Below are 144179 nucleotides of genomic sequence, written 5' to 3'. Positions count from 1 at the left end.
GTGGTATTCTCTGTCACTCCCTATTTTTTCTTTTCAGTTTAATTTAGCCCACAGCTTCATACTGCTCTAAATTCAGAGTGGGTTTTTCCCCAGTCTCTCTGTTTTGCTGAATTGCATCTTCGGGTCTGTTCAGAAAGAGAGAATGAGACATGAGAATGCAGTGATCAAGATTCTTCTCATCTCTGTTGCCTGTAGCATAGTTTTTTTTTTTTTTTTTTTTAAACCTGAACACAGTAACGGTTGTATGACTAGTAAGGTCTCAAAGAGAAAATCAATATTCAGGAGAAAAAATGTAAAGGTCCCCTAAATGAAGAGAGTTGTAGACCTTAAATAGCCAATTGGCCCCTCTCTGAGTCTCCAGATCTTTACCTGTTGAAGGAGGAGGTTGGCTATGGGGCCCTCCCATTGGGTCCTGAGGACATTATATGTGTTTTATCTCTGCGCACTGTCTTTACCCCTTCCTACCACTTTCATATAATTGGGGCTTTTGAATATTTAAAGTATTAATGGGGAAGAAAAAAAAACACTAAATAATAAAAAAAATCAACAGTGAAACATAATTTGAATTTGGAAGACACCGTATACGTATTCTTTTACTACAGATGCCTTCATTGCACTGAATTTAAAGACACAATGAAAATTGCTTTATGTTTTCTGCATGCTGAATGGCCAGCAATGGGAAATTATCCAAGACACTAATGGAACAAAATTCTTAACCTTTTTCTGGGAAATTCCATCCTCTTCCTGGGGATGAGTACTGTTGAAAATCTTAATTTCAAACGTAAATAAAAGTTTATGTACTATAATTAAATACTACTAAAAATAGTATGATTTATTTAAAATAGAAAATTAAAAAGCAAACAAAAACCTTATTAACAAAGGATATAGTTCACACATGGTTTCTGATAAAATCAGTTCAAATCGAATGATACACGTCTCTCATTTTACAGTTTGCAAAAGAACTGCAAACTGATGCTCTGAGAACGGATAACAGAGCACTTAGGGATTTGGAAAAACAATGGTAATAAGCTGTGTGTATTACACATCATAGGTATTTTGGAATAGAGCTGGAATAAAATTCTCGGATCAGAGTTTTTAAACTTGGATTGTAAAGTCAAGTAAAGATTGTTGTAAAGCTTAGAAAGGGGTGAAGGAAATCTAAAGTAATTGATCCAGGTACCATTTTTTGTGCTATTGATTGACCGCTGTAGTCAGCAGTGTTTGGAGGAACAAGTGGTACCATGACACCCATGAAAGGAAGGTGAAGGGAAAGACAGAAACCTCAGTGAAGCTTGCAGTTGGGAATGTGATATAGTACAATTTAGAGATGTGAGATATTTTTTGGCCAAGAATTACAGAGAGTGCTATTTGATGAGTTACCTTAAGCATTGGGATTACCTGAGGAAATGTCCACGTGAGCTTCTCCCTGAGCCAGGCTCAGGGTAAATGAGTTAAAACAAAACTTCTCTGAGATGACGGGGTCCCCACCCATGAGGGATCCACCGTTAGACACTATTCTCCATGATATGAATTTGCAATCAACCATACCTGAGAAATTTTCACCTTAAACTTTCCTTGCCTTTACAGAAAGCTTGAGTAGTACTTTGAAAACAAATGTGCTCTATAAAGGTAAAAGTCAACACTAGCATTGCCTTCTAAATGGAATACCTCACATTTATGGATAACTTTCCTTCAAAAACCTTAGGAGTTTGTTGCTTGGCAAATGGTACATATTGGATTAGGAATCTACACAGAGGGGAAAAAATAAGGAAAACCCTTGAAAGGATGTCAGAAATAGCTCTTCCTGTAATTTATTTCAGAGTTCATTGCTTTTATGGAAAATTTTTAACATTTTAGTTAAACTTCAAAAGAAGAAAATGTTGCCGGTCTATTTGTATTAACATGACGTTTCTTTCTGTACATCAAATTTTCTCCAAACTTTTATGCCCTGACCAAATAGTTATTGACACTTCAACAGAAGAAAAAAAGGAGAAAGGAACTAATATGTCTGGAATATGTATTATTTAAAAGGCACTGTGATAAATATTTTACATCCATTATTTGATTAAACTACCCATTATAAGCAAATGTGTGACCCTCTAAGAGCTCATACATGACTCAGGGTCATATAGCTTGAAAAAGATAGAGATGTGGTTTGAGCAGTTTCTGCAAATGTTTCAGGATTTCCCCCGGACCTGACCTCTTACTCTACCAAGTAATGACCCTAAATGCTCAGTATGAAAGGGATAGAGTTTCTGAGAATTCAGTGGTTCCTGGCAAAATAACTTGAGTAAAGGTTCTGAGCTGAGGAGAAGCTTACAACATAGCAGGAACCAAAAGAAGGTCAGCAAAGCCAGAGGGGACAGAAGAAGTTCAGACCACACAGGACACTATGGACCATGGTAAGGGTTTTAGTCTTTATACTCAGAGGAATGGCAGCCATGAATGTGTTTTTTCTAAGATTATAAGATTAGTATATCAGTGATTTAAGAAGATAGCTCTGAATGCCAAGTGGAAAATGGGTATAAAGAGGGAAAGCCATTCAGTTAAATGGCTATGACAGAAATCTAAATAAAAAATGGTGGTGATTTGGACTTCACTATTGGCTGTGGAGAAAGTAGGAAGCAGATAGATTCAAGATATAAGAAAAATCAACCTGGTTTGGTGATTGGATGAGGTAAAAGAGAGGATTATATCAATCATGACATCAGAATTTTGACATAAATGTCTGGATAAATGGAAGAATTTATGACGTTCTTCTGATTTAAATTCTATTTTTAAGTTTCTAGGTCAATTAAAGGAAGATATCACACTAAAATATTTTCTAATCCAGAAATTTTCAATAGTCAACCTAGACTGAAGAATTTCTTAAAATATCAATGACATTTGCCGAGTTTCTGCAGTTGGCATGCATGCTTATTACTTTTAATGCACCATCTACCTTGGAAATCTTAGAATTTTAAGAAAATGGTTCTTCTTTAAAACATAAATTTATTTGCTTATTTATTTATTTATTTATTTATTTATTTTTGGCTGGGTCTTCACTGTTGCACGTGGGCTTTCTCTGGTTGCAGCTAGTGGGGGCTACTCTCCGTTGCAGGGCGCGGGTTTCTCATTGTGGTGGCTTCTCTCATTGTGGAACACAGGCTCTAGGCACGTGGGCTTCAGCTGCAGCACATGGGCTCAGTAGTTGTCGCACATGGGCATAGTTGCTCTGCGGCATGTGGGATCTTCCTGGACCAGGGCTTGAATCCGTGTCCCCTGCATTGGCAGGTAGATTCTTAATCACTGTACCACCAGGGAAATCCCTTAAAACATGGTTCTCTTTTAACAACTTAGAAAGACTTATAGCTACACATAGCTGAATAAACGCATGTCATTATCTGCTCTTTTTTGAAACAAAGGTATGAAACCTAAAGGCATAGAAAATGGAAGAGAAGAGAACTACAGAAAACAAAAGAACTGTCAATGAATTTGAGATAGATTGAAAATGGATGGAGAAAATAACAAAGCAGAGAAATTGAAGAGCAAGTACCTATAAAGGGAAAAGCCATTGTGGTGTACCAAGGTAAATTGTGGTACAGAATGCAGAGCATCTCAAAAATTAGCAGTACCATGTGCCAGTAAATGTGAGAGTAAATAAGAGGCCCAAATATGGTTCACTGACAGACTGAACCAGGGCTATTAGATACCAATATAACAGTATCCTTACTTTCAACTTCAGGAAAAATTCCTACCCAAGTCTGGTAGGAGACTAATTCTATTGAGAAATTGAGCCAGAGAGGTCTCAGACTCAGGGATACCAGGCTCAGTAGAGGAAATCAGGAAGATCAAGTACATAAAGAAGACTGAATGAAGAAACTTTCAGCACCCCTTCTTTGCTAGATTTCAGGAACATCGGTGGAATTAGGTGTCACAACAGCCCCCCATTCTCCACACTCTCAGCCATGTCTTTCTCAAATGGGAGATTAGTAGAATGCTCTCCGGAGAAGCTAAATAGCCCCTGAAAATAGACTTGCAACTATAGCTATTTCGGTAGACATCAATGAAATAATTTGGACCCCAATATGCCATCTCATTCAAAAGCTCACCAGTTGACAAATCCAACTCATGCACACAGAGTTTCTCATAAGCTTTACAGCACTTATTCTCAAATATCAATGGACAACCAAGGATTACCATTAAACTAAGAAAGTGTCCAACTTGGAATACAAAGACTAAATGAAATAGGAAATAAAGAAGCTTGGAGGGAAAAGAGACAATACAGATAATAGAAAAAAAATATTTTAAAAACACATTTGTATTTACCTAAAACATCTTGCATTCTTTTTTTTAACTTTTTTTTTTTTTTGTGGTACACGGGCCTCTCACTGTTGTGGCCTCTCCCATTACGGAGCACAGGCTCTGGACTCGCAGGCTCAGCGGCCGTGGCTCACAGGCCCAGCCGCTCCGTGGCATGTGAGATCCTCCCAGACCGGGGCACGAACCCGTGTCCCCTGCACTGGCAGGCGGACTCTCAACCACTGCGCCACCAGGGAAACCCTTGCATTCTTAATAAAATAAAATCATGGTGTAAGGCTATAATTTAAAATACAAATATAAAAAGTAATTTATGAAAAATATTGGGGAAGATAGTTGGAAACTCCTTTTCTAACTGAAATGAACTTAGCTCTAACCAACTGTGACTAGATTTCAAACATAATGAAACATTTCCTCCATGTATTTTCAATTTTAGAATGACTTTTGTATTTATTCTTGCACTTAACTCATCAAATACAGAATGAACTGAGATTATAGGTAAACACCCACAGGAGCTAATTTTTTTGAAATAATCCCTAATTAAGTTGTTTTTCTCATGAAGTGATAAAAGCCACAGTGATTTTGTCTCAAATCAACCATTATCTAGATTTTCTTTGAGCAGTCTTTCTCTCATAAGCAAATGAAGAGCAAAGTCACCATGATAACAAAATGCTATACTTAACACTGGATCTGATGATAGTCATAGTATTATAAATGAGACGTTAAAAGTATGTGCTTAAGAAGTACTCCTTTATTAATCAAGCAAATATTTGTTTAGAAACTTGTTTGTCATAAAATGGGAGCTTGAGGTGGATGAAGATACTCATAATGATTACAGTGATGGTCAATAATTCTAATTATCTCAGAAAACTCTTCATCCTACACACAGACAATCCTACTTAAAAATAAAATAACAACAACAAAGATAGTGATTGGATACATACTAACCTTTCAGAAATAAAGTTGATAGCCAAAGTGGATAAAGTGGTCTTTAGAGGCTGAAAAGCACTGAGAATTAATAACTTCAGATTAACTAATATTTATCGAACACTCACTATGTAACAGAAATTATATTTTATAATTTGCAATCATTATCGCACTACATACCCAACTTACTGAGAAGAAATTTAACCACAGAAGTTGGATAACTTGCCCACAATCACAAAAATAAAATTTATAGAACCAGAATTCAAACCCAGCACAATATAAATCCAAAACTATTTTCTTTCTACTGTGTCAGAAAAAATTATTTTGCTGAAGGCTTCTGCAGAATATTTTGGAGAATAAACATAAGATGTTGTGACTACATCTTAAAGAAATGAATGCACATGAACAGAGGCTTGTACAAAAATTATTTTGGTTGTGGCTTCACAAGCAACAATTATTTTGTACATATTGAGGCAAAGAAGAAGAAAGAGCTGGAAGACCACCAGGGTCTCTGCTTAGATATTTGATTAGCTTGTTACAAAATGAGTATTAAAATAAAATTAAAGATCTATACAGAGAACAAATATAAAATGCACAATAAAAAATAACCACAACAGGGGAAACAGAACAGGAAAGAAGAAGGCAAGAAGAGAAGGGAAAAGGGAGGAGAAAAGAATGGAAGGAAAGTGAAGGAAAGAGAAGGAAATTAAGCAAGCAAGAAAAAACATTGATATCCTTCATTGTAATAAAAATAGATAGTGTGAAACCACTTCTGGGAAGATGGGGTATAGGTACTTCTTTCCTATTCCTCCTCCTAAGTACAACAACAACAACAAAAACCCTGCATATTATATACAAAACAAACATAAGACTAATTGGAAAGATGAAGAGAAGACAGAAGAGCTAGGGACCTAAATTATCTTTGATGGTGGAAGCAAAAATTGTAGTACTGTTGATGTGGTTCTAAATGTATGTAGAGGAAATATTAAGACAATTATAAACAGGGGAAGATAAGGGTTATAAAAGGAGGTAAGATTCTTCTCTTCACTTTAACTGGTAACACCAGGAATTTTGTTAAGTAATGTTATGTGTATGTGTTAAGTTATGTAATAACTAGAGCAACCACTCAAAGTAGCTATCCAAAGACATACACTCAAACCACTATAAATAAATCATAATGAAATTCTAAAATATGCTAAAGCAACCCACAGAAAGGCAAGAAAAAGAAAACAGATAAATGAAAAAGAACAAAAAGAAAAGAAAAAATTAAATGAAAGACTTGAGCTCTAACAAATCAATAACTACATTAAATGTAAATGGTCAGAATGTACTAATTAAAAGATAGAGATGATAAGGTGATTAAAAACATGATCTAACTGTATACTGCCTATATGATCCAACTGTATACTGTCTATAATAAAGCTGTTCCCAACATAATACTTTTGGGAGGTTGAAAGTAAATAAATGAAAATAGACATATCATGCAAAATTTAATTAAAGGAAAACAGGAGTGACTAAATTAATATTAGATAAAGTATAATCAGAACAAAGAAAATTATCAGAGATAGAGACATTACATCATGATAAAAGGGTTATTCCACCAAGAAGATTTAGTATTCCTAAATGTGCATGAATCAAAAAACAGAGTGCAAAATATATGAAGCAAAAACTGGTAGATCTCAAAAGAGAAATAGACAAATCCACAGTTATATTTGGGAACTTGAACACCCTCACCTTCAACAATTGATAAAACAACTGGGCCAATAATCAACAAGATTATAGATGAACTCAAAGCACCACCAACCACCAGGATTTGGTTTACATTTAGAGAACATTCCACCCAACAAGTGTAAAATATACATTATTTTCAAATGTCCATGGAAAATACACCTTGATAGATCATATTCTGGGACATTAAAAAAATAAAATAAAACAGAAATCTCAACAAACTTAACAAACTGAAAATAATTGTTCTCAGACCACAGTGGGATGAAACCAAAAATCCATAACAGAGTGATAATAGAAAAGTCTCCAGATACTTGTAAACTAAACTACATACTTTAAAATAATCCATGAATCAAATAGGAAGTCTCTGGGGAAATTTTTAAAATACATTGACTTTAATGAAATAAAAATACTACTGTGTTAGGGTTCCCAACACCACCCTCATGCTTGATGATCACTGGATTCACAGAACCCAGAAAAGCTGTTGTACTCACCCTTACAGTGTATTACAGCAAAAGGATGTAGATGAAAATCAGCAAAGAAAAAATGCCCTTGGACAAATTCCAGGGAAATTCAGACACAAGTTTGCAAGTATCTCCTGCTAGAGACATTGCAGGGGGATGTACTTAATTCTCCCAGTAATGATCAACATGTGTGAAGTATTTTCAAGCAAGAAAATTCACCTGAGTCTTGGTGTCCCAAAATTATAGAAATGGGAAACAGATTAGTGGTTGCCACAAGTTAAGGATGGAGTGAAAGTTGGAAGGAAGTAGGTGTGGCTATAAAAAAGAAGGATGAAGAATCCTTGTGATGATGGAAATGTTTTCTATTTGACCGTATCAATGTCAATATCTTATTTTTGGTATTGTTCTATAGCTTTGCAAGTGATTACAATTGAGGTAACTAGGTAACTTTTAATGAGATCCCTTTGATTTCTTTTTATTTTTATTGAAATAGAGTTGATATATTAGTGTCAGATTTACAGCACAGTGATTCAGTATTTTTAGAGATTCTACTCAATTAAAAGTTATTACAAGATAATGGCTATAATTCCTTGTGTTATACAACGCATCATTGTTGCTTATCTGTTTTATACATAGTAGTTTGTATTTCTTAATCCCATACCCCTGATTTGCCCCTCGTCCACTTTGGTAACCAATCTCTCTCCCCTTTGGTAACAGTTTGTTTTCTATATTTGTGAGTCTGTTTCTTCCAACTTCATATAAGTCTACAATTATCTCAAAATTAAAGCTTAATTTAAAAAATTTAATTGCATACTCACAATATGAGTATCCTATTGGTAAAAGTACTTAGTTTCTACTTCGTTTGTAAAAGCCTGTGTTTCCCTATTCTGTGTAACAAGACTACTTACAAATATTAAATGTTTTGACTCTACACTTGATGGAATTATAAGTTAAACATAGATTTTAAATAAGCAAGTTTCAGGAAATTGGAAATATTTCCACTATAGTCACAACCTAACTTTGCTAGGTCCAGCCCAGCATGACTATTTGAATAGAACATTTTAAGCACTTGGATCCTGTACTCAGTTATATGTATATTTTTTAAAGTTCTTCACAGATTTAGTGACCCTTGTGAATTCTGTTGTCTGAGAATAGGTGATGCTATGGTTATTCTATTTTCTAATTAATTCTGTCTTAGTGAAAGGTTCTTCTTAAGGACACTACTACAGCAGGATGCATCTTTTGTCACTCTCCCTTACAGCCCATTAGACAGAGCTAGTCTCCTGGTCCCAACCTAACTGCTGGAAATCTTTCTCAAGTTTCCAGGAATTATGAGAAAATTTACACACTCAGCTCTAGTTATCTCTACCTCATCACATTTTATAAATTAGAGCTCTTTTTTTGAATGACAAGAGAGTTAGAGCCAGACCTGGCTCTGATTCTTCAGAATGCTCCGCTTAACTCCATGCTCAATCATCTTTTGACAGATTGTTCCTCCCTGCTTATTGTCAGCACAGGTAGAAATCACTGTATCCTTGGGAAAGGTGAGATTCACTTATATAATGGCAGAGGGCAGTGGAAAGAACACGGGCCTTGGGTCAGAGAACTTGATGCAGATGCTATCTCCTTTAATTAAACATTTTATGAGCCTGAGCAATTCATCTGAATTGTCTTAGCTTCAGTTTCAACATCTGCTTACTGGGATAGTTTGGAGAGTACATTTTTAAAAATACCTTTATAAAATGTTTTATAAACAGTAAAATCCCCAGAGTTCAAGGAAAATATCTCTTTCATTTATTGCTCTATCCCCTGTAGAGTTCCTGACATACAAACAGATCATCAGAATTTTTGCTTATTTGAATAAGTGAATGGCCTATTGCCATTTTAATCTGAAGGCACAGGGAGAAAAGTTCTAGACCCAGGAAGGCAGAATTATAAACAATCATAGTATGAAGTATTGCTGAAGAAAAAAGCATGGGTTGTTACTCCTTTGGCCAAGGGAAGTGTTCTGCAGCCCACTTCTCCATAAAGAGAACACAGACTCCTTTTGACTCTTATGGTTTACGTCACTTTCCCAGGAAATCCTCAGCTAGAGTATTCATCACTTTTCCCAGGCTTCACCCTTTGGTCACCTTGCATCTGACCAAACCTCCATCTGGGACTTGAATGAGCTACAGGGAATCTCTCTGTATCTGTCTCAGATTCATCATTTGAATTGTTGGTGATGATTCTGCAGCACTCAAATGGTAGATAAAGTGGATTTAGCTTAATTTATATTGATTCTCAAGTGAAATTTGTGTGCATGTGTCTATATAGATCTGTGTCTATATATCTGTTAAATCTATATCTCTGTGTCTATTTCTATTGACTTTTTAAAGTTCTGGCCTCTTTTTCGTGTAAGTGAAACAAAGAAAAGAACTATGTATAGTGGAGGGGTCCAGTTAGTGGGGTTTAAAATCCAAGTCAAATGATTCAACCAACAGCATGCAGTCATATTTATTAAATACTTTCTGTGGCTTAGGCACTATACTCTAAATAATGGAAATGCAACTGTGAGTAAGACAGATAATTTCCTGGTCTTCTGGGATGCCAGCCAGGCTAAGCTTACAACAATGTATCCTGAACGTTATTATAGGGGAGATAAAAGGTGCCATGGATGTGTGTAATACAATAGACTAACCTTCTTGTGGGCTTCAGAGGGTGGGAAAATGGTAGAGAAAAATGGACAAAATGTTGATGGTAAGAGTGAAAGAACATGGCTCTTTGGAGGGCCTGAAATAAGAGCCCTGAAGATACAGCACGGAGGCAAGAACCATAAGTTATGTCAATCAGTCAAGATCACATCCTAAGGAAACTTTTTCAACCCTGTAGGGTTTTAGTCAATGGATTTTGAATAATATTATTATTACTAAAATAAAGAGATTGTAGGGACATGAGATGGGAAGCTTGGTGACCTAATTAAGATACTGTCTCTCTTGTCCAGGTAAGGAAAAAATGTTACAATCTTGGAAATGATGGTAGTGGTCTTACACACCAAAAGAAGTGGGTGAATTCTTGAGGTTTTTAAGGGGTATAAATGACATAATTAATTATGTATTTGAAGATTAGTAAAGGAGAAGTGTATTCATTTGTTAGGGCTACCATAACAAAATACCACAGACTGGGTGGCTTAAGGAACATAAATGTATTTCCTTACAGTTCTGGAGGCTGGAAGTTGGCGATCAAGGTGAGGTAACTAGCAGCTCTTGCTGGTATAATGTATTTTGATATATCAGTACTGTGGAAATACTCTTGCTAACAATTTCCCTTACTCCTAACACCATCTTTCCTGGAACGAGCTCAAGATTGCATAAGATACAAGCATAATCCAAAAGAATTTGGAAATATTGTCCATTATTCCAACCGAGGTTTAATGGAGACCTCAAAGGTAATGCACATTATGAATATTATTTAAAGTCCTTGGACTTCCCTGGTGGTCCAGTGGTTAAAACTCTGTGCTTCCACTGCAGGGGGCACAGGTTCGATCCCTGGTGGGGGAACTAAGATCCCACATGCTGTGCGGTACAGCAAAAAAAAAAAAAAAAAAATCCTTTTGTTTCTCAGGAAAATAAATATTGTTGCTTCTAATCCTGGGCATGTCATGTGAAGATCTCTTAACGTTCTCTCTGGTGAGAACGAGTGCCAGTGCATAAGAAGGGTACCATTACGGCAAATTGCCAAAGGATGCTGGAAGGTCATCTTCAAAGGTTTTGGCTCTGCAGATCCTCAAAATAGAGCTGGTGTTCTGTAGCACCATCTAGCTTTCTGTAGTAAATATTTCTTCAAAAGGATCAGGAAGTTAAACAGAAAAGGTGGGTTATTAATAACTTTCTGAGGACATTGCCACCCCTTTGCGGGTCATTCCGTGAATGCTATACCAGCAGAATGCTTTTTATTAAGAAGAAACACTCAGCCTGCTCTCTGGTCAGAACATTTTGGTCTCACTGCATTGCTAGCTCACTCTTTCATCAGCGGCTGTTTCCTTTTGGCTCAGTTCCAGCGCCAAAAGAACCATTGATCCCCCATGAGAGGAGGCCTTTGATAGGTGGCCAAGGCCAAGCAGAGGTTTGCCATGGATGATTTGGTTTTGAAGTACAGTTTATGAATGAAGTAAAAAAGAAATGCTTCCACCTGATCTGGAAGCATCTCGGTCTGTGAGTGGGAAGTTAAGCAAGAAGGAAAAGAGCAATTATAAATTTAATGAAAAATACATATTTAGAAAGAATGTAATGTTTCTAACAGAATTGCTTATTGTATATACTGGCTCCTCCCTTTCACTCTCTAGCCTTATTTATACTTAGCTCAATTTGGAAACTTCATATCCAACAATATAAAATTATTTGCAGTTTCCTGGGTAAGCTGTGCCATTTAATACCTCCATGCCTTTACACAAACTTTTTTTTCCTGAATGAATTACCTTTCCTTCTCTTCACGCAAGTCTGATCTCAGTGATGAAGATTTCCTTATTATCCTTTGCAAAATGGATAACTTCTTTGTGTGCTTTATAATCCTTCACTACTGGAATAATCCTTGCTGCTTCAGCGGGGGCCTATGTACTCCTATAGGTATGTGAAGGTCCCAGGAATCCATGTAGGACACCTGGCACACTTTTTTGTTTACCAATTATACATAAAGATTTTAAGAGGAAAACAAATTACTATAAATTAGAACAAACAGATATACTGTTGTGTAGAATTTTAAATTTAAAAAAATATACACCAAAAGAGAGTCCTTAGAAAATATTTACTCTTATGACTGCCTATTGTGTATTCTGGCTTCAGACTCTTTGATGTGGGCAATCCACCTCTTCAATTTTGGTGGAAAAGCTTGAAAAGCAGTGGTGGAAATTTCTGAGATTGTACACCTCACCCTATATTTTATTCATTTGTTTCCACATCTGTGTTACTGTAAATGCTGGGGAACACATTAGTAAAGGCACCAGTGTTATTCATCAGTGTGTCCTTAGGAGTCTGCATAGTGAACAGAACCTAGTGTCTCTCAAATTAAACCAAAATGAATCAGATAGGATTTCATCATGCATAGTAGCAAATACTGACATTAGGTAACTTAGTTAACAAACCTGTTCTGTGAAGTGCTAAATGTGGATGCAGCCTAAGAAAAAGAACAGAAAAAACTAGTTTATACAACAGTCCATCACACTGAAATCTCTATTAATCAATACTTCATTGACACTGATCTTCATAATGTAGACCTCAGAATAATTTGTGAAGCATTAAATAGAGGTCAGATTTGATTAAATCTTATTCATAAACTTTCAGCACTAAATGTGGACTTAGAAATTGTCTAGTTCAGGGAGTGTAAATGTGCATATGTGTGTGACCACTCTCATTTTCTAAGATCCTGGCAGACATCATTAATCAATCATGAGACTACTGTTCACTGAACCTGGCTACAGATGCAAAACTCCCCTTAACCTATTATACCAGGCAGGTACGACCAGTCAATATGACCTTGCAAAAAAGATGAAGTCTGTCTTTGATTAAACCCAATCCAAAGAATGAGTGAGTGGTACAGGGGTATGGGAAGAGGGCGGGATCAATCCTACTGGTAGGCAACACACTGTTTTCCTTGTTTCCAGAGGCTAAAACAGACTTCTTTCTCTGGCCTTTTTACTAGGCTGTATTATCTCCCATGAGGTATCTCAGTCTTTCCTATAAGATGTCTCACAACAGTTCTGCTCCCTCAATGAGTCAGACATGATGAGATGTGAAATAGTAAATGTTTGCAGATGGACTCTTTGACCAGCGAGAAGATACCAACTCTATTTGGGGAAGAGGAACGGGAGAAATAGAAAAGATGGCAATGAAAAAGTGATACTTCTGTTAGATCTTGAAGGATAAGTAAAATCTCATGAAGACAGTGAGAAATGAAAGCCATTCCAGCCAGAGGAATTCAAAGAGGCACAGAAGTGAGAACCACCATCATGCTAGGAAGCGATCAGTATTGTCATGAGAAAACATACCAGGGGAGATGTGACAGGAAAGCGTTTTTAATACTCATGACTGAAAGGAAAATAAAAGGAGGATAGGAAGGGAAGAGAGAGAAAGAGTGGAGTGTGAGAGGAAGGGAAAAAAGTCATCAGAAGCAGTATTACAAAGTACATCTGTAAGTATGGCAATCATGTGTCTCTGGACCCAGATTTAGAGAGAAAAATGTTTGCCCAAGGTCGAACAGTTGGAAAGTGGTGGAGTTGAGGTTCCACATAGGTCCTTTGATTTCAAAGTCCATGCTTATTCTCTGTTGCCACTCAACACCACTGGGATAAGTGGGCATATTTCCAAGAAAACTATTTTGGTGAGGACTTGGCTCCTATTAATATTGGTAACTTCTGATCTGTTTGCTTAAAAGTCAACCCTGGTTTTTTGTGCTGAAATGTCAACAGTTTGAATGAGATAGTCACCTTCACTTTGAATTTCTTTCTCCTGTTCCTAAAGTACTTGAAAGGGCTTATGCAAGAAGAGGCAACTCGACGGATATTTACTGAAGCTCAGCTCTGTTTCTAATTAGACCTATGATCTTGGCAAGGCACATACAGTTTGTTCTTCATTTATCAAAATATATTTAAGGACAGTCAGTGTTGAATATTTAAGTAAGGAGTATGTGCTGTGATATTAGAAAGATCTGGGTTTGAAACCTCACTCTGCTACTTTCCACTTGCATAATCTGTACTATAGTAATTAACTACCCCACACTCAAGTTTCTCATTTATAAAATGAGGACAAGCATATATTCACACGACTTTGTTATTAAAATTAAGTACGATCACATGTGGATTGTTCCAACCTCGGTGTCTACCATGGGATCTTTATAGGTAGAAGGCAACTTGACTTTTCTTCTTCATTGAACTGCCTATGAAGGAAAAATGGTTCCCACGTTTACAGACCTCATTCATGAAGCAGATAGAAAGTGACTGGGCATCTTTGGAGAATTTCCCAGGATTGCTGGGGTAGAAGTGGGAAACCCCCTCTACTGCATATTTAACTGCAAGATATTAATTCAGAGAAGTTCTGCAGGGCTTTTGACTAATACATTATTTATATTGTTTCCCCTGCACTCATCTTAAATTGCTCTACCCAGCCTACCAACTATGTCAGAGGCCTCTGCCAGTCCACACTTGGGTTTTTGGAGGGAAAGGAAGCAGAATCTTTTATCAAATAACACATCTTTGCTCCACCTTCACAGCCAGGCTGAGCTAGGCTAATTCACAAAGGGTATTCCCAGGTTGAAGACCAGTCAAGATCAGGGGTGAGAGTCCAGTGACACAGCATGGGCACTGATTAATCAGAATTGGTGCCAGCTGAAAATGACAGATATGGTCCTGCCACTTTGAACACGTTACTTATCAGTCATGGCTAGACTAGAGATGTAGATTTGGGAACTTTGCCTTTGCTTTGGTTTAATATGGAGCTGGCAAACAAGCAGTGGAAAGGATATACAGGAAATGAAGACACCAGAAGGTAGACACACAGCTTTCAATGCCACCCTGGTTCCTGAGATGTGCTCTGAGTTCATGATTGAGCAGTCCACACTGGGTGACGGATCAATCTTCAGTAAACCTCAAAACCTTCCACTCTCCACCTTTTGGTGGAAGTAGGATCAAATCTCAAAGATCCAAGTTGTTGACACAATAAAGAAATTTGAACATGGACGCAACCTAAATGTCCATTGACAGATGTGGTATATATATACAATAGAATATTACTGTGCCATAAAAATGAATGAAATAATGCCATTTGCAGCAACATGGATGGAACTAGAGATTCTCATACTAAATGAAGTAAGTCAGAGAGAGAAAGACAAATATCATATGATATCACTCATATGTGGCATCTAATTTTTTTAAAAATGATACAAATGAATGTATTCACAGAAAAGAAACAGACTTCCAGATACTGAAAACAAACTTACTGTTACCAAAGGAAACGCAGAGGGGAGGAGTAAATCAAGAGCTTGGGATGAACATACACACACTACTATATATAAAATAGATAACCAAAAATGACCTACTGTATAGCACAGGGAACTCTACTCAATATTCTGTGATTACTTATATGAGAAAAGAATCTAAAAAAGAATGAATATATGTATATGTATAACTGAATCACTATGATGTACACCTGAAACTAACACAACATTGTAAATCAACTAAACTCCAATTTAAAAAAGTAAAATTAAACTTAAGGAAAAGAAATTTGACGTGCTTTATGGTTATATACTTTTGAATATATTTCTTGCATCTCTAGGAATACTCAACTTCCTGGTAGGTCAGGCCTGACCAAGACCTTCCATAAGTACCAGCATGGCTGACTTGGTTCGTCCCAACTGCACTTTGTTTTATCAGGTGGCTTCCATAGTCAGACTGCTTGAGTTTGAGATCCTAATTCAACTACTTGCAGCTGAAATTAGGCAAGTAATTTAATTTATAGAGGTGACCTCTATAGAAAAAAAAGAATGTTCTTCCTAGAATTAACCTTGTCTCTCCCCTTCAGAAGTCCTCAAGAGTTTCCCACTGTTTTAGGGGATGGGAGAACAAACAATCTTAACTTGACACAATCTAGGCCTTCCTGACCCCTCTAGCCTGATTTCTGCTTATGTTCTGTTCTCCTGCCAAACAGGCCACCTCTTGGTATCTTAAATACTCCTTTGCATACACATGTCACCTCTATGCAGAATGCTCTTCTTCCTTCCTTCTTTCCTTATTAACTCCAATTCATTTTCAGACATTAAGGTTAGAGTTCTCCTAGGAAGCTTTCCTTGTACCCCTCAGTTTAGACTATGCTTTTATATGTTTTCTTTTGCTTTTACTTTCAATGTCTGTTGTATCACTGAAAAAATAATAGACATTATACTGTACTTCTGTTTCACAAGAAGTCATCAAGGGAAAATGTGGCTTCTACTGTATCATTAACATAATTTTCTCCAAGAATAGGACAAGATTTAAAGATAAGAAGTCAATGAGTTAGTGTGGATTTTCCTTTTAAATATCATCTCTTTACATGTCCTGATTTATCAAAGGAAAAAAGGTCTAGAGAAATTACCTGAAGACCTGATTGTCAAGTCTAGTACTTTTTCTCTCTTTTGGTTGTCTGAAGTATTTACAGTCTATATGAGTCATCTGGCATTGGTAAATTGGTCAGGTATTTTTTCCTGTATATATTTCTTTTTTTGACAACTTTACTGAGATGTAATTTACATACTATAAGATTCACTCATTTAAAGTGTACAATTTAATGGTTTTTAGCATATTTACAGAGTTGTGTAACCATCACCATAATCTAATATGTAATGTTTTCAGCCCTCCAAAAAGAACCCTTGTGGGCTATATATTTTTTTTAATATATTTTCTTGCATAATCATGTATGTTTCTTACAGAGCACTGATCTCATTTGTAAATATTTATTAATGTTATTGTTCAATTAGTATCTGTTTCTTACATTAGAGCATAAGCAGTAGAACAGAGATTATTTCTGGGTCAACTTTGTGTCACTAATACCTAGCAGAGTATTTAGCACATACTAGAAACTTGATAGCAAATTTCAAAAAATTAGATTCATGGACTTCAGCATTATCATCTGTAAGGAGGGATTTTAAAAAAGCATATCATGAAAGGAGGCTTTGAGGATAAAATAATATAATGCATGAGAGAGCTCCTAGTAAACTGAAATTTCATGTAAATCTTAGCTATTACTTAGTATCTATTTTTAATTCAGAGAAAAATCCAGGTTAAAGATACATAGATTTGGGAGCATGAAGGAAAGCAATAAGATGTTATCTGATCTCTCTTCCTTTTCCCAAGAATAGAGGATAATTACGTTTACTAGAATTCTTTTTGGTCCTGTGACTACTTCCGGCCAAAGGGATATGACAGAAGTAATATGCACAGCTTCCAAAACTAGTTCTTAAAATGTTCTCAAGGTATTCAACTCATGCATTCTACCTGTACACATGGCAAAAGCCAAAGGACCCAGAGGTGGCAGTCACATGAAAGAATCTTGGATCCTTCTCTTTGAGGAAAAGCTAGGAAAGCCATCCAATCTGTAATAAGCCCTGGCATGAGCAAGAATTCAACCCTTTGGGGAGCAAAATCACTGAGATTTCAGGATCATTCGTTATGTGACTTCATACAGAACTCTGTAGTTTCAAGCAGGGTGCTGCCTCAATAAAAAGTTTTAAAATAATTGGCATTGGCTAAGCACTAAGACATAGGCATCAAGGAAGCTAACACAGAAGGCTGGAGGAATAGCACTCCAGATTATGCAGTTGCAAAGAATTTGGTTTAATTCTTGCCTGTAGTTATTTGAGGGACAGATCACATGCCTAGTCAACCAGCAGCTCTAAGAGAAAAGCTTGGAAAGCAGAACATTTGTAGTGTATATTGGCTACCTTCAGCTGTCTTTGGCAAGATAGTATAAGCTACAAGCTCACAGGAGAATTAAATACTTTGCAGGCAGAAATGAGATAGAATAGAGAAAGTCCAGAAATTCGAATTCTTTTCAGAGTTGAAAAAGTTTAGAGATTCTAGACCCCCAAAATTAATGTAGGAAACTTTCAAATACTTTGAAATGCAAAGTCTCAGAAAAACCCTTCGGTTGGATGAAGTGACTCGGGGCAATGATTAGTCCTGATTCAATCAACCCAATTCAAACCTGATAGTTTTAAGTTACCTCTTAAGAGAAAGAAGTGAGAAGGTTAAAAAAACAAAGCAATAAAACAGATCTGAGAACTATGTCTAGGAAAAGATTTAGGTTGTAGTTACCGGACATGGAAATGACTAGGAAGCATAGAAATGAGAAGCTATGAAACTGTTGAAAGAATTGTGTTGCCAAAGAAATCACAAACTCATTCCAAAAGTCTTCTGACTTTAAGACTTGAGGCAACCTTTGGGACCCTAACCAATCACAGGCAGGAGACGAGTCTCAAAGCCCCTAGGAATGGTGTGTGTTCTCCAACACCCACTTCAGAGGTCCCCGGAGAGACTGCTGCACAAACATCCAACATAACATCTCCAAGGGTGAAGCCACAAACAATGGTCTACAAAGGACAAAGGAGTTCCTTCACCAAAGAGTAAAATCAGAGCCTAAAATGGAACTTTCTTCACCTACGTAGGCTAAGAAGACTTCACAATATCTGTCCTGAAAATCTCCCATAATGTATAATGTTGGAAGTGAAAGAGCCTCAAGTTGGTGCAGCCATATGATAGAAGGAGCTTGAATCCCTAAATTACTCTTCTGACGAGAGGAACCCAGCCCACACTGGATTGTGATGCGGTGAAGAAATAAACTTCTGTTGTGTTAAATCACTGAGGTTGGGGACTGTGTGTTAGCTGTAAGTGCGAATAATTGACCTGAGTTACGCAGGAAACATGGCTTTATATGTGATCCTGAAGTTAGGAGAGTGATAAGAATACCCCGAAGAGACACACAAAGCAGACATTTTTCCATTTTAGTGGAAGTATTCGGCTGAAAATTAGGAAGGCAATATAGCATCTGAAAACGATTCTTGTATATAAGTGTGTGTTAAGGTAAGAAACATGAGTTTTAGCATCTTCATAGGCATTAAATGCCAGGATAAGAGTTAAGGTTTTTAAACTATAAGTCTCTTTCCCAAACAGGATTTCTTGGACGACCAGTGAAACATAGTTCCATGTGAATGCAGCTGAGTGTAGGCTTCTCAGGGTCTTTAATACGCTAACGTACATCATTAACCCCCACCCCATCTCCAACACCCAACTACCCACCACTACCCTATACCCTCACAGGCTTCTAGGTTCACAGAAAGTCATATAAGGCTTTTGTTCTCGTTTTTTGAAATAAAAGTCTAGTTGATTTACCATGTTGTGCTCATCTCTGCTGCACAGCAGTTACTCAGGTATACATATGTAGACATTCTTTTCTCTGTACTCTTTTCCATTATGGTTTATCACAGGATATTGAGTATAGTTCCCTGTGCTCTACAGTAGGACCTTGTTGTTTACTCATTCTAAATGTAATAGTTTACATCTACCAACCCCAAACTCCCAGTCCATCCCTCTCCCTCCCCCCTCCCCCTTGGCAACCACAAGTCAGTTAGTTCTCTATGTCTGTGAGTCTGTCTCTGTTTTGTAGATAGGTTCATTTTTGCCATATTTTAGATTCCACACATAAGTGATACCATATGGTATTTGTCTTTCTCTTTTGGACTTACTTCACTTAGTACGATGGAATACTACGCAGCCATAAAAAAAGAACGAAATAATGCCATTTGCAGTGACATGGATGCAACTAGAGATTATCATAACTAAGTGAAGTTAGGCTCTTTTTGGACAAGGAAAATATCCTTTTCCAAGTATATATACATTCCCAAAATCTCATATATACCAGCATTCCTTGAAAAACAGCATGGGAAGCATCTTTATAGGCCATAAAGTTGTTTTGATTGCCCCCATTACCAGAGAAGGAAGATAACGCTGAATGGGTATGAGGAGTGTTATGAAGATAAAAAGCCTGACATTCATTCTGCCTTCTTCTTCTCTCAGTACCACACCTTATTATCAGTGGGGGCTTTGAGGCATGCTCTAAGGGGAAAACACTGCCTCTTCCCTGAACTGCAGCAATTCCAGTTATGGATGATGATCAAAAACAATACATAAAAGCTTCCCAGCCTCCATCTAAGTGGCGATACCCCCAAGACACAAGTGGAATAAGGACGGCACAGCTAGGTGTCATGCGTCACCATACATATTCTCAAATGTTACAGCCTTTAAAACCAACACAGGTGCTTGAAATATCACTTTTGCTCAAAGTCCTAGAAACGGGAGACTGGCTTTCAAGAATCAATTGCTCAGAGGGGGAAAAATAGCAGATTAAAATTTTATGCTATAATTTTACAATTGATTGTTAGTGCCGCAGAGGGTACAGCACAAAGCTATTTTCCAACCACTGGAAAAAAGATGTGTCTTGAAAGAGGGTATTGTTAGCAGCATAATAAGTGATCGTACAGTTATATATAGATTTTGTTTCACTCTCTTCCAGCTGTGAATATGATTGTGTTCATGCGCTTGGGACATTTGCATATAATGTGTGCTATTTGTATCTTAGCCATATCACTGGAATTCAAGTTCAAATGGCTCACTGAAATGGGACTGAAGCCCACTAAGATAAATGTACTCCTCTTCCATTTCTTAAGGCCCCAATCTGGGTGAACGTCCTCCCTTCTTCCTGAACTTGCCCAACTGGCAAATTTGCCAAGAATTATCAAATTCTCACTGCTAGGAAAGCCAGCAATTGGATGAAGCATCAAAAATCGGGGTCTGAGGTCCAGGAGCAAAGAGAAGATGGTGCCATCAACTTTTTTCTACTTTCTAATATATTCCAGGTTGAATTCAGTTTTAAAAAAGGACACCTCATTTGTGAACATTTGTAAAATGTCAGCACTAGAGTCTTATCTCCATTTTATTTATTTATTTATTTTTTTGCGGTACACGGGCCTCTCACTGCTGCTGTCCCCCTGCCCCTTTGCGGAGCACAGGCTCCGGACGCTCAGGCTCAGCGGCCATGGCTCACGGGCCCAGTTGCTCCGCGGCATGTGGGATCTTCCCGGACCGGGGCACGAACCCGCGTCCCCTGCATCGGCAGGCGGATTCTCAACCACTGCGCCACCAGGGAAGCCGTCTCCTTTTTTAATGTAAATATAATTCACATACTGTAACATTCACACTTTTAATGTATGCAATCCAGTTCTTTTTAGTATATTCAGAACATTTTTATCGCCCTAAAAAGCGAGTCCGTACTCATTATAGTCACTTCTCATTCTCTCCTCCCCCCAGACCGTTGCAAGAATCTATTTTCTGTCCATATGAATTGGCCTTTCTGGATATTTCATAGAAATGGTGTCACACATTATGTGTCTTTTTGTGTCTGACTTCCTTCAGTAGCCTCACTTTTGGGAGGAGGTAGCTTGGGTCTGTGCTGGGGAAACAAATTGCCCAAATCACATGGATTTTTCTGGATATATCTGGAATTAGAATGTTATGAGGCCTCTGTTTAGCAGAATAATAGTTAAGCACTTGCTGGGAGCTCCAATATCAAGGGAGCTTTCAACCTCATTGGAAATGTCACCAAATATAATTGTATTTATTATAACTATTTTCTGAGAATACTATACAAGGTTGGGGAAACATACCAAATAAACAAAAACTTGGGTAGACTTCATGGGGTATAAGAGGAGTTGTGAACTCACTTTATAAGCTGTTCAAATCACAGAAGTTGGTGTCTAAACTGCCCTATAAGTATGGATTTGGTGAAGCACAAGACACTTGTGTTGTTTAGTGGCCATATAAGACTGAGGTTGAGTCCCTCAAATTAAACTTTGAACAAATATGTAACAAATGTATTTTTGAAGGAGTGCCAGAGTATTAGCCTGCCCATGTTCTCTGAATTTCCACCCACCCCTCAAAGTCACCCCCTGGCTCCTACACCAAGGCCTCCTCAGTTGATATTTGTACAATATTGATGTGTCCTTTGGTGGAAACACACTTCACCTGGAATATTCGCCTGTGACCTCAGAGCATGTAGTGATCTCACCCTCTTGTCTCATGAAATCATTCCACCTCCTTTACAGACTGACAAGCTTTCTTACTTCCCTCAGTTCTCTTCCTCCATCACAGTGAACCCACGATATTCATTCTATTGTAGCTCGCATTGGGTTTCAAGTCTACCCACTCAAACAGCCTATCTTCCTAAAGTCACAGAGCACCAACCTCATCCCAGTTCATTATCCACCCAGGGCCCAGTTTATACCTTTAGAACTTTGCAGGGCTACTCTGGAATGGATTCCACTTTCTAACTATGATGACCTTCCATCTATATAATCCCTTCAGGAACTTCAGGAGTCCAATCTGCCTCCTTGCATCCAAATTCTAGAGACCTTGAGATCTCAACGCCCTTTAAGAAGCCAAGGTGCTTCCTTAGAGCACATCACTAGTCAGGGATTATTTCCTAAATTTGAAAGTTCTGTTCTCAATAGCCATAAGAACAAGAAAATGACAGTATAGTGCAGTGCTTCGGAGGTGAGTGTCCAGGAGTTGTAGCCCAGGCCGGACTATTTAGGAACTGTATGACCTTAGCTAAGAGTCTTAACTTCTCTGGGCTTCAGTTTGTTCATCTTTAAAACAGGCATAATAGGGCTTCCCTGGTGGCGCAGTGGTTGAGAGTCCGCCTGCCGATGCAGGGGACGCGGGTTTGTGCCCCGGTCCGGGAAGATCCCACATGACGCAGAGCAGCTGGGCTCTTGAGCCACAACTACTGAGCCTGCGCATCTGGAGCCTGTGCTCCGCAACGGGAGAGGAGACAACAGTGAGAGGCCCGCGTACCACAAAACAAACAAAAAAAAAAAAAAAAAAGAAAAAAAACCAGGCATAATAATAGTTCATATCTTATAAAGCTGTTCAGAAGATTAAATGACTTTATGTATATTAAGTACTTGTAACATAAAAATTGTATAAAAATAATAACTACTGTTTTATTTCCTCTGTATACAAGTAGCCCACATGCAACATTTATACCAGAAATGCAGTTTTTTTATTTGTTTGTTTTCTAGGACATCTTAAATTATCAACTAGGAGAAAAAAATACTAGATTGGGAAATAGGAGGTCTAGAGTCTAGTTCTTACTCTGCCACTACATTGTTATTGAATACAGTGAATTTTCTTATGGAGGTTAAACATTTTCTTAGATCCATGGCTACTATATAGTTTTGAATGCCATCTTTACAGAGAGTGACGATATAAAAGACTAAGTGATCTCAGAGGCCAGATTAGTGGTTTTCTAATGAATGAGATGCCCATGAATGATTCTGCTCCTTGAGGCTGATTAATTCATTCGCTCAGCTGCACACATTCATTTTTCTGAGTTATTTTCACTCTTGAAAAAATCCATACAGCGTGTCACTAAATGGTGACAACGATCAGGATATTAGAAAAGCTGGCTAGAGGAGGGCTGTGTTAACCCACCCTCTGATTTTGCTACTTAAGTCTTTCTTAGTGTCTCTGACTGGACTTTTCTCCATTAAGCTCCCTCTAAAGAGGTTATTTCACTCCAACCTGCCTTCCAAGGAATGTGACCCGGTGGTGTAGGGAAGACATGAACGGTCTTGCAGTCTCTCTAGAAAATGCAGTGCATCCTCCAACTTCGCTTCCTTTATTTTCCCATAGACCCTGTGGCCTAAATTTAATTATTAACTTAATCTGTCCCTCCTCTTCTGTGCCCAGACTGGGTGTTCCGACAGAAAGAACCGGGTTTGGAGATCTTTAAATTGTCAGTACTCAGTATTTAACTAGTGCATTAAAAAGTGTTTGCCTTTTTTCAGTACATATGGTGAGTCAAATCACATGCCTCTTCACTCAAGCTATGATTTGGTCCTTTTTTACATATTGCTGCCTCTGCCTGGAGTGACTCCCCCTTCCCGTGCACTTAAGGAGTCAGGCTTTACAATCCAGCTCAGACTTTGCTTCCTCTGAAGTGCTGTCCTTGACCCCCTCATACTTTCCTTTCTCTGCACCACAGAAGTATACTTTCTTACAGAAGTCAAAAATCTAGGGCCTTGTCTATATTCTTTGATAGGATCATACTGAATTTTTTACTTTTAAATAACGTATTTACAACTCTTGCTTGCTCATGAGATGAGAGCTGCTCGAAAAAATGAAAGTGCCTCTTTAATCAGCCTTCTCACAACCTAGCACAGAGCCTGGCACATAACAGGCAATATTTGTGGATTGCAACTGCACTGAACTGATTCGAATTGCATTGAGTTCAGATTCATAAAGGAAATTCATCTCACTTTGAAAGGTTTATAGTATAATTTATATAACCAATTGAAATGGGGGAATTACAAAAGGTATACAGTTAACTTTTACTTTAGGAAGTTTTAAAAATGATTTTTACCATTTTAAGAGAATTTTTTATTATTGGAAGTTTTCTCTTCCTGGTGTTTCCTTCCTCTCAGCACAAGAGAGGAAGGAAACAATCTTTCGTTGTCCCCAGAAAGATTAGAGTAATAGAAGGGAGAAAGAAAAGTAGTCAACAGTCAACTTTAAAGCCCAAAAGACTACAAAAGCCTTGCAAACAGTTTTTCTCGTATGAGAAAAAGATTTCCAAATTCAAGTATCTCCCTTTATATAGCAAAATAAATCTAGGAGGTTTGTACATGAAGTATTACCATAAACTATGGGTAGAAATAACTCAGCATATGGCCAAGAAGAGACCTCTTGAGAAAAGAGAAAAATAATCTTAACAGCAGATTTGAGCTTTGAATCTACAGAGTATTTGTACAAATAAGAGTAAAGCAACAGAACAGGAAAGACTGTTTTAAATGAGAAAGGAATGGTAAATTTCCTTCTGTCATCCACAGAAATGGGGACCCAGAATAAGACAGAATGTGTTTTAGAGAATAAAGTGGATTTTAAATTTATTTTTACGTTTTGTGTAAGGTTGAATGTTGGCTGCACTGCACACAACACTTTTTGAGAAGAAATGATTGCCCAGACCAGATGAGAGGTCTCTACAGCCCTGCTCTCTAAACTTTGTGTGCAAATCACAGTTGAACAGTCAAAAAATCTTCATGAAGGACCCAGGAATACATTAGCAGCACAGACAATAAAAAGTCTAGAGTATGGACTGTTGAGATATCAATAAAATCTGACAAAACCCTACTGTAATACAATAAGACCTATAGGGAACTGACATTAAAATTTGGGTGAGGAATTGATTACCCATGATGCTATATAAACATTTAAGACCACCTTGACAATCAGTTGCTGTTGGAAATCAACAGAGATATTCAATAAATGTTAGGGTCCTGACTATTTATGGCCTCTCTTTCTATCTTTGCTTCCCAAATAGCTTGAGGAAATCAAGGCAAGTAAACAAGGATTTTCTCAAGAATCTGCAAAATGGGAATGTTTGGTTAATTGAGTGTTCCCGTGAACATATATCACCTGTAAGGCTTATTGCTTAACCAAGTATTAAAGATACTCTGTATTAGTCAGGGTTCTCCAGAAAAACAGAACCAATAAAGGGATTTATGATAAGGAACTGGCTCACACAGTGATGGAGTCTCAGAAGTCCCACAATCTGCCATCCGCAAACTGGAGACCCAGGAAAGCCAGTGGTATAGTTCCAGTCTACGTCTGAAGGCCTGAGAATTAGGAGAACTGATGCCGTAAGTTGCAGTCTGAATCCAAAAGCCTGAGAACCAGTACAATCTATAGCATAAATTCCAGTTGAAGGGAAAGAGAAGACCAGTGTTGCAGCTCAGCAGTCAAAGAGAGAACTCTCCCTTACTCGTGTTCCTTTTGGCTCTATTTAGGCTCTCAGCAGATTGAATGACGTCCTACCACGTTGGGGAGGGCCATCTGATTTATCCAGTCTACCAATTCAAATGCTAATCTCTTCTGGGAACACCATCACAGACACACCTAGAAATAATGTTTAGTCATATATAGGCACCCTTTGGCCCAGTTATGTTGACACATAAAATTAACCATCACATACTATATGCTAATTCTTTGAAAATGATTAACCCTATGGACCTAAGTATGGGAAAGGATGGCATGTGGCTGTCTGCAAGTCTCTCTAGGTCTAATTCTTTACGGTCGCTGCAAGTAGACCAGCCTCCAGAAGGGAGTGTTTTTCTCCAGCATCACCTGATAGATTAATTCAGGGACAGCTCTCAGCTCCTTCTTGCCAGTGACAGTCTCAGAGTATGCAGGACTTCCTGGCTGTCAGATTGGCATATGCCTTGAGTCTTCTGTAGATGAAACATCAGCTCTCTATGCCAGCTCAGCACTCATTTCCAAATCATTTGTTTGCTGCCTTGCCACGTGAGAGCAAAGGTTTCATGAACCCAGCACGATTCCCAAGAATGGTGCTTTTTCTCTCCGATAAATGTGTGACTTTGAACCAGAAAAGCAGTCAAGCCTCAGAGTCATGGGCCCAAATCACAGTTTTGTCTCTGCCATTTACTTTGGAACATAATCCGCCCCACCATTTTTCTCATCTGAATTAGTCGAAGGTAGCCAACATCATCTCTAAAGTTTCCTATATGCTCTGAAAACCAGTTAAATACGTGCCTTAATTGTGGTGGTTGCTGTTTTAGGGGGAAAAAAATTAGCACACCTATCATGGTGCTAGGTGAAGAGTAGGAAAAGTAAATAAGATGCAAGGGCTTTACCACTGAGTGTCTTGGAACCTGGTAAGGAAGGTGGATATTTAAACCATTGACCACAGAATCTGTGGTGAGTGCTAATTAAGAGATATATTTGATCTAATCCTTCCACCCCACCTTATTCAAACCCAGATGACGGCAAAATAAGGCCTCAAATTTAGCGATGCTTTTAAGGACACTGATAACTGGTTCCCTTCCAGATGAGATCCACGACCTCTGCTCTAGGGCATTATTACAAGGTTCTAACTCACTGCACTAAACAAATATTCTCTCCAAGAGGCATGAGAAAGAGAAAAAGAAAGAAAAGCTCAACTTACAAAGAAGGAAAGAGGGCATCTGTGCCAAAGTGGCTGAATTACCTTTTTTGTATCCCTGTTGTCTAACACAGAGCCTGGCACATTACCAGTGCTCACGTACATGTTCATTCATTTATTCACTTGTTGAAGCGGTACGTGTGCCACATATGCTGGGTTCTGGGACACAATTGTGAATAAAACATGTAAGGTCAATGAGCTTATATTAAAATGAGAAAGGGTAGACGATAAACTAGTAAATAAGCAGAGAATCAAATATTTTGATACACCTTATGAAAGAAATAAATGGTGATGTGATAAAGAGTATGGGAAAGTATGTGCATGAGATAGGGTGGTCTAGGGCAGTCTCTGTGTGAGATCCGAAGAGGGAACAATGTAAAGGCCCCGGTGAAAAATTTCTTGTTGCACAAGAAGGAGCAAAGAGAGCAAACTGTCAGGGTCATCTCTGTTGAAGGGGCAGGATGGTACAAAGTGTGCTTGTAGAGGTAGATAGATGACGCATGTGTTGTCAGGCCGAGTCAGTGTGATTTTCTAATAACGTGGCTGTAAAGGAAGAGGAAAAGGGAGGTAGCAAGACTTATGCTTAAATTTAGTTAAAATGAACTGAAAGGAAGGAAGGAAGAAAGGAGAAAGAAGGAAGAGAAATGATTGATTCATTTGAGTGCTGACCTACATTTCTGCACTAGACACAGGAAAGGTGCATGTTTTTCTGGAGTCTGCAACCTAAAATGTTATGCTGAATTTGATGACGGGTCAAAGTAGAGCAGAAGAGAGAAGTACTCCATTAGAATACAGGCTCTAAAAGAAGTGACAGAGCATTTTGATATCGATAGACGTCTGGATAATTCAGGCAGTTAGTCATTTCTCCTCTTTGATTCCACAGGGATGGAAGGGAAGATTTATCTTGGAAGATGAGTAAGATCCACCAGATGACAAAGTAGAGAAGCACATTTCAGGCAGGGAGAACAGCAGGTACTAATAAATGGAGACGTGAATAGCCTGGTACATGTGTGCCAAAGTCTCCGAGCAGTTCAGCAAAACTAGAGAACAGAGTAGAAGAGCAACGTTGAAATGGGGGATTGGAAACTCAGGTAGTATCAGATCAAGTAGTGTTTACCAGTAGCAAATGCTTCTGAACCCCCAACGCTGCTGATCTTCTGTCTGTTCCTCAAACATGAAAAAAATTCTCCTTGCCCCGGGGCTTTTGCAATAATTTATATCTCTAGTACCCTCTTTCCTGGATATTCACACAGCTGACTCCTTCCCACCAACCATCGATTAAATCTCAGCTCAAATATCACCTGCTCAGAACCAACACCTCTCCGGGCTCAATCTGAAATTGATTTACCTCTACTTTCTGATCACTTTGTTTTATTTTTTCCCTTAGTACTTTCTACTACATGGAATCGTCTTGGCTATGCACATGTTTATTTATCTTCTGCCTTCCTCCACTGAGATAAAAGCTCAACAAGAGATGGAATTTCTTTTCTTTTATTTACTGCTGTATTTCCAGCACCTGTACCAGAATAGTAGGTGCCCATATAATATTTGTGAAATGAATAAGTGAGGAATCATTGATTAGGGAGAGGTATGGTCCAACTTGCCCTTTAGAATATCATTTTGTGTGTAGTATGGTAGGACTGCATCTTTCTGAAAGATAAAGTTCTAATGTGAGTATGTGAGATTAAAAAAACGTACAATCAAAATTACCTTGACAATGGATTAGAAAGGTTCAAGGCCTTTTTGAAGACTGATATTCATCATTCAAGGATAATGGATCCAGTATCTCTAGGGGATTTTTTTTTTTTTTTTTTTTTTTTTTTCAGAAAGGACATGTCTCTCTTTCTGTCCTTGGCAATCTAGAGGATTATTCCAGTACACTGCTACATTTAGAGGAGTGGTAGGAGAAATAACCTGAACTCCTTATTTATTTTTTCTCTTGTGAAAAATGAATATTGCTGCATTTATACAAGCTTAATGCTCATATAAAACACCACTTCATGGAAGGTGGACGTGCAAGGTCTAAGTTTGGAAGCTGAGAGCCCATTTTAAAATGGCATTTTGTTCCCCCTTGAAATGAAAAAAAAAACCTCTTCTTTCTCTTTCAGTCCTATGATACCTAACTTTATGCACTTGAGATGCTTCTGCAGCAAACGGAAACCTATATTCATTGGGTTTGAATCCACTTTCTTTATCCCAGGCACAGCTTAAATATCATTGTAGAAGGTGCCTTGAAATTCAAAGACCAACATGATTCCCAGTGGACTTACTACTTATAATGATCTGGGTGTTTAGAGCTTTCACTTCATAACTCCTCTTGTCTCGTCCCTTCCAACCCCAATAAACAAGACAATTTCTAGAGGCAACATGAACAAGGGTTAGTGAGGATTCAACAATTTGTCTTATTAAAGTTGAGAAAAAATTAAGTAATCCATTGAAATACTAGTGTCAAATACCGGTCTCTTCATCTCTCTCATAAACATATAGTCAACTTTGGTCTTTTCTTTTTAAGCAACTAGGAAAGGGACCATTTTAGATCTCCATTCCAAAGAATTTTCCAAACGTTGCTGAATAGCCTGGGGTGTGAGATACATTGCTATGCTAAATGAGGGTTAATGTCTAAAAGACTTTATTTTTTTAAAACATCTTTATTGGAGTATAACTGCTTTACAATGGTGTGTTAGTTTCTGCTTTATAACAAAGTGAATCAGCTATACATATACATATATCCCCATATCTCCTCCTTCTTGCATTTGCCTCCCACCCTCCCTATCCCACCCCTCTAGGTGGACACAAAGCACTGAGCTGATCTCCCTGTGCTAGGCAGCTGCTTCCCACTAGCTATCTATTTTACATTTGGTCCTGTCTATATGTCCATGCCACTCTCTTACTTCGTCCCAGCTTACCCTTCCCCCTCCCCATGTCCTCAAGTCCATTCTTTGCATCTGTGTTTTTATTCCCATCCTGCCCCTAGGTCATCAGAACCATTTTTTCTTTTTAGATTCCATATATATATGTTAGCATACGGTATTTGTTTTCCTCTTTCTGACTTACTTCACTCTGTATGACAGACTCTAGGTCCATCCACCTCACTACAAATAACTCAATTTCGTTACTTTTTATGGCTGAGTAATATTCCATTATATATATGTGCCACATCTTCTTTACTCATGCATCTGTCGAAGGACACTCTGATTGCTTCCGTGTCCTGGCTGTTGTAAATAGTAAAAGACTGTTGAAGACTTCTGTAAATGGCCTCTAGGGAGTGAAACGTTTTCTACTCTCACTGGCTTTTTTCTGCCACTTCCCTTCTCACCGTGCAACACCCATGGCTATATCGGTCATTCGTGTGCAGTTATACTGGGGATAAATTGAAGATTATGAGAGCTGTAATTTGGTTTAACACCATAGGCTAATAGGTGAAAAAGAGCCTGAATAAACTTTTGGAAGATCCAAGCACTGGCTCGTCTTAGCTTAGAAAGGATTTATCATTACAACTTCCCAGTGATAAATAGGCAGATGTGTCAGATGTTGCAGTTTGCTGTCTTGCACAAAGGGCTGATGGATATATTTGGTCTGTGAAAATGTGAGTATTGATCCAAATACCATTATTTGAATAATGCTTTGAAAATCGCAAAGCATTTCTACTTTTCAGGTGCATAACACTGGGAAGCATCAACCTATTCTGTGCCAGGTTGAGTGAAGACAAAGATGAAAAGAACATTGTAAGCTAAGGTTCAACTTTCCAGCCTGAAATCAGGTAGATCTGTAGCAAATTCTAACCTTCCTGCCTTTCAGCTTTGTAACTCTAGGGAAGTTAGCCTTTCACAGCCTCATTTATTTCATATGAAGATCAAGGATAATAATAGACAATACTTCACAGAGTCTTGGGGAGGATTTAGGGAGATAGTTTTAACAGAGTGCTTAACATAGTAAGAGGTAACAGTCTAATATATTAGCTATTTAATTATTTTGAAGGGACATCATAACCAAGAAGGGATGATGATGATGATGGTGATGATGGTTCTCATTGTGCATGTCCAGAAACAGTGTCAGGAGTGCTAAGCAAGTTGGCTAAAGTCACATAAGTCTTGAAACCTTGGGTTCAGGTTCCAAGCTCCAAACTCTATCTTGTTTCCTGGCTCCTACGGCTTAATGAAGGAATTGGGGCAGGATGATATTTTGCAAAGGAACATTTCTGTGCCCATAAGAATTTCTACTGCAAAACCTTTGAAAAATGAATCCAAAGAGAAAGAGTATCCAACTCTTTTATTTCCATTTTGGTCCTGGTGAAAAAACAAGTGTGTATTACAAGCTTAACTTACAAGGATCTCACAGGAGGAGCCCCTTGTACTATTTGAGTTACTAATGGGATAGCAAACAGTGCCTGTAATTTACTTTGTACTTTGATAATGTCTTGGCTCACAGGGTCACACAGCCCTTTCCAAACATTAACTTATTTCTCCCTCCTAATGCTTCTAAGGGGTCAGAGAAGGTTAGCACTCCCTTTGTTTCATAGATGAAAAAACTTAGATCTAAGAAGGTTATGCATCCTACCAAGGTCACCCGGCAAGCCAATAAGCTATCTAATCCCCCCTGCTCCCTGCTGAAGATACTCCTGGAACCCACACAGGGAAATGTGTGCAGGATGTTTTTCCTCCTGCCCTGGAACTGCCACCAAATGCCATTTGTGTTACTTTTCTATACCTTTCAAGCTGTGCCTCAAACAAATAAAACAAGAATGTGTTGCATCCTGGCTTCTTCAGGACCATGGAGCTAAGAGGTGAACAAAAAGGAGTAAGCCAAAGTGTAAAATATATTTGTTGCAAGCAAATAATTCTTATCACATTAAAAGTGGGTGGGAGAGGTTGACCTATTTGTTTTAAAAGTTAGGTGGAGTAGTGTAGGAAAAATGTACACACATGTGAGCAAGATTTCAGAACCTCATCTGAATATAGGGAACAGTTAGATTCATCCACTTAGGAACTGACATTTACTGAGCTCTAGGCATGAGTTTAGGAATTCCCTGGGGGTCCCGTGGTTAAGATTCTGCGATCTCCCTGTAGGGGGCACAGGTTTGATCCCTGTTTAAGGAACTAAGATCCTGCATGTCGCGCAGTGCGGCCAAAAAACCCCAAAAAACCCATTAAGCTCATTTTTGAGATGGAGGAGTCAGAAAAGCTGAATAGAACACTTCTTTTACATCCTTATTTAAAAGTCCTCTTCCCGCTGAGTCCTTCTCTTCCAGGCCACCTTATCCAAAACCATGGCCTCCTTTCCAGTCTTGTCCCTTTCCCTGCTTACCAATTAATTAATTACCAGTTAATTATCTTGTTTATTATTTCTCTCCTTCCTTTAGAATGTCATCTCCATGATGGCAGGAAGCTTTGCCTAATTTGCTCATCGCTGCATCCCTAGTGCATAGAAGAGAGCCAATACATAATAGGAGTCAACCAAAAATTATTTCATGAATGTATTCATGTTCCCCTGACAGCTCAGAGTTCTCTTAGTAGCAGGCAATTACAGTTGCAATGTTATATTTACTTTTAATCCCAACTCTTCCTCTCCATCTCAACTTTCACTCACTGAGTTTAGACATTACGGGTTCCAACTTGGGTTACTTCCTCTTCACAGATCTTTCTGGCTCCACATTTATTTTCCTTAACACAGGACTGAAAATAGGACTCAACCAATAATTGTTAAATGAATGAATGAATGCATTCACATTCTCATGACAGCTCAGAGCTCTCTTAGTAACATGCGATGACAGCTGAAATTTTACATTTATTTAGGTGGTGATTTGATTAAGCTCTATATCACTTTCTAGATCTATGAAAAAAGAACATTTCAGTGTGATCTTGAAGTACATCCCAGTGCTTAGAATGATGCCTGGCAGAAGGTAGTTCTCAACAAGTATTTTCTAATGGAATAAAGAGATACAGCTGTGTGATAGAATTCAAAGAGTGGAAATGTGACATAGCAAAGACGTGGAACCCTTTTTGTGTATTCAGTAACTACTTATTAAGCAATAGACATTATTTTTGCCTTCAGTGGGGCTTACTACCAAGTGGGCTCTTATACCAAATCTCAAACTAGGTCTTTGTTGCAAATCCAACATTTAAATAAAAAGCAGTTTCATTTATGTTTTAATATTTAACTCATAAATAAGAAACTTAAATATCTGGCAACTTCATCTGTCTGGAATGCAGGTAAAGGGCAGAAAGTAAGCCCAGAAAGCCTCTTTCCACTTAAAAGAGGTTACAGAGTTTGACAACATAAAAGTTTCTTAAATCATGCTGCACATTCCATCTACTTTTAAATATCACAGAACCACCTGTCATCTCAGGAGTGTCCCTCTTTAAAGTACTTGTCCCAGTTTATCTATCACTAATCTCTACCGATTCTATAGTCAAATATCTTTCAATTCCAACTGTTCCTCTCCATCCCCGATTCCACTGACCTAGTTTAGACATTATGGCTTCCACTTCGGTTACTCATTCTTAACTGGTCTCACTATCTCCACTTTCCTTTTCTTTAACACAGGACTGAAAATCAAAATAAATAGAAAAGAAAAAGTAGATGCCCAAAGCAAGGCTTAGAGTAAGAGAAAGATATTAAATCCAGCCTGGTAGTGGAGCCTTCTATGACCATCTGTGGACAAACAGAATGGATACGTCCATCACCACATGGTTCACTTCCTATAGAGCCTACCTCTTGCAAATTTAGCTACTAACTCAATTATGACATCATTCTACTAGCACTCATACTAAAGCCATCTATTGATTCCAAAACTTTTTTTAAAGAATGACAAACTCATTTAGTGGCCCTAGTTAGGTCTGTCATTCATCCCCTGACACACATATTGTACTTGCTTGTTAGCATGACTGTCTTCTTACTGGCTATGTATTTCTTTAAATATGGGGTGTGCATTATTAGAGGATAACGGTTGCTTTTACGTTGTAGTTTACAATACACTATATAACAGTGAAGGATAAGTGGAGACAGTTCTTCTTTTCATTCTCTTCAGTCCTTCTAATGGTTTTAAGAAGAAACTAAGTTTTGTGCTAGCGTGCTCTTAACAACTTTTATACTTGATAATCTCCTTTATTTATCAAAGAGACAAGCAAATCCAAGCTTGGAGACCTCAGCACACAAAGTTACTGGTTTGAAAATTCAATCATAGGACTGTTTTCATTGCATTTGGTTTAACAATTACCTTCTATTTAGGACAAATGAAACGGATTTTCCATTAAGTTGAGACACAAACTTTTTTTTAATAAAATTTTTTAAGGTCTAGAAGTATATATAATTAAAGAAAACATTAAATAATGTGGGGAGCACAAAGATATGACAAAAACACAATGAGCCATTTGATTGACTGAAATTTGGGAAATTTCACTATACTATAAGTTCCTTCTCTTAGAGCAAGAGCCATGTCTTTTCATCTCCCTATTCCCCCAAATTCAGCACAAAGCATCACCTGTGAAAGAAAAGAGGAAAGCTCAGATTCCAAGGTATATCATTGAGATCATACTGTCATGTATATCTCAAATCCTTTACACCTCTCTTCTTGTACTCACCTGGCAAAACCCGAAAACTTCACTAAATCAGACTGTCAATTCTATATTTGTACCCTGGGCTGCTGAAATGGCATGTGAAAAATACACACTATATTAGAGCATCTCACTTCAAAAGGGATTCTATGGGGCCAAATCTAGCTAATAACTTTGTATTTAGATTTTCAAGTGCTAAGGATATGTTTTATTATCAGGACGTACTTAGAAATACATATGCCCTTCATATTGTGGATCCTCACTGAGACTCTCCCTGACCGCACATCTTTAAGAATAATGTCTTCCATATGATATCACTTATATGTGGAATCTAAAAATATGGTACAAATTAACTTATTTACAAAACAGAAATAGAGTCACAGATGTAGAAAACAAATTTTTGGTTACCAAAGGGGAAGCGGGGGAGGGATGGATAAAATGGAATTTGGGATTGACATATACACATTACTATATATAAAATAGGTGACAATAAGAACCTACTGTAGAGCACAGGGAACTCTACTCAATACTCTGTAATGAACTGTATGGGAAAAGAATCTAAAAAAGAGTGGATATATGTATATATATAACAGATTCACTTTGTTGTACAGCAGAAACTAACACAACATTGTAATCAACTATATTCCATTAATTAAGAAAAACAAAAAATGATTTAAAAAAGAATAATATCTCCCACAGCTGTCCTAGCACAATCTACCCTTTCTCTACTTTTAGCCACAGCAATGATTATATATCTATGTATACATATTTAAATATAATAATAAAGGGTAATGTGTATACCCTTCCAAAGCATATGTATATGAATATACATCTGTATGTGTAAGCATCTGTATATGTATACATATATACATATATATAAATAAACACATTTATGTATGTATAGAATGCTTACATTCTAGTTGGGATGATGCAGACAATAAAGTATATACATAAATATAGATTGAACAATTATATACTCATTGTATAAGTATATACTCATAATAAAGATACTTTTTTTGTTTATTGTCCACATCTTCCCAACTACATTTTAAGTGTCATGAGAACAGGAATTTTGCCTCCTTGTTTCATTGCTGTATTCCCTGCACCTAGATCAGTGTCTGGCACAAAATAGACTCTCAATACTTATTTCAATAAGTATTGAAATAAGTATTCAAATAATACTTTGAATAAGTATTCAAATTATTCTCAATACTTAGAGAAAAGGGAGGAAGGAAGCAAGGTCAAACATATGATACCTTTTTACACCTGTATTACATGTGAAATGCTATTATCTTTCTCTGAGATTTTTCAAATGTAGTCAATACTTACGTATTGAGTGTCTCAAGTCCTCATCCTGGAGGAAGGAGACAAGAGACAGACATATAAATGAATAAGATATATTGTACGTCAGATGGCGTTAAGTCTATAGAATGCGATTCCCCCCTTCTCCACCTCTTGTTCCCCATTTGGTGTGACAAAAATGGATTCGAAATAAGTACCAGCTTAAATGGCCATAGATTCTCCCATTGGACTGTTCCCTCTAGTTTTTCAGCAGCCAATGTGCCTAATTCATCTTATCTAGTCAGTTTCTGTCAGCAGTTTAGGGTCCCTGTCAGAGTACTTTGCTTTTCTTGCCATATGGATAATTTTACAAATGCCTGTCCTCTTCACTAACCTATGAACTATTTGGGTTTAGCATGTCTGTAGCCCCAACTCTTAGCACAGACTTGGCCTGGAGTAGATATTTCCTTCTTTTTTCGAAAGAAAATAAATTAAGATTTGATGATCTTATTGTTGCTGCTGTTGTTTGTTGTTTTGGTTTGTTTGTTTTTTGCTATTGCAGATGGGATTCAGTAGAATGCTCTTTTCCAGGCAGATGCATTGTCCAAAACAATGTGTAACTGCAAAGACAAATGGGACAGTAATCCATAAAAAACAAGCATAAGAATTCCTAACATACAGCAGTCTGAGGCCAGTCAGTGTAGGGCAAATTAACTACCTATGTTGATGCTGAAGTCAGTCTATGGTGTAATTGATGGTGTCAACAAGCATGTTCATATGTGAAGACAAGAATCAATTTACTTGATGGAGTTCTACATCATAGCTTCATAAGGCCAGGAACTATGCAAGATATATTAGGGGGGAAAGTACATCTAATAATAAAATAAAACTTTAGCACTTGAAAAAGTGAATCAAAACTATTAGCTAGTTTTCACCCCATAGAATCACTCATTTCCAGGAAACTGGGGGTTTTACTGTCAATTTGGATATTTGAAAACTTGCCAACTATTCAAATTTCTAACTGCCTACTATAATTCTTTAAAAACTAAGAACCTTTGTTTCTCAACTTTAATACTTATGAGAATTCATTGAGTGTTTGGAATTTTAAAATATATATATCCTTTGCTGAAAGGGTATAGTGGATATCAGGGGAAAATGAAAGTTTTTAGCGGATAGCAAATACTTAGAAAATAGTCTTGCAATACCAGGTATTTACACGACAACGATCCATCTCAGTCTGTTTCTCCTCCCCCACTTCCTCCTTATTTCCCTTTTATCCTCCATTACTTGGTCTTCTGCCCCCTAACTGTGTTTACATTTGCATGTCAAGATTTAAGCAAGTTTATACTCCACTAAATCTTGTCTTGCAAGTTGAAACATTCGTAGAATTCTACACTGTGAGTCTGTTGTCATACTGTTACACTGGAACACTGAGACAGGAACCACTCTGGTATCACAGATTAGCTCTGAGACAGGAAATGACAGAATCATATTCAGAGCACTGTCCCATCCAATCCGTGATTGGATGATTCCGAAGGTTTGATACAGCTCACTGATACTGTCTATCCTGAAATCCAGTTAATTATGAGAACCAGCTTTTAAGATAGCTCAGGGACTATGTTCTAGTTCTCATTGTGGCTATTGCCAGGAGAATTGTCAGACAAGGCTCAGGCCTTTGAGATGTGAATCTGTTTGAAATGCAAAGCTGGAGGTTGGAATGAATTCCAGAGGTAATTTGTATAAGCCTGTACTTTCACTCACTTGTTTCACTTCATGATAGTACCTTCAAGAATGTGTGAAAATCTGAGGTGAGCTTGAGGTTGGATGAGAGTGTGCATGTGTGACAAGAGATGAAATTACAAGGAGACAGAGGAACAGTGGTAGGGGTAGTAGTAATACTGCTACTACTACTAGTAATGTTTATTTATTGGATTCTGAGAATCTGACAGACATAATGCCAAGAGCTCTATATGCATTATCTTATTTAATCCTTTCAACAGCCCTATGAGGCAAGTGCTATTGTCATTTCCATTTTTTTTTTTTTTTTTTTTTTCTGTGGTACGTGGGCCTCTCACTGTTGTGGCCTCTCCCATTGCGGAGCACAGGCTCCGGACACGCAGGCTCAGTGGCCATGGCTCACAGGCCCAGCCACTCCGCGGCATGTGGGATCTTCCCGGACCGGGGCACGAACCCATGCCCCCTGCATCGGCAGGCGGATTCTCAACCACTGCGCCACCAGGGAAGCCCTGTCATTTCCATTTTATAGATGATAAAACTGAGGCTTAGATAAGTTATGTAGCTTGCTTATATTTACACAACTGTTAACTCACAGAGCCTGAAAAATAAACTCATACTTTTCTAGCTCCTGATTCTGTGTTCTTAACTGCAAAAAACCAGCTCAGTGTCTTTTACCAAACCACCAGTGGGACACCAGAAAGTCAGCTGCCCAAAATAGCATCAACGACCTCCTCTAAGCACCACGCCCACCAAAATCTATGGTCCTCTGGGCTATTGCTTTGAGAATAAGGCAAATATGAGGAACTGAGTATCTGTAGTCTTCTTCAGTCAACTTAGAGACCTACCAAATATTAGCGTTGTTTCCACTTGCTCCTTGATAGAATGAGTAGAGAGCTCATGATAGTCAGAGTGGCATTCAGGCATAAGAAAACTGGGAGGCTGGATGAGTCACTTGCTTTGGAGGTCTTTGAAAACAAACCAAAAGGCAAATATTTTTTAAAAATTACGGAGTACCTATTTTGTTGGTCACAGCTTGACATAGACGGACGATAGGTGATAGAGAGATACAGATAGATAGATAGAGGATGGATAGATGTAGATATACAAACACAGCTGTGTGTATGCATGTTTTATGGCAAATTACATAGAGACCAGTAACGAAGGCATTGATTCCTCTTCAGATGAGCATGCTGGATCTCAGAGCTTAGGAAGATTGCTTAAGGTTATGGACTTAGTGAATGACGAATCTCATGACTTTGGGCATGGCATAGAACTTTTCTGAGCTTTAGCTAACCCCTCTGGAAAAGTGAGAATAATAACATTTGTCACCAGGAGTTGGTGAAATACTGTACATCAGACTACCATTGGGCCTGGCACAAAGCTTCAGCTCATTACACGGATGCTGAAATAAATCTTATCCCCCTGGTCACGCAGTGCCATCTTCCTGTGAGGGGCACTGGAGGAGTGAGAGAGCCGTGCTCTGCCATCCCCTGTGTAACTCTGGAGCCTCCATAAAAGTGGCCGTATGCACTATTGGAATGGATTCTCTTTGACACAAGCAGAAGTCAGAACATAGCATGCCACCTTAATTATGCTTTAATTGAAGTACCCTATACATCACCACTTGACATAGGCCTTTTGAAGTCCAGGCCTCACCACCCTGCCTCATGGGAACGTGTGCCGTTACCACCAGCATAATTGTTGGAGCAACTGACGCATTCCCAGCAGCAGATATTTCAGCAGGTAGTGAAGATAATTAGGAGAAGATTTTGATCTTGCTGACTTACAGTGAAAAGCAGGGTATCAAGGGATATGAATACAGAGACAATCAAGTCATATTAAAGTCTATGATGAAAGCTCCCTTTAATATGAGGGACGAAAAGGCAGTAAAAACAAAGCTATTTTCAATTTGAAGAGGAAAAAATGCTATCCTTTGATCGCTGACACAATATGACATGGAAACAAAGCATTCAGACAAATCATCTTGTATGGTAATTTTCTTTCTCATTTGAAATTTTGGGTGTGACGACCAAATTGCCACTGCTTTAAAAAGTTCGTTCGCTTTGTTCATTTTACAAATGTTTACTAAATGCCTAACATATGCCAAGCACTATGTTAGATTCATGGACCTTTGCACTCGACTGGTGACCGCGTACTGGGGGAGATGGAAACATTTTTTTCAGATAATTACAGTGGGTTGGTCGTCAAGAAAAGTAAGCAAGAGTACCTTTGAAGCAAGAAAGGGAAGCATTATAATAGACTTGTTGGGGGAAGGGTAGATGCAAGATGAGGTCAGAGGTGGCTTCCTGGAGGAGGAGGCGTTTGATCAGAGGATTAAATAGGATTCAGATGTGTTAATAGGGAAAAGCTGTTTTCTCCAGGGCAAAGATCTATGGAAAGGGCACAGAAGCATAAGAAAGCTCAGGGTACAGTATGAAGATCAATTCACCACCATCTTGGGGTAGGTGGTATGGGGTTGTGAGAAATGAGGATAAATGGGGCCAGAACAGTGATGTGTGTTCTGCAAAGGGGTTTGCTTTTGAGCCTAAGAGAAATGCAAAAGAGTTGAGTGGATTTTTATTTTTTTTGTGGTACGCGGGCCTCTCACTGTCGTGGCCTCTCCCATTGCGGAGCACAGGCTGCGGACGCGCAGGCTCAGCGGCCATGGTTCACGGGCCCAGACGCTCCGCGGCACGTGGGATCTTCCCGGACCGGGGCACGAACCTGTGTCTCCTGCATCGGCAGGCGGATTCTCAACCACTGCGCCACCAGGGAAGCCCTTGAGTGGATTTTTAGAATCAACTTTATATCTTTAAAGATCACCAGATTGGCTGATGAATTGAATTGAAAAAGGATGACTCTGAAAGTAGAGAGATCAGCTAGGAAGCTGTTGTAACCACCAGGAGGGAATTCCTAAGGGTTTGGACTAAGATAATGGCAGGCACAGTGGAAATGCTAGAGGGAGCTGGAGAAAAATCTTCCTTAGAGGCTGAATTCAGAGTAGGATTAATTAAGATCTAAGACTAAAGTTGAAGACCAAATAGAGGCTCATATTTAGTGGATATGGTAAAAAAAAAAAGACCACCTTGGCTTAATACATGGGATGTATGTGTTCTTGAAAACAATACTCTATGTAAATTAGATTTTCATAAAGTAAATCACATTTGAATATGTCAGAAGAGCTTGTTATTTAAAATACTCCTATTCTGACTGATTATAGATAATAACCCTCTAACATATGTGCTTACTTAACTTGAATTTCCACATTTGGGGTTAGCTCAAAGCATGTTTTGTACACTTTTGCCACCCACCAATTCAATTTTATTTGGTCAAATGATATACTTTAGTATATAATAATGTACAGATATTTCTCACCCACAATAATAGTATTTATCCTCACTGCATCAGTTTCAGCAATGTTTTGGTTAATTTTAGTTGTTTACCTATAACCTCAAGTTAATATGAAGATTATTTACTATAAAAATGTCATTTTGTGAATGGCTTGACAAAAGTCTTGTTTAATTTTATTGAAGTAGAGTTGATTTACAATGTGTTAATTACTGCTGTACAGCAAAGTGACTCAGTTATACAAATATATATATTCTTTTTCATATTCTTTCATGAAAAGTGTTTTGACAGGCTTATGGATGGATGCACACATAAATAAGAAAATAGTGATGAGTAGATAGATAGGGAGACGAAGAATTTATACAGAGGCTCAGAAAGGCTAAATAACCGAGCCACAGAAAATGTTCATAAATGAATCAGAATTCCAGTCACCTAATAGACAATTTAATGGCACTTACCCATGTAATACTGATAATAGATTTTAGATAGATAAATACTGAAATAATTTTATACTTCTATAGCAAAGCAAGATAAAGGTGAAAGAAAAGTTAAGTGAAAAGAATGACAGTTCCATCAATATTCCACAAAAAAAGCTACTTTCCAAATATAAAGAGAAAAGGGCTTTGCATCAAAAACATAGAAGAAGCAATCGCCAGGTACTGAGCATACCTTGTCCCATTTAATCGTCACAATTAACCTACCTGTAGGTATTATGATGTCCCCTTTGCAAATGAGAAAATTGAAAGTTAAAGAAGTTAAATGACATCCTCAGCATCACGCATTTCTAAAAGTTGAAGGAGGAGGTCAAACCTAAGTCCTCATAGCTCCTGTGGCCATTTCTAAACGCCGCCCATTGAAGCTGAGCGTCTGAAAACTGGCTGTTGGATCTCTGATATTGAAGACTCTCCGTGAATGCTTTCTGTTTGCCTTGATGGAATTGTTTTTTGAGCTGCTCTCCAGGAGGTAATCAAGTGTGTTACTGGACTAGTTCTTGTTTAATATTTTGTAGATAATAAATAATTTTCTCCTGATAATTCCAAAGGCAATGTTTTGAAGAACTCAGAGCTATGTGTGGACGTTTGCTGAAATCTCTCAGTTACTTAATCATGTTCCCATGAATGAATACAAAGCATCGTGGGTCAGGTCGGTGGTCCATTCCACCAGTATACGGCACTTAGGCTGACAGGAGAGGGTCATTTGTCGTTTGTGTTCCATAATGTCAACTTCAAAGGACTCAGCAAGTACCCAGGCAGGTCAAGTTTGTCCCAATTACAGATTGTAACTCAACCATTCACCATTTTAGCACAATCCTTTTAGAATGAATTGGTATAGATTTATGCAGATTTTATTCATTTATGCATCTGTTAACTCAAAAACACTTATTGAGTGCCTTTTGTGTGCCAGTTTCCAAGATCTAGAAATGACTAAGACCCATTGCCCCTCAAAAGCTCAGGTAAACAGGCAACTGTTATATAATTATCGATTGTGATGGAGAATAGCGGATAACAATATACAATAACAGTACGGGGGTTGTATTTCACTTTTGGGGGTGGGTTTCTTCAGGAAGCATGGCCCCTTTATCCCAGGCTCCAGAACAAATACACTGAAAGCAGATGTGAACTGAATTCACCTCTTGGAGCCAAGCCCAGTAGATCCAATAGCCTAAAGCAGACCCACTCGACCAAGCCCAGCCTCCATCAGTCAAATGGTAGCCAAATCCCATGACTGACTGTGAAAACAAATGCTTGTTGTTCAGAAGCCTTTTGTTGGGTTGGTTTTCTTTTGTGTAATATCATTGCAACAATAGTCAACAAATATGTAGTCCTAGCACATGAAAGATGCTCAATAAATGTAGATTGAACTGTTCTTACTTGTCTCCTAACATCAAGAATCCATTAAAAATGGAATGTACATTTAAGTGAGTCTGTGTCTATACCATATTAAACAAAATATTCCATTACCAGAGGGTGTCTTCCTCCACATTACAGGAGAGGAAACCTAGGCAAAGAGATTCACCATGGGGCCTAAAATCCACTTAAATATACAAGACATACAGGGTCAAATGCCATCTGTCAAAACTTGCCTAACATACAATGGTAGCTCAATAAACACTGCAGTTTTACCTCAAAGGAGAATCAGAAGTGAGAAGATTGGAAAGGGATGGCTGGGCTCCTGCTTAGACCCAAGCAATCTTTCCTTTGAGGCAGGTCTAAATGCCAGGCTTGAGAGTGTAGGTAAAAAGAGAACCAAATAATTCTTAGGAAAACCTTCATAACTACTACTGAGGCAGGTAACTAACTTAGTTTCTTTGTTAATGGAAGCTGTTCTGTGCCCAGAAAAGGGAGGAAAACAATTCTCTCTAAGAGATAAAAGTAGCCTAGTGTAAATCGTTGGGCTTTTCTTTACTTTTAATAAAGGGAGGAACTCAAAGTTATTGGAAGCAAACTTTACCAAAGTTGAACTTTGAAATTTCATTTACAGAGTCCACATGAGATGGGCTGGTATTTCAGCATCTTGGCCTTTACCTGTTTTATCACTCTACAGACTAAAAAAAGGACATGTGGGGACATTTGCACTTTTCATTCATGCTACAGGTATGTGCCTATCACTAATTTTGTGGCAGCAAAACACTTAAAACATGGCCCAGGTTGTAAGGAAAAAAGGAAAAGAAATTAACATTCACTGACAGCCAACTATGACGTTTCTTTCCTATTCTTTAGGTTAGGATTTTAGGTTGGCTTTCATGGAGACAGACTCAGCAGCAGAGATTTGCAAGCAAGAGGTTTATTGGGAAGTACATATGAGAACCACACCTATAAGGAAGAGATTGGATAGAGTGGGACTCGACAGAAGAAACTGATGCAGTCACAATAGAGGCCTCAATGGATTCTACAAGGAGCTCTGAAATTGTCCCAGATTGAGGCAAGACGCTGGGATATATCCAAATAACTACACAGAAAGAATTCTTTTGTTTATTCCTCATTATCCATAATCAGGTAGGAAGAATGAATTCACTGATCTACTTTATCTGCTCATTCATGCATTGATTGATTCATTCACAAACTCTATTATACCTGAAATGACTCTAGGTTGTGTGTGTATAAACTCTGAATATTGGTTAAATGTACTTTGTGCCCTTTGAGAACTTTACATTCCAACCTTGTGAATGGCTAGGTAAATTATATAGAGAGACTTAAATTAAAACAAGGAAATACCTAATCTGTACAGAATGTTTCCCTCAAGGCTACAGGAAGTCCCTCAGAGACAAGAAGACACAAGTATGGAGGACCCAAGTATTCCCTTCCCTGTTGAAAACCACTTTGTGGGTAAGAGCTAATTAAAGGGTGTACTAGTCTGTCTCCTCTCCTCTGTTTGATGGATTTGGCTCTGCGCAGAGGCCAAAGTCTGGCTTAGATTGCTTCTGACTTTGCCTTGCATCAACTGTAATCTCTACACTCTTCTCTCTGCCACAGGAAAAAAAAATGTTCTTACTATCAGTAATAACCCCTTAAATGAAGAGATTCTAAAACGAGTAGATTGGAAAATAAAGACTGAGCTAAATAAAAATGTCATAATAGGTAAGAAGTACTGCTAGTATTTTAACACTGGGACCCTTAGCCCACAATCCATCATTATTTGGGGCTTAAAGTAGACAATGTAATTAGCATGACACCATTTGCTGAGACCTCTATGCACATGAAAAAGAACAGTTCTGGCTTCAGAGCATCCTGGTCAGGAGAGCAATATGAACCAAGTGTCAACAACTAGTATCTTAATAAAGACAAGGTGTGAAGAAAAAAAAAAAAAAACTTTAGGGCTTCCCTGGTGGCGCAGTGGTTGAGAGTCCGCCTGCCGATGCAGGGGACGCGGGTTCGTGCCCTGGTCCGGGAAGATCCCACATGCCGCGGAGCGGCTGGGCCCGTGAGCCATGGTCGCTGAGCCTATGCGTCCGGAGCCTGTGCTCCGCAATGGGAGAGGCCACAACAGTGAGAGGCCCGCAAACTGCCAAAAAAAAAAAAGACAAGGTGTGAGGTTTCTCTGAGGTTCCTTTTTAAAGTCAATCAAGTTGAAGCAGATATAAAGAACAAACAGCATGTTGATCTCTGAATCTATCGTGTTTCAAGAGGAAATTTGTGTGAGTCTACTGCTACTTACACTGTACTTCTCTGTAGGATGAGAGAAAAAAGAGTAAGAATGACTCAGTGATATAAAGATGGAGATGACATTTAAAGAGTATCAAATTGAGGTTGAATTATACTAATCTAATTTCTTAGAAGCACCCACATCAACAAGCTTCATTAGTAAAAGAGAGTAAAAAGAAAAAAACACTCCGAAAACTAAGAAGAATAGTTCACTCATAAGCTCCATCATTCATTTGTCCATTCAACGATATGTATTGAGCACCTACTAGGTGCCAGACGGAGGATAAGGTGGTACATACAAGAAAAAATTTTCTTTTTAACTCATATTCAAGTGGAGACAAAAGATAATTATCAAGTATAAGAATAAATAAATAATACAAATATAACACTGAAGACTGATAAGGGTTATGAAAAATATTAAAGCACAGTCATGGTATAGAGAATACTGACAAGGTCAAGGATTTCAGATGGAGTAGGAGATAGTGCCTCTCATAAGAGGTGTCATTTGAGGAACAATTTGAAGGAAAAGAGGGAGCCTTCTAGGGGAATCTACAGGGAGAAGGGTCATCCAAGAAGAGGAAACAGCCCGTCCAAAGGCCCTGAGGATGAAACCAATTTGGTCTAAATGAGGAAATTCTGGCCAACCAGCTCATGGTCTAGTCACAAAGCTAGGTGCCCCGATGCATGGGCTCCCAGAGGAAGGCTTACCTGTTCCCAAGCTACCCAAAGACACCAGATGCAGCCGTAGGAGGGCCTTGAGTTTAATGAGCAAGAGGGAGAATGGCAGGAGATGTAGCTGGCATAGCCAAACCATGATGTTGTCAGAAAAGTAATGCACCTAAAGTCAGGTGTCCTGGTTTCTGAGAAAGGTGCTGCCACTCATGATGGCGTGATTCGGGACCAGTGCCTGCTCTACACAGAGCCTCAACATCTTCTCTGCAAGACAAGGAAGCTGAACTTGATGCTCCATAAAGTCCTTTCCCCCACACTCTTCATGACTCTGTGACCCTACTGTTTAAACTGAGTGCCTTAGAACTTAAGGCCTTGCCAGTGGCAAGCCCCATCATGCGATGCTTGGACTTGTTTGTTTAGGCTAAAGTAATTAAATAATTATCTTTTACATAATAGCCACCAAGAGATTTTTGAGTGAGATGAGTAAGGGAATTTGGAGACCAAACATGATGGAGAAAGGAGATCAAGAGAGGGTGTGGATCTTTTGCCATGGGTGAGGAACATCAGGCCTCATTTGCACCAGGCGGTGGCTACATTTGCACCAGGCGGTGGCTATGTGAGTTTTCTACATTTTAAATATTGAGCTTATTGTTCTTAGGAACCAATTAATAGATTGTCAGGAATTTTTAAATAAGGCAGATAATCGAATAAGATGCAGTCAGTCCACTGAATGAGGAACGTATCTACATTTTCAGAGCACTACAGAAATACATTTGCATTTAATGTAACCAGGATTAGATCGAAGATAACCACTTTATTCTACAAGTGAGCAATGGGAAGCCCCAGGTAGCTAGGGAAATTGTTTAAGGTTGTTGATTTCCAGCCAAGCCAGGGCTAGAATCTAGGTTTCCTAATTGTAAATCCCTTCTTTTGAGATGTACATAATTGAATGATACTACAAATATATTTAATTTAATATTCAAGACTGATTCCACAGAGTCCTGATTTCTCTTGTACTGTTCAGGCTTCTGTTAACACAAATAGTCTTTTTGTGCTAATTGGCAAAAATAAATAATAAAGCAGACCCATGCCAGGGTACATGGCTCTGTCAGTAGACCTCAGGTTATATTGCAACCCCTCTCCACCCGATCCTGACAGCCCTAGTTTTGCAGTGTACAGACTGAACAACTGTATGTGGCAGCCCTTATACCGACCCACCAACTACTTTTTGGCTGTTTGAGGACATGGTTCAGTTTATCTTTTTTGACAAAATAGCAAGCGGAGAAAATACAATAAGCATTACTTACACTTTCTTTATGCTTTCCAATGTACTGAGCTATTTTATAATATTTCAGTTGATCTAAGGGGTAATCTTGTGAGACAGTGAAGACAAAGAGAGGATTTGATTCGTTCGGAAGTGAAGATTCAGAGAGATAATGTGACCTCTCCATGTTTACGCAGTCAGTAACTAGGAAAAATGAATTCTGAGCCTAGAATTTCTGATGCCAATTACAACTATTTCCCCATATTATTTCAGTAGAGAAACTTAAGGCTGATCTTTTTTTTTCTTTTTTTTTTCTGAATCCCTAAAGCCCCCGGACAAGAGTTAAAAGTATGAGGTCTTGGAAAAGGAGCTAAAATGTGAGCTGCAAAGGAGTTCTGCTATAATCTATGGCTTTCATTTTTCTGAGAATCTTTGTGTTCTATTAGGTTGAGCCAGTGAGTTGTTTCCACACGGTGACTAACGCTACATGCAGGGGAAGTGGATTAGAATTAGCTGCACACTCATTCATGTCTGCTTGGGGCTTGGATCTATGCAGAGAAAACGGCCATGTTACTTAGAAACACATACATGTAACTGAAAAACAAAAATAATTATGTTAATTAAAAGAATTGCTCCGATTTTGGAATGCAATAAAAGAGATTTACAATTATAATAATTTCACCAAAATAAACTGTTATATTTAAGAAAAAAAACTCCCTCACAATCTCTAGTACATTCATAATGCCACATAATGATTGGCTAAGTCACCCTGTTCACTATTGAGCTCTTTGTGTTGGTGTTCTGCAGAGGACCAGAAACATGAAGTTGAGCTTCTGAAGGAAGGGCCATGCATCTTAACACTGAAAATGTGGAGAGGGCACTGGTTAAATGGAGCATCGCTGTGTGAAGATTCAACTTGTGACAGAGGTTGCTGACGTCAGCAAAAAATCGTGTCTAATTTCTGTGCAGTTATGTTTGGAAGGGTTCACATTCGAGTTCATCTAAACAAGCTTGTGGCCTAACTGCAAGTCTTATTAAATATGTTGGCCTAATTGGAACGGCTTTAATTTTGCCACTTACCATTGCTCAGGGCATCTGATCAGGCTCTGAGACCCAAGTCTCACCTAGTCCTTGCCGTAGATCCCTCAATGTGCATTTACTTCTTTCTTCAAGATTGTCCTTATGGAACAGACATTTAGAACCGCCCCCTGCAACCCCGAGTTTCCTGGGCCCACCTTCCCTCCAAACCCAGATATCAGGTTCTCCTTAGCTCTGCACCTCATAAACAGAGGCCAGCCCTGCCCTGGCGTGCTTAGCCCTGCCTTCTGAGTGCCCGACCCAGGCCAAGACAGTGGGATGTTCGCTGGCCGAAGGGAAATTTGGACGAAAGCACTGTGGTCATTTGGGGAAAGTCTGAGAATCTTTGAAAAAAGAAAATGAGTTAGAAGAGCTACAGGCTTCTTCTGGAGGCAAACCCAGATATTAAAAGATGAAACACTTTAAATTAAACTGTAAGAAACATCTAACAGAACTTCTATTAACTAGAGTCATTTGGGAAAGAATATTTCCTCTCTGTTCAACTAAAGCATTGAAAAATCACTCCACAGATGACTAAGACATAGGTTTTACTCTCAGTGTGATGACACAAATCAGCGTGACTTGAGCAACTGTATGTCCTCTTTGTCCCTTGGTGCAGGATTAGTGACAATGTCTCTTGAAGAAGGAGTAGGCCTCCCTTGATCTTATACAAACTCTAGGGACAAAGTCTACACGATGTCTCCAAGTGAATTGAGTCGACGTATTTCAGTAAGATTATAGTAACACTTTAACTGTTTTTGACAATATTTAAGAGAGATGATAAATCTAAATGTATAATGAGAGATTGTTTTCTTTTAAATTGAATTTGAAGCTTATACACTTCATGTCATGTTGATAAAGTTTTCTGTTGTATAGAAAGTCCTAAAAAAGGCACACTCCTCACCCTTACTATAGGTAAGCACACCTGTGGTTAGGGTCTGGTATATCAGAATGTGTGTCCAAGCCACCCACTGCAGTCCACTGGCTTCTTACTTTTATGGCAAGCAACTCAAACATTTTTGATAATTGATCTGCCAATATAAATACATCAATTGCAGGACACTAGCTTTGACTGGTAGGTTTATCATTTTAATGACAGTCCGTCAACCAAAATGAGATACTCAGCTGCAAAGCAACCACATTCCCAGGATCAAACCTCATCATTTGGGAAGTAGATAGCCATAGCATGTGTGTGGACACAGAATGGGTTTCTGTATTGGTTCCATTGATGGTACGATTGTATTTCTGAAGAGAATAACCAGGTCATCACAGTTTTGTAAAGCAAATGCACAGTGTACACATGTATATTTAACCTAGCGTAATAGCTGAAGGAACAAGTCTAGAATCAGACTACCTGGGCGCAAAACTGGCCTTGCCACTTCTGAAATGAGTGATGCTGGGCATAGTGTGCTGAAAGATTTTGTTTTCCCACCTGTAAAATGAGAGCCAGAACTTGTCATAGGCTTTTTACAGTGATTAAAGAAGATTCTACATGTAAAGTTCCTGGCTTGGTTTCTGTCATTCAAGAATATTAGCTAGTTTAATTTAGAGGAAGGAAGATCTACATGCTAAAGTGACTTGAGAAAATTGGCAAGAATGCTATCCTACTGAATAACACCCAAACTGCTGATGTATAAGACACGTGCTGGAGAGAATTGAGAGGAGAAGGAAAAAGCCCTAGTTTTATAATCAGAAGACCTGAACTGGAATTTTTCCTGTGTGATCTTGGGCAAGTTGTCTATTCTCTCTCTGCCTCTCTAAAACAGCAATGAGATTGCCCACCTCAGACTGCTGTAATAGAGGCTAATGAAAACACGTACGCACATTAACTCACACGGTGCCTCTAAGGAACAAAGAAGGTGCTAAGTAAATATCAATTTTCTCCCCACCTTCTTTTCCCTTCCTCAGACTTTGATGTCATACTTCATAATTTCTCTAAATTGGAGACTTGAGCAATGACATTTTTCAGTGATGTTTTAGGTGAAGACCGTTTGTCCCTAAAATCAATTCATGAGCCCCTATGTTACATGCTTAGACTTTTGCATAGATTGGACAGATTTTCGATACAAAGTAGCTTCACCCCCACATCAGTGGAGGAAACTGTCTTTCAAACTTGGTTCAGCTTCATGGTCAGGTGCATCTCATATATCTAACATGGCTCCTTGTTGATTGGAATGACACCGAATCTCACATTTCACATTCATGGCCTGAAAATGAAGCATCTGAGATAGTTTGTGAATCTGAGTCATCTCCTCCGGACTCCTGACCTGTCTGGAAAAATATCGCCCCCTTGTTCTTGGAAGTGCCTGAAGGTGTGAGTTGTTAAGTTTCTCACCCGTTGGATCCAGCTTCTCCTGATTCAGACTGTTCTCAGGAAGCTAACTGACAATTTCTAGTCAAATTAAGCATACCAAGCAGCGATTTTATTTTACCCACTCTTTTGCTAGATTTTAATGTGTTATGGTAGTGACTAATGTGTTCCAGTTTCAGGCTAGGACAAGATAAACCTTCCCAGAAAGCTGGTTCACTTTTTTGCAAAGACAGAATTGTACTGTGCAGTTGAAAGATCAGTTAGGGATTTCCATTCTGGTCGGAAGTCTGGTAAACGTATGCTAATTCTCAAATACAGAGTTGACTTGGACTTCCCTAGTATAAGGAGATTCTGTATAGAAAGAAGTCAATGGATGCAACCAATTCCTTGCTGGCTGAAAAAATAGCGCATTCACTTATTTTAAAAAGTGAAAGAGAGCCGGAAGTCAAACTTCCTTTTAAACTTGAACTTGTGAGGCCACAAGAGCTTCCTTAACAAAATGTTTTTTCTTTTTTCAATTGCACAGCATAAAATAAGTGCTCAGCATCCTGACCAGACCCAGCATTAATGTTGTAATGGAGTGTCATAATGTTCCTATTCAGTATTCAGAAAGTAATTTGCATCTCCCAGGAAAGTATTTGAATAGCTTTTCGAACACTCCAGTTCCGGGATGATTTTCCTCAAGGAAGTTCGGTGCAAAAGTCTGGCTTTCAGTCTACCTTACTAATCTAGCTTTACAATAAGGCTGAAAGCATCCAAGGACATGTACTGAGTTACTTAAGCATTTCTCCTGCATACACCTGCTGCAAAGAATTAGACAGTAAAGAGTGGTATGCGATCTCATTGTGTGTGCTATTGCATGCATTGCAAAGCCCGCCACAGGTGTCTTCATTGTGATGGGAAGTGCCTTTTGTTTGTTTCTTTTTTATTTTGATTCCCTCTGTGCAGTGATTCAGATTCAGATTTAGCTAATGTTTGTAGGCTTTTACTGCATGCAAAACACTGTGATTGGTACTTTACCTGTTACCTCATTTAATCCTTGTAATGATTGTTGAGGCAAGTGGTACTATTCCCATGAGTTTCAGAAGTGAAAAGGACTTGTCCAAGCTCACTCCACTCTAAGTGGCTAGAGCAGTAACCTAGAAAATGACAGAGCCAGGATTTGAACCCAAGTCTTCCCAAACTTGGCATTAGTTATACTTTGACAAATCTCTGTTCAATAAAGCACACTCCTATTGTAGAAAGAAACCAAAAACAACCCCAAAGTTCTATAATTAAGGAAATTTGAAGAGCATAGGATAAAGTAAAGTTAACTGGTTTCTTAGATATAGAATTTTCTTATTACCAAAAATGAGATTTTTGTATTAGCCAAGAGCCTATGGTTGAACTATGACCTAAACATTTTACCAGTCTAACCCTTTCTAGAAAGAGCCACTCATAGGACTCAACACTCGTTGGAAGATGTTGTATGACAGTTTTATGAGCCTAGCATTGTGTGCTAATTTCTGCGCTTTTAATAGTATCTCCAAGAATGGCAAACTCTTTTTGGTTCATCACTTGAACTGCTGTTCAAGTCATTGAAGGTATAGCTGGGAAAACGTGACCCATAACATGAAGCTATTAAGAGCCCCCAGAGTATAGATCCTGCTGAGTTTACTTCAAGCCTTGCTGTTTATCCAAAAGCATTATTAGAATCCTTTACCTAAAAGCATGAATTTGGAAATACCTAATGTAGTGAGCTACAGACTGTATCTTCTAAGACCATTGGTTCCAAGAGCCACAAAGGGACTTTTTATGTTCCATTTTGTGAATCTTTGCTAGAATTTTATAGGAATCAAAATTCTGGGAAATAATAAGCTCCTGTCCTCGAGAGGACAAAAGATCAAGAGGATCTTCTCTTTTAAAATGTGTGTCTGAAGAAGAAGAAATTCTTTATGAGCTCATTTGCTCCCAGATCAGCTAAGAAGGAATCAAAAGAAGGGAGACTGCGGAAGATGCAGTTTCCAAAGTGGAAACCAGGATAAAATCCATTGAACTCCCCGAATCCTAGATGTCCTGCACATACTACATCCCACATCCCACGTTTTGGGCTGATTAATGTGTATTTGCAGGGATGATGGGAACTGGAAGTGATGGGGGAGGGGTAATCCTCTCATCCGTTAACCGTTGTTAACAGCAAATGACAATGTGAGACAAAGCAGGGGAAGAGTGACTCATTCCCTCCCTCTCTGAAGCTGTCACTGCAGCTGCGCTTGCTGTGTGTGAATGTGCCTAGGATTCTTGGTATCTCACACTCTCAGCCTCTTTCCTTCTATCGATCCCCTCAACACCCAGCGTGCTCTGTTTAGGATCACGTCCCCCCTTTACACTAGGGAACGTGGCCACCACTTCTATGAGCTGACTGCCAAACCCGAGGTTTTTGTCTTTGATCGTATTTCAAGTTTGGGGAAATATAGATACACATACAAACACAGAGAGCCACATGCAGATACATTCCAAGATGTATGTCTTAACATGTGTTCACATGACACATGTTCATCTGTGTTGATACCTAGTTGTATGATGCCATTTATCCATCATCCTGAGTGAACTGGGAGGTTGGTATAGAACAATAGAATTGTCCTGAGCCTATTTTACAGCTAGACCTTTGAGCTTTGGCAAGACACTTAAACCTCTCCAGGAGGCCAATTCTTCATTTGGACAGTGGGGCTGATAAAAACTAACTTACTATGTGACTGTAATCGTTTTAATTATGCGTTAAAAATAGTATGCAAATAGCGGCAAACAATATAATTTTACTATCCTATTCATTCACTGATTTTACAAAAATATATTATGAATCTACTATGAGAGAACACTAGGCAAGGTCTAGGGGCCCAAAATAAATAAAGTCACGTCCATCTACAAGGATTTCCGATCTATGGTAGAAGTGCTTAATGCAACAATATTTCTTTGACCTTTTAGTAACATTTAATCACACCCTCCTTATTGCAACTCATTTCTCTTATGTTCCAAGAAACTACGGTACAGGAATTCCTTCTCTTTTCCCCCTCTTCCTTCTCAATTGCTTTGGCCAACTAAGTCCTCTTACACAATTTCTAAATGTTAGAGTTTTTAAGGAATTGATCTCAAGCCAGTGCTTGATCTATAATCTCTCCTACACAACTTTATCTATTGGCTTTCAACTTCATCTCTATGTCAAGGCCTCTAAGATTTATATCTCTAGCCAGAAGTGTGATTTCTTATATTCACAATTGTTACAACAAATCAACAGGCTTTCAGACTAAACATGTCCATGTTGGAAATCTTGACCTGCCCTTGTAAATCTGTTACTACTCTTGTTCTTCTTATGTTGGTAAATGTTAACCTCCATTCATCCAGCTGAACTGGCCAAAGACCTGGCCGTCATTAGTTATACTTTCCTCCACACATCATTCCAAAGCCTACCATGAATCTCCCCATCTGGACTGCCACCAGCCTAGCGCAAGCCGCCAACATCCCTCACCTGAAATTTAGCACTGACTCTCTAACTAATTTCCCAGAATCATCTTTCTCAAACAAAAATGTGCTTTCTTGCTGAAAATCTTTCAGTAGCTTCCCGTTGTACTTGGCAAACACACACACGCGGGCATACACACACGCACACTCAAATCTTTAACATAGTGCACCAGGCTCGGATGACTTGGTTTCTTCCTCGCTCACTAGTCCCATCAGAGGTCATCTCTGTGCTGCCATCCAATCACGTCAACCTTCTCTTGGGTCCTCGGGATCTTTTATTCGCCCCGATCTGTCTTGAAGCGTCGCCCCATCCACTTCATCTTCACTTAGCTGAGGCTGGCTTACACTTCCAAATTCAGCTTGAGGCCATTTCTTCAGAAAAGACTGCTCTGACTCAACATTTAACATAGATCCCTCTGTTATCCTTTCTCATGGGAACCTGTATTTTACCTTCATGGAATATAATGATTTTATATTTCTATTTATTTGCTTCATGTTTCTTTCCCTCACTTGAGACTCAAACCCACGAGGGAAGAAACTGGACCGTTTACATTCCTGAACACCCAGCCCCTAGTTCAGTGCCTGGTAAATAGCAGACTTTTAGAACGTATTTATAGAATTCATTTAAAAAAGAATGATAAATATTTTACGACCACCCAGGGTATTGAAACCTGACCCGGTAAACCACAGTTTTTAATTGAAATATTTTTGATAATAATTTTTATTAATCATTTACCTGGCTTCTTTCATTGAAGTAATGAAACATAATCTCATTGCTCTCTTGATTACTTAGGTAACCAATGAACAAAGGATTTTAAAAATTAATGTAGATGAGACATATTTAAGGTCAAAAATCAACTGCCCAAGTTATAGAAACTTGGCTTTGTAAGAGTTAATGAGAACATCACACAGAGGCTTTAGTTTGACTAAAAATTCAAAACCAGCCAACAGTGGAATATGGCTGACAAAATATTAATACAGACACTACATTTGTAGAACTGCAGATGTTAAATAAGACCAGTGAAAGTTCAGCTCTGTTCTAGACCTAAAATTTCTATCTATTTCAGGACACCAGCATTAAAGAGGCACCTACAAAAGCTGCAGGGTATCAGAGGAAAGGGCTAACCTCTGAGAGGCCATTTTATTGTCCTGGTGGGTATTCTCAACCTTCTGATGCTGGCATTCTTTGGGAGTCTTGCCCCTTGTCATTGGATAATCATAGCCTCATATGCAAAATTCTCCACTCTCATTGTCCCAATGACTTACACGCGACCACTGGTTTCCCAAGCCTAAATTGCTCTCCCAGACCTCTCCCTGAGCTTCAGGTGTTCCGATGTCAGCTGGATATCTCACTCTGGTTATATTGTAGGTATCCAAACTTAAACCAGAAGCTCTCCCTCATCGAATGCAATGTTCCATTCATAGCAGCACCCTGCAGCCACCCCCAAACCAGAAACCTGAGAGGTATCTTAGCCTCTTCTTCCTCAGTTTCCAAACATGCTGAAGTGATGTTACCCATCACGGACACACATCAAGCTGTGAATGTTCCACTGTTCTCCAGGAATAGTCCAGAAACCGTTCATACACTGGATGGGGGATTAAGGGTCTTAGTCAGCTGCGGCTGCTATAACAAAATATCACTAAATGAGTTGCTCAAACAACAGCCATCACTTTCTCATGGTTCTGGCAGTTGGGAAGTCCAAGATCAGGATTGGCGAGAGCCCTCTTCCTGGTTTGCAGATGGCTGCTTTCCTGCTGACTCTTCACAGGACGATTCACCTCTCTTTCGCTTCCTGAAGGACATTCATCCCATCGTGGCGAGCCTTACCTTCCTGATCTAATCTCTGCCTAAACATTCAGTCCCTAACACTGGGCTAGAGCATACTGTGATGATATGGTTAGCTGAAACCGTGGTTCTGTCGAACTTTGTGAGTCTGTCCATGTACTGTCAATACATGGCTACAGTCTGCTATTATTTAAAATGTTTATGTCTGACTTTATAATTGTTGCCTTCTTTCCACTGCTTTTGAGAGTACCTGCCTCTAACATCACTTTCTCTTCCTCACCTACCATTTGCTGAGACATAGGAAAGCAGATAATTCAGTTGCCTGAATTTTCTAGACAAGAACAAGTAATTAGAATGTGAGTGAGGCTTTCTGGGTTCTCCTATGGATGTATAGTACAGCTTTAAACAATTAATTTAATAGTATTCATGTTAACCTGCCTAATGATGGTTTCTGGCATATACCAAGCTACGTCTCATCATGCCTTTGCTTATGCTGTTTGCTCCACCTGTAATCTCCTCACTGCCGTCACTAATTCTCTTTCCCACGCATCCTTTAAACCTCATCCAAGGCCATTTTCTCCAAGGATGTCTTCTCGAACTGCTCAGGCTGGGCTGAGCCCCCCCTCATTTGTATCTGTCCAGGTCCCTGGGTCTGCACAACATGGATGACTCCATTAACATAGAACTAAAATGCCATGAATAACTCTTCCAATTTCTAGAGAAATTCCAGGCCTTCCCAATATTTTCAACTATACTGAGAAGGTCAGGGGAGGCTATTACATCTACTTGTCTCAGCTCACCCTGAACATCTATTCCTTTGGATTCTCAGTTCCCAAACATCATACACCCTTACACATTTGCTGTCCTTACCAAACTGCTTTCCTTCACAGGGATGCTTCATATATTAAAGTCTCAGTATTCTCATCTGTAAAAGGAGCAAAATGGGACTTTCTCTTGGTGTCATGAAATCTAAATGAGTTACTACATATAACGATCTTAGCACAGTGCCTGGTACTTAGCAAAACTCAGTAAATGTAGGTTGTCGTTTGTGTTTTTGTTATTATTGACATAATGAACAGGCAGAAGTTTTAAAATCAGTTTATTCAGTTCAACTCAGGTCAAAATGTTAGTCTAGAATCACGACTTTTCATATAAGCAGAAAATGTGTTTTCTCCTAATGCAAAGCAAACGCCAGAGGCTCTTTTCCTCCTCTTTCTTTTCCTCAACCACCCTCCCCATCTTTTTATCCCTTTTCTCCCTCCCCCTTATTTTTTCCCATCCCCCTGCTCTTCTTTTATTTCTCCTCCCCCTACTTCTTTTCTCTTTTTAAAAATTTATTTATTTATTTATGGCTGTGTTGGGTCTTCGTTTCTGTGCGAGGGCTTTCTCTAGTTGTGGCAAGCGGGGGTCACTCTTCATCGCAATGCACGGGCCTCTCACTGTCGCAGCTTCTCTTGCTGCGGAGCACAGGCTCCAGACGCGCAGGCTCAGTAGTTGTGGCGCACGGGCCCAGTTGCTCCGCGGCATGTGGGATCATCCCAGTCCAGGGCTCGAACCCGTGTCCCCTGCATTGGCAGGCGGATTCTCAACCACTGCGCCACCAGGGAAGCCCATCCTCCTCCTCCTTCTTATTGCAGAGTGTCATGGCTTGTCTTTTCTGCTAGAAGTTAAACTCCTTGAGGGTACGAGTTATGATTTATTCAGTAGTAAGATCATAGACTGTCACACAGTAGGTCTTCATTAAATCATCAATTACTGAAACAAGAAGCTTTTTCTAGGCTGACTTCCATTTTCCTACATGTGTCCTGGATAGTACAGTGACTTGGAAAGTAGACTCCAGATACATATTCCTTTGCCCTTACCTATGTGTGTGTGTGTATGTGCGCGCATGCATGTGTGTGCTCATGTGATATAAATAGCAACAATAGCTAGCATTATTAGGGAAACTTTATGTACTTATTTCATTTAAATATTACAGAACTCAATAAGATACGAATTATCATAATCTGCATTTTACAGATGAGAAAACTGAGGCTCAGAGGACTTAAGTAAATTGGTTAATTTTAAAATAATCATTAAGTACTGCAGTGAGGAATTAAACCAAGGCAGTGCAACTCTGAAGCCTGTGATTTAACTATTACGCTGTACGAACAAGTATATGTACTAGTTTTATCACAGGGAATGGCTACTAAAGAAAGCTGGAAATGTCTATTAATGTTACTAAGAAAACTACTGGAAAGATCTTTTAGCCCATATCTCTTACAGAACAAGTTATTTTAGAAGCTATAATTAAAATTTAACATCTTCTCTAGGAAATTAATCATTGCTCTTAATCATTCTCTAAAAAATAAGCAGTGAATTAAACTCCATTAGCAAGCTCCAAGAAAAGAAGAAAATTTCTCCAAAATATCATTGTCGTCTTTTTGCTTAGACACATGAAACTGCTCTGACATTGATTAGCAAAAGAGACAGGCAAATCTACCTACACCCGTTCATTTACCAGAGCAGCAGCTGTATTCTAGCCTTTTGCTGATTGGGTGGGACCAGCTAATGAATCAGCTTCTAACATCTGAATGGTAGTAAGCAAATGATACGGTGGTAGGCAATTTCTGGTAATGCACTTTGGAAATTAATTAAAGTAAGAGGTTAAAGACAAGAGAATATGAATAGAAGCATAAAAACGCAAAAAATAGGTCAGGTTCTTGACTTTGATAATGTACACACCCTGTGGACTTTAATAGGTCCATTGAGGAAAAAAAAAGTCTTGAAATTTCCTTGGTAAAATGTCAGCATAATGAAAGACGCGTGACAGAGATTTAGTGAATTACAGAAATAAAGAAAAGAACTGATGCAATTTCTGCCGCCAGACCTATCTCTGAGGAGTACGTATCTTTTAAAAATACTGAAATGCACCTTAAAGACCATCTACTCCAACAACCCCACATTCTTTTTTAATCCAAGATTCAAGATGCACTAAAGGGTCTCACACTGGAATCTCAGCTCTACCATGGGCTGCCGTGGAGCTTGTATGAATAATTGCCCTGAGCCTCCTGGTCATGTAAGGATTATGTGGGATATAAAAGATATACATAAAACATCTTGGTTGTGTTAATTCCTTGATCACAATGGGTGAATAAACTAAGACCCCTATAGAAACACCCTCTCGTCTCTTTACCATCTAAAATTTACATTTTCTTCTAGTCACAGATCACATCTAAAGAAAGTCTTTCCACAAAAGGCCACTGCTATTCTCTTCCTAACCTTACCTTTTCTCTCCAGCTAACAACTATCCCCCTGATTAAGTGCTCAACCAATATCTTTCAGCCCCTCCACTCTACTGAAATAACTCTCTTCAACTTCAAAAAACAAGGCTGCCATTTCAAGCCTAAAACACTTTAAGGGTTTCCCACTGAATTTATAAGAAAGTCATAGCTTACACTTCCAGCATTATCTGTCTCTTCTTTTAGCCCTTCAGTCACAGTGGGCTTTCCCATACTGAAATATACCAGATTCCCTCCAACCTCAGGGCCTTTGCACATGCTCTTTCTGTTGCTGTTCTGTTGCTTGTTCTGTTGCACATGCTGTTCTGTTGCCTACACTCTTTCCATCCTCACCTAGTCAATTCCTATAATCTCTCAGTTCCCAAATCTCTTTCTTCTATGTTCTCACAGGCAACACATACCTCTGCTTTGCAATACTTCTCATGATCATCACTCAATACTTAAGTACAGTGCTTTGCTTAATGGCTCTCCCCTTAGACAATGTAATCTATGAAGGTGGCAATTCTCTGCATCTGCTCATCATGGTAGGTATTAAAGCTACTCACTGATATTAGGACTCTCCACTTTCCAGGCACAAGATAGGGTTGCACTTCCTGCCCTCTATAAGTTAGACGAGGCTATTGACTTGCTTTAGTTAATGACAGGAAAATGGAACTGACAGGCTCCACTTCATGTCACACGGACAATGCACATCTTACTGTTTCCTTTCCTTTTGCCAATTATTGGCAGTGCTCCCAATGGCGGCTTCATTAGCCTGGGTCCAGGTGGGCACATAACATAGATCAGGGTCCCAGCTAAGCCCCAGTGCATCTATACAGTACGCAATAAATAAGTCCCATCATTTTAATCCACTTTGTTTCTAGGTTACATGTGTTATAACCTAGCCTTCCATTACCGCCATGGCATGTGAGCTTAGCGCTTGACACACACACAGCATATAATTTTTGGATCAAAGAAATGAATGAATGAAATCTCTAATGGTGTCGGGATACAAGTGTGAAGGTAACATGAGGCCATTCTTTCTAAAACCATTATTCAAAGGTATCTTTCAGAACACTGAAAAATGACTGATTTCATTCAATTTGATACAAAATTATTGAGCACTAAGGTGCAAAGATGAATGAGGTTCCGCCCTGGCAGCTTCAAAGGGGGCTCATAGGGCTTCCCTGGTGGCGCAGTGGTTGAGAATCCGCCTGCCGATGCAGGGGACACGGGTTCGTGCCCCGGTCCGGGAAGATCCCACATGCCGCGGAGCGGCTGGGCCCGTGAGCCGTGGCCGCTGAGCCTGCGCTTCCGGAGCCTGCGCTCCGCAACGGGAGAGGCCACAGCAGTGAGAGGCCCGCGTACCGAAAAGAAAAGGGGGGGGGGGGCTCATAACTAGTTGACATATATTAGCATCTGTTATAATCACGTCAGTGTAAATCAGGTGGAGAGGTAGCCCCAAGCGAAGTATTCGTACCTGTTATGGAGAGGAGGGCACAGATTCTGGGATGGTGGTCAAGGAAATAAAACATCACTGATCTGGGTTGTGCAGAATTATGATAGTTTGCCAGGTAAATGCCTGGGGTTGAAAGGGCAGCACCTTATGATAATTTCCGACTTAGTTACCTGAGAAACAATCAAAAGTAAAAAACTAATGAGTTTGTTTTGTTTTCGGCCGCACCTCGAGACTTGCAGGATCTTAGTTCCCCACCAGGGGTTGATCTCGGGCCCACAGCAGTGAAAAGACCGAGTCCTAACCACTGGACTGCCAGGGAAGTCCCGAAAACTAATGAGTTTGGAACTTGTGGGCAATGAGTGTCTGCACCTGCCGGGCAGCATGGTAGCCACGTGCCACCTGTGACCATGGAGCACTTGCAATGCAGTTAGTGTACGTGGTAAACGAAAATTTGTTTATTTTTAACTCATTTAAATTTAAAAACTAAGGCAGGGTAAAATATTTTTGCCACTATACAGAACTTGATTGTTTTGGTAGAAGTGTATTTCACTTCAAAATTGAGCATCTGAATTGAGCTGTGCTGTAAGCATTAAATGCATGCCAGATTTCCAAGATTGAATACAAGATGTAAAATAGTCATTAGTAATTGTTTGTATTAATTATATTTGAAATGATAATGTTTTGGATATATGGATTAAAGTATACTATTAAAATTAATTTCAGGGGCTTCCCTGGTGGCGCAGTGGTTGAGAGCCCGCCTGCCGATGCAGGGGACACGGGTTCGTGCCCCGGTCCGGGAGGATCCCACGTGCCGCGGAGCGGCTGGGCCCGTGAGCCATGGCCGCTGGGCCTGCGCGTCCGGAGCCTGTGCTCCGCAACGGGAGAGGCCGCAGCAGTGAGAGGCCCGCGTACCACAAAAAAAAAAAAAAAAATTAATTTCACCTGTTCTAATTTTTTTTAATATAGCTATTAAAAATTCACATATGTCTCACATTATATTTCTATTGACGATGCTGGTCTGAACTGTCAGAATCACCTTGAAGGTTTATTAAAGAAACAAAAATAGGATCACACAGAGGTATCTGCATTCCCAAGCTCATTGCAGCATTATTCACAATAGCCAAGATATGAAAATAACCTAATGACAATGGATAAATGGATAAAGCAAATGTGATTATATATATATATATATATATATATATATATATATATAAAACTCTATTATAGGGCGATAGGGAGAGGTTGGCAACACGGTACAAGCTTTCAGCTGTAAAATGATTAAGGTTTTCTAACTTCCTTCTAACACTCCCTCTTTTCTCTTTCATTTTTTACCTTCATCCTCCTATAGAAGGCAGATATTTCTCCTTAATATGTTCCATTAGATGAAATGTATTATATAAGTGATATAAGTGTTTTTGGTCTAAAAGAGAGGTAACACATTTGCAACACTGCATTTTATGGGTTGTCAAAAGCCTGCCAGGGGAATCTTTGAAATGGAATTTAAAATCTTAGGCTATGTGTTTGCCTATATTCAACAACCATGGTGACATCCAGAAATGTTTAATCCAAAGAATTCAGAACCAAGCAACAGTCATGAACGTCCTTCGGAGAAAGGGAAACTACTAACGTTGTGTGGTTTCTTGTTCAGCTGCTTAGAATTCTAGACCGGGAAAAGTCAAAGACTCCCAGGAGTGCTTGATCCCACCCATTCGGCTGTTAAACTTCATCCTGGAATTTTTGTTTTTCTTTGCTAAATATCAGAGCAAGGGGGCAGATTTACAAAGAAAGAAATCCGAGGAACTTCACCATACCTTAATCCATCCCAATGAATCAATCGGAAATTTTCATTGTTCACTAACCCCCTCTTTTGTTTCTTTTGTTGTTTTTACCAAATATCTGAATTCATTGAATATCCAAATGTACCTACTTGTCTTTTGGTGGGGGGGGAGGGGTGGAATTAATGGACTTTTTTGGAATTGAGCATTGCTGAACTTCTCTATATCCTTTCACTTCTGAGCAAATTATAAACTCACCGAGGGCAGGAACAACATCTATATTCTACATTTTCATAGCTACAGCACATGGCTTCACTGATGGTTTATATTGGGCTCCCAATCAATACTAATTGAACGGGTAGATGTAAGGAAGGATGATGGAATGGATGGATGGATGGATGGATGGATGGATGATGAGATATATACACTTTGGGGCCACTTGTGAAAATATCTCAATTATTATGGAATAAGGACATTTCTGTCTGCTTTTCCTCCTGTCCCACTTTTCTTATGCTTGTACTCACCTCAGATCTGATCCTGCCGGATTCTGGGGTCTCATGCCTACCTGATCACATTTACCATACTTGTCTACACCTAATTGTATATAATTTTATATCAATAGATCCTGGATAAAAGCATCTCTACATATCCTTCAAGCACTGATTTTTCTGACTTCACTGTTTACAAATAACTTGCCTCGGAAGGAGGAACCTATTGTTTATGCCCTAATCTGATTCCAAAACCTGATCCCTGGCAGCCCCATCAGAGCACTACTGAAGAACTCACTTTAGCCCAACTGTGGCACATTTATGGTCCAGTTGACAAAGGAGAAGGTAGACTAAACCAAAGCAAATTCAGTTAATGGGAAGCAATCTCTGAGCTGTAGGTTCAGAGATGAATAAGAGGGGACCCTTCCCTTAATGAGGCTCAGAGTTGATTTTTAGAAGATTGTTCTGAAATGACCAAGAAGAGGCAAGAGGTGGAGTGAGTAGGGACATGGAAAGAGAATGGCATGAAATTAAAAAAAAAAAAAAAAAGGATGCAAAAGGATTAGTCTGATTAGCACCATCTCTCAAGGTAGATTCCATTCAATCATGAAGCGTCACCCTTTCTACAGAGGACCACTTTTCCAAGATGCCATGTTGGCCATGATAAGCTCGTGATAAGATGCAAGAAGAAAAATGACAGCAAAGAAAATGTCCCTCTGTTTCTTTGGGGATACGAACAGCAAACCTATGAGAAAAGGAAGGCCGTTGAGGAGATAAGACATCAGGCTGAAGAGTCTTCATGATCATACATCAGCTCCCAGAAGGAATAATGGTCAAGTCATCATATCAGACTTCATATGTATGTGGGGAGTGCAGGAGGAAAAGCAAAACAGGAAAAATGCTTACAGATGAAAAGTTTAATAGATTGCTAATGAAGATTTTTTTAAGCTCTTGAGCTTTTTTTAAGCTTGAAAATGAAAAAAAATTTAAAACTCTTTATTTTATATTGGAGTATAGCCAATTCACAATGTTGTGATAGTTTCAGGGGCACAGCAAAGTGACTCAGCCATCCCTATACATGTATCCATTCTCCCCCCAGACTCCCCTCCCAGCCAGGCTGCCACATAGCATTGGGCAGAGTTCCCTGTGCTGTACGGTAGGTCCTTGTGGGTTATCCTTTTTAAATATAGCGGTGGGTACATGTCGATCCCAAACTCCCTAACTATCCCTTCCCCCAACCCGTCCCCCCAGTAACCATAAGTTGGTTCTCTAAGTCTGTGAGTCTGCAGGGAATAATATAAAAGAGCCAATAAAACCTAAAAATTCTATAGGGGCTGTGTGGCCCAAGATGGAAATTATGCTCCAAGTTTGCCAACAGTGTAAGTCCATTACCATAACCAGGTAAATGGACCTTAGAGGGAAAAAATGGGTACATTCTTAAGTATGGGTCTTTCATAACACAAGAATGTTGCATACATTATTCATCTCATCTCTCCAAAATCTCCACATGCCTGAGGGTTTGCATGACCTAGGTACCCCTACCTCATGTATGTCACCTAGTGCTAGGTCAAGCGAACAACTGATATCGACAATAAAAAACAGGTTGTTGTGAACTGTAAAGGCGATTCAGAGGTATCACAACTCTACTTCCTTCTCTTTTTTCTCCTTTTCCACTACCTCTTCCCTTTCCTTTCCTTATCTTTTTGGTGGCATGATAAGGAGCCAAGAAGGTGGCTGGACCTGGAAGCAGAGGAACTGAGGAGGTGATGGCAGGAAACGAAATACAACCTTAATGGTAATCCTGGAGAACAGGGAAATCAATCTAACTGAGCTAACATCAGTCACAGTTTCAGGACTATTCACTGTTGTAAACTCTTCAAACAGAAAGTCATCATAAGAAACTACTGGGGACAGAGGTTAATTAAATACATAAATAGAACCTGACTTCTCGGAAAGTCCTAGAGGGAGCCTAAAAATAAAAATTGTCATGTGCATTTTTTTGGTTGTTTGTTTTGTTTTGAGTATTTCAATACCCCAAACGTTATCTTTTAAAAGCCAACACGAAGACTGTAATTTTTAAAAATATTATTCTTTACTCTTTAATAAGTGCTGGAGACTGTTCAAATTCTTTCCCAAGTTTTATACAATTTCTGTCAGTTACTCTTCATGCCTGAGGCTCTCCATTCAATTAAACTTGGTAGGTGTGTATTGACCACCCACTATGTACCAAGCTATGTGCTAGGTAACGAGCATATAAAAATGAGTGTGACATCGTCCCTGTCCTTACAGAGCTCACGGCCCAGCAGGAAAAACAGGGACATATAGAAAGAGCAATAGCAAAATGGGAGACGTGTCAGAATTGACTTAGGTATCTTGTACCACAAGAGTACAGAAGAGGAAGCAGAAAAGAGGAAGCATTCTACCACCTAGAGTGGCCTACACAAAAGGCTGTTGCCTGAGCTTGACCCTGAAGAAATAGCGGATCGCCAAGAAAAACAGGGGAAGAAAGTGGAGTCCAGACCCAGATAACAGGATGCACAGAGCAACCTGCAAAAGGCTATGGAAACTTCAAGGGCCATCATGAGGCTTGGGCGCGCAGGAATGAGCTGGGGTGAGGCTGAGTTTAAGAGCATGAGATGAAATCTGGGAGCGCTGAGACTCTCCCTTGTATTATAAAGGCCACAGCGAAGGTAAAGAGGCTCAACTGGTCCAACAAAGGCCACTGGAGCAGCAACGTGAAAAGTGAGCCAAAGCAGAGAGACACAGGAGCAGAGACACAAGAGGGGACTGCAAAGGTTTGAGAGGAAAGGATGGCCGCCTGCGAAGAGCTGAGGCAGGAAGTCGCTTCTCTACAAAAGCCTCAGGATTCCACCACTCTCCCCAAATGCCCGGAGCACCTCAGTTGAATTTCATACATGATATGCATAAATCCTTCCCTCCACACCTACTCCCCAGCAAATATGAAGAGACGTAGACACGGCAGACAGAGCTGAAGCAGGATGGCTTTGGATTCTGAACTGAGAGGATTTGGACGATGAAGATCTGAGGGTAACAACGACTCCTGGGTTTGCAGAGCTGTGCATCCTGGGGTTGACTGCTGGCGAGGGAATTGACTTCCTGTGGCTGTTTCTAACTCAGTGGGTCGTTGTCAGCACGAGTGCTTATTTTCTCTTCTTAGAGAAATGTTTCTGGTGGGTCGACTTTCTCGTGAAGCCACTGTGACCAATGATTGAGCAGCCATGAGAGCTGGGGCATTAGCATCGGGCAGCTGGGGGTCTGACTCCGACTTCTGCCATGGCTTGCTATGCCATCTCAGGCGTGCCACCTAAGCTGTTTACATCAATCCAATGTTGTTATTGAAAGGACACATGTACGGCGACTGTAAAGCCCTTAGTCCAACACCTGGCATATGGCACACAATAAATGTTGCTAGGTTAATTGACCAACAATTATTATAGTTCTTGATACTTTGGTGTTTATTTAAATTTATTTTTATTGAAGTACAGTTGATTTACTGTGTTGTGTTAGTTTCAGGTGTACAGCAAAGTGATTCAGTTATACATACATATATATCTATTTTTCTCAGATTCTTTTCCCTTATAGGTTATTACAAAATATTGAGTATAGTTCCTTGTGCTATAAGCAGATTCTTGTTGGTTATCCATTTCATATATAGTAGTGTGTATATGTTAATCTCAAGATCCTAATTTTCTCTCCCCCCCCTTTCCCCTTTGGTAACCATAAGTTTGTTTTCTATGGCTGTGGGTCTATTTCTGTTTTGTGTATAAGTTCAGTTGTATCATTTTTTTAATTCCACATATAAGCGATACCATACGGTATTTGTCTTTCTCTGTCTGACTTACTTCGCTTAGTATGATAATCTCTAGGTCCATCCATGTTGCTGCAAATAGCATTATTTCATTCTTTTTTATGGCTGGGTAATATTCCATTGTATATATGTACCACATCTGTATCCATTCATCTGTTGATGGACATGTAGGTTGCTCCCATGTCTTGGCTATTGTAAATAGGGCTGCAGTGAACATTGCGGTGCATGTATCCTTTCAAATTATGGTTTTCTCTGGATATATACCCAGGAGTGGGATTGCAGGATCATAGTTCCTGATACTTTTGAAGATGATGGTTACATTTTTTAGTATCTCCAGCACCCATAGTTGATCCTCTGATCCCCTGGATCCACAGTAATACTGAGTAGAATCAGGCAAGGATAATTATCCCCACTTTTACAAATAAGGAGGCAGGCGCATAGCTCCCGAAGGTTGCACAGCAAATACAAAGTAAAGTCTTCAGACCAGGTGTTAAGTGCTTTATGATGTATCACCCATCCTTCATTCCTTCTTTTCTTGCACAAATATTTATTGAGTCCATGATGAGCTAGTGCCTGTGGTGAATATAGTATTCTAGGTCCTAAAGATGGAGGCTTAAAGAGCCCCAAATCTTGTCCTTTGTGTTTACCTTCCTCCATTTTAGGACAGAGAGAGAGAAAGTCTTTTATTCAACTCTCTCAGTGGAAACTAGTACAGATCCTGGTACAAAGTAAATACACACTAAGTGGCCATTAAATGGGATTATTGTTGAATGGATACATCTAATGCAGTATATCTCATGACACCTGTCCTAAGAGTCATGGGAGTTGAGTATAAAGAAAGATTTCTACTCTGCAGAACCAGAGGTGTTCCTGATGCAAGAGCCTTCAAGTCAAACAGTCCAGCGGTAAATCCCAGCTCTGTGTGACTTTGGGCAGCTCACTTCACCTCTCTGAACTTGTGTCTTTATCTGGAAAGCACAGTCAATAATACTCGCCTTCAGAACTTCTTTGAGGATTAAAGTGACAGCCTATTGAAAGCCCCTGGCATAACACGCTGGCACATAGGAGATGCTCAGTCAATGGTGGCAGTTATTACTGAGGCAAGGCTACAGGGAGAGGCGGCATTGACTGGAGCTTTCCAAGCATAGGGGGTACACAGCTAGGCCATCATCAACCAGAATTATGGCTGAAATCACCCACCAGGTTTGGCCACACTCTGTTTGAGCACAGGGTGCTTTCTCAGATAGAGAGACCCTTAGGGGCCCTTCCCTTCCCCACTCTCATGGGAGGTAGGACAAAGCCAAGGCCCTGCAGAACTACTGAGTTTCACTCTGGGGCTGAGTCATGCTGACTCGGACCCAGTACAACTTGTTGCAGGTCATTAAGGTGCAGAGTCTGGCTTTTTGTCTCCTTTGCTACAAAGGCCAGAGTTGCACACATAGGGCGGAAACATAAACACACTCCCCAAGCCTCTATTTGCTCTCAAACTGGCCAGTGTGTCTAGCCCTACTGCCCCCCTGCTCCCACGGTCCACATCAAGCCTCAAAGCCCGGAAGCGCATGTGAGTGAAACCTTCAGTGTTTATTGATTCGAAGAGGAGTTTTGAGCTTGCAACCCAGGATTTTTTAGATCATATGTGGCATTTTTAGTAAGAACTTGGGCAGCTTATTCTCTGCATAGTTTTGACAAGTATGGAAATGTTAATACAATAGCTGAAAAAAAGGACTAAAACCTACAAATCCAATAAATAAAAAATGGAAGTAACTTTAATGATCCATAATAGGAAAAAGGTTACGTAAAATTATGGCACTCCCAGATATCAGAATATACGCAGTCCCTAAGCCAATGTTAGATTTTTGTGACATCAGAACATGTCTGAGATATAACATGTAAAAACACAGGTTAGAAAACTTTGCATGCAGCATGATTTCAGTTATTAAATATACACATGATACCTAAAAGATGACTTCCATATGGGATCACAATGCTTATTTTACTTACGCTTTATGTGTATCTGCATTTACATGGTAAATGCTCATAATCATTTATATGAAAAAATGTTTTTAAAATATAGCAGGTAGCTTAAGCAACTTTCAGTCTACTTTGCCTTTGAAAAGTTATAAGACAGATAAATTCAGTAAGAACCGAGTTAATAAGCACTTATCCCTCATAAAGTTCTAGTTATCTCCATAGACATAAAATGGTTAAAAACTGGTAAACAAATGGTGAGTCAAGGACGTCTTAGCTGCCAAATATTTGGAGAACAGTGTTAAAGGGAAGAAAAAAAACCAGGATTGTGTGTTAGGCTATCAAAGTGTTAATACTAACTCTACCACTAAGTGGCTGTCCAACTCGACTAGTTTATTCCCTCTCTCTCTGTTTTTCAGTTTTTCCACTTGCAAAATGAGGGAAAATAGTTCCTTCACTCATTCATTTATTCAAGAAATATTTCTTGAGGGTCTACTCTGGATCAGGTACTACTATAGACACTGGGGACAGAGCAGTGGACAAAGACATGTGGCTTCTGCAGCGAAACAAATCACACTACAGACTACTAACCACATAAATATGTAAAATAGAATCAGGTGTTATGAAGAAGTACAAAGCAGGGTAAGGAGAAAGAGAGCAATTGGAAAGTCTCTATGGAGGTGATTTGTAAGGAGATAACCAAGCGAAACACAGGAGCAAGTCATGCTGGTATCCAGGAGAGAAGGGTGCCCAGGCAGAGAGAACAGCACATGCAAAAGCCCTCAGGCAGGAGTGTGGCTGGATCCACGTAATGGGTGGTGGCAGTGAAGTCAGTTCTTTTCCACTGCAGTTTAACCAAATAGAGTGCACCAGAGAGCCTGTCGGCAAGCTCAAAATGCTCCCAGTGTACTTGAGATTCAAAGTCCAAGGCCTTCACACAGGGAGTGCATTTACAGAAACTTCATCAGCCCCACCATAAGGCTTTGAAGGCCCGCTGTGCAACTATTAGCTGATCCTACTTAACAAACAGTGATGCAGTCACCAGGCATGTTTGTGCCCAAGCAGGTGATGATTTTCTCTCCGCTGACTCCAGTCAAGGACTTTCCGCTTCCAGATTTCAGGCTCCAGGTGACGTTGGGCACAGGGGGTCAGGTGGCGAGTGGAACAGGTCACGCGCCAGGCAGGTGACATGATCTCTACTCAGCTCGAATTTCAAATAGCCCACTTTTCCGCCCATGTGTCAAACACACAGCTTGAATGCTGCAAGCAGAGTAAGATGATTCATCAATTTCCAAACCCTTGGGAAAGGAACCTATTGTTTAGATTTTTTAAATATGTTTTGCCACTCCTACAGAGGTAGCTATAACTCAGGAAGGTAAACTGGGATGAAGGTGGTAAGGGCAAAACAACAACAAAAAAGCAATTACTGTCATCCATAATTATAAGCCTTATCGTTTATTGTGTACTAAGAGTTGCATTTCCAAGCAGATACCATTAATCAGTGAAATAACTAGGCAATTTGCATTCATCCCGATTCAGAAGAATTCAAAGTACTTCAACAGACCAAACAAAGGTAACTCAACCTTATTACTTCTTGTCTTTTTAATAGATGGGAAAACTGAGGCAGAGAAAATTAATGGATCATGAAAAGAAGTGAGTTTATCCAAACCTTCATAGAAATCGCGTTGCCGTCAAAGGTAACAGTGCATTGAGACAATTTGTAGAGACGGGTCAGAGCAGAAAGACGTGGAGGCTGGGACATTAGATTGACGTCTCAGAAGTACCATCAGCTTTGACATGCGATCAAATCACTCGATTTCCCTTTCTATGAAATGGGACTATCCTTCCTTGCATGACATGATGGTTCTGAAGAATAAATGAGAAACCCATGTGCCTACAAAGTAGTAGGTGTGGTTTGCAACATGAATGGATGCTGTCCAGGTTCCAAGAAAAAAAAAAAACCAGAAGTGTCATTTAAGGAGGAGGAAGAAGTTCTACATTGATCTTGAGTGTTTGAGGTTAAATGTTTTTGGAAGAAGGTTCTCTGGCTCCAAAAAGCCAGGAGGAAATCCAGTTCGTCTTAAGGAATAATGTCAGAAGTCTAGTTGGATTTCTAGTCTGAGGCAAGAGGAACGATCCTTGCAATTTCATTGTCCAGAAGAGCGATACAGCCAGGAGTTTGAAACAGAGTGAGTGGCATATGCATCGAATCAGCCAACAACTTGGTTCTGGAATGAGTTTGACTTGTGTGAGCGTTCATTGGCCAGCTTTTATGTGATGCTAACTTTGTAGCTCAGAGAAGTCCTTATGACTAAAATGTTCAGTTCTGTACAATTAGAACTTGCAGCATATGTATCAAAAGTGACATTCACAAGCACCTTTATATATGCACATTAAGAAAACACCTATATAGGGTGAATATAAATAGCACAGGTGAGCAGGAGTGTTTTTCCATGTTAGTTTCTTTTTTTTTTTTTTAATAGAGGTCAATTGGTATAAAACAAAACAGAAGAGAAAAAAATCATTACACTATAATATAAATCTGAGACAATCTAGTAAGGGCTCTTTGCATTTAAAACTAAAGAAAGAGAAGCCAAGAGAGAGACATTTTCCCTAGATCACAAAGCATTTACAGTATTTAGTCAGAACTCTGAGCCAGGTCTTCTGGGACCCTACACAACATAGCTCTTCATGGAGGCACCTTCTTACATGTCCAAGGGTAGGAGGAAGGTTATTTGCTAGTCTTAAGCTCTGACCACCCAAGAGTCTCATCCTTGAGAGAAAGAAATGAAAGGCAATGTGGTTAAGCAAAAGCCACATGGTGTGTGGACTCAGGGACCTGATTTTAAGTCCTTCATCTGTACTTTTTGGTTGTGATCCCAGATACGTAAGTCAACTTCACTGAGCATCAGTTTCCTCATCTGTTAAATGTGGATAATGAGGCTACTTCACTGGCTTGTTGGAACATCAAACTTAAAGAGAGATTATAGGGAATTCCCTGGTGGTCCAGTGGTTAGGGCTCCACACTTCCACTGCAGGGGGCACGGGTTTGATCCCTGCTCGGGGAACTAAGATCCCATAAGTCGTGCAGCACAGCCACAATAAATAAATAAATAAAGTTTATATTTTAAAAAGAGAGAGGGATTACATATGAAAGGTACAGATAAAGAGGAAACCAGGGGAAGAAATTTCCTGTTCTTCTTTTACTCCGTCTTCTTCATGATGCTATTATTATTATTATTATTATTATTATCATTCTAGTTGTCATTCAATGGCAAGTAAATAGCCTCTCATTTCATCTAGGTCTTCATCACACGTACCTGATTTGATTCTCTTTATTGGGTTCTAGGAGGATGAAGACAGTCTTTACATTGGCATAATGTTTCTTAAATCAACATTCATCTTTCTGAACAACCTGAATGAAGGCAGGAAGCAGGATGATGAGAGGCTCTGCATCTATCCCTTTTCATCAATTACTGGAAATAAGGTAAGGATTCCACACTTTCCCCACCTGCTGCTTGCCAGGGACTGTAATATCCTATACTATTGCTTTGAATTACTTGTGACAAAGAGGGAGTGTTTGTTAAATATTATCCACTTAGTAACACCCATATTTGTATAGGGCACCTGTTATCCAAAGGTTTCACTTTACCCTACAAATATCTCATTATCTAAAAGACACAACCCAGTGCCATCAATAATCAAATCTCTGTCAAAGCCTCAATTTCCTAAAGAGGCAAGACTCTTGTTGTCCTTCTCCGGCTGTTATCCCACTCCTCGGAACACATCACGTTATAGTCTGAAAGGAGATTTTATTTTTCTGTTGAGATCAGGGTGGCAATGAAGTAAGAAGTACTGATCTGGGGTCAGTAGATCCATGATTCCACGACGATGATGATAGTGGTTATTATGATGATAACATTCTTGATCACCTACTACATGGTCTGCAATCCTTATGTCTTCACTGATTTAGTCCTAACCAAAATACTGGTTAGTATATGTTTGACATAGGTAGCAAAAGAACCAATCAACAATGAAATAAATAAAAGAAAACGTCATTGTCTTACCTAAAGCACTTCTGGCAGGAGGATGCTTGACTGACCCCCCCCAGCCTTAAGATCCTGCCATCTCCAGCCTCTCAGTTTTTGCTTTTGTATTTTTCTCTTAATGAGCACAGGTGATTATTGTAATTCCAGACATCACATCCTCATGTGACAATGTGCCAAATTAGAAAAGGGGAATAAATGTTGCTTTTTGAGTCCTTATTTAAGAATGAGAAAAATTTCCCAGAAGCCTTTTCTCTGTGTCTCACTGATTTATGACCATTATTGAGTCATTCACAGGCAAAGGGGAAAATACCACACCTGGCTTAAATTGGCCGGCTCTAGAGATCTATAGTTGGATCTCTGCCCCCATCACGGTACCTAAACCGCCTCCGTGTTACCCCAGATCCTGCCTCAAGCCTCAGTTCCTGGGACCTCTCAGTAACACTAGATTCTGTTGGCACCCTGTTGTAGAAACGCCGTCTTCCCTCTGTTCTCAGACATCGCCCTTTCCTTTGTTCTTCTCCATTGTTCTACACCTTGGCCCATTTGCTCTCAACACTGGCCCCTTTCTCTCTTCCTCTCAAATTCCAGTCCATATGCCTGTGCTTCTCTTGTCGTAGAAAAGACTGTTCACAGCAATGGCTATGGTTCCAACCTCTGTGTTATCCTCTGCAAAATTTACACTGCTGCTCTGAGTAGAGGAGATGGGGTAACCTAGAAGTCTAACTCTACCATCCACGCTCTTATCCATTAAGTTCTATTGCCTGTGGCAATGTCACTAATTCTAGTACATTCCTTCCATAGTCTCCTAAGGCTGTATTTGTTCCTAGCTCATTCCTGCCACAGAACAGATTCTCAGGCAACTGATTATGGAACAGCCTCCTTCTTTGGGTATATCTAGTCCCCTTTTAAATTAAATTTATTAACTACTATTTCATAAATAGTTTATATTCTAATCGAGTCCATCATCTGTCCTGATCTTGTCTGTTATTATCATCTTGCAAACTTTACTCTTTGTATTAATCAAGGCAGAAGTCTCCTTTTGTCCACATAGGTTAGATTTACCATTCTCTCCCTAATTTAAACTTTGTTAGGAGTAAACTTTGTTCACTGGGACTTTTAAAGCATCCTGCACATCCAGTTTTGAAAAAAGGTGTTCCAAATCAATGGAGCATCCTCTGCCAGGATTATTCTCATTGCTTCAGCAACTGCTTTTGGCTTCGCTGTCTCATGAGAGGTATCCAATCAATCTTCATGGGAAGTAACTTGATAGGTTAAAAAGAACACAGGATTTGGATTTATTCATTTATCCAACTACTATTACTCAATAAATTAAGCACTTATTAGGTGATAGTTTCCATCACATTTCCTATCTGGAAGGATGTCATGAGGATGAAAAGAAGTAAAAAAGTCTTTAGGATAGTTTCTGGCACATAGTAAGTGAGCCACCGTACGTAAGTCCTAATCCCCATTTCTTCTTGAATAAATAAATGCACGAATGAATTTGCAAACTCTTTTCTCCTATGGCATTCTTAAGCTGTGTTTTTCCTCTTGGTACTTTGCACTTGGTACTTTCCTCACAATCTGCCTCCTGGCCTGTGAACTAAATATGATGCCCAGTAAATTCTGCTCTATGTGGATTATGCCAGTTATTGGTTTTGATGCTGCCTACCAGCTCTGCTTTATGCTTTTCACTCAACTTTGATTCAGCAAAATTTTATAAAGTCCCTACCATGTGCCTGGCACTGGACTGGCCTCTCTGTATACGATGGTGGACAAGACAGATATGGCACTTAACATTTTACGTAGGAAAGAAGCAGTGACAATTCAGTGTGAAAAAGGATAAACTTAGAAAGTACAGGGTGGTATGGAAGAACATACTCAACACAGAGCAAATACATGCATAACATAATATTCCTCTTATCCCACTGGTCTGAGTTAATGACCTCTTTTCCTTGTGTCTAGTTAAATCCTGCTTCTTTTAGGGTGCTGTTGGTTGCAGTTACAAGGACAAATAAAAACCCCAAATGACTTAAATAGCAAAGGACAGTTTTGTTGGTTCAGATGATGGAAAAGTCTAGAGACAACTAATTTGGGGGGAAGCTCCATATAGTGACAAGATAAGACCAAGAATTGCTTTCTCTCCATGTCTCAGCACCAGTTGCTCAGCGTTGCCTCTCTCATTGGCAAGCTCTTCCCCTAGTGGTCCCAAAATGATTGCCATTGTCCGCCCAGGATTCTCGCTTCCTAGTTTACAGAAAGCAAGGAGGACATTGAATAAAAGTGCTGACTTTGGTGTAACGGGATCCCCTTAAGTCCTATAGCTGCTCTATGGGCAGGTAGAAGAATTTCCACCAATGCATTTCTATACAAAGAATTTAGTACTGAGCCACATGCCCTACCCCTAGACCCAGGGGTGGTTCTCCTAAAATATACAATCCGCCTAAGGGAGGAGAAACCTGATAAGCGTTGCAAGCACTCTTCAGATTTATGGTTATTACCAAACTGCTCTACACATGGCTTCTAATCTAACTCCAGCTAACGGCAAATGAGAGCTGCCATTTCTCCACATCCTCACGGACACTTGATATTTCCTAAAACCTATTTACATGAATGTTAAAAAAATGAAGAATGGAATATAATTGTTGATGGGCCATTCTTGTCCCCTTTTTCATAAGTTGCCAGTTTAAACAAAAATGCCTATTCTATACATAGGTTGTTTTTCCTCTCTGTATTTATTTTTTATACCAACAGCATGTTTGGCTAATAATTTTTACCTGTCTGTGTCATTCCATTTCAGTGTTGGTCCATTTGTTATGCAGAGGCTTTGAATTTCAAGGTATTCAAAATTAATCAATCTTTTCCTTTGTGGTTTGGTCTTTTTGTGCCTTCTTTTTTTCCTAAAAAACTCCTTTTCTACCCAGTACAGTAAAAAGTAACCTCATATTTTCTTTTACAAGTTTTAAAGTGTTGTTGCTCACCTTTAGGCCCTCAGTTCACCTGGCATTTGTTTTTGTGGATGGTGTCAGGTAAGAACCTAACTTACTTACGTACTTATTTATTGCAATTTGGAGGATCAATTTTTCTAGTACTATATATTGGCTGGTCCATTCGTTGCTGTTGATTTTTCATGGACTAGTCTCCATTTATGAATGAGTCTAATCCTGGCCTCTGTATTCCATCCATTCATACTACTTGTGCTTTCTAACTTCCCTTCTTTTTTCTTCTTTTTCCTTTTTCCCTGTCTTCTTTCAACTGACGGGATTGTCTTGACTTCCTACTTCTCTTCATGCTCCACCGACTTAAAAGTTCTCATGTCTGTGCAGTTCTTTAGAGATTATCCTTAACATCGTCGCACTCAACTTTGATTTAGCAATGTCAGAGTTTACATTTGCCTATCCCTCCCAAACTACAAGCATTTCTTTAGCACCACTTTTTATCTTTCATGGTATTGATAACTAATATTTTAATTCCATCCTTTATACAACACCTCAATTAGTAATCATCTTCCTGTTTTCTACAGTCAAGCCTCATTTACATTCATCTACATAATTCTCAATTCATTTGCTCATTATTGCTCTTTGCATTCCTCTTATTCATCCTTGTAACACTTTGCAAATATTATTTCACTGGTTTCCAACATCCATTGCTAGTGCGAGTCTAATTGTTGGATATTCATAGGTCTTTTCTCCCTACTTGCTTTTAAAATCATTGCTCTATGTTTGGTGTTCTGTATTTCTCCACTATGTGTCTAACTGAAGTTTGTGGTTTTTTAATATCCTCAAAATTAAATGTGTTTCTTTATTCTGAAGATTCAAAATTTTCTTTAGTTGGGATATTTCTATAAAATATTACTTTCCCCTCTCCTCTTTACTCTCTTTTTTTGGGATAACTTTCTAGATACATGTTGGACAAACTTATTCTATACTCCATAGAATAGCTCTTGTTTCATATTTTCTATTTCTTTATTTTTGTGGAACCACATTTAATGTAATTTCTTCAGATCTATATTCACTAATTCTTTCATCTTTTGTATCTAATTCGCTGTTTAACCCTTCCACTGAATTTTTCCCTACAGCTATAATTGTTCATATTGAGAAGTTCTCTTTGTGTGTATATGCATGTTTGTGTGTGTGTGTTTTATAAAATGCACCTGCCCTTTTGTTCATAGTACAGCTTTCTTTCACTTTTGTCATAATTCTTTTTTTACTTATCTTTATTATATTCAATTTTTTAAAATTGTATAGTCCTCAGATTATTCTATTATATAGAATTCTTGGTATGCTGTCTCCTCATTGGTTGTGTTTGCTGTCTTGTCCTTGTGATATATCTTTTCTCAAATGGTTTATGATTGGTGTTTATGAGTTCCATCTTCAGTGGTGGTGGATTCTTTCTCAGTTGGAATCTCATAGGCCAAGTTGTGGGTGCTTTATACTGTCTTCAAGAGTGACATCCAGTTTGTTTGTGGATCTAGAACTAATTTTTATATCAGTAGCTCTGAGATTCCTATGCCACATGGGAACTGTAAACTCAGATCCTATAACCTCAAGTGGTATAGCCTTAAGTTTTGATTTCTTATGAGAGACATTTCTTGTCCACTCAGGGCCCTGTTAATATAAGTGAAAACCCTTATAGGATCCTATATCTGAAAGATATAAGTTTCACCTCTGTACTGGACTCAGGCTCAAGCTTTGATCTTCCTAATCACATAGGGGACATTCAAACTTTAACCATCAACCATACAAGTCTATTCTGTATCCATTATCCATTCACAAGTTGCCATTATGCCAGCTCAGATATTTCCCACTGTGGTAATTTGAATTTCTTCTTAATTTATAGTATTTAAAGATTTGTCTTTCTTTTGAGCTTTTGCCTATGTACCTTTTAAAAAGCTTATTTATATATACTCGGTGTGAGGTTGTACTGTTTTACTTTGATTTTCATGTTATTAAAAGTTAAGTCTCAAAGTACATCTCTCTTTTTTTAATCTAGCTAGCTAGCTATGTCACCCAGGAGACTGTGAGTTCCTTATGGGCTTGGATTTTTAGCTCTTTTATTAATTTGGTAATGAACACGAATATTGGTAAGTTCCAACAATCCCACAGTTAAGAGTACTAGTAAGTACTAAATATTCCGAGCTCCAGTTTCCTCATCTAAAAGTGATGATACCAAACTCACCTCTTAGAAGGGTCATGCAGATGAATTAAAATAATTTTCATTAAAAAATAAAACATGCCAGCACAATGTTTGATGTGTAACAAAAACAAACAGCAAACAAAAGCAGAGGGAAAATATCCTCAATAAATGCTAATTGGTATCACCAGGAGATTTGCTAAATGAGTATGTGAATAAATGAAAGGACCTTAGCAATTTACACTTTGAGGGCTGTGCATCCCAGATCCCAGAAAGCAGAGTTTTCTTGGTATGGAAACCACGGATTTTAGTCTATAATCAAGGGCCTGTTGGACTCCTCTGGGATCCAGGCCCTAGAGAACATCCAAGTCAAATTGCCTGTCCTAGGGAATCAGGTAACATTTCCGAGCTTCCCTCCACACCTTTGTAGAGTAACAGCTCTCTGCCACCCCACCGCTTGTCAGGTGAGCTAAAATTGTGTGGGTAAAAGCTCCCCACCTCCTTTGGGAATTTTATTACCCCCATGTAATTTGCCACTTGCATGTATTCACAATGTCATATTTTCTAATATTAGGAGAAAAAGAACAATGTGGGTTAACAGGTAGAGAAGAGAACTAGAGGTGAAGGGTAAAAGCAGGTTAATACCATATTAAGATCAAAGATTTCAATGAGGCAGCTCTTCTGGGGAGATCTAAAAAACCACTTCCCATTGCAAATGCGAGGTGCTCAGGTTCTAATCTAAGTGTTACAAACTCATCAAATATTTCCACCCAGTGGGCTTCAATTCACCCAGATTAAATTCCCTCAACCGTGCTTTAAAGTGTTCTCTTCTTAAGAGTAGAAGGGAAAATCAGAGTAGTGTCTCATAAAGTGTGTCTTGTTTGGGAAATGGAAATGAGGCTAGGTGACTAGGGCCGGGGGCGGAGGAGAGAGTCAAACCTGTGACTTTCTCCTTTGGGCTTTCCCACAGTGACCCAGGCAGCCATTCTACGGGGCCTACATCCAAAGACGTGAGAAATGGCCAGAAGGAAAGTGAGGGAACTGGCAATAGGTAGCCTTGAGAAGAGACTGGGAAAAGATGTTATAAATACCCTTTTCTATCTGTACAGCGCTTGAGTAGAGGTAGACTTTATCTGTGATGCATCCAAAACTGAAAGTGTAGGCCATCAGTTATTAAGCCATCACTTACTGAACACCTGCTCTGTACCAGGGTCTGTCCTGGCGATGGAAATACCAGTGGAAATTTAGGACAAGTGAATACTATATGCCAGTATGCAAGGTGTTTTATTTTTATTATCTCACCTAATTTCTTCAGTACTGCAAGTAGTTTTTGCAGCATTTGGTCATGTCCTTGAAAACTATAGTATGTGGCTTCCCAGTTGCTGGAAAGCAGAATTTCACTCAACATAGAAGGCACTGTGATTTAATTGAAATAAACAGGTTTTGTAGCTAGGTAAGCCTGGGTTCATTTCCCAACTCTGCCACCTATTAGCTCTGTTACCATGATCAACTGATTTCAAGTTCCCTTAGACTCAATCTGTTCACACATAAAATGGGCTAGTAATAACTACTTTATAGAAGACTCACAGGATTAAAATGAGGTATATTTACTTAAAGACTATTAGAGGTTAACATTTATTGAACACTTTTCTTGTACCAGGCATGTGCTAAATAATTTATAAACATCCTATTTAGTCCTCACAACACCCCCTCTAAAGAACAAAGAATTTCAGTTTCTTTGAAAGAAACTGAGACTGACATAGATTCATTTTCTGCCCAAAGCCATGCAACTAAGCGTCCTGGTTGGCGTCCCAAGCCCATCTGTCTTGGTCTATAACCCATGTTCTTAACCGCTGTCCTTCAAAGGATTAGGAAGACACCAGTCCGAGGGTTTCATCCTTAATTTCCCACATATTCTGTTTGCCTTCTCTGTCACACACACCTACACATATACATATACACTGTCCCTGAAATTATTCCATCTAAAACTTCACTTGGATAAGTAAACCTCAGGTCTTAAAAATGTGACTATTTCATAGAGGATTAAACTGTACACCAGACTTTTTTTTTTTTAATTAGATGGATTTTATCATTAGAGCACAGCACAGTGGAAAAAAGACCCTTTTGAGTCTGCCCGATTTTGGTTTGAAATGACTCTCTCTTATTCACTCACTACCTGACCACGAGTGACGTATTTCATGTCTTTGGGTCTCATTTTCCTCTTCTACAGAGAGAGGATAAGTTCTTCCTCATAGGACTGTTGAGAGGATTAAACAAGTTTCTGAAGTTGGACATGCCTATCCTCTGACTGCCACCTATAGGAGGGTCTTCAACAAACATGAGTCTCTTTCCTTGAAGAAAGTGAGGTCCAGGAACTGAAGAAAAGAGGGTTCTGTAAAGTGCTGCGGTGAAGTGAAGTGAACAGGCAAGAGACCAATAAACCCTCAACAACGGACCCATATTTGGGCTAACCACATCCAAATTCACAGCAGCGTACAAGCGAAACACACGAGAGTCATAAAAACATAACTTGGCCTCCAGGTGATGGAGATATTTCTAGAAATCTAAAGTAGCAGGCTTTCTAGGCTCCACGACACAGGGTGGTCTCCCCCATGGGGCACTGGTCACACCTGCCAAGCTCTTGGGGAGGAGGACACCACAGGGCTTGTCCCTTAGGCTGAAGGAGGAGCAGGAGGCCCATTTGCTCTCTTGGAGCCTGGGAATCACAGCCATTCCCCTAGGGGAGGTCACTGGCAGCCTGAGCTGGCGTGATCTGAGTCAGGGTGAACCATGATACCGAGTTCCAGTAACACCCACAGAATGTTCTCAACTTGTGACTGAGCCTGGGCTAAATAAACAACCCCAGAACCCTCCTCAGGGAGGATAGCTCTGTGCGGTACGGCCTAGTAATCTCGACTCAAAAAAATCAAAGAGCCGAGAGGCTAGGCTTTGCAGTTTTCACCACTATTTTAACAATGACACGTTCAGCCCCTATTCCGTGTCAGTCGTTGTGTTAGGAGCTCTGTCAAATGGGAATGTTATTAACTGTGTTCTCTGAAGCCCAGGGCCTTCTTGGGACCACATGGGGTGGGTTAGGTAAGGGGGGAGCTGAGCGGGTTTTGGCCACCTTCGGCCCCCCCGGGTCAACCAGAACAGCTTCCCTTGTATCTATTTTATTTTGTTGGCCTTCCCCACAATATTTTATTGAAGTGATACAATGTAAAAAAGGTCTGCTTTTTTTTTTAAGTGTGGAAACAGCATCTAGGGCAATCATATGAAGTTAGGATGGGCATATCATTTACAGCCAGAGAGAGAGAGAGAGAGAGAGAGAAAGCCGATATTTACTGTGTATCAGACATTGTTTTCAATTAATTTTCACATGGCCCTAGAAGTGAGTACTATTTTTTTTTTTTTCAGTACACGGGCCTCTCACTGCTGTGGCCTCTCCCGTTGCGGAGCACAGGCTCCAGACGCGCAGGCTCAGCGGCCATGGCTCGTGGGCCCAGCCGCTCCGCGGCATGTGGGATCTTCCCGGACCGGGGCACGAACCCGCGTCCCCTGCATCGGCAGGCGGACTCTCAACCACTGCGCCACGAGGGAGGCCCAGTACTATTATTAGTACCATTTTAGAGAGGATGTTCAGAGAATTTGAGTGAACTTACTCAAGTCATGTAGCCAATAAACAGTTCAGTACATATTTAATCCCAGGATCGTCAGTGTAAGAGTGTGTGCCCTTAACTGACACACTATGTTGTCGCCTCCTCAAAACCTCCCCGTGTGATCATATCCATCCCTGCACTTTGCCATTTTCAGCTTCTGCTCAGAAGTTCCCTCCTCAGAGGGACCTTCCCTGACTACCATATCTCAAATTGCACCCCTCTTGTCAGTCTGATTCTTCTTTTCACTCCTTCATTTTCTTTCTTAGCCCTTATCCCAAACTGATAAATATTGCATGTGTATTTATTTATGGTCTTTGGTCTATGGCCCCCAAGAATGTCAGCTCCTGGAGGTCAGGAGCTTTTTTAAGCTCCCAGATCATGGTTCATCCCTGACAACTGGATTAGAAAAAAGGCCCTGTGGAAATAAGTCAGGGGGTACAAGAGTTGAAGAGGAAAACATCTGGAATGTGAAAGGCAAATTGATAGAGGGTCATAAGCCTAGAATATATGGTCAAACAGTTTCTATTTGAATCACAGCTTTGCTCTTAGCTGTGTGAACGTAAACACGTTTTGGTCTCCTCGCTGATAGTAGGGTCTCAGTGCCATTGTGAGGATTAAATGAGACAGTAGACACTAATAATGCTCTTTATCATTTATTTAATTCAGGGTTTTGCCTAGAGTTGGTCCTGGAAACATAGATAAGCACACAGTAAGTGCTCAATACACACGACGGATGATGGAATGCCAGACCACAGTTCATGATTAGAGAGGCCACGTTCTATAATGGAAAAAGGAATGAAAAAGAACAAGGAGACCAGCAACTAGACCCAATTCTGCAATATAACTAGCTGTGTGCCCTTGAACAAGCTGCCTCGCCTCTTGGGTGCATGTTTTCTCCCGGGTAAAACAAGGCCGTTGGACAGGATGATGTATAAGTTGCCTTTCATCTCTGAAATCTATGAAATCAAAAACATCCCACCGTCGATCTGGTTTCCCTTGGATTTCTGGTAGCAAATCCTCCAACCCCGATCGTTGTCAGGAAGCTAAAATGAACTATTATGTTTTTTTAATTTGCTTCCTGGGTTCCAGTCCAAGTAAAAATTTTTCATGTTACATCAGAGAATAATGGTTGGTGGCTTGGCCAAAGGATACTGATATTTACAATGGGCAATTAATTCACTCTCTTATCTGGGTCCTCTAGGGTCGTTCTGGATTAGTGAGCCTCTTGATTAGGTTGAAGGAATTCCATCACCCCTTGTACTTGCCCTCAGTGAGTGGGAAAGGAATGAGAGGTATCAAGGTTGTCTTGGAGACTTCTGTTCCAAGTCCACCTTGGAGAGTTCAGTGGTTTTATTCCTGTTCCATGGGAAGGGTTACTGTTGCTTTTGACACACAGATTTACTAGACAAGTCTACTGCCAAGGATCTTGCAGGCTTAAAAAACCATGCTGGCGACCTGATGTGAAAGTTCTATGTTCTTAACCATCACTTCCTTAGTCGTCATTTCAAAGTAACTGATATTTGAAAACAAGGATTTCGTATACAGCACAGGGAACTAGATTCAATATCTTGTAATAACCCAGAGTGGAAAAGAATCAAAAACAAGATTATATAGATATAGATATATAAAACCAAATCACTTTGTAGTACAATTGAAATTAATACAATATTGTATAAATCAACTATACTTCAATAAGATAAATAAAAACAAAGTAGCTGATATTTTACCTTTGTCCTGTATTCAAAAAACTGCATAGCCAAACAAAACAAAACAAAACAAAAAACTCTGTAGCCATAATGACATTCAACAGAGTAATCTTTTTTTGTGTGAACCTGTGTCCTATGGATAGTGGACCAGCAAACACGTCTCATAAAATATGGATTACCTGAAAATGCATTTTAAGTCTCACCTTTTGTTTGATGTTAAAAAAAATCAATAATATATAGTATTTTTTTTGTTTTCCCACAGGGACACAGAAAATCTCTAGGAAAGGAGAAATGACAGTAGTTAGCAGCAACCTGTTTGCATAACTACCGGTAAAGTAAGGCCTGAGCTGCTTCCTGGCTCCATGCAAGCTCAGTAGGAATACGCAGGTGGGGAGGTGGAAGGAAATTAGGGACTCTGAAGACACCTGCTGAGGAGTCAGCTGGACCTCGGTTGAAAACCCAGCTATGCCACCTGGACAGCTGTGTAATTTTAGGCAAATGATTTCCTCTTTCTGTGCCTCACTTTCTTCAGGGATAAATAAGAACACCTCCTTCATAAACTTGTCATAAGACTCGAATATAGTAATGCACATAAAGTGCAGGGCAGAGCCCCTGGAACAAAATTGTAGCTACAATTAGGTATGATTACAAACAAATCATTTCACCTCATTCAGCCTCAATTCCTTTACGTATTAAATAAGGTGGTTGAACTAGATGAATTTCAATTTTTTTCTTCAAGTGCTATGTATGATTTATGACTGTATTCCATGAAATAGAGAGCAATGGGATTGTTAAGGATTTATATAGTGGCATGTCACTGAAATATGTTAAAGTGTGTAGCAGGACCTTACGAGTAAGTAGAAGGTGGCTATAATTATTACATCTCGTTGATAATAAGGGTAATATGTTAAAAAGCTATCTTTTATTGAGCACCTGCTAAAATATATATTAATTCCCCATTAAAAACCCTAAAAAGCAGGTAATATTAGTTCATTTTACATATATAGGGAGATTAAATCTCATATAGGTTAACTGACTTGTTTAAAGCCACCAAGATCATCCATTGTAGATCAAATTATGTTCCATGTGAGTCTAGCTTTCATGCCCTTTGCAGTATCCAGTGCTGGCTCTATTCATTAAAATGCTGTTTAATCTCTATATGACCTTTTTTTTCCTTATTCCATATCGACCTCTCTTTCTATACTCATTCTTCTACCTAATAACAATATAATGCATATTTAAATAAATGTAACCTCTGCTACATTGTGTGCTTTTGTAACTAGGTGATCTATTATTATCTACTTAAATCTATGTCTTTATTGCATAATTCAGCATTTTAATATTCTCTTTGAAAAGTGTTTTGAGTCACTTCCCTACAAAGGTGCTGTATTAAATTACATTCATTATTCTTGCTAAACGCAGAAGTCATGGTTCAGGTGAACGAGAAAGTAACTCCTATTATCCTCAGCACATTCCATCACATTCGTTATTGTCTGTGACATTTATCAACACAGCATTTAGACATTTTAAAGAAAGGGAAAAAGTCACTTTAAATTCCAAAACATTTCACTAACACAGAGCCAACTTCTGCAGGTGAAAAAGTCACTTCCTTGATACAAGTTACACATGTTGCCTTAACTCTTGGAGCACAACGAGAAGATGTAAAACAACATGCTAAGAATCAAGGCGTGTGAACTACTCACTTTGTCTGCTGTGACTTATGTTGCATCATAATTATAAGTATGCTTGTGTTATTCTTAATAACATGTGACTCCCTGTGTGCCAAGCATATAGATGTTGTGTTGACATTCTCCTAGGTCCCTTTTGTGACCTCCTCATGTTATTTCTTCTATCCCTGTGCCAATACTGTCTTCTAAGGAACATGCTGTCTGTCCATACTGCCTTTCAACTGTCACCCTAGCTGTCACCCTAGATTTACTAATCTCATTTCCTTTATTCGTGGAGAAATCACAGCCTTACTACCTACTCCAACTTTAGTCATTTTAGGTGCTGGGTGAAGAGTCAACATTATCCTAGGCTGGGGTCCTCTGAAGCAGATCCTGAGATGAGGATTCACATGGAAGTGATTTATGAAAGCAGTACTTCCAGAAGAATCTGGGGGGGAAAAAAATGGGGAAGCAGTCCAAGAGGGAGATCTCAGATGAAGTCCTGTGGAAGGGAGCTTCATCCTTATCCTGCTGGAGACCTCTGTAGTGGAGATTCCACCTCAGAGCCCAGAAAGCTGGCTGTTCCTCCACCCTCACCCTTCAGCCATTGGTCTAGGACCACTGGGTATAGGGATGGAGATTCTAAACTCCCACAGTCTGCAGGTGAGGGCAAAGCTGCTCCTGTAGCCTGAGGGCTATCCTCCAGAAGGAAGATAAAGCCCAGTAAAGTGGGGAGGAAGTGGGGCAGAGCTTGATGAAACAGTAGAAGGCATCTAAGGGAATAAGAGTGAAGTACCAATAGTATCCACTAGAGGCAGTCTCATGGATCAACCATCCAAAACCTAACCTCATAATTCCTTGACATTGTATTGGTTTTCTAGGGCTGCCATAACAGAGTACCACAAACTGAGTGGCTTAAACAACAGAAATGTATTGCCTCACAATTCTGGAGGCCGGAAGTTCAAAATCTAAGAGTTGGCAGAATTGGTTTCTTCTGAGGGCTGTGAGGGAAGGATCTGTTCCAGGCTTCTCTCCTTGGCTTGTAGATGGCTGTCTTCTCCCTGTGTCTCCTCTGTCTTTCCTCTATACATGTCTCTTTGTCCAAATTTCCCCTTCTTATATGGACACCAGTCATATCGTATTAGAGGCCTACCCTATTCCAATATGACCTTCTCTTAACTAATTATATCTAATATCTACCATGACCTTAGTTTCAAACAAGACCACATTCTGAGGTACTAGGGAATAGGACTTCAATGTATGAATTTTAACAAGATACCATTCAACCTATAACAGTATTCTTCCATTTCAAAAACTTTATTAAAAAACCCACATTCAACTTCTTACCTCCTGGTACTGTTGTCTGGGACCTTTAACTCTTTACTTTGTACCCTCATCATATCTGTTTGTTGTCTTTATCACAAAATTCAGTCCTTGATGAACACAACATAAGAGAGCTATAAAATGTAAAGGGTATGAGAAAATGCTTTGTAAATTATAAAGTCCTATGTGAGTTGTATTTGCCATTTATTAGCAATCGCTCAATAAATATGTATTGAGCTTCTATCTTGTATTTAGCACATATGCCCTAGTGTTTCTGATTTTAAAAAACTCTGTAAGAGCACGATGGATTAAAGGAAGGAGACAGTAACTGTCAGTCTATTGTGGTATTGCAAATTAAAAAGGATGGGAGTCTGGAATAGGGAACCACAGATTGGACCCCAAGAAAGCAATGTGAGATTCGGCCCCAAAGGACAGAGGCATAGACTTGGTATCTCATTGCATATTAACAGAGACATCATGAAAGAAAAGGCAGATCTTGATACCATTTTTTTCTGTATCAAATACTAAGAGGCATCCACTTTTTCTTTTTATTTTATTGCATTCCTACACTGCCACTGGTTCACTATTAATTGCCAAATAAAAGGCAAATCTTTCAGCAAACTCCTTCCTAATCTTGCCCCTGCCTGCTCTCCAGCCTTATATGTCTCCATTTTCCCCTCCTACCCTTGTTCACACCTTGCCAAACTCCTTGGAGCAGACATTCTCACCTTTGTTTCTTACTTTCCCACCTGCTCTGCTCTCTTACTGGAAAGTCCTTCCCTAATGTACCCGAGACGAATGCCCAAACCAAAGCTGAGAAAAGGAAGCCTGATTGGACTCTCCCAATTAGACTCAACCTCTCTGGCCTTTGTGCGACCTTTGCACCTTGTAAATGCTTCTATTATCATTCTTCTCACAATGGATAGCAATAATTTCTTATCACCCCCCTCATTAAATCATAAACTTAAAGACAATAATATGTTACATTCATCTTTTTTTTTAACATCTTTATTGGATTATAATTGTTTTACAATGGTGTGTTAGTTTCTGCTGTATAACAAAGTGAATCAGCTATACATATACATATACATATATCCCCATATCACCTCCCTCTTGCGTCTCCCTCCCACACTCCTTATCCCACCCCTCTAGGTGATCACAAAGCACAGAGCTGATCTCCCTGTGCTATGCGGCTGCTTCCCACTAACTATTTTACATTTGGGAGTGTATATATGTCTGTGCCACTCTTTCACTTCGTCCCAGCTTACCCTTCCCCCTCCTCATGTCCTGAAGTACATTCTCTACATCTGTGTCTTTACACGTGTCCTGCCCGTAGGTTCTTCAGAACCTTTTTTTTTTTTTTAGATTACATATATATGTGTCAGCATATGGTATTTGTTTTTCTCTTTCTGACTTACTTCACTCTGTATGACAGACTCTAAGTAAATCCACCTCACTACAAATAACTCAATTTCGTTTCTTTTTATGGCTGAGTAATATTCCATTGTATATATGTACCACATCTTCTTTATCCATTCATCTGTTGATGGACACCTCGGTTGCTTCCATGTCCTGGATATTGTAAATAGAGCTGCAATGAACATTGTGGAACATGACTCTTTTTGAGTTATGGTTTTCTCCAGGTATATGCCCAGTAGTGGGATTGCTGGGTTGTATGGTAGCTCTATTTTTAGCTTTTTAAGGAAATTGCATACTGGCTGTATCATATTACATTCCCACCAACAGTGCAAGAGGGTTCCCTTTCTCCATGCCCTCTCCGGCATTTATTGTTTGTAGATATTTTGATGATGGCCATTTTGACTGGTGTGAGGTGATACCTCACTGTAGTTTTAATTTGCACTTCTCTAATGATTAGTGATGTTGAGCATCCTTTCATGTGTTTGGAGAAATGTCTAATTAGGTCTTCTGCCCATTTTTGGATTGGGCTGTTTGTTTTTTTGATATTGAGCTGCATGAGCTGTTTAAATTTTGGAGATTAAGCCTTTGTCAGTTGCTTCGTTTGCAAATATTTTTTCCCATTCTGAAGGTTGTCTTTTCATCTTGTTTATGTTTTCCTTTGCTGTGCAAAAGCTTTTAAGTTTCATTAAGTCCCATTTGTTTATTTTTGTTTTTATTTCCATTTCTCTAGGAGGTGGGTCAAAATGGATCTTGACATGATTTATGTCATAGAGTTTTCTACCTATGTTTTCCTCTAAGAGTTTTATAGTGTCTGGACTTACATTTAGGTTTTTAATCCATTTTGAGTTTATTTTTGTGTATAGTGTTAGGGAGTGTTCTAATTTCATTCTTTTACATGTGGCTGTCCAGTTTTCCCAGCACCACTTATTGAAGAGGCTGTCTCTTCTCCATTGTATATTCTTGCCTCCTTTATCAAAGATAAGGTGACCATATGTGTGTGGGTTTATCTCTGGGCTTTCTATCCTGTTCCATTGATCTATATTTCTGTTTTTGTGCCAGTACCATACTGTCTTGATTACTGTAGCTTTTTTTTTTTTTTTTTTTTTTGCAGTACGCGGGCCTCTCACTGCTGTGGTCTCTCCCGCTGTGGAGCACAGGCTCCGGACGCGCAGGCCCAGCGGCCATGGCTCACGGGCCCAGCTGCTCCGCGGCACGTGGGATCTTCCCGGACCGGGGCACGAACCCGTGTCCCCTGCATCGGCAGGCGGACTCTCAACCACTGCGCCACCAGGGAAGCCCACTGTAGCTTTTTAGTATAGTCTGAAGTCAGGGAGCCTGATTCCTCCAGCTCCATTTTTCGTTCTGAAGATTGCTTTGGCTATTTGGGGTCTTTTGTGTTTCCATACAAATTGTGAAATATTTTGTTCTAGTTCTGTGAAAAATGCCAGTGGTAGTTTGATAGGGATTATGTTGAATCTGTAGATTGCTTTGGGTGGTATAGTCATTTTCACAATGTTATTCTTCCATCCCAATAACATGGTATATCTCTCCATTTGTTTGTATCATCTTTAATTTCTTTCATCAGTGTCTTATCATTTTCTGCATACAGGTCTTTGTCTCCTTAGTTAGGTTTATTCCTAGGTATTTTAGTCTTTTAGTTGCAGTGGTAAATGGGAGTGTTTCCTTAATTTCTTTCAGATTTTTCATCACTAGTGTATAGAAATGCCAGAGTTTTCTGTGCATTAATTTTGTATCCTGCTACTTTTCCAAATTCATTGATTAGCTCTAGTAGTTTTCTTGCAGCATCTTTAGGATTCTCTGTGTATAGTGTCATGTCATCTGCAAACAGTGACAGCTTTACTTCTTCTTTTCCATTTTGGATTCCTTTTATTTCTTTTTCATCTCTGATTGCTGTGGCTAAAAGTTCCAAAACTATGTTGAATAATCGTGGTGAGAGTGGGCAACCTTGTTTTGTTCCTGATCTTAGAGGAAAAGGTTCAGTTTTTCCCCATTGAGAACAATGTTGGCTGTGGGTTTCTCATATATGGCCTTTATTATGTTGAGGTAAGTTCCCTCTATGCCTACTTTCTGGAGGGTTTTTTGTTGTTTGTTTGTGTGTTTGTTTGTGGTACATGGGCCTCTCACTGCTGTGGCCTCTCCTGTTGCAGAGCACAGGCTCCAGACGCACAGGCTCAGCAGCCATGGCTCATGGGCCCAGCCACTCCATGGCTTGTGGGATCTTCCCAGACCAGGGCACAAACCTGTATCCCCTGCATTGGCAGGTGGATTCTCAACCACTGCACCACCAGGGAAGCCCCTGGAGGGTTTTTAACATAAATCAGTGTTGAATTTTGTCAAAAGGTTTTTCTGCATCTATTGAGATGATCATATGGTTTTTATCCTCAATTTGTTAATATGGTATATCACATTGATTTGCATACATTGAAGAATCCTTGCATTCCTGGGATAAGCCCCATTTGATCGTGGTGTATGATCCTCTTAATGTGGTGTCAGATTCTGTTTGCTAGTATTGTGTTGAGGATTTTTGCATCTATATTCATCAGTGACATTGTCCTGTAGTTTTCTTTTTTTGTGACATCTTTGTCTGGTTTTGGTTTCAGGGTGATGTTGGCCACATAGAATGACTTTGGGAGTGTTCCTGCATCTGCTATACTTTGGAAGAGTTTGAGAAGGATAGGTGTTAGCTCTTCTCTAAATGTTTGATAGAATTTGCCTGTGAAGCTATCTGATCCTGGGCTATTGTTTGTTGGAAGTATTTTAATCACAGTTTCAATTTTAGTGCCTGTGATTGGTCTGTTTATATTTTCTATTGTTTCCTGGTTCAGTCTCGGAAGGTTGTGTTTTTCTAAGAATTTGTCCATTTCTTCCAGGTTGTCCACTTTATTGGTATATAGTTGTTTGTAGTAATCTCTCCTGATCCTTTGTATTTCTGTAGTGTCAGTTGTTACTTCTTCTTTTTCATTTCTAATTCCACTGATTTGAGTCTTTTCTCTTTCTTTCCTGATGAGTCTGGCTAATGGTTTACTAATTTTTTTATCTTCTCAATGAACCATCTTTTAGTTTTATTGATCTTTGCAATCGTTTCCTTCATTTCTTTTTCATTTATGTCTGATCTGATCTTAAGATTTCTTTCCTTCTGCTAACTTTGGGGGTTTTTTTGTTATTCTTTCTCTAATTGCTTTAGGTGTAAGGTTAGGTTGTTTATTTGAGATTTTTCTTGTTACTTGAGGTAGTGTTGTATTGCTATAAACATCCCTCTTAGAACTGCTTTTGCTGCATTCTGTAGGTTTTGGGTCACGTTTCATTGTCATATGTTTCTTGGTATTTTTTGATTTCCTCTTTGATTTCTTCAGTGATCTCTTGGTTATTTAGTAGTGTATTGTTTAGCCTCCATGTGTTTGTATTTTTTTCCCCTGTAATTGACATCTAGTCTTATAGCATTGTGGTCAGAAAAGATACTTAATGGATTTCAATTTTCTTAAATTTACCAAGGCTTGATTTGTAACCCAAGATATGATCTATCCTGGAGAATGTTCCATGAGCACTTGAGAAGAAAATGTATTCTATTGTGTTTGGATGGAATGCCCTATAAATATCAATTAAGTCCATCTTGTTTAATGTATCATTTAAAGCTTGTATTTCCTTATTTATTTTCATTTGGATGATCAGTCCATTGGTGAAAGTGGGGTGTTAACATCCCCTATTTGATTGTGTTACTGTTAATTTCCCCTTTTATAGCTGTTAGCATTTGCCTTATGTATTGAGGTGCTCCTATATTGGGTGCATAAATATTTACAATTGTTCTATCTTCTTCTTGGATTGATCCCTTGATCATTATGTAGTGTCCTTCTTTGTCTCTTGTCATAGACTTTATTTTAAAGTCTATTTTGTCTGATATGAGAATTGCTACTCCAGCTTTCTTCTGATTTCCATTTGCATGGAATATCTTTTTCCATCCCCTCACTTTCAGTCTGTATGTGTCCCTAGGTCTGAAGTGGGTCTCTTCAGCATATATACAGGACCAGCATATACAAGACCAGCATATATACAGGTCTTGTTTTTGTATCCACTCAGCCAGTCTTTGTCTTTTGGTTGGAGCATTTAATCCATTTACATTTAAGGTAATTATTGATATGTATGTTCCTATTACCATTTTCTTAATTGTTTTGGGTTTGTTATTGTAGGTCTTTTCCTTCTCTTGTGTTTCCTGCCTAGAGATGTTCCTTTAGCATTTGTTGTAAAGCTGGTTTGGTGGTGCTGAATTCTCTTAGCTTTTGCTTGTCTGTAAAGGTTTTAATTTCTCCATCACATCTGACTGAGATCTTTGCTGGGCAGAATATAATCTTGGTTGTAGGTTTTTCCCTTTCATCACTTTAAATATGTCCAGCCACACCCTTCTGCTTTGCAGCGTTTCTGCTGAAAGATCAGCTGTTTACCTTATGGGGATCCTCTTGTATGTTATTTGTTGCTTTTCTCTTGTTGCTTTTAATATTTTTTCTTTGTATTTAATTTTTGTTTGTTTGATTAATATGTGTCTTGGTGTGTTTCTCCTTGGATTTATCCTATATGTGACTCTGCACTTCCTGGACTTGATTATTTCCTTTCCCGTATTAGGGAAGTTTTCAACTATAATCTCTTCAAATATTTTCTCAGTCCCTTTCTTTTACTCTTCTTCTTCTGGGACCCCTATAAGTCGAATGTTGGTGTGTTTAATGTTGTCCCAGAGGTCTCTGAGACTGTCCTCATTTCTTTGCATTCTTTTTTCTTTATTCTGCTCTGCAGTAGTTATTTCCACTACTTTATCTTCCAGGTCACTTATCCGTTCTTCTGCCTCAGTTATTCTACTATTGATCCCTTCTAGAGAATTTTTAATTTCATTTATTGTGTTGTTCATCATTGTTTATTTGCACTTTAGTCTTCTAGTTCCTTGTTAAACATTTCTTGTATTTTCTCCATTCTATTTCCAAGATTTTAGATCATGTTTACTATCATTACTCTGAAAACTTTTTCAGGTAGACTGCCTATTTCCTCTTCATTTGTTTGATCTGTTGGGTTTTTACCTTGCTCCTTCATCTGCTGCATATTTCTCTGTCGTCTCATTTTTCTTAACGTACTGTGTTTGGGGTCTCCTTTTCACAGGCTGCATGTTCGTAATTCCCTTTGTTTTTGGTGTCTGCCCTCAGGGGGTAAGTTTGGTTCAGTGGGTTGTAGGCTTCCTGGTGGAGGGGACTGGTGCCTGTGTTCTGGTGGATGAGGCTGAATCTTGTCTTTCTCGTGGGTAGGACCATATCTGGTGGTGTGTTTTGGCGTGTCTGTGAACTTATTGCGATTTTAGGCAGCGTCTCTGCTAATGGGTGGGTTTGCGTTCCTGTCTTGCTAGTTGTTTGGTATGAGGTATTCAGCACTGGAGCTTGCTGGTCGCTGAGTGGAGTTGGGTCTTAGCATTGAGATGGAGATCTCGGGGAGAGCTCTCTTCAATTGATATTATGAGGGGCAGGGAAGTCTCTGGTGGACCAATGTCCTGAACTCGGCTCTCCCAACTCAGAGGCTCAGGCCTGACACCTGGCTGGAGCACCAAGACCTTGTCAGCCACACAGTCCAGAGGAAAAGGGAGAAAAGAAAAAAGAAAGAAAGAAAAAATAAATAAAGTTATTAAAATAAAAAATCGGGCTTCCCTTGTGGTGCAGTGGTTGAGAGCCCACCTGCCAGTGCAGGGGATGTGGGTTTGAGCCCTGGTCCAGGAAGATGCCATGGAGCAGCTGGGCCCATACGTCACAGCTGCTGAGCCTGTGCTCTGGATCCTGTGAGCTGCAACTACTGAGCTCGTGTGCTACAACTACTGAAGCCCACACTCCTAGAGCTCATGTTCTGCAACAAGGGAAGCCACCACAATGAGAAGCCCACACACCACAATGAGGAGTAGCCTCCTCTCGCTGCAACTAGAGTAAGCCTGCGAGCAGCAACGAAGACCCAGTGTAGCCAAAATTAAATAAATAAATTTATAGAAAAATAAATAAATAAATAATAAAAATAAATTATTAAAATAAAAAAATTTAAAAGTAATTAAGAAAAAAAGAAGAGAGCAACCAAATCAATAAACAAATCCACCAATGATAACAAGCACTAGGAACTATAGTAAAAAAAAAAAATGGACACACAGAACCCTAGGACAAATGGTAAAAGCAAACCTATACAGACAAAATCACACACAGAAACATACAGATACATGCTCAGAAAAAGAAAAAAAGGGAAAAAATTAATATATATTTTTTAAAAAAGGAAGAGAGCTACCAAATCAATAAACAAATCTACCAATGATAATAAGCTTTAAATACTAAACTAAGATAAACATAAAAGTAGATACAAATTAGACACAGAAAGCAAACCTCAAGTCTACAGTTGCTCCCAAAGCCCACCTCCTCAATTTGGGATGATTCGTTGCCTATTCAGGTATTGCACAGATGCAGGGTACCTCACATTGATGGTGGGGCTTTAACCCGCTGCTCCTGAGGCTGCTGGGAGAGATTTCCCTTTCTCATCTTTGTTCGCACAGCTCCTGGGGTTCAGCTTTGGATTTGGCCCAGCCTCTGCATGTAGGTCACCCTCTGGCATTTCTTCACCTAGACAGGATAGGGTTAAAGGAGAGGCTGATTCAGGGGCTCTGGCTCAGGCCAGGGGGAGGGAGGGGTGCGGATGCGGGGTGAGCCTGCGGCAGCAGAGGCCACCGTGACGTTGCACCAGCCTGAGGCACATTGTGCGTTCTTCCAGGGAAGTTGTCCCTGGATCACAGGACCCCGGCAGTGGTGGGCTGCATAGGCTCCTGGGAGGGCAGGTGTGGATAGTGAACTGGCCTCGCACACAGGCTTCTTGGTGGCTGCAGCAGCAGCCTTAGTATTTCATTCCCGTCTCTGGGGTCTGCGCTGATAGCCGCGGCTCACGCCCATCTCTGGAGCTCGTGTAGGCGGTGCTCTGAATCCCCTCTCCTCTCGCACCCCGAAACAATGGTCTCTTGTCTCTTCAGCAGCTCCAGACTTCTCCCGGACTCCCTCCCGGCTAGCCGTGGCGCACTAGCCCCCTTCAGGCTGTGTTCACGCAGCCAACCCCAGTCCTCTCCCTGGGATCTGACCTCCGAAGCCTGAGGCTCAGCTCCCAGCCCCTGCCCACCCCAGCGGGTGAGCAGAGGATCCTCTCGGGCTGGAAAGTGCTGGTCGGCACCGATCCTCCGTGCGGGCGTCTCTCTGTTTTGCCCTCCTCACCCCTGTGGCTCCGAAGCTCCCCCCTCCGCCACGGGCAGTCTCCGCCCACGAAGGGGCTTCTAGTGTGGGGGAGTCTTTCCTCCTTCACAGCTCCCTCCCACTGGTGCGGGTCCCGTCCCCTTTTTTTAAATCTCAGTTTATTCTTTTTTCTTTTGCCCTACCCAGGTACGTGGGGAGTTTCTTGCCTTTTGGGAAGTCTGAGGTCTTCTGACAGCATTCAGTAGGTGTTCTGTAGGAGCTGTTCCACATGTAGATGTATTTCTGATGTATTTGTGGGGAAGAAGGTGATCTCCATGTCTTATTCCTCTGCCATCTTGAAGGTCCTCTTACATTCATCTCTGTATCCACAGTTTTCTTAGCACAGTGGCTTGTCCTTGAAAGGAGTCAATAAATGGTTGTTAAATGAATAAGTGAATGTAGACACAGACTAAATCAGATGCTGAGTAACAGTGCATTCCACCCCATCCAGGGGATTTTATGGGCACTGGGAAGTAGATGTAGGAATCCTTTGGAAGCTGCTTTCCTGATTCTTTTCTTAAATCAGAGAAAAATATATATTTCGCAGAGGTGCTTTCCTCTAGTGCCCTCAATTGTATAATGTTGATGTGTTTGACCCTTCATTTAATTACCAGATACCTCTCACATTAGCTCAGAACACCTATCTGGGAAGCTTATGAGGTGTTCTGGCAGCCACTGTGGATGCCCAGGGCATCTCCATGGTGTGATCACACCATCTGTGATAGTAGAGGCTCCTGATGTAGGAGAGACCGGTTATTAGTAAGACAAGCTCCCTCCTGGCTAATGAGCAGCTTCTCACACAGCTGAAGCTACAGAACTTCAAAGATCGCCCTGTAAATTAGCTATGTTTTTCCACCCAATTAGGATATTCCTATTCAAATTACGATAGGAATACATGGATTCACCCCCAATTTTCCATTTTTCTGAAGGACTCAAACACCCATATCTGGGTCCCTGTAATCAAGAAAGCAGAGTGTAGCAAAAAGCACATTAGGGCTTCCCTGGTGGCGCAGGGGTTGAGAATCCGCCTGCTGATGTAGGGGACGTGGGTTCGTGCCCCGGTCCGGGAAGATCCCACATGCCGCGGAGCGGCTGGGCCCGTGAGCCATGGCTGCTGAGCCTGTGCGTCCGGAGCCTGTGCTCCGCTAATGGGAGAGGCCACAACAGTGAGAGGCCCACGTACCACAAAAAAAAGCACATTAATTTTAGAGAGAGAAATGTGTGAATTCAAAGCCAAGCAATGCTAATTAATACCTTTCTGACCTTGAGCAAGTTCCTGAAAATCTTAGTTACCTCATCTGTGAATTAGGGGTAATTATAACTGACCTTATAGTATTCGGTAATGATTAAAAATTATGCAACCCATATTATAGGTCCTAGCTCTGTGTTTCCCAACAAAAGTACTATTGACATTTGGGGTAGGGAAAACCCCCTTTTGTGCAAGCCTGTTGCATACGTAGTAAGACAGTAAACATTTCTGGAAGCTGAGCTCTAAATATTAATAATACCCCTGGTCACTGAGGCAACTGAAAACACCTCCTGCTCCCGGCCCCTGCTCCCACCCCCACACACATTGCAAAAACTCCATCATAATAAGAGATGAAACTTATCAAGTGCCACCACATACTAGGGAGTATTCTAAGAACTTTATTTGACGATCTAATTTAATGCTCATAAAAACTTTACAATGCACTGGAAGATTAAATAAATGGCTAGGTTATATAACTGCAGAGTTGGGAATCTGGGTTTGTAGGTTTGTGAGTTAAAGCCTCTGCACTGTCTTGACTGGGAGCATGGTAGGTAATCAATAAACATTCTCTTCCTTTCTTCCTCCCAATGTGGTTTCATTTCTAGTGTCTTCGACTAAGTCTTCAGTAAGCTACAATTAGATTTTGTCCGCATATCCCTCTCAGGGACCCCAGATGCACAGACTTCATTGGCCCAAGCCCAGTTTTGACAAGACTGAAGACACCTTTTTTTTTTTTTTTTCTAGTGACAAGATAGCTCAGGGCCAAATCTGTCTTGCTGTAACATGGCATAGCCCACTGAGGGTTTTCACAGGGGATAAATGAATAAAATATTAGCCCACACATTCTTCCTCCTGCCAATTCTTCTTCTTCCTTTCCCCCAAGGCCCTCCTATTCTTTGGGTAGCATCTCACTTGATTGATTTTTGTTATTGCTGCATTTGGCTGGGAGGTAAGAGTTCTGCACCCAGTTTCAGTGGGGAGGGTTCCCCAAACATCTAAGCAATACTCCAACACTAAATGGGTGTCTTACGAATCAACTGAATTCTGACACTATGTACCTAGGGTTAGAGGCAAATTCCACAGGCCAAGGGTTCAGTTCTATGAGGCTGCCCCCAACCCAACTACAGATTCCAATCCCAAGCCCAGGTAGTCATCTGTGCTTCCGACCAACAGGCTATAAATCCAAGGTTTCTACAACTCCCTCCCTGAGTTCCACTAAGTTGCTAGAGCAGCTCACAGAACTCAGAGAAACATTTTACTTACTATTTCACAAGTTTACGATAAAGGGATATAACTGGGAAACAGCCAGATAGAAGAATGAATAGAGCAAGGTACAGGAAAGGGCAAAGCTTCCATGCCCTCTCTAGGTGTCCCATTCTCCCCAAATCCCCAGCTGTTCCACAACCCAGAAGCTCTCTGAACCGCATCCTTTTGTGTTTCTATGGAGGTTTCATTACTCAGGCAAGATTGATTAAATCATAGGCCATTGGCGATTGCCTCAACCTCCAGCCCCTCTCCCCTCCCTGGAGGTGAGTGGGTAGGGAAGCCTGACTGGGGATTTCCACCAGGACTGAAGGCTCCAACCCTCTAATTTTATGGTTGGTTCTCCTGGCAATCAGCCCCCATCCTTAGGTTACCTAGAGGCATTCCAAAAGTCACCTCATTAACATAAAAAAAAATCCTTGATTTCTCTTATGACTTAGGAAATTCCAAGAGTTTTAGGAGCTCTGGGCCAGGAAGGAGGTCCAAGACCAAATGTTTATTTCTTACTATAAATCACAATATCACAGTAAGCTTTCAAAATAAAGTCATTCGTGTATACTTGTAAATAGCAGTCAGGAGTCCCTGGCCCAGAATCTTACTAGCCCACCTGATATAATGCAGAAATACCCCAATCAATTCTAACGTTGTAGGGCCAAGATGCTTTTAGCCGCTGAGTGCAGCTGTAGGAATAGGATCTGCAGTGGGGTTTGACTGAGGCAGTGGGAGTGGGGTAAGGAGAATCCTGCCCTGAAGAAAGAACCTCCTTGCCACCAGCTCGCTTCGTGAATTCAGGCTCCTTCCTAAAACAAGAAAGCATTAAAATAAATGCTCCTTTATCTATTCTACTTTAAGATTCTGATAATTGTTTTAAAAACAGGCTTCAATTCAATAAAAGTGCTGCAAAGACAAGAGCAGGAAACAGAGATGGACAAAGTACATGGTAAGCTCAATTCAAGGAAGCAGGCTTTGAGCCCCTGCCATGCATCCAGAGGGTACAGGGAATTCGAAGGGGAGTGACATCGTCCACCCTAGATGGGATTTCATAGCCAGTTTGCTGGTTATTGGTCTAAATAAGAAGGAAAAGATTGTAGATTATTTAATTTTTGTCTAATTTTGTCTAGGTTCAAGGAGGTTTGTCCTAAGAAGACAGTGTTGGAATCATTGAGAGGTTGGCCTGGGAATCAAGGTGTCTTAGGATTGCCCCCAACATTCCTATATATCCCAACATGGCACCATCTCTGAGATGACAGTATCATATGGCAGGTCCGTGTGGGGTCTTGATAGTCTTCAGGATCTGGTTTACACCCCAGTAGTTCCGCTTTTGGGTGTTGTGACCTTGGATATTTATTTGCTCTCTCCCAACCTTACCTCCTTCTTCTTTCAAGTGATGATATTATTTAACTCCAGGGTGTTTGTGTATGTGTGTGTATGTGTGCGCACGTGTGTGTGTATATATACACACACGGACATATATTACATGTATATACATACACATACATATATAAAGTACTTTTCATATAATATAATTTGCATATAATGACTACTGCTTGAAAAACTCTCAGAAATCATCCGATCTACACTCAGAAAACTGGTGTGAAAACTGAGGTCCAGTGGGGCAGTCACTTGTCCAATGTCATACTTGCCCAGGGTTCATTCCATTGAAACCTAGTTTCCAAAATTTCACACCCAGTTGAAATCAAACCATGGACCAACTGGATGCCTCAGACTGTGCTAGTTCTTTTCACAGTTAACCTCTTAGGATAAGTATGATTATCTCCATTTTACAAACAAGGAAACTGAGTCTTAGGGAGACTGTAAGGGACCTTCCTTCCTGAGGTCACACAAATTGCAAATGATGGTGATAGAGCAGAAACCGCACTGCCAAACTCTGAGTTGATGTCCTCCTTGTTTAGCTATACTTTTGGACACAGTTACCCATTATTTATAAAAATTCGATGTTTGATCTCCAGAGCAGGTGCATCCTCAATTAAAAGGACATACAAATTATTTCACTTGTTCAGGTAGGTTCTTCAAAAGCCTTCAGAGAACGGAGTCTTTGGCTTGACCTGGATCCATATTTCTGTTAATCGCTCTTGTTGCAGTTTCAGCATTGTAGAAACTAAATTTTACCCCAGCAGCATTAAAAGGTCCAGGAAAAAAATCAGAAAAAAGGAGGTTTCCCTTATTTACTTAGCCTTACACAGAGATACCTTTGTTCCAGATAAGTTCCTCAGAAACGTGAATGGCCTTTGTGATTGCATTTATCTATGAGATAGCAGATAATTTCTTGAAAGGGCAAGCTGGGTCCTCAAGAATTCTGCAGAGACCAAAAAGCAGAAGAGGACAGTAGAATCAACTTTGATTTCTCTGAATAAAGAGACAAGAGATGTTTAACATCTTGCTAAATGAGGTGGCTCTGGAGAGGTAGAGGAGACTTGTACCTGTCAGTCAGGGTTTTCTGGACCCAGAAGTAAATGAGTCCTTAAAAGTTAGAAATGGGGGGCTTCCCTGGTGGCGCAGTGGTTGAGAATCCACCTGCCGATGCAGGAGACACGGGTTCGTGCCCTGGTCCGGGAAGATCCCACATGCCGCGGAGCAACTAAGCTCGTGAGCCATGGCCGCTGAGCCTGCGCGTCCGGAGCCTGCGCTCCGCAACGGGAGAGGCCACAACAGTGAGAGGCCCGTATACGAGGAAAAAAAAAAAAAAAAAAAGTTAGAAATGAATGGGCTCTGAGACTATCTCTTTCTGGAGTGGACACCCAGACACATCTTGCCTTTCCTGGCAATAAGGACAGAATGACTCACTCTCAGTAAGGTCTGCATTTAGCATCATTTGCCAGGAATGAAAATGGATTTATTCATTTGTTCCATCTTTCCATGCATTATTCGGCCTAATGCATGTTTCAGCACCACGCATAGTTTTCCCTACTGAACTGTCCAACCTCATGACCATTTGTACCTTTGTGCATAGCTACGAAGTGATGATCTATGGCTACAGAGCTGCGCAAAGTTGCGTAGCCTTAGGCAGGATAGTTCTCCAGTGTGACTTCATTTTCCTTGTCTGCAATATCAGGAGATTGGACTAGATGACTTCAGACTTCTTCCAGCTCTGACATTTAAGGATTTGAAAGATGGTCCCTGGGGGAGAATAAAGGCCATGTCCATAGTCCATGAGGTACTGTGATCTCTCGGTCAATGACACATCCATGGCTCCTACCCATTAATCCATTAATCAGTTCCTCACTCTCCCATGGCAAACATGTCCTGAACATCTCTGTGTATGTGTCAGCATCTCCTCTGTGTGTGTGTCAGATTGTGTGTGACACTGAGGAACTAGGGTGCTGCCCTATCCTCTAGCAGTGAAAATGGCAAGGGGCCAAAAAGGATAGAGATGTCCTTCCATCTGGATAAAATACAGATAAGATTTTCAGTAGGGGAAAAAGTAAGCCAAGAAGAGCGTGGACCTCACATAGAACTAGGAACGAGGCAGCTCTCAGCTCTGTCACATACTGAGTGAATATGAACATGTTTTTCATCTCACTAAGTCTGTTTTCCCATCTACTGTATGAGGGTGGTGATAACACTGCTTAAAAATAATAATGGGGCTTCCCTGGTGGCGCAGTGGTTGAGGGTCCGCCTGCCGATGCAGGGGACGCGGGTTCGTAACCCGGTCCGGGAAGATCCCACGTGCCGCGGAGCGGCTGGGCCCGTGAGCCATGGCCGCTGAGCCTGCGCGTCCGGAGCCTGCGCTCCGCAACGGGAGAGGCCACAACGGTGAGAGGCCCGCGTACCGCAAAAAAAAAATAAAAATAAAAATAAAAATAAAATAATAATAATGATACTTCCAAAATGTTTGGGAGGATTCAATGAGATAACCAATGAGAAAATACTTGTTAGACTGTAAGAAAGTTTGAAAATCCTTTTTTTTTATACCCACTCCCTTCTTTTTCTGATCCTTACACAGAATGCAACACTAAGTATACTTAGAAATCCTTACTTGACATTCTTTCTTTATAATTATGCTCATGCTTATCTCCAGCCCCAAACAGTGAAATCACTGGATTCATTCTCTCTCCTTAGAGATTTCAAAATCTCCCTACCACTTTAAGCCTTCCTTTTATGACCTCCCAGAGTCTAAGAGAGGATTAGCTTACATTTATGACCATGAATACACCCTGCCCATTTGGAGGGCAGAAGCTGATAGAACAAATCCCTAGCAATTGATTTCCCTCCCAACTTTAAGCTCACAGTGCTCTATCTTCCCTGCCCTTCTGTGTTATCTTAAAAAATACTATTTCATGATGCTCACTTAATATTTGCAGCAGAGGCAGACAATAGAGGTGCAATAGGCATGATGGATCTTAAAGAATTCTGAGCCAGAAGTTAGAATTGGGGAACCAGGCTTAAGATTCAGCTCCAGCCACTAATGAACTGTGAGAACTTGGCTAAGCCATTTAATGTCTCTGAACCTCCATTTCTTCATCCAGTTTTATAAGATTGCTGTAGGATCAGAAAAAAAAGAGATGATAAGTATGAACATATTCTTCAACTGCTAAAGCCCTGTATAAACACTAGCTGTCTGGATAATTAATGTTAACACTTATAATAAAATGTGCTGATGCTTACTGAGCTGTATCTAGCAAAAGCATCAGAATGAATTTTCCATATTCATTCCTCATGACAAATTATGGAATAATGCGGGAGAGTGTGACCATGTTTGATGATAGCCCTAGGATGCCATAGAAACAGAATCCATGAAAACCTGAATGGCGTGGCCATCTCCCCAAGTCTGGTGATATAAAAGGCAGCAAGGGCTTCCCTGGTGGCGCAGTGGTTGAGAGTCCGCCTGCCGATGCAGGGGACGCGGGTTCGTGCCCCGATCCGGGAAGATCCCACATGCCGCGGAGCGGCTGGGCCCGTGAGCCACGCCCACTGGGCCTGCGCGTCCGGATCCCGTGCTCCACAGCGGGAGGGGCCACAACAGTGAGAGGCCCGCGTGCCGGAAAAAAAAAAAAAAAAAAAGGCAACAAGACCTCAGTTTCTTCGCTTTTCCAACCTGGTGGGGCACTTATTCTTTGCAGATGGTGTTGATCCCTGAGCATTTCCACACCTCCATGGGAGCTCAGGAGGCACTTACCTTGTTTATTAACTGGTTTAAGCATCAAGTTCAACAGAAAACAACTTACGCTAAGTTTGAGCGATCATCCTTCTCCGCAGGTTTTGAGTGTGGGTCAGCCCTGTATCAGTACCACTCAGAGATACTGTGGGTTCAGTTCCAGACACCAGAATAAAGCGAATATTGCAATACACTCACACAATTTTTTTGGTTGCCCTGTGCATATAAAAGTTATGTTCACACTATACTGTAGTCTCTTGAGTGTGCAATAGCATTATGTCTGAAAGAACAATGTACGTACCTTAAATAAAAAATAATTTATTGCTAAAATTGGCTAACCATCGTTTGAAACTTCAGGAAGTCATAATCTTTTTGCAATAATAACATCAAAGATCAGTGATCACAGATCACGATAACAAATATATAATGATAAGGAAAAGTTTGAAATGTGATAAATACCAAAATGTGATACAGAGACACAGAGTGAGCAAATGCTGTTGGGAAAATGGCACCAATAGATGTGCTGGACGCAGGGTTGCAACAAACCTTCCAGGTGTAAAAACTGTAATATCTGCAAAGCTCAATAAAGTGAGGTACGCCTGTATTCTGACCTGAGACTGGTCCTCACTCACGTATCTGTGCCTCTTTTGTGTACCTTATATAAACTCCTATCATGGCACCCACAAGATGTCACTGCATTTGTTAGTCACTTGCCAGGCCCAGGCCGTTAGATGCTAAGCTTCTCAAGGGCAGAGACCTGCAATGCAAGTCTTTGACACATAGTAAATAGTAAACATGATTAGTGTGAATGCATAAATGAATGAGTCAGTGAGGGAGTAGATGACTGGATAGATGAACGAATGTGTCCTGACTGCTTAGAACACAGGGCAAAAGAAATGCATGCCATTTCGGTTACTTCCTTGTCCTGGCTATTGTAAATAGTTCTGCAACGAACGTTGGGGTGCATGTGTCTTTTTGAATTACGGTTTTCTCAGGGTATATTCCCAGTAGTGGAATTGTTGGCTCATATGGTAGTTCTATTTTTAGTTTTTTGAGGAACCTCCATACTGTTCTGCATCTTTCAAAGTAAGTTTGACTTTGATGTCAGAGCAGATGGTTGAAATGGCATGACTTCTGTCCCTACACTGGTCCCTAAATCTCTCTACCACCACCAGCACTACCACGGACAGCCTCTTATTTTATCTTCTCTTCAGAGTCTCTAGAAGTATTCAAGTTCAACCCCAGTTCTGTCCCTGAGTACTGAGGTCCATCAGTTGACCTCTCCATGTTTAGCCTCACAGGGGCAGTTGCTCTTGGGTCTGGCTGTTATGGTCACCCGTGATCACTCCCTTCACCTCATCACATTAAGCAGGGAAGCTGGAACTCTCAGGAGGCACTAAAGCCAATCAGATGTTTCCCCAGGCAGTCTGCAGAGAAATCCCAGCTCAGCCACTGAAAGCTAAAGGCCGTCTAGGACACAGGTCAGCAAGTTGTGGCCCACAGACAAAATCTGGCCTGCTGCTTATATTTGTAAATAAGATTTATTGGAACATAGCCCTGCTCATTGGTTTACAGGTTGTCTGTGGCTGCTTTTATGCTAGAACTGCAGAGCTGTGACAGAGACCAAATGACCACTAAGTCTAATATGTTTACTATCTGGCCCTTACAGAAAAAGTTAACCGCTCTCTTTGAAAAAGTAACTAATATGTATAAATTAGTGGAACAACTCTGATGGAGTTGGCTTGGCACTGGATTTGGTGGTGAGTGGGCCACCGTGTGCTTTTATTCACAAACACTCCAAATTCTGACACCACCAAAATAAAATTACTTTGTTGGCATGGGCTGATTGTCTGATGGAACTCCAACAATTCTAAGTTCGAAAATGGAAGGAAGGAAGGAAGGAAGGAAATAGGAAGAGAATGCCGCAAAAGACACTCCTGATACTAAAAGATCCAGCCAGGGCCTATAAGAACAGCCTTTTAGAATGAAAAGAATGTGGACAGGGAGACGCAAGAGGGAAGAGATATGGGAACATATGTATATGCATAACTGATTCACTTTGTTGTAAAGCAGAAACTGACACACCATTGTAAAGCAATTATACTCCAATAAAAATGTTAAAAAAAAAAAGAATGTGGACAAAATAACCTGTGTTCTCTCGGTCAAGTATTAACCTGTGTTAATACTTGTTACCTGAATGACGGTGCACAAGTCCCTTATCTCAGTCTCAGTTTCTTCATCTGTAAAATGGTTAGAATATTACTTATACACAGTATTTGAGATAAACGTAGGTGAAGCAAAGAGGAGAGAATGAGCTTGCCTTGGAATCTGGGCACAGGTCTTCCGAAGGTTCTTTCTCTGGGCACCCTAACTCCTCCATGCCCCACAATCACAAGACATTTTCCCTATAGGCACTTTCTATTTTATGACATTCTGATGTCAGAATGACACCAGTCACTGCAAATTAGGTGCCAGTATGTGTTGTCACCAGCCCTGAAAATGTGTGGATTAAAAGTGGCAGAGAGTAAATCACTGACATGGCAGGCACAGATCACAGCTGGAGCACATCACAGGCTGGAAACCTAATTGAACCAAATGCCATTCACACAAACGGAAATCTGGGACTCCTGCCAGCATCTTCCCAGAATAATAATTTTTCATTTAAATTCACCCCAATTTTCCCCCCCTCAAGGCAGACCTCCTTCTCTATCATCGTCTTAACTGCCTAACTCTTCCTTCCCTCTCTTCCCTGTTGTAGAAGCAACTAGATTCTTCCTGTACCTTCCCGAAGATATTATTTGTAGATGCCTACAAATCAATGAGCATTGTGTATCTGCTTCAAGGCTGCAAGACTCAGGGGGTAGGAACATGAGGTTTATCTAAGCTGCCAGCATATGATCATGCCCCTAGGCCGAAGGAAGACTAGAGAAGGTTTTTTATCCAATATGGCTCTAATGGTTCTGAGACAGGCTGGTCGTTCCAGGCCCAGGGATGGAATAATCCCCGCACGAGAGTCAAGGATGCTTAATCCTCCTGCCATTGAGCAGTATGGAGTGAGTCCAATGGCATTTCATGACTTTTATCATTTTACACATGGAACATCATCTATGGGGATTTGAAAGTGGCTAGATTGGAAGTTCATCTTAAATTTAAAAGACTAAAGTATCATTTGAGTTCAAAAGAAAATATAATTGGAACTTTGGGCAAGGATGAATTTAACCCATACTTGACTGTTAAAATAACATATGCTGTGATGTACAATCTTAGAAATTTGCCAACAACCTTAGAGATGTACTTCAATTCAATTAATGAATTAATTTAATTCACTCAGCAAACATATTTCCAATGCCTATTAAGAGTCATGACTATATAAAAATAACATTGGTATAAAGCATTAAACTTTATAGAGTACTCTATCTCATCGGCTCTTAAAAAAGTTCTCTGATGAAGGAAATACTGCCATCCTTATTTTACAGGTTAAGGAACCAATTCTTCAAGATCAAGGCCATTTGTTCAAGGTCACAGCCTTGAAAGTGATGGAGCTGTGAAAGGAATTTATGTCTTTTGACCCCAAATGTCTGAATTCATGCCTATCTGCTCCCCACCACCTTAGCTAATTTCACTGAAATGCATCTTAGTTCTAGATCTTCCAGGCTATTTTTTCCCATGTTCTGATGTTTATTGTTTTCTCAAGTCTAATTTACTTCCACAATAATATTTATCAGTTCAGACCTTCAGGAGTCTAACCCCTAAATTTGCCTCCAGAGATCAGCTCTTTAGATTAGGGGTCATCAAATATTTTCTGTAAAAAGCCAGGTAGTAAATAATTTAGGCTTTGTAGGCCATGTGGTCTCTGTCACAAGTACTCAACTCTACCATTGTATTGGGAAAGCAGCAGTAGACAATATGTAAGCAAATGAATGGCTGGGTTCCAATAAAGCTGTACTTCTAGAAACTGGCAATGGACCAGATTTGGTCCAAGGGCGGTAGTTTACTGACCCCTGCTTTAGATCTATATTGCTTCCAGTAATCTCTCAACTAGTTAAAATTCTCAAAGTTAGGATTTTTATTAACTGCTGAGCATCGTAGTCATTTATGGAAAATGCTGAAGTTTTCTAACCTTCATGTCAAAGAAAGCACATGTCAATTAGAGGCAAAAAGAAGCTACACAATAAGGATCCAAAAGATGACAAGATAAGTGGCTACAGGCACACAGGCAGAACAGTAGCTCAGCTCATCCAGGGTGCAGTGTAGAAAAGGACCTCATAGTGCTTTGCTATGAAAAGTAAGTCTAGAAAAGGAGTAAAGCAAGGAAAAAAATAATCATTTTTAAGTGTTTATCATGATCCAGCCACTGGGCCATTGTCCATGGCTGCTTTCATGCCACCATTGCCAATCTGAGTAGTTGTGACAGAGAGCAAATGACCACAAAGTTTAATATATTTACTATATGGTCTTTTAAAGAACAGTTAACCAAATTTTTATATTTGGTTATGTTTCATATATATTTTATATATTTCATAATTCTCAAAACCATGATTTTACACCTTTTTAGAGCGAGAAACAGAGCCTTGAGTTACTGAGCCTCTTGCCAAGCTCAAACAACCAGCAAGCAGTGAAATTAGAATTCAATTTCCCTTTTGTCTAATTCCAAAGTGCACATTCTTTTGAGTTGCTTTGGGGCCCACTTGGGAAGGAGCTAACATCCTTCACTGATAGAAATGCAAGCTCTCGTGCATCCCCAGCCCTGAACACAAGATAGATACTGAAAGCAATTTTATTATAAAGATATCATTGAATTGATGAGCGTTTTGTTCAACTTCTGCTGTCAATGAAAGATTGATTGAATATTTAAGTTCTCCAGTATCATTTATTCTGAGCCCTTGTCTCTTCTGTTGCTGATCCAACTCAGCTGAAAAGGCTTTATGGTCATTTATGAGGGAAAAATACTTCACTAACCCATGTGATTAACAAGTCAGCAAAACAGACGTCATGAAAACAGTGAGTCAGCTGTGGGCTAAATCAGAAAGCAAAGCAGCTTCCAGGACAACCAAGACATTTCCCAGAGCTCATAAACAATAATGATGCATGGTTCTATGTCTTCGGGTGAGTATGAAGGGAAGATATTAGTGCTTAGCAAAATATGTCTCTGTAGCACAGCATCTCTATTTTTTCGTGTAATGTGGAAAACACAGAGTTCAGAGGGCAGCAGGTGATAGACTATTTTCTGAAGCAGTTGTTATTTCTGTTGATCTTCCATAATTGTATTTCTTTTTTACAGTGGTGTGGGAACACTGATCTGAATAATAACCTTTTGTGTAAAGATTACGTGTTAATACTATATCAAATAAAAGACAGTAAAACCAAACTCTTTGGGGTTTTAATCCAAGTCTAGGATGGAAAAAAATTTATCTTTATTCTTATTTAGTTTAGAATATTTGTAAGATTCCATTATTTAGTATATTATACTATCATTTCCCAAACTGGATTCTCTGGACGGTTGGCATCCTGAGAGAAGGCAATGAATGATCTATGGGAAAGAGTTGGAAAGGGAGAAAATAGAATATTTTCAACGGCCAAATACTTTAGGAAGTTGTAGCAATTATCTTTTATTGTATAAAAAACTACTCCAATGCTTATCAACTTAAGACCACCAACACTTATTGCCTCATCATTTCGGGGGGTCAGGAATCTGGTCTCGGCTTAGCTGGATGCCTCTGGCTCAAAGTCTCCCTCCCATGAGGTGGCCGTGGGACTATCAGTTGTGGTTACAATGATCTCAAGGCTCAAATGAAGATGGAGGACAAATTTATTTCCAAGCTCACTCGCATGGCTGTTGGCGACCTCAGAAGGTGTATTCTCAAGTGTTCTCGCATGGTTTTTTTGTAGGTCTTAGATTCTCACCACATGGGTTTCACCAGAGCCTTCCCAAGTGTATTCATGACATGGCAACCAGTAATCCTAAAGCAAGAGAGAACCAGAGTGTCCGAGACAAAATACATGGGCTTTTTATGACCTAATCTCAGAAATGACATCTCGTCAGTAAAAGCACATCATCATTAAAAGCAAATCAAAGTCTAGCTTATACTCAAAGGGAGAAGATTTTACAAGGGTGGGAATACCAGGGTGTAGGAATCATTGAAGACCATTTTAGGAACTGTTGAGCCCAGAAATTCTGGGTTAAACAACATTAAAATATTTCTTGAGTACAACACTTCTCAGAGCGTTTAGTATACAAATGTGTTTGTGGACTTTTCCCAAAGGTCATTTGAGTAGGGGTCAGGAAACTTTCTCTTAGACAGCCAGAGAGTGAAGATTTTAGGCTTATGGGTCTGAGGATCTCTGTCCCAATTCAATTCTGCTGCACAAAAGCAGCCACAGACCATACATACACAAACTGTGTGGCTGTGTTCCAACAAAACTTTATTTACAAAAACACTGTATTTGCCAACTCCTGGATTAGAGCTTGTGACTTTAGCTGATGATATTTAACAATAACAAGTTTTTGTTATGGAATCTCTATTCCAGAGAACAGAGTGAGATGCTGATATACATGCATCTGTGACTTTTTTATTAAAGTATAATTGACTTACAATATGATATTAGTTTCAGGTGTACCTATGCATCTCTAATTTTGTCAGTAAATGTAAGGATTCAGCAATTAGAAAATACTTTAAGAACACTTGTTAAAATATCACTGTTTTCTCCCTTGTTGTGATTCATAGAACACTTTAGGGTTTCTCAAGATTCTTGAATTTCTAGATTACTAATTTCATGAACGAACAATCTCTGTCTTATGTTACCACAACCATGTTTGCCATGCCTAACATAGGGTCAAAGACTCAGGAGACACTCAATATTTTTGAATGAATGGGTGGATGATTGGATAAATTCCAACATTCTATGTTTATATATTCCTTCTCCTTTTTCATTATCTATGTTATACAAATGTCCACGTGCCAATGAGTAAAGTATCCCGACCTATAGCTGACTTCGTTCCTACAAAATCTTCCTTCTTTCCTGCCCTCAGTCTACACCTGAGCCTGTAGGTCATAATCATCATAATGATGGCCCTGATGGATTCAGAATGGGTGGGTCTACCCACTCTTGTCCTTAGCTTTGCTACCTGAAGACTTGAGAATGGCAGGCTGGCAGGAAGGAAGGAAGAGAAGGGAGAGACTTGAGAAAGGAAGAACACCAACATATTTCACAAGCTTTCAAGGTGTCATGACTGAGCAGGGCACTTCTATACACAGCATGTTATTCAGTTCTTTTTATACTACTTTGAAATGGATATTACTGACTCTGTTTTGTAAATAGGGAAAGAGTCTTAGAGAAGTTCTGTGATTTGCCCAAAGTGACACAGCTCATTGGGTTTAGAGATGAAAGAGGAACCTGGTCTATACTGACCCTAAACCTCATTCCTTAAACCACATATCCCAGTTTGTCTGGGACAGTCTTAGTGTCCATCTATTGTCCTGGAACAATTATTTAAATCATTTTTTTATTCTCAAAAGTGTCCCATTTTAAAAAGAATAGATACATGTATACACATAACTGAATCACTTTGCTGTATACCTGAAACTAACACAACATTGTTAATCCACTCTACTGCAATATAAAATAAAAAGTTTTTTAAAAAAGTGTCCCATTTTAGAAAACATATGATCTAATCATTTGCCCATAACCTTCTGTCTCCCTGGAGAAAGCTCTGGCTCCTGCCATGGATACAAATTCAATCAGAGACCCCCTGGCTAGGATTTTACCTCAGAGCCAGGGGCATTCCAATGAGGAGACCACCAATTGCCCAAAATAGTCTGTGGAGCTCTTGCCATGCCACTGGCTGTTATATTGTACACGTTGTGGGGAGGCGGGAGCATGTAGAATGAATGCCATCAAAAAGGCACATGTGCCTGCAGGTGCAGGTAGACAGAGATACGCTCACACATGTATGCTTATTTTTAAGCCAACTTCCAAAGTATTTTTCTTTCATTTGCCTTATGGAAAGAATTTTGAATGTGGTCATTTCTCCACTTGGATTCTTGTACAGTAAAAGTTTCTGTCTTTCTCCCTGAGAGTCATTGTTACTCCTATTGTGGGTTAATTCTGTCTGCTTGGAAGTTGACATAACAATTCCTAACTTGGATTTGGGCTTAGGAAGTCCTCCTTTTCTTGGCATTTAATATGCACGTAACATTCAGTCTTTCAATCTTAGTGTATTGTTAATAAGTCTTTTGTGATGTGGATCCCTTTTTGTCTACCATGGACAATTAGTCTGTGATGTTTCTCTCTCCTCTGATCAGGATGCCCTATGTTCTTACGGTGCATCACAGTTTGCTCAGAGTGTTGCATACATTTTTGTATTTGATTCTTACATAAACATGTGAGGTTGCTCAATTTATCCACGTTTTAGAGAGGGGAAAACGGAGATTCAGAAAGGTTAAACAACTCACCCAAAGTCACACAGTGAGGAAAAGCTGACAAGGTTGAGACAACTCGCAGAAAGGGATATGATATGATCTGTCTCTGTATCCTTCAGAATGCCTTGCTTTTAGCAGACACATAAGATATTTATGTTTAATGACCAGCTGAATTAATGAACAAGTGTATAGGATTTAACCTTCCTAATCAATTATGGTCTCTGTCTAACTAAGACAGGATTTGAAATCATGTCCTATGAGAAATGATAGAAGGATATGTTTAGATCAGGGGGAAAATGTCTTGGGATAAAGAAGGCAGTTGGAAAGAATTGAGAGCTGCCATATGGAACAATGATTGAATTTGGGCTCTGTGTCAATGGAGATGCAACTGGGATTGTTGTATGAAGGTCATAAAGACTTCGGTTTGGTATAAGAGCACATGTTCATGGAATTGTCTAGACTTTAGGAGAATCTCGTGGGGAAGTGAGGTTTCCATCCCAGGGGATGTTTCAGTAGGACCTTGACAAACCTGGGCTAGAATATGGTAAAGCGACTCATTGCATGTGGCAGTTGAAGTGGCTGAACATTATTTCAGTCTCCTTTGACTGTAGGAGTCTAAGACTCTCTATTTAGATGCATTTTGATATCTGTATTTCTTTGGACTGTCTCCCCAACGTGTCTATCGACTATCTGAATTAACATGCTGCAGAGCATTCTACAGTCCTGACACAAGTGTCCATGAATTCTACATCTTTGTTCTGTCTCCCAGCAACCATTCTTGTTTTGATGTCAAAGCATGCGAGCCTTAGCCACACATATGGTAACAACAGGTGTGAGCCATTTAAAGATGGTTGCATCATAGTATCAAAAAAATGAGGTTGATGTCACTGGGACAGACTGCTCAGAGACAACTCATTACAAGAGGGCTTGGCCTCTTCCTCACGTCCTGAGTCAAGAAATTGGATACTCAAGAAACAATTCCAAGACACGTTTCAATCGCGGGCCCAAGGGAGAAGGAATTCCAGCTAAGCCCCAGTACACCTTTTTTCAGGTTAACCTGAACACACGCATCATCTCATTGACCACTGAACATCACTGGCAAGCGAGTGGTGGGAGAAGATGTGTTTAGAGGTTTTTAGCGCTCACTGGATAGGAGGTGAGAAACAGGTGATGCATGAAACAAAGCTGAGTAAACCTGGCAGGGAATTAAGAGATGACAGAAATGAATTCTAAATTTTATAGATGAGGAAACTGAGGCAGAGATGGTAACTGACTGGTCCAAAGTAACACCAGGTGGGGCTTCCCTGGTGGCGCAGTGGTTGAGAATCCGCCTGCCGATGTAGGAGACACGGGTTCGTGCCCTGGTCCGGGAAGATCCCACATGCCGCGGAGCAACTAAGCCCGTGAGCCATGGCCGCTAGGCCTGCGCGTCCGGAGCCTGTGCTCCGCAATGGGAGAGGCCACAACAGTGAGAGGCCCGCATACCGCAAAAAAAAAAAAAAAAAAAACAAAGTAACACCAGGTGAACACTGGAACTTTGGCTCCTGATTCCTACACTCTCCAGCCTCCCAATCCAGCGAGGAAAAGTGGAAAGTACAAGTGTCCATCTAAGTCAGAAGCCAAGAACTGCGTTGCTTGTTGTAGTGGAGAGTATCCCCATCGTAGAACTCGGGAGGATACTGAAATGTCCTAACATCAGGTACACTTGGGTCATTCTACTTTCCTAAACCTTAGTTCCGTTCTCTATAAAGGTGGGGCTTGCCAGTCACTCAACTCACGTTCATGACAAGCACAGAGAAGCAGTAAGGTTCAGTGGTGAAGAGGGGTGACTCTGAAATCCGATGGCTGCGTCTACACCACAGGTTCCCTTGCATGTGCCTCTAAACCCTGCTAAGCCTCAGTTTGCTCTTTGGGTGCTCACCATGTACTGAGCCCTGTTCTAAACACTTCGCATGTATGATCTCAATAAGACCTTACACCTAAGCTCTGAGATAGTACTGCCATGATCCCTATTTTACGCACGTGGAAACGGACACCCGAAAGTTAGGTAGTGTGTTGAAAATTATACTATCTACCTCAAAGTGTAGATCTTAAATCAGATAATTCAGGTAAAACTCTAAACACAGAGTAAGTTTGCAGTAAATATTACCTTCTTCTACTAAGATTTCTTCTTCCTCTACCACCACCACAATCAAGCCCATATCTCTAATACAATATTTCACACTCTCTGTAAGGCGCAAGGTATATGAAAAGAAACACCTCTCTTTTTATCCTTAGGAGCTCACAGCTAGCCAGGGAGCAAGTTAGTTGCATGCAGTGAAAACTACAGTGTGAGATGTGGCCTCAAAATATTGTTGTCTGCAGATGTCCTTAGAGTGGTCAAGACCTGTGGTTTACTCACCCAGCCTCCTCCTACTGTCAGCAGAAAACATCAACAGTGACAACCACGACATCCTGTGATGTCCTGCTACCTGTTATTCCTCAAAGTCATCAACTCATAAGGAAAGCCCTTCAATCAGAAGTTAGGAGGTTATCATTACTATCGTTAACATATATGGGAAATCTATGTAAGTTGGTGATATGGTAGGTTCTCTTTGGCATCACCTAATGTAATTCTTATGATTCTTTGAGGCATTTAGTATTGTCCCGATGAGAAGAGAGAGGCTTAGAAAGTCCAAGTTTACTATGCCAGAGGCAGATTCAGAATTTGAACCCAAATTTATTTCCAAAACCAGCACACTTGCCTCAAAAAGAAATATTAAACATTGCTGCTAATTTATGTTGGAAATGTTATTCAGTAGAGAATTGATTATATGATGGGATATTATGAGCCTATTAAAGTTTATGCTAATATAGTAAATGACTCAGGTAAATTAAGTGAATAAATGGAGAAATGCCATAGTAAATGATTTTAAAATAATATATCCATATTTATACATATATATACATTGCAATTTTCTTGAAAGTTCTATGTGAAAGCGTTACCTGTGGTTACTTTTAAGAAGTGGCACATAGGTATTCAGGGTAGATGAAGAAGGATTTACTTTTCACCACATGCACCCCTGTGCAGTCTGAACGTTCTTTAAAATGAAGATATATTATTGTACAATACAAATAAAATTGTATTTAAAACTTAATTTTAAATAAATAAATTTCCTTTATCTAAATAAATATTTGACATAGTCACAATGAAGTCTCCCAATATAGGAAAATGTGCCACATATCACTTAGAAGCCTGTGAAGGTGTAAGGGAATGGAGGGAAGATTTACTGGGCCCTCACTAAAGACAGGCAGTATCAGACTGCTTCCTTCATGCAGACAGGTGGGCATATGATATGTATTTTATAGATGAGGCCACCAAAGTCCTGAAAGGTTAAGATATATGCCCAAAGACACAGAGTTGGTTGGAACTCCAAGTGTGAGCTTTAACCCCGGCTCTGTTGCTTCCTCAAATGCATGCCTTTCCCACCACACCACAGTGATAATTCCAGAAGCACTTTGAAAACCTTTTCTTTTTCACTCTCAGAGATGCCATGGGAAGAAACTCTTTGTGAAGCTCTTCAGTGACAGAGAATAAATGAAACATAGATGTACATAAAAGGTATCTTTATTAATAACGATAAAAAGTTTAAATTGCTTCAGGGGGCAGTGAGGTGCTTGAAAGTCATCTGAATTATTCATTTTAGGGAAAGATTCATTCCCCTGTGTTTCTGGGCAGGGAGCCCAGATGAATAAGATCATAAATGCCATGGCTACTCTGAGGTCACCATGAAAAAAATAATAGACCCCGATGATAAAAGAACTAGGTAGTCATCAATTCCATTCCCTTTGCCAATGAAGAAAGACAGTATTTATAGAACAGTCATCATTTGTATTTAATTTAGACTCAATTCTTTGGAACCAGATCTGAAAATACTCTATCTACTAATATGACCCGAATTTCTATAGGTTTCAATGAATTTTAACGAATTGGAATTCCCCATAACTATCCTTGTATGATTTAAATAAAGAATCTTCTACAAAGTACAGCTTATCCTTTTGCACATAACCGAGGGAGCTGAACGGTGGAACATCTAGAGCCTGAGTTAGAAAGAAATGACTTAGAATTCTGGTCTTGCCAGTTACAGTCTGTGTGCCCTTATGCCTAAGCAAAACCACAGAGGGCTGGATTGGTACCCAAGATTTCTGAGAATGTTAACTGGGCCTAAGTTTAAGGTTACTTCCATCACTAAAGAAGTAAACAAGCTTTGTAGATGGAACACAAGACAAGGATACTGATGAAAGGACACAATTCTTTGTGCTTCTCTTGTTGTCCAGTGCAAGTGGGACTGAAGTGGTCCCATGGGAGGTGGGAATAGGAAAGTCATTATATCAGAGGAGTAGGAAAAGGGAGGGCTTGCTGTTGTTTATATCACTAAGTTGGAGGAGGGGCAGACCAACATTCAAGGCTTGGTCTTTGTGGTGCCATAATTCTCACACTTTCTATCTAATTCTCACTTTGCTTGCTGGGACTCCATCCAGCAGGCTGCCTATGACCCACAATATCTAGGCCAAGTTTTTCAAGCTCTCTGAGCCTTAGTTTCTCCACTTGTAGCATAAGAATAATAACATGTCCCTCATTGGCTTTGTGTGAAGCTTAAGATAAATGAGATCACCTATGTAAGACATCGTGGAGCCAAGTAAGTAAGCGCTCAAATGATCACTTCCCTTTCCCCTCTGCCTTTCTTCCCATCAGGGATACCTATGCTCATTCTCACACTCTCACCTTTCAAGGCTCTTGTGTCTACAGGAACAATTGTGCTTTCAACTTTGTCACATTGAAGGAAGGGAAATTCATTCACCCCTGAATGTTTCTTTCAGGGCTCCCACCTGGACATGTAAAAGCCCCCACCTGGATTTTGTGCAACACCTCAAAACTTTCATATTTATATAGTGCTTCCTCACCCACAAGCAGCACTCTCAAATAGAATCCTCTTTTGATCTTGGAACGGAAGCAAAACAACTCTTATCACACCCAGTTTACAAAGTCCAACATTGAGACATAAGAGGCAGGAACAGAACTGTCTCTGTCTAAGGGGTTTTTGAACCGTTCATCGTTACCCAGCCCCTCAGTCCCTGCACTGGAAATCCAGGCAACCATCGGGGATGAATTATATTACACTGGGCAGTTTTGTCACCTACACTTTACAATAAAATAATGTATCAACTCGTTTAATTGACAGCAAACTTAGAAGAGGCAGAGAAAATAAGGAGGATCTGATTGAAATAATCAAAATCATATTCTACATTTTACACATGAGAAGTCTTGGTCTCAGGGAGCTTGAGTGTCACAGCTATTAATTGACAGGCCAGGATTAGAATATACAGCCCAGCATTCTTTCCACAGGAATACACTTCCCTGGGGAGTTCACTGAGCATTTCCAGCAGCGGGTTCTCACTGCCTCACGAGGTCTCCCTGGCTCTGATAATTCTTCCTTATTATAAGTTCAACTGGCCCTGTGTCAGTGTATGCTTTGGACCATTAATTAACTTGGAACTTCTATGTAAATCTCTAGAAATAGAACCACTTTGCCTGCAAGTACTCTGTTATCTTCCTGATAGGATAGAAAGCAAGATAATGGAAATTGCTTGAGGATGTTGCCTGCTAAAACTTGTACCTGCTTTACTAATCTTTTAGGGGTATTAGGCACACTACTTGATTGGACCTGGAACTGGAACCCAGGACTCACAATTTCCAATCCAGGACATGCGAATATCGACAGAATCTCACTAAGCATTTATCCTGTACCATGTACTATATTAGGATTAGAGGACTTTAAATAAGACAGACCTGACTCAAGTGAATGTATAATTTATTGTCCAAAATGACATACGTTTGAGAATGGAAGGGGCAATTATAAGAGTCAGAATAACAGGCATACACCAGAAGTATCCAAATAAATTAAGGTATGTAGTCAACCAGGCAGAGCCTCTGTCCTTACAGTGTGTTCTTTCTAGTTGAGGAAGGCAGGGAATAAAAATGTAAAAAGTAAAGGTATGTGATATGTCTTAGGATATAACAGGATGATGTGATGGGAAGTAGCTGAAGGAAGGAGAGCTACTTTGGAAGGGATAATCCCTTAGTGGAAGTCTTCTCCCACTGAAGAAGGGATATTTGAGTGGAGCTCTTAAAAGATTAAGAAGGAAGTTGTCATAGATGTCAAGGAGCTAGAGAAAACAATAGCTAATACAAACAATAGCTAATCCTTTCCAATGGGAAAGGATTACTCTGCTGAAGATACAGAGAGGGGATGACTGTAGAAGGTGTAGGTGGGGTAGAAGACAAGAATCAGAACATGTAGAGAGGTGTAAACCATAGGAAAGAATTCTCTCTCCGGGGTGTCTTAGAAGTTTTACAATATTCAACTCAAATATCCATAACATATATACTATTTTAAAAAAACTATCACAGTAAGCACACTCAAACATGTTAAATTTTAAAATCTCAGAGACCTGCTAATACGATATCTTGGGCTAAGTTAACTAGGTTTTGTGCAGAATTTAGAGCTTCTTTTCCCATTTCTGCACATATGGCTGAACTTCATGGAATTATATCATTATTCAGAAAGCTTTTTACTTGGAATTTCTTCTTCTTGGAATTCAGCCCTGTACACATCTTCTTGCATAAAGCAGCACAAGTGAGCACACATACACTGCATTCAGTTAAATGCTAGGCAGGGCTCTAGGTGCTCAGAGCATACTTTCAACACACAATGTGGTGTAGGTGGTCCAATAAAAAGTTAAATGAGGGCTTCCCTGGTGGCGCAGTGGTTGAGAATCCGCCTGTCGATGCAGGGGACACGGGTTCGTGCCCCGGTCTGGGAGGATCCCACATGCCGTGGAGCGGCTGGGCCTGTGAGCCATGGCCGCTGGGCCTGCGCGTCCAGAGCCTGTGCTCCGCAGCGGGAGAGGCCACAACAGTGAGAGGCCCGCGTACCACAATCAATCAATCAATCAAATAAAAAATAAGGTAGGCAAGATGGAAAGGAATAGCTCTTTAAAAAAAAAAAAAAAGAAAAGTTAAATGAAACACCAGAGCATCACCTTTTTTATTTTAACACTTGTAGGTTTTAGATCCTCTAACACTTGTGTTTATAAGGAATATGGGCAATAGTTAGATGTTGTTAGTGATTCAACTTAGAGTAGAAAAGGCTCAATGCTCTTCGAAGCTTCTTAGTCAATTTAACAAGCGAATGTACGGTGCTTTGCAAGGCAAGTCCTTCTCTTACTGTAACTTTTACATCTCTGTTCCCATGTGAGTGGAGGCTTACATAAGAGTGCAAAACCCAAACAAGAAACAAAAAACTAAAGTAAATGAAGTGAAATAATTATCATCTCAGATCTGAAATCCACTTATTTATTTCGTCAAAACTGCCTGAAGATTTTTTCATTTATTGATAGTAAAATAAACGTAAAAAAATAGAACTTCTGAAACAATGGCATGCCAATTGCTTTAATGGGTTTAAAAAGTGGGTTTCTGCATAGCACTTCCTTTGAGAAAAGGATTCATTGCTTAAAAATTTAAAAACAATGGAGCTTCACTTCCTTTTTCCCTATCACCTATTTGAATCTTTTGGGGAAATTTGATCTTGGTTAACCTCAGTTGGCCCATCAACCAAACAGGGTTAATAATAGCTCAGTGACAAGGAACTGAACCAAGTGCATGTTGACACTCCTGTTTAAAAATCAACAACTCTACAGTGCCGAGAAGGGAAACTTCTAGGACCTAGCATGCGGTAGTTGACTTCTCAATGATCAGAGCTATGTCATCGTGTGAGGCCCACATAACTACAACACAGGCAAGCCAGAGTCCTTTCAGAAAAATGCGACTGTCAACATTAAGAGACAAGTAAGTGCTGTGATTCTGAGCTTCATTGAAAGAGTCACATTCAATCCACTGCTTCCTTGAAAACTGACTTTATTACCATGGCTCCAAGTTCTACAGGAGAAAAAAACCACAAAGTATGCACAAGCCAGATGAACAGTCTGTGCTGATGACAGAAAAAAATAGAAGGGCATTGAGGTGCAGGGCAAGCCTGACAAAATATCTTTTGTGTGTCTCTTGGAAACATGGGTAAGAACCTAGGTGCTAGAATCCACATCTTTGATTGGTGGCCTCCAGAGAGGCAGAATAGTGACCAGTCTCTTCCAGGCCAAGCAATGGAGCAGGAGTTGGTTTGGATTCAGGAGTCAATAAGGAACAGGGCAATTTTGCAATACAGCTTCTGGGGCAAGGGAGAAATATGCAGGGAAGGGGAAGAGTTTATTACCTTCTTTTGCATTTCCCCTGACTGGAGACCAGAAAGGAAAGCAGACATGTTTTCCACTTGCCTGGAAAAGATTAAGAATTCTTAGAATTGGGTGTTTTTTTTTTTCCAGATTCCAACATTGATCATGAGATTTCAAGCACCTCATCCAAACTCTCTGTGACTCAGTTTTTTCCTTTTGTAACAAAGGGAATTAAAATGTCAACAGTGTGATACCTGATATACATGCATGTGTGAAAATGAATCCTTGGAACTCAGGTTTAGTACTTCTATGATTTTTGAGAATTCCTGAAATTTTGAGTAGCACTCATATAATTTCTTCCATAAAATGCAATGAAGTATAAACGAAAAATTGAAATCTACAACTTGTAGATACTTGGCAAGTATTACAATATATATGAAGTTGAGAAGAGAAAAACAAAGCCTGGGAGGAATCTAAATTATGATTCAGTGAGTGAATGGTTTCAAGTACCATTGGTACCACTTGATACCCAAGGGAGCTGTTCTCAGACTTCCAGCTTTCATGGATGAGCAAAAAGTTTTGTTTGCTTGTTTTGTTAACTAAGAGACTAAGTTTTCCAGGATTTTATTTTAACAAAATAAAATCACTTAAAATATAACTATTCTACTATTTGGCATCATTTTTTAAAACAAGAATCACTTTAATAAAAAAATTGCAAGCCATAATCTCAGAATAAAAGGAAGTCTTTCCCAAGGCAGTACAGTTGGTTAACCAACACAAATATATGAAAATACAGAAAAATCCCAATATGCATTGATAGATGATAGTATTAAAAAGAATATACAATTTTTGATGCTTGTTTAAAACTTGGACATCTGTATTCAACATGCTCGCATAAAGTAGAGCTAGAATATGCAGCTTGATCTGGAACACCATTGTCAGAAGTCTATTTTCATGTCATGAGAATGAGAACAATGCCCTGAATGCTATTCCTTCAGTTAAATTAGAATTTTATCTGAGACCTTAACTCAGCTTCAGACCCATGACACAGGTCTTGGTCAAGAACAACCCTGCTTTACAGACCATGATGTTCCCAGCTCAATAAAATTAGAAATTAAGCTCCTTATATATGGAATCTAAAAAAAAGGAAAAAATGTTTCTAAAGAACCTAGGGGCAGGACAGGAATAAAGATGCTAATGTAGAGAATGGACTTGAGGACACAGGAGGGGGGAGGGTAAGCTGTGACAAAGTGAGAGAGTGGTATGGACATATATACACTACCAAATGTAAAATAGATAGCTAGTGGGAAGCAGCCACATAGCACAGGGAGATCAGCTCGGTGCTTTGTGACCACCTAGAGGGATGGGACAGGGAGGATGGGAGGGAGATACAAGAAGGAGGAGATATGCGGATGTATTTATATGTATAGCTGCTTCACTTTGTTATAAAGCAGAAACTAACACACCATTGTAAAGCAATTATACTCCAATAACGATGTTTAAAAAAAAAAGAAATTAAGCCCTTATGAGAAATTATTACTAACCCAATATTTCACAATGAGCCAATGAAGCCATAAAGAAATTAAGTCATTCAAAGTAGCACTGTTCCTAAGTAGTATCTGATTCAAAACCAGTGGTTTCTGGGTTGCTAATTAATATAATCAATAATACCTAATAATAGCTAACGGTTTGATTATTTATTTTGGACAAGTCATCATGTGAAATAGCTGACATTCATTATGTTATCAGATTGTCACAGTGATCCTATGAGATGAGTTCCATCATTATTCTCGATTTACAAGAGAAGAAATAGAAGCCCAGTGGGGAAATCCCATGTCCAGGGCCCAACAAAGGCTGCATGGAAGAACAGGAATTCAAATCAAGCAATCTGACTCCAGCCCTGCCCACTTTACCTCTGATATGTACCTCTGCATCTCAGATGTGTAATTTCAGTGATGATGGTGACTTCCATTTCTAAGGAAGTAATCATAGGCCTTGATTCTACTAAAAAGGCTAGAAAAAATTAAAATGTTAAGTTACTCCCCTCTCCCAAAATCATAATTTTTTTTTTTTTTTTTAGCGGTATGCGGGCCTCTCACTGTTGTGGCCTCTTCCGTTGGGGAGCACAGGCTCCGGACGCGCAGGCTCAGCGGCCACGGCTCACGGGCCCAGCCGCTCCGCGGCACGTGGGATCTTCCCGGAGCGGGGCACGAACCCGCGTCCCCTGCATCGGCAGGCGGACTCTCAACCACTGCGCCATCAGGGAAGCCCCAAATTCATAATTTAAATTACATTGGCAAGCTGGGGGAGCAAAGAGGGCTGGATGAGCTAGAACTTAGAGACGAGTCTTTCTTAGGTGAACTGAGATGGCCTCACATTTTCTTCCCTTGAGGGTGTTTGCCAATTCTGGACACAGGCTGAGGATTGGACTTGGCCTAAGCCAACAGCCCTCAGCAGGGGAAAGAGAAAACTGTGGGGTTTGACAGCCACAGGGGCAGGTAAAGCATATTGAAACCTAAGCTGAGTGCTGGGGAGGCATGGAGGCTGAGACTGGCCTGAAAAGGCAGAGTGAAATCTTGTAGTTTCACAAGGAGATTGCCAGACACAAAGTCCCTATTAAAAAAAAAAAAAAAAAAAAAAAAAAAGGAGGCTGCAACAAGCAAAAGAATCCTACAGGTCTTCCTCTCAAGACATTTGCCATATTTTAATGCTGTCTGGAGCAGGAGCCTAAAGAGATAAACTTCTGAGGTATAGAGGTAATTTCCTCCAATAAAAGGGGAGATAAAATGGAATAAATTTTTTTTTAATACTTGGTTAATCCAGCAGAAGGCAGGGGAAGAAGAGTAAAGGGCAAAGAAACGGGACAAGTAGGAAACAAATAGTAAGATGTAAAAGTAAGCCCAATTTTATTAGTAACTAATATTCAATGTAAATTTGTACTTCGTTCTGAATTCAAGGAAAAAAACTGTCAGCCTAGACTTAAGGACAAAAAAATCCAGTGATATGTTGTTTATGAGACACACTTAAAGTTAAAAGGAAGTTAGAAGTTGGAAGTAAAAAGACAGGAAAAGCTATACCACAAGAACAGCGAAAGCAAGCTGATGGGGCCACGTTCATTTCAGACAGAAACAAGCTGACTTTAAGGCAAGAAGTGTCATTAGAGATTTCTTTTTAGAAGAGAGATTTTATAATGATCAAAGATTCAGTTCAACAAGAAGCCATAACAATCCTAAGTTTGTATACACCTAACAAAAGAGCTGCAAAATATACAAAGATCATGGCAGTGGACAGGAACCAGAGGGGAAAAGAGGCAATAACACTGTAAGAATATTTGCAGAAATAGACCTGTCTGGCCCTACAGTACATGTTCCTCTTACAATGCCAATACTGTACCTACTTCTCACCCTCAGCCTCGCAGGAGCTGTTATTATTGGCAATGTCAGCGGCAGCTGTGTTCACGTGGGCCATTGCACAGTTCTCCTTGCGATGCTGTGAAATGTGAAACTTCAGAGACCGAAGGAAGTTGCCCCAAGCAAAAGCACATGCGCGCTAAGTCCTTCAGGTTTTATCTGTTTTGCTTGGATCAATAGTACCCGGCTTAGAACTCTTTGCAGTTGAGGTGATAACCAGTAACGGCCCGTGTTTACTTTGTGGAAGGATAAGTCTCCTGTGAGCCTAACGTTTGGCAGTTTGATTAGCATGTGCACAAATATCACACCTTCCATCCTTGGGCAAGGAGCTGATTAACAATCATGAATAAAAAGGCCGAAGGACCATAACAGTTTATGGTTTGGGGCAGACCGTTTTTTTGTTCCCTCTGAACTTTGCCCCTTTAAAAGGTTCTTAATCACGCCCAGAGATTTGCTATCTCCCCTCAATTTGAGGGTAATGTAAGACATAGGCAGTGTCAAGGCCAATCCTCGGCAAAATTATGAGGAAGGTGCTTTTGCGCTGGGTCCGGAGTAGAAGGAAGCAGCTGACCTCCTTGGAGATATCCCTTCCAGCCACACCCCTTCCCAGGTGACTACAGGTCTCATAGTATCTGCTCCTACCCCCATCAAAACCATCCTTCAATTCCTTTCGTTCTATTTCTCTTCAGGTGTTTGTGACTCAAGATAATTTAGAATGTATGTCCCTAGAGGTATTTGATTTCTACTAAATGGAAAACCCACACTAAAAAATGAAGCTTGAATAAAGTAGGTTTCGATAAAGTATGTCCTTGAAGCAGACACCAAGGACACTAAACTGGAAGATAGTGCAATGGATTCAAATCACAAAGCCAGGTCTTCCTACGCCTGTAGGGGGGTCCAAGGCAGATCTTGCCTCTTATTTCCAGAGTCCTGTCACTTTTCCAGTCTCTACCCTCATCCCTGGATTTTATATCCTGCTGTTCATTCATTTGTTTAACTGACACATGGGGCACCTACTCTGTGCCAGGCGCTATGCCAGAGCCTGGGGTCAATCACAGAACAAGAGCATCTCGTCCCTCAAGCCCACCATCTAGTGGGCAGACCGACTTAACTACACAGCCCCTCGCAATATGCAGTATTCACAAAGGGCGCGAGGTAGGCATTGAGAAGGGTGCCTCTCCCATCCTGGAGTGTTTGGCGGAAGGCTTCAAGGTGAAGATTACACCTGAAAGAGAAATAAAAGAGCGTGATTTAGCCAGAGGAGAAGGAGTTCAGGGAGAAGGGCATATCAGGTACTAGAGATTAGGTAGATAAAAAGAACAGAGGCAAAATATTAGCATATTGTTTTGAGAAAAGCAGAAGCCATGTGGCGTTGCTTGAGAATGAAGGGCAGGAATGAAGCTGAGGCGGAAGTACTGCACCGTCCTCGTCCTCCTCATCATCTTCATCCTGCCTCTCATCAACATTACCAGCATCAAAGAAACTAACCAAATTGAAAGCTTACTATGTGCCCCACACCGTTCTAAACACTTTCCAAGTTACAAGTCACTTAGAACAGATTGTGTAGGGTGTTATACGGCCTACAAACCAGCTTAAAGTTTGACTTGTAAGAAAGATGGGAAGCCACTGAAAAATTAATTGGAAGGGCTGGCTTTTAATTTTACATAAAATCACACTGTTATATATGGTGAGAATGAAAAGAGGGAGAAACTGAAAACTGAGACACCAATAGAGAGGCAGCTAATATATTGAAGCCAAAGAGTAAGAAGTTCAGATTTGGGGCAAGAATAGTAGAGATACAGAGGAAGGGAGAGATTCAAGAAATACTTAGAAAGTAAAATTTTGATTTGATGATTGGATTTGGGCAGGTAATTGAGGGAGGAAGACAAGAACTACTTTAGTGTCGATCAGGATAATAGCTGAGGATTCTAGGTCGATAGTGGATGCACTCTATTTGAAGGACCAAAGAATGTCCAGAGCATTGAAAGTTTTCATGTCTCATGGTCTCAGTAATAAGGTTACTTGTTGAGAAGAGGTTGGTAAGGTGCTTGGAGAGAGTGTTAAAATTTTGAAGGAGTCATTGAGGGAAATGGAAAAGAGCTGCCCAAAAGACTGATGGAGGCCATGGAGGCTCAGCAGGATTGGGGCTGGTGGGACTCATTTCCCCAGGTTTAGTAGCTGAGAAGACAGATCGTAACTTGGTTCCTAAGGCTGATACTTCGCTGGGTGGGCAGGCAGAAGAATGGAGTATCTTCTGCTTCCCTTCTTTGCATCCCTGCTCTCCCTGAGTAGCCAATGTCTTTATTTAGCTGAGCCCCTTTACAAGATAAAGAGACGTGCAAATTTGGTCACGTGGAGGTACTGGGGATGCAGTGTGGTATTGTGAAAAGGCCTAGGGTTCAAATGCTAACTCCATCACATGTTGTTAGCTGCTTGACCCTGATTCTAAGTTACAGAATCACTTTGAACACCTGTTTCATCATTTACAAAAGAATTTTAAACGTTAAGTAAGCTTATATCCATACAGCCCCTATTTCATAGTAGGCATCAGAACATGAATGTTCCTCTTTTCTTTATCAACATGTCATGAAGGGATATCCCTTGTAAAACTGGACCCAGAGCAACCCAAACCTAGGAAATGACTTGTCTGTAGTTGAATCTCATCACGGCAGAACAATCCACTTGGAGTAACGAAGACCTATCTTCCATCCACTTGATTAACCAGGGTGAACTGGGATGATCCTTTAAAAAAATAATTCCAACCCCAACCTTCCATCTTTTCAGGGTCTTGATTCAGTCTGAGTGTCTATATTACCGGATGCACCGCTGAATACCACTATATCCACTCTCCACTTCCCAAAAAGGCTCAGACTGAATTAAGCCTGTGGCTGTCTACTAAAACCTCCAATCCAAATCTCTGGTTTAAAAAGACGAGTTTACAATTCTTAGAGATTATTTAACTCGTATTTCTAATAAGCCAGAGCTTCACATACTTCAGGGCAGGCAAGTGATTCCAAAGCAAAGCTTTTAATGAGTCAGTCCTCATAACTAATTACATAAAATGATTAAACAGAAGTCTCAAACCATCAGCATCCATCATAGTCCACTGTCAGTCATTGTTAGTGGAAGGGAGGACACGGCTAGTATTTTCCTGAATAAATCAAACTATTTATTTCCAATTTGTGACACAGGGCTTCTCCCCTACGGTCAATACCAAGGCAGACCATCTTGTGGATTCCGTTCAACTGTGTGGTCAGTCCCCACGTGAGTCATGTCTATTTCTGCAAATGCCCTGAGTGCTTCACTGACTAAGGAGAAGAAGGACATTCTTGTGGGATCTTCTTTTCCGTGCTGTTCAAGTGGTTGTTACCTGCCGTGGCTGTTGGCTGTTCTATTTTCCTTTGTTTTTTAGTGCCCAGGTTGAGTTCCTAATACCCACTAGGCTCTCAGAAGAGAGTTTCTTGAATTGAATCCCGACCTGCTTCGGGGGAAACAGGTTTTCACTGTTGCAGGGGGAAGTCCTCTTAAAAAATAGGAAGTGAGCTGAGTTTATCTTGGTGCATTGGAGCCAAGGAAGAATTAAGTGCGATAATTGAAAAATATATGAGATAATGGATATGCGGAGGCTTTTAAACTCTACATAGCTCTACAGATATTGACAGTAATTATAAAGGGGGAATTATGCATAGGACAAGAGTGAAGCTAGGTGACCTTTATGCTACAAATATTTATTGAGTGTTTAGGATGTAGCTGGTACTATGCTGAGTGTGGAGGCTGTATCAGTGAATCAAATAAACAGAGTCTCAGCTTTTTGGAGGATCCTATAATTTCGGGGTTTTTTAAAGGCATCTTTCCATTGTCCTCTGATCCTGGACTTTTCTACGACATCTGTACTGGGGATGGGGGGAGGAAGGGTTGACATAATGAAGAGGTAGGTGGCCCTTAATTTTGTACCGTTTGTGAATCCTTACACTTTTTGATCTCTCCCAAGATTGTGTCTGGTGGATTTATTGTCCTTTATGCAGAAACAACATGGAACATTCCTTCCAGCCTGTTGCAGCAGAAGTAGGGCAATAAATGAGGGTAATCAAGAAAGGTAGGAGTTGCTAGGGAAAGGAGAAATGGGAAACAAAGCAGAGCCGCTGAGAAGGAAACAGTAGTGGTGATTAGAGGCAGAAAAGCCTGGAGTGTGGTGACTAGAAGAGCCCCCAAGAAGCGTCTCATCAAATCATTCCGTTTACAAGATTGGCAGACCAAGGTTCAAAGTCAGTAACTCATCCAGAGCCACGCGTTACACATACAAAATGGTCCACCTTTTTACCTGACGCTTAAATAGTTATATTTCTTTTTATGTACCTTGCCTTAAATGAAGCTCTAACCATCCTGCATGGTATGGTGGTTAAGAACCAGGGTGTTAGCGCCAGACTGTGAGTTCAATTCCCAGCTTTGCCACTTACTTCCCTTAACCTTAGGGAAATCACTTAAACTATTTGCATCTCAGTTTCTTCATCTCTAAATAGAGATAATCTTGGTATCAGGGGCTTAAATTACTTAACATACAAAAACCTTAGAACAGTGCTTTAGAATATACTAAGTGCTATGCAGGAGTTTATAGTATAAATATGTATAGTGTATAATGTTAGTTGAGCCATCCCTGAAATGTTGGTTAAATTAAGTGAACCATCTTAGAAAACAGAATTTATTTCTTCCTCATTTATTACTTGACTGTTCTGTTTTATCTGTTTTAAATGTTCAATATGTCATAGTGGTGTGTTTATCCAATATTCTTTAGAAAATGGGCTAGGTTTATATATACAAATCTGTTCAACAAATAGATGTTTTTCTGGGATGGAGAAGCCATTCTCCAGGGCATTTCATCACTGCTCTCAGGACATTACTAACCACTCAAAAAAAAGTCTCCCCAAAGAGGTGCTAACTCAAACCAGGCAATGCCCATGAAATTAGGATGAAAGCTGGGATTCTGAACTCTTTGGAAAGCAATACAAGTGCTCACCTTACTCACATTCTCACCTCTTCTGGGACAAGCTAAGTTTTACCCAGAAGTGAACACTTCATTGCAGAATGGAGAGAATCACCAGGAATCTCTACGCCAAGAAAAACATCTCTTTTTATCTTTAGCCGTTCAAATCTAGGACAATGAGCCCTCCTTCCTTCCCCTGCTGGAGGCACAGGATGACCACCTCTGCTGTTTAATGGGAAAGAGGAAGAAAAGGGGGGCTATCTCAGTCTCTGGACGGCTGTTCTACTGCCCTTCCCCAAAACGCCTATAGCCACCTTCTCTTGCACCCCCAGGACACTCTTGGCTGTGACATTCAGTAACCACGGGATGAAGGGAGTGAGCCTGATTGAGAAAAAGTCAAGTGGTAACAACAAGAGCTGACATTTATTGAATACTGAGAACATGCCAGGCACTGTTCTCAGCCATTCACATGCATAAACTCGTGTCAGTTATACAACAGCCCTTTACGGGGGCCACTATAATTATCCACATTTTGCAGAGGAGGAAATTGAGACAAGGAAAGGCTCACTGGGAGAGAGTAGAGCTAGAATTCAACCCAGGTCAATGGACTAGGAAGCGAAAAAGATGGTCTGGAGACTGGTCCCAGTCCCTGTGAGCAATGGGAAACTTTATAGCTATCTGCTCTTCACCAGACATCCAAGAGTGTGATCACCAAATTCACGTGAGTGAACGAGGTATGAAGCAGTTCTGGTGGTCTTGAAGTCACATGGTAACGTAACTGTGATGCAGGCTGCACGCTGCTTATGCTCGGTAGAACCACACCTAGATCCATGAGCGATTGGAAATTTAAAACACAGTCCTTCACCAGAGATGGTTTGATACCCACTGTTCTAAAGCATTACGTTCTATGGCCCCCCCAAACCTCACTGCTTGCTGTGAAAGTAATAAACCTGTGAGGTATGAACGTATACAGTGAAATGAGCACCACGTTAAGAACCAGTAGATGTTAAACAATGGGCACGATCAATAAATAAGTGATAATTGTATCTTAAAAATTAATAAGTGTCACAGGAAAACTTAAAGAGTAGAGCAAGGTAAGGGACTCAGGAGTTGGGGGAGGGGCCGGCAGTATTAAACAGGGAGACCATTAGGACAGTATGTGACCGGTTTCCAGAGGCAGATGAGCCCCTTCGTAAATGTCTAACTTTGCCTTGTCTTCTCCCTGCCCCTCCCTCTCATATGTCCTGGCTTTTCTATTTTCTTTCTGAATCTGTTAACACAGAATCATTGGAATAATCAAAGCATAACAAGGCAATTCATTCTGCGCCAACCAGGAAAGTCCGGTCCATCATCATATGTACTCAAAAGCTAAATTATGGGTTTGGAGTAGATAATCTCTAAGATCTTTTCCAACTTGGAAATCCTATGACTTTGACTGAAAGAACTGTTGTATACTGCTCTTAGGGAACTAAACCTTTATATCAAAAGGGCTCATTTATATGATTCATTAATTTATCCATTCATTTATTTAATATACACCTATTGATCATCTACTATGAATCAGGCATGGTCCTAGGCATTGATGTTACAGGGATGCTTGTATAGACTCTGCCTTGAGAGTTTCAGAGTTCAGCATGAAAGCTGGATGTATAAACAAACAAACAACATGACAAGACGGGTCTTAAGTGCTACAGCACATGTCTGAACAGAGTGCTATGAGGAAAGAGATGAAGGAATATGTAATTCCTCTGGGTAGCAAGAAAGGGAGTATCACTGCCAGGCTGAGAGGTGGTGATATGCTCTCTAGGTTTTGAAGAATGATCCTCTTGAGGACGGAGGAGGGAAACCAAATCAGGCAGGAAAATAGATGTGGAGACATTCAGTAAGGTGACATTTAAGGAACAGAAAGATGGCTTGGTCTAGCTGTAAGGTAGGATGCAATATATGGACCATGATTGGGGAGAGAGAGAACAGGGGAAGTCAGATATAAGAGATGAAGCTAAAAATACTTGTTTTTTTACCGATGTTGTATGAATATCTGTTTTTCCTAGTGTGTGGTTTCATACACATGCACAGTCATGATTTACCTTCTTTGGTCTTCTATGCCGCGTTAATAACAAGATGTGGAATCCCTGGGTCATTAAACTGTAACCTCCATGAGCCATTCACCATTTGAGTGCCAGCGCCTAGCACAGTGCCTGGCACATATAAGCGCTCAAGCTTGGTTAAATGGATGGATGACCCAATAAATGAAAGAGTCAATTAATTATCATTAATATCCTTTTCAGCTCTGTTTGCCATTTCTGGAAACTTTAGCTGTTTCCACAGCTTTGGATGAATGATTTGTCTGCATCTTCCTGACAAAGAATTCAGCATGCATATAAATATATCAAGACTTACACATATTTAGATAAATAGATGTCGGAACATTCAAGAGTCATTGGTGGGGGCCCGCGTAAGAGAGAAACAAGACTGACCAGAGAAAAGCTTGACTTTCAAATTGTTTTTGGTGATTGAAGACCAGCTGTCTGTTTCTCATCACTTTTCCCCACTTCCCCTTCTATGAAATAGAACTATGTTATTCTGCTGTGATCACACGTTTGGATTTTATCTCTCAGTCACACTTAGAAAAGGAATGGGTTCCAGAGTGAAGCACAACTATCCTCTTCTTGGCATGAGGTGCTCGTGATGTTTCCAACAGTACTCATTGTTCGTAAAGGCTTTCTAGAAGCTCCTCCACACCCCCAGGATGACTTCATTCTTTTACATGGAAATTTTTGAGGTTCTTTTATTATAGAAATTTTCTAACATAAAAAAAAAAAAATACTTGAATGGACCCCTTCCTATCAAGGCATTCAGTTTCAACAATAATCATGATTTTGCCAGTCTCACCTCTCACCTATGAGTGCCTCCTCTAATTTTGTTTATTTCTTTGCTTGCTGGATTGGTGTAAAGCAAATCCCAGATGCCGTGTCATTTCATGTGTAAATGCTTCAGTATGAATTTCTGAATGATAAGGTCATGTTTTGTTTGTATGGTTTCCCTAACACCATGACAGTAATGTATCTAATAAAACTAACAACAGTCACTTAATTTCATATTCAAATTAAATATGAAATCACTTAATTTCATATTCAAATTTCTCTAATTATGTAGAAGATGTCTTTTTACAATTGATTTAGGTGCATTAGGACTAAACAAGATCCACGCATTGCATTTTGTTGTTGTTGTTTTAATATGGTAATCTTAAGCTATTTACTTGAACTATTTACTTTTTCTTTTATCTCATGGCTAAAAGGCTGAAATCCTCAGAGAAGAATGACTAAAGCTGCCATAGTACAGCCTGCTGCAACAGCACCATTTTTTCATAAAGATTTTCACTCAATGCATGCTAATGGCAATCCATAATATGTAAATGTGAAATGGAGTTAACATGTATTAAACACATAGGTCTTCACATTCTTCCTTCTAGGAATACAAATCAAGGGAAGTACACTCAGGTGAATATTCAAAAGGGAATCACTATGATCCTCCTACTCTGGATTCACTTTAATTTTCCCTGATAATTATTGCAATAATAATGCCATGTTATATTTTATAGAGTGCTTTAGAGTTTCCATAGTGCTTTCACACCTAATTCAACTTAATACAACCAAGAGTCCACTCTTTACAAAAAATACTTCATCCCCTGCGATTCTCCAAATGAGCCTGTGAAGGAAGACAGGGCAGTTATAATTCTTTTTTGACAGATGTAGAAACAAATTCAGGAATATTAAACAACTGAAACCCCACAATCAGTCAGTGAACTTGAACTTTTGTTCCAGTCCAAGCAATATCAAGTCCAAAGAACTTTTGACCAAGTATGCCACACCTTAACTTAACATAGAGAAGCCCCAGACCAGCCTCCTGCAAAACACCCTCTAGCCAGACACTATCTGCTGGAATGTTATTTATTCCCTTTAGGGCTTTCTCCAACTTGGTATCACCCTGGGTACCCATTTTCTAGGAAGATACATCCCCACATGCCTGTTCCAGGTTTAAAGTACCAGATGCCTTCCCCAAACCCAAGAAAATTATCACATAGACAAAGCAATGGCTTAAGTGTTCAGCAATCTATCCCACTAGCCCTAAGGGAAAATGTGTACACATTAGGTTAAAACATTCATGGTAGAAATATTTAATGCTCAGTCATACCCAGTTTTCCCCTCTTTCTATGAACATGGAAAGATTACACTTTCCCACCAACCCCTTTTTGTAGTCAGCAGGGCTATGTGATGACACCGGTTCATGGTTCTGAAGAGGAGTGCTATGTGTCCCTTCCACATAGCACCCTAGTTAAAGTTTAATACAAGACCCTCCAGCATATTATTCCTCTGACTCAGCAGTGTGGAGGTAGGTTCATACTGAAATGACAGTAGCAAAAATCAAAGCATCCTGGGAAGCACAAAGAATGAAGGACTGCTACTAAAGACAGTCACCCTGGACTTGCAGTATGTTACATGTGAGCAGGAAATAAACTTTTGGTGAAGCCACTGAAATGTAGGCGTTGTTTGTTACCGCAGCCTATACTTACAGATAGAGGACTCCTTCCTCAAGGTAGTTTACTTCTTATCTACTGAAAAAATTGACATAAAAAAAATACAGTTCAACAAGGCTACAGGATGTAGGCTTGCTCCTAGGATTGAGTAATACACAACTGGCAAACCATAAGCAACAGCCCTGACAGCAAATTTACGAATTTACTCCAGAGTGCCTGGAGTCCAGTAGATAGGGCGAAGACAAGAAGACCTGATAACCATGAGGTATAAGTTTTGATGGGAAAACAGGAAACAAATCATGCAAAGAAATACAGACCAGTTAAAGGCCTGGGGCTTTATCACAAGGGCAATAGGAAGCCACTGAAGTATTTTAAGTGAAGTGAATGGTATGGTCAGATTTTGGTCTTTTAAAGGATCAATCTGGCCATCGTAAAATGGGAAGTTTGGAGATGGAAAACCATTGAGGTAATCCAAGTGAGAACAAAATGACAGATTAGATTAGGAATAGGGAGAAGTAAAATTATTTGGGAAATGCTTAAGAAATAGACATAGGATGGTCAAACTTCCCAGTTTTCCCAGAACAGACTTTCAGTGTTGAAACTGGGACAATTCTGGGCAAATATAAATGAATTTGTCACCCTAGACAGACACATAAGAGCTTCATGACTGACTAGGTAGAGAAATTTAGGAAGAGGATTGGGTCACCTTGGATAATTGAATGGATGGTGGTACCATTTATTGAGATAGAAAATAATGGATAAAAAACAGATATGAGGGCTTCTCTGGTGGCGCGGTGGTTGAGAATCCGCCTGCCTATGCAGGGGACACGGGTTCGTGCCCCGGTCCGGGAAGATCCCACATGCCGCGGAGCGGCTGGGCCCGTGAGCCATGGCCGCTGAGCCTGCGCGTCCGGAGCCTGTGCTCCACAACGGGAGAGGCCACAACAGTGAGAGGCCCGCGTACCGCAAAAAAAAAAAAAAAAAAAAAAAAACAGATATGAGAGGAGAGAGAAGATAGTAAGTTGAGTTTAAGATACTAGACCAGGGCTTCCCTGGTGGCGCAGTGGTTGGGAGTCCGCCTGCCGATGCAGGGGACGCGGGTTCGTGCCCAGGTCCCGGAGGATCCCACGTGCTGCAGAGAGGCTGGGCCTGTGAGCCATGGCCGCTAAGCCTGAGCGTCCGGAGCCTGTGCTCCGCAACGGGAGAGGCCACGACAGTGAGAGGCCCACGTACCGAAAAAAAAAAAAAGACCAAATAAAGATGTCAAATAAGCAATTGAACAAGCAGGTAAACCTGGTATATTTAGATTAATTACAGCTAACAGTCGAGTACCAGCTATGTGCAAGGAACTGTTATAGTTAGCATATGGTAACTCACTTACTCTTCTCAGTAGCCAATGATATATTTCTATTTCATACTAACAAAGGCAAAGAAGTTACTCTAGGCAACACTATTTGAAACGATGGAACTGGATTGAAACTCAAATTAACCTGGATTTGAAAGTGGCTTTTCCTGTTTCCTAGTTGTATAACCTTGAATTTTATCAACTCAGCCTTTAAAAAACGGATGACATGCTGGGAACAGGCTATCAGGGTTGGGAGGAGGGAAAATATCCATTAGATGCCAGACCCAGAAGAGACTAATCTTATAATCAAAGTTACTGTTAGAAGCTAGAATAAAAGTAAGGGATGCAAGCTTCAGGAAAGCAAACTATAGGTCAAATGTACAGGAGAAATGCAGAATACAGGTATTTGTTCAAAGGAGACAATACAGCATAAAAGTCAGGTGGTATGGTTGCTGGAGTTGAATTTCTGGGATTCAAACTTTGACTTCACCATTTACTAGTTGTTTGATGAGTAACACACATTCTTTCAGTGGAATGTTCTCAGCTGAAAAATGGTAATAATTAAGATAGTTCCTACCCACCCAACTCACCCACTGATCAGGTCAAGGATTGAACAAGATAATTTATGTAAAGAATGTAACATATGAGTCTGGCAGTGTCTAGCCAGGAAACAGGCATCACTTTAGATATTTCAATAAAGAGAATTTAACACTTGGTATTAGCTCCATCAGTGAGGAGAAGTCAGAGAAGTGAAATATGGGACAATGAGACAAGTCAGAGTGCACAGCAGTAGGAAGCCAGTACCACTGAGTGAAGGGACACTGTGAAACTTACCAAAGCACAGAAGCCAGGGCTACACATGGCAGCCAGAATGATGGGGGTTGTACAGTGAGAAATGGGAGCTTAAAGGAAGGGCTGTCTGCTGTTGTCAATCCCTAAAGGGTGGGCAGATACACTGACTTTTCCCACTAGCACCTATTAGCCAAACTTACTTCTCGGTAGTACAGAGAAGGATGGATCTGGGTGAAGAATAGATCTGGGAGCAAACAGCATGGTACCTGGCACATAGTGAAAGCTTTAAAAAATGTTAGCTCCTGGGAGTTCCTTGGTGTCCAGGGACTCTGCAGTTAGGACCCGGCGGTTTCACTACTGTGGCCTGGGTTCAATCCCTGGTCGGGGAATTAAGATCCCATGAGCCTCGCGGCGTGACCAAAAAATTTAAAAAACCAATTTCATTTAAAAAAAAAAGTTAGCTCCTATTAAATACCTAGGTAGCTATCATGTGAGTAAGACATATAATGAAATATTGGTTATTTCTAGGACATCTGGAGTCTCCAAGCTTATCACCTCTAATCATAAACAGTTTCTTCATTTACTTCAATATGAGCAAAATAATATTTTTTTTAATGTGCCACGTTGTGAAAAAGATTAGGAAGTACTTTTCTATACATTGATGACTCTCAAATTTAAGTCTCTGCCCTGATATTTTCTCTGAGTTCCAGATACCTACCTGACATCTCCACGTTCACGCTAATGAGCAGCTCAAACTTAATCTGTCTAAACCAGAGCTCTTGACTTCTACCTCTTACTGAAATTTTCTTCTCGCCCAGTGTTTCCTCCCATCTCAGGAATAGTCCTAATCTCTATCCATTTGTTCAGGCCAAAATTCTTGGAATCATTCTTGATCTCTTTCTTCCTCTCGCATCCCACATCTATTTCATCAGGGAGTCCTGTTGGCTTTGCTAGAAAATATATCCTTAATCCAACCATTTCTCACCAATTCCACTGCTAGGGACCCAGTCAAGTGACTGCCCTCCATTTCCTAGACCGTAGCAAGAACTTTATAACTTGTCTTCCCGCTCCCACTCTCTGTCTCTCCACACCTCATTCTTCCTACCGCTGAGTGATCCATTTAACATACAATTCAGATCAGGCCATTCTTTTACTGCTCAAAATTCTCAAGAGGCTTCTATCACTGACGGAGTTAAGAGAACATCTGTACTGTGGCCTCCAGGGTTCTCCAGCAGTTGTCCTCGAGCCTGTGTTTTAAAAAACGCAAAACCTGCAATCAACCCAAGACTTACTGAATCAGGTGAGAATCCTGGGCTACACCTCCAGCCTCATTCACTCCCACTCTGCCCCCTTTTTATGTTCTGCTGGCCTTCCAACTTTTCTCAAACACACCAAGCCTAGGCTTCCCGATTCACTTTGTTTTCACTGCCTTCCACCTTAAATAGCTTCTCCCACGTGTTTGCCCTCTTGCTCCCTTAGCTCATTGAGTATCTGCTCAGCTGTGGCCTCCTCTTAGCCATCTTGTCTATCTTGTTATTTAACGGTATGTTTATTGTCATCTCCTTCTCTTGGACTATAAGCTCCATGAGAGCAGAAAATGTCTCTATCTTGTTCATCCCTGTGTTTTCCAGCACATAGTACGTATTCAATCCATTTTTTTTAATGGAAGAAATATCCACATGTAGTTAGACCTGGGGCCCCAAGGATCTAGTCTTCAAAGGCACAGGGATGCAGACACAGGGGGAAAAAAAGAGAAGTAAATACCTAAAACCTATATATATAAATTAGAACATTATCTCAGGCAAGGCAGAGGTCCAGTCACTGGAACTGAAGACCTTAGGTAGGACAGGACTAAGAGGAAGAAGAACTCAGGGCTGTATCCTGAGAGGGACTCCTGTGAACCTATTTTAAGCCCCATGAATAAAGATAACTTTGGGGACTTCCCTGGTGGCGCAGTGGTTATGAATCTACCTGCCAATGCAGGGGACACGGGTTTGATCCCTGGTCTGGGAAGATCCCACATGCTACAGAGCAACTAAGCCCGTGCACCACAACTACTGAGACCGAATGCCACAACTACTGAAGCCCACACACCTAGAGCCTGCGCTCCTCAATAAGAAAAGCCACCGCAATGAGAAGCCCGCACACCACAATAAAGAGTAGCCCCTGCTCGGCGCAACCAGAGAAAGCCCGCGCTCAGCAATGAAGACCCAACGCAGCCAAAAATCAATAACTTTATATATATATATATATAAAGAAAGATAACTTTGGTGCTTGAGCCTGAGACTGAGCAGAGCCTTCTGATGGATGACAAGAGGCTCCACCAGAGAGAAGAAGCCTGGTAGGAGGAGCACACTTTCAGACCATTGCTAGACAGAGTGTGAAATGTCATGTACATCTTTGACTTTTCTTCAAATGCAGGGCTCTGTGACTCAGTCTTGTAGTATTTTCTTTATTTCATACATAAACATTTTGCTGGAAGGTCTCAGTAAGGTTGTGTATCAAGATGAGAGGAAGCATCCAGCTCTGTTAATTGTGCATCTAAGTGTGCCATAAGGACATTTGTCACTCCGGTGCACTTCTCTGTGCTTCCCACCTGAGATATTTCAGGAAATCCAGTTAATCTTCTGGGAAATTAACCAGCAGTAAGATTCTGTAGTCGTCCTAGTCTAGACTCTGATATTGATCATGGAACAGTCAAATTGGAGGAACGAGGTAAAGTGGCCTTCTTATGTCTTAGACTTAAGTGCAAATACTCAGTGGAGAGTGACCTTTAGCAAATGCAAATCTACTTTAAAAAGCATCACGTCTGTGACTCTTCAAAGTGTGTGCTAATGGTCAGCTAGATGTTCCCCTCTCAGCTTCCTCTGATTTATTTAGGAAAACTCCTGAGAGCCCACTGAAGGGTTTTATATGTTTCTCATTGATGTCTGCTTTTCAAATGTTTGTCAAGTTCAGGCATTTGTATTGGCCCTATTAGTGTTTAAAGGATTCAAGCAGAGAAAATGACCCACAATAAATGGACCAAAATAGAGACTCCTAAAGACTATGTATGCTAAGCCCAACATGTTATAGCCCCAGGAAATTTGAGTTCCCCCAAAACTGAGGTGTCAAAATGGCAGATGGATTAAGCACCTGGACTTTGACTCTTAGCCCTGCCATGTACTCGTTGTACATCATTGACCCTTTTCTTTAAATTCTATACATAGGAAATAATGCCACATCTACCTCATAGGTGTTATATAAACATCTAGCATATAGGCAGTCAACAAATAATAGTTATATAATTAGAAATACTTATCAAACACCTGGTTCTAAATAAATCTAATATGTTCTATATCGAGACCACAGAACAATAATTACTGAAATGTATAAATCATTATTTACTTATCATTTTATTGCCAATGCTAACCATTAAATTGGAGTCCTTCTCACATGACTATGGTTTTAAGGCTTACAATAAGTCACAGATATAAAGTATTAGAGTTGTAAAGACCTAAGAATCTTAGGGATCCTCAATCTAACCACCCACAGAATGTTAACACTATTTCTTTAGCAAATTTGGTCAATGATAATCCTGTAATTACATGCAAAACCATACTGAGAGCCCAACAGACCCCCAGACAAATTATTACATGATAAGGAACTGAAGGTGGACGTTTATTCCCTCAGAACAGATGAAAAGTACCTCCTTGTGACTTCCATATACAAGCTGGAGCCTCACCGTCAGGAGCCACTCAGAACACAGATTCTCTACAACATCTACAGAAAGACCCGAATGAATTTTTTGGACAGCCCAATATTTAAGAGCAGATTTCTCTTTCTCTGTGGTCTTCTTCACTCTTGAAAAAGGTCCCTCATTTCCTAAAGCCAATCTTTATGATTTCTAGACCAGTTCTACTCTTACCCCACACCACCTTCCATACTGGATGCTCACACTTGCACTTGCTCAAATTCATTGATGTCTCTTAGGCAGAATTGCCAACAGTATCCTCAGTTGTGGTGGGAAGATGTGTAAGATGGCCATCTATTCAATGTATTTCCATTAATGGAATTCATGGCATCATCCTAAATGTTGGACTTTAATTTTCTAATTCACCTCTTTGGTTTCTTCCAAAATTTTAATTTTTAAGGAAATTTTGAATTGTATAATCTTTATATTTCATATTTCTCCCTTCTATGGCATCTCCTAAATAACAGACAAAACTATTAAATAGTTTTTAGTCCTCATTCTCTGCTTGAGACACTTCTCCCCCGTGACACTGAGCCACTATTAATATTCTTCAAGTATAGCCACTCAAACTTATTCTACAAGTCATCTGCCAATAATGTCATCCTGGGCAACACTTGTCAAAAAAAAACGTCATCCATGGGGACATCAGAAGACACTTTACCAGAATTTTTTCCAAAGCATTATTCAAGTGAAAAGGTATTTGGATTGTATTTTTGGTTGAATTGCCATGTAACAGTCCTATATTTTCAGAATTTAATACTCATAAATCTTGGAGTCTTAGAAAAGTATTTTTATAGATTGCAACTTGGAATTCTCAAACAAATCCCATCCTAGGTGTTAAGGTAGATTAGATCAAAAGTTCTTAACGAATCTATGCACGGACCTCAAAAATTATAGTTCTCCTAGGATCTTATGCAACATATTAAATTACGTGCATATGTGTATTTTTCTTGGAATAAAGTCTCCAGCTTAGAAGAGTTCTATACACAAAAATTACCACTGAACAAGATTAAGTCTAATTAAAAATGTCCCAAAGTTAAGCCTGTCTTATTCCCATTATATTTTCTATTTGTGCTTTGCAGCAAGACACTTGCTATCCCACTTTCATTCTCCATTCCTTCCTGATGGCCCAAGATAGCCAAATGCACTCTGCTTACACCTACAAGGATTACTGTGTTTTGAAACAGTGGCACATTTTCACACGGACACCTTCAAAGATTGAATTTAACATAAATAAAACTTTCTTGAGGCAATCACAACTTCTTCCTGTGAATTAGTCTTCTGATATCTAGTGTTTATGAGAAGAAGGCATTTTTTTTGTTGAACATGAATCATGAGGACAAGAATGAAGATATGTGGAGGATTTTTTTTAGAAAATAGGGAAAACTAGTGAACTGATTCTGGCTGGAATGCAATAAGCAAGACTAGTCCCTGAGTTAGTCCCTGGGGCTATGACACAAAGCATTTGGGTGCTCAGGAAGGAAATGTCATTTTCTGGGAGATGGGTAATGTCTACATGGATGGCTAACTATGAATAGAGTGCACAACCTGGGTCAATATCAGGGGTTGGAAGACAGATAGAATCTCTCTTGTTCCTGTAGCACTTCCCAGGGTAATTTTAATTGTATACACAATTTCATTTTAAACACTGACTTTAGATTCTAACTTGTTAAAAGACATGAACTCACTGCTGCTATAGGAAAAAAAAAAGGCTCGACTTGGAAAGAGTGTAGGAAGAAAGAAGATTGCTAGACAGGAAAGAATTTGTCTCAAGAATTAGAGACAAAGACAGAGACTCTACTCAGGGTCTCTGAGGTGAAAGAAGACCACTTTGTGGAAGGATTTCATATCCCTGTCATTTTTTTCTTTCCATGTGCTAGTTTGTGTACTGAGATGCACAGGATGAAAATCATGTTTATTCAGTGGAGGTACATCAAATTTATATTTTACTCAACTCTCTAGAAAGACTTTTCTGACCACTTAGATTTAAATGCCCCTTTTGGTACTCCTATGTCATTGCAATCCAAGGTAGCAATTGCTATGAAATGGTTGAGATTGTTTCTATATGTTCTGATATATTAGAGGGAAAATCCACATTAGCTATAAAAAAAGAAAGGATAAATAAACACTTAGTGGATTAGCAGATAGCTTATTTCTTACTTACTGCATGGGTCTATGGAGATCTCTGGCTCTCCTGGGTAGCTCTCTTTAAATAGCGATCTTAGTTCTTCATAACTTATGATGTCACTGTTTTCAGTATATGACTTCCACCGTTACCATAGAATGGGTGATTAGTCAGAAAGTTTTATGGTTCCTTTCCAAATAGTGTTCACCACTTCTGTTCACATGCCATCGTTCAAAAAGTATTCACATAGATATATAGCCATATGGTAGTTCTATTTTTAGTTTTTTGAGGAACATCCATACTGTTTTCCACTATGGCTACACCAGTACACATTTCCGCCAACAGTGTACAAGGGTTCCTTTTTCTCCATATCCTTGTCAACATGTGTTATGTGTGGTCTTTTTGACTACAGCCATTCTGACAGGTGTAACCTTTACTGAGAAGGCAAAGGGCCTCTAGCCCACCCACTATAGACTTGTATTTAAGCTGGGAAAACAAAAACAAAAACAAATCGTAGTTGTAAACTAATAAGATTTCAGCAGTGTTTGTTACCACAGCAAACCTTAGCCCATCCTGACTGCATATCTACCCAAAAGAAAAGAAACTTTAGGCTAATTAGCAATCCATGACATGTATGGTTTAGTAAGCATCACATGCATAAGATCTCTTTGATTAGCAAATGCTCAAAGCCCATTCAATGTGGCTCGTATAAGAGGATACGGTTCACACACAGCTGGACCCAGGAACTAGAGTGGGGTCACTGAGAATCATATTCTTTCTTTTTCCCTTTATAGCTCCTCTGCCTCCTACAGTGCCTTTATTCTCAGGCAAGCTCTTCTAATTTGGAGGCCAAGATGGCTTTAGGCTCATATTTTACCAGATTAGCAACTTCAGTGAAAAAGGAAAATCTCTTTCTTGATAGTGACAGGAAAAGTTGCAGGTATTTCTCTCACGGCCCTGTTGGGATCACATGCTTATCTCTAAAGCAGGGGTAGCCAGAAGGATACAGTCCTCTCATTAGCCAAGTTTGGATCAGGTCCCTACTCCAAGACTCAGGATTAGTTTCATCCCCACCCAAACTGCATGGACAGAGTATGGGAAAACATGACTCCCAAAGGAAAATTGGAATGTCATAACCAAGAAGATGAATGGACGCTTGGGAGAAAATGCAGAAATGGTCACCAAAACGCATAATGCTTAAATAAGGGCACTGAACTTGGTTTTCTATAAAGTCTCTTCTAACTTTGTCTATGTCTCTGCTTTTCATTTCTTCAAAATTGTACGTTAATTTTTACAAACATGATAATTAGTCACTCTGTGATTAACTGTACTTAATAATAGCTACAGTTTAATGTTTCGGTATAATAAAATGGAAAACCATTTCATTCTCTTTTTTCTATTATTAGTATCTTCAATATAGGCATTTTTCCACACCTAGTGGCATTATATCCTAACTGCAAGAAAAGTAGCTAGGGGTGATGTAAACCCTATTGTGAGCACTGCTCCACAAACTCAAAGCTGTAAAGTGACCACAAACCACATAAGGGCAATAAAGTTGGGCCCTTCTTTCTATTCAGGGGTACTGTGAGAATAAATGTTTGTAAACGCTTTAAACCCTTCAGAGAAAAGGTGCTATGTAAATCCAAGTGATTATTCATACCATTATCCAACACAAATTGAACCTCCATCCCTTGGAGACTCTTTCATTGCTAATTTCACTGACAGCAGTTGATAAAGTTGACATTTGGTTTTAACGGCACTGGCTAATAAGCTGTCAGAAGATTTCACAATCTTATCAATTAATATATTACATTACAAATATTAAAAATTACTCTTGGAATTAACATAATCTACTTTGAACACTCCATTGAATTAATCTGATTGGATATGCCAAGTTTTGTTCTTTCCTTGTTACCCTAGGGAGACTTACATAGTCATTGGATATGGGGATGAATGTTTATAGAGTTCTGTACATTTGTGCGTGTGTGTGTTTGCTGCATATGTGCTTCTGATGATGAATACTCAGCCTGCATCAGAGTAACTGGTATTTTGGCTTGATGCTTTGAACTTTTGGAAATACACATAAACCTGCAGCACCTGGTTCTGCCCAGATCCCTGTATAGCTTTCAGTTTTTGAGACTACTCCAATCGTTATTATGGAAAGAGTGTAGCATTTAGAAAAAAAAAAAAAAACTGAAGATGAAATCACAATAATTGCTTCTATTTATTGAGAGTCTCCTCTGGATTAGTGCTTTTCATAATTATTCATTTTATCCTTGCTACAACCCTTTAAAGATAATTTTATCAATTTAAACTCATACTTTCAAGCGACAGAAAACCCAGCTCAGACTGGCTCAAACAAGAAAGAAAATTTATTAACTTGCCTGCAAATTCAGGGCAGAATCCAAGAGCTGTAGACATGGCTCAACCAAGGTCTCAAATGATATCCCTGTGGGATCTTTTTCTCCATCTTCATCTTCTACATAGACTCTGTTCTCAGAGTCCTTGTGAATGTTAGCTCTTAACTCAAACTCACAAATATAGCACTCAATCCAGCAGACAAGAGAATTTATTTGTTCCATCAGCTCAGAAAATATCTAGGAGAATTCAATTTTCCTGGTTCCAATTGGCCAGACTTAGATCATGTGACCAGCTCAAAGCCAATCATCAAAGCCTGAGGGATGACTGCTCTAGATTGTACTGATTGGCTTAGCCTTAACCTATGTCACCTGTTTGTACCCTGGAGGGGAAAGACAGAGACAAATTCATTCAAAGCCCAAGAACCAAGAGTGGGGTGGAATTGTACCATCAAAACAAAATTGTGATATTGTTGCCATAACAGTGGAATAGGGGGAAAGAATGGATACAAGGTAGCAATATCAATAAATATCCATTACAGATTGACACTGTCTTCGTTTTACCCAGGAGGAAACAGAGGTTCAGAGAAACTAAGTGACTTACATTCTATCATACATCTAAAGAGTGACAGGGCCAGAATTTGAAAGAAGGCCCCTGTGTCTTAAAGTTAATGTTCACTGTTGTCTTCTGAGACACAGTGAAATGATAGCCTATATGGGAAGCAGCATATCTTACTGAGCCTGAGAAAGTCAGATCCCAGGTGTCCACTTTCTTTGGGATAGAGAGAGGTAGAAAGCACTGCCATCTGTAGTGCTGTTCATCTACACTGTATGCCAACCGTGAAGCTAGTTCAGAAGGAGAATCAAAGAATTTGCATTCAGTGGAGTGGGAGGAAATTGGCGTCGAATGCTCTGTCCAAATTTCTGTAACCTCCACCTTCCAGGGATGACTGGGAAGGTGGTGTATACACTATACTGCTATAGAAAAAAGTTATTTTCAGGAATGCGTTTCATCAGGAATACATTTTTCACATCCCTTAGCATATTGAGAATGTTCAAAAAGGCCTCATAATCACTATCATCAAAGTATATTGTAATTACCCATCCTTAAACAGACCAAGGGACCTTGGTAATGAACTCATTCAAATCTCTTAATGCGCATGGATTTGTATTACAACTGTCCTTACCCCCAGGAGCTAATATATGTGATTGTTCTTTGTAAAATATAGAGTCTTCTACACATGAATGTGATTATCATTCCTGTTTCTAAGATTACAACTTTAGACCCCCCAAAATGATGCTATAAACAAATATGTTTAAGATAAAGTAAGCAAAAACAAATTAAATGAATTCAAGTCATTTAATAATACTAGTGTTGGTAATGGAATAATGTCCAATAATTATACCAATGCTAATAAGAACTTTACAGAACAGAATAGTATGAATTTATGTAGATTTAGGACTGAACATTCAAAGGTATGTTATAACCAAATATCTGAAGCACATTTCTGAAGAAAAGATTAGATGAACAGAAAAAGTGGTCAGTGGGGTGTTTAGTGAAGAGAGGATGGTTATTGAAAGCAGTAGCTATATTGTTACTAATTTGACTAATACCAAGATGCTATAGCTGTTGCTGACTCTCCCAGTGGCAAATCCATTCTGACTAACTTCCTGTCAGCCAAGCCAGCCAAGGTCTCTCTTCTATGGTGACTGCACTGTGCCATAGCGGATTTGCAGGCAAACTCTGTCTCCAGCTAAAACAGAGAAGGCTGACTGTTCTCTCTTGTAGGACCTTAATGTCAGTCCAGTAAAATCTAAAGAAATAATCTGATGTGATTAGAACACATAATTAGAAACTGATATAGCAGGGACTTTTCTATGTAATTATTCATACATTT

Source organism: Kogia breviceps, chromosome 17 (assembly GCF_026419965.1).
Source record: "Kogia breviceps isolate mKogBre1 chromosome 17, mKogBre1 haplotype 1, whole genome shotgun sequence".
Classification (NCBI taxonomy): domain Eukaryota; kingdom Metazoa; phylum Chordata; class Mammalia; order Artiodactyla; family Physeteridae; genus Kogia; species Kogia breviceps.
This window is presented reverse-complemented; position numbering follows the sequence as displayed.